Source organism: Colossoma macropomum, unplaced genomic scaffold (assembly GCF_904425465.1).
Source record: "Colossoma macropomum unplaced genomic scaffold, Colossoma_macropomum, whole genome shotgun sequence".
Classification (NCBI taxonomy): Eukaryota; Metazoa; Chordata; class Actinopteri; order Characiformes; family Serrasalmidae; genus Colossoma; species Colossoma macropomum.
Genome location: NW_023494805.1, coordinates 28,121,020 through 28,250,303, shown reverse-complemented (window position 1 = coordinate 28,250,303; position 129,284 = coordinate 28,121,020). Strand labels below are relative to the sequence as shown.

The 129,284-nt window shown below is 38.5% G+C and overlaps 13 protein-coding genes and 1 long non-coding RNA gene across 19 annotated transcripts; 1 reads left to right on the top strand and 13 right to left on the bottom strand.

Annotated features, from left to right (window-relative positions):
* Positions 1–223: 223 nt before the first annotated feature.
* fxr2 (fragile X mental retardation, autosomal homolog 2) lies at positions 224–19,119 on the bottom strand. 2 transcript variants are annotated; one of them, XM_036596537.1, is made up of 18 exons: positions 18,784–19,119; positions 18,391–18,574; positions 14,697–14,749; positions 13,262–13,355; positions 12,730–12,801; positions 8,690–8,838; positions 8,444–8,537; positions 8,222–8,338; positions 7,713–7,883; positions 6,619–6,697; positions 6,367–6,476; positions 5,996–6,082; positions 4,891–5,107; positions 4,402–4,581; positions 3,285–3,488; positions 3,046–3,144; positions 2,364–2,458; positions 224–2,113 (listed from the first exon to the last, which is right to left on the bottom strand). In XM_036596537.1, exons 2-18 carry the CDS (start codon positions 18,439–18,441, stop codon positions 2,003–2,005), a joined length of 1,983 nt encoding a protein of 660 aa, XP_036452430.1. In that variant the 5' UTR covers positions 18,442–18,574; positions 18,784–19,119; the 3' UTR covers positions 224–2,002. The 2 variants fall into 2 exon arrangements, with proteins under 2 accessions (XP_036452430.1, XP_036452429.1); XM_036596536.1 differs by having other exon boundaries at positions 226–2,113; positions 6,319–6,476.
* A 2,554-nt stretch (positions 19,120–21,673) lies between these two features.
* Positions 21,674–26,521, bottom strand: si:dkey-165a24.9 (probable G-protein coupled receptor 132). The gene is made up of 3 exons (XM_036597374.1): positions 26,405–26,521; positions 25,659–26,241; positions 21,674–25,386 (listed from the first exon to the last, which is right to left on the bottom strand). Exons 1-3 carry the CDS (start codon positions 26,412–26,414, stop codon positions 24,984–24,986), a joined length of 996 nt encoding a protein of 331 aa, XP_036453267.1. The 5' UTR covers positions 26,415–26,521; the 3' UTR covers positions 21,674–24,983.
* A 25-nt stretch (positions 26,522–26,546) lies between these two features.
* Positions 26,547–29,981, bottom strand: LOC118826409 (UDP-glucuronosyltransferase 2A1-like). 3 transcript variants are annotated; one of them, XM_036597372.1, is made up of 2 exons: positions 28,466–29,981; positions 26,547–26,688 (listed from the first exon to the last, which is right to left on the bottom strand). In XM_036597372.1, the coding sequence occupies exons 1-2, from the start codon at positions 29,960–29,962 to the stop codon at positions 26,617–26,619; spliced, it is 1,569 nt and encodes a 522-aa protein (XP_036453265.1). In that variant the 5' UTR covers positions 29,963–29,981; the 3' UTR covers positions 26,547–26,616. The 3 variants fall into 3 exon arrangements, with proteins under 3 accessions (XP_036453265.1, XP_036453266.1, XP_036453264.1); XM_036597373.1 differs by lacking the exon at positions 26,547–26,688 and having other exon boundaries at positions 28,321–29,629; positions 29,714–29,981; XM_036597371.1 differs by lacking the exon at positions 26,547–26,688 and having other exon boundaries at positions 28,321–29,981.
* A 3,266-nt stretch (positions 29,982–33,247) lies between these two features.
* On the bottom strand, positions 33,248–44,323 carry LOC118825355 (UDP-glucuronosyltransferase 2C1-like). Of its 2 annotated transcripts, XR_005008658.1 has the most exons (3): positions 44,223–44,323; positions 40,953–42,897; positions 33,248–33,680 (listed from the first exon to the last, which is right to left on the bottom strand). XR_005008658.1 is itself a non-coding variant. In XM_036595946.1 (2 exons), exons 1-2 carry the CDS (start codon positions 44,261–44,263, stop codon positions 41,300–41,302), a joined length of 927 nt encoding a protein of 308 aa, XP_036451839.1. In that variant the 5' UTR covers positions 44,264–44,317; the 3' UTR covers positions 40,537–41,299. The 2 variants fall into 2 exon arrangements, 1 of the variants encoding a protein (XP_036451839.1); XM_036595946.1 differs by lacking the exon at positions 33,248–33,680 and having other exon boundaries at positions 40,537–42,185; positions 44,223–44,317.
* LOC118825356 (UDP-glucuronosyltransferase 2C1-like) lies at positions 33,258–38,970 on the bottom strand. Its single transcript, XM_036595947.1, has 2 exons — positions 38,845–38,970; positions 33,258–35,635 (listed from the first exon to the last, which is right to left on the bottom strand). Exon 2 carries the CDS (start codon positions 35,631–35,633, stop codon positions 34,038–34,040), a length of 1,596 nt encoding a protein of 531 aa, XP_036451840.1. The 5' UTR covers positions 35,634–35,635; positions 38,845–38,970; the 3' UTR covers positions 33,258–34,037.
* Positions 44,324–49,156: 4,833 nt separating the features above from the next.
* On the bottom strand, positions 49,157–53,968 carry LOC118825391 (placenta-specific gene 8 protein-like). Its single transcript, XM_036595977.1, has 4 exons — positions 53,945–53,968; positions 53,180–53,311; positions 51,086–51,267; positions 49,157–49,378 (listed from the first exon to the last, which is right to left on the bottom strand). The coding sequence occupies exons 2-4, from the start codon at positions 53,295–53,297 to the stop codon at positions 49,157–49,159; spliced, it is 522 nt and encodes a 173-aa protein (XP_036451870.1). The 5' UTR covers positions 53,298–53,311; positions 53,945–53,968.
* A 1,037-nt stretch (positions 53,969–55,005) lies between these two features.
* LOC118826221 (cornifelin homolog B-like) lies at positions 55,006–57,083 on the bottom strand. Its single transcript, XM_036597124.1, has 4 exons — positions 56,986–57,083; positions 56,336–56,446; positions 55,350–55,504; positions 55,006–55,131 (listed from the first exon to the last, which is right to left on the bottom strand). Exons 2-4 carry the CDS (start codon positions 56,436–56,438, stop codon positions 55,006–55,008), a joined length of 384 nt encoding a protein of 127 aa, XP_036453017.1. The 5' UTR covers positions 56,439–56,446; positions 56,986–57,083.
* Positions 57,084–59,653: 2,570 nt separating this feature from the next.
* On the bottom strand, positions 59,654–62,618 carry LOC118826213 (cornifelin homolog B-like). Its single transcript, XM_036597116.1, has 4 exons — positions 62,566–62,618; positions 62,106–62,218; positions 61,658–61,812; positions 59,654–60,686 (listed from the first exon to the last, which is right to left on the bottom strand). The coding sequence occupies exons 2-4, from the start codon at positions 62,206–62,208 to the stop codon at positions 60,564–60,566; spliced, it is 381 nt and encodes a 126-aa protein (XP_036453009.1). The 5' UTR covers positions 62,209–62,218; positions 62,566–62,618; the 3' UTR covers positions 59,654–60,563.
* A 2,433-nt stretch (positions 62,619–65,051) lies between these two features.
* Positions 65,052–69,674, bottom strand: LOC118826700 (cornifelin homolog B-like). Its single transcript, XM_036597744.1, has 4 exons — positions 69,567–69,674; positions 69,003–69,098; positions 66,518–66,669; positions 65,052–65,658 (listed from the first exon to the last, which is right to left on the bottom strand). The coding sequence occupies exons 2-4, from the start codon at positions 69,091–69,093 to the stop codon at positions 65,533–65,535; spliced, it is 369 nt and encodes a 122-aa protein (XP_036453637.1). The 5' UTR covers positions 69,094–69,098; positions 69,567–69,674; the 3' UTR covers positions 65,052–65,532.
* Positions 69,675–74,211: 4,537 nt separating this feature from the next.
* LOC118826135 (placenta-specific gene 8 protein-like) lies at positions 74,212–82,721 on the bottom strand. The gene is made up of 4 exons (XM_036597022.1): positions 82,617–82,721; positions 82,299–82,430; positions 81,038–81,192; positions 74,212–74,817 (listed from the first exon to the last, which is right to left on the bottom strand). Exons 2-4 carry the CDS (start codon positions 82,414–82,416, stop codon positions 74,632–74,634), a joined length of 459 nt encoding a protein of 152 aa, XP_036452915.1. The 5' UTR covers positions 82,417–82,430; positions 82,617–82,721; the 3' UTR covers positions 74,212–74,631.
* A 1,267-nt stretch (positions 82,722–83,988) lies between these two features.
* LOC118826499 lies at positions 83,989–85,404 on the bottom strand. Its single transcript, XR_005008754.1, has 4 exons — positions 85,122–85,404; positions 84,798–84,845; positions 84,440–84,523; positions 83,989–84,317 (listed from the first exon to the last, which is right to left on the bottom strand). It is a non-coding gene; the product is annotated as an uncharacterized LOC118826499 (long non-coding RNA).
* Positions 85,405–90,544: 5,140 nt separating this feature from the next.
* Positions 90,545–93,310, top strand: si:dkey-112a7.4. Of its 2 annotated transcripts, none has more exons than XM_036596907.1 (3): positions 90,545–90,659; positions 91,009–91,340; positions 92,449–93,310. In XM_036596907.1, exons 2-3 carry the CDS (start codon positions 91,115–91,117, stop codon positions 92,520–92,522), a joined length of 300 nt encoding a protein of 99 aa, XP_036452800.1. In that variant the 5' UTR covers positions 90,545–90,659; positions 91,009–91,114; the 3' UTR covers positions 92,523–93,310. The 2 variants fall into 2 exon arrangements, with proteins under 2 accessions (XP_036452800.1, XP_036452801.1); XM_036596908.1 differs by lacking the exon at positions 90,545–90,659 and adding an exon at positions 90,664–90,817.
* An 887-nt stretch (positions 93,311–94,197) lies between these two features.
* On the bottom strand, positions 94,198–100,989 carry cldn7a (claudin 7a). Its single transcript, XM_036596906.1, has 4 exons — positions 100,446–100,989; positions 96,728–96,892; positions 96,200–96,284; positions 94,198–95,304 (listed from the first exon to the last, which is right to left on the bottom strand). Exons 1-4 carry the CDS (start codon positions 100,666–100,668, stop codon positions 95,145–95,147), a joined length of 633 nt encoding a protein of 210 aa, XP_036452799.1. The 5' UTR covers positions 100,669–100,989; the 3' UTR covers positions 94,198–95,144.
* Positions 100,990–109,444: 8,455 nt separating this feature from the next.
* chrnb1l (cholinergic receptor, nicotinic, beta 1 (muscle) like) lies at positions 109,445–127,822 on the bottom strand. The gene is made up of 11 exons (XM_036596627.1): positions 127,528–127,822; positions 125,307–125,440; positions 124,085–124,129; positions 122,769–122,878; positions 122,287–122,395; positions 120,894–121,041; positions 120,338–120,523; positions 119,631–119,854; positions 119,167–119,345; positions 110,219–110,360; positions 109,445–109,585 (listed from the first exon to the last, which is right to left on the bottom strand). Exons 1-11 carry the CDS (start codon positions 127,607–127,609, stop codon positions 109,445–109,447), a joined length of 1,500 nt encoding a protein of 499 aa, XP_036452520.1. The 5' UTR covers positions 127,610–127,822.
* Between the last annotated feature and the right edge of the window lie 1,462 nt (positions 127,823–129,284).

Genomic DNA, 129,284 nt, shown 5'->3' with positions numbered 1-129,284 from the left:
ACCTTAAATGACCCTACATTCACTCTCCTAAGAGAAATACACATTCATAAGCCCCTTTAAAATGCATAATATGGACATTAACTACAGAAATCACGTTAAAATTCAGGCTAGTTCTGGTTTACTTCTGGGCTTTTTAAAGTCTAGTTTAGGGACCTAATCAAGACATATGGTGTTCAAAGGTACCAAACAGAAACTAAATAAAAAACAAACAAATAAACGGCTCATTCCAGAAATAATTTATTTCACTTCAATTTTATTCATTTTTTCTATGATGTGAAAAGAACAACCAAAAAAAAAGTTTGAGAGCAGAAACCAAGATGACAGTAACAACAAGAGCCAACAGGGAGACGCCAATCTCCCGGCTGCGTCTTTTACGACCGCGACAATCAGGAACGCGACAGACATCTTGTTCAGTTTAAACAGCACGGTCTCGCCTGGCCTCCAGGCCACATGGCTGAAACTTCTTGTTTAAACCTCCTCGCCAAGAGACGCAGGAGGTCTAAACTATGTAGTGATAACATTGGAGTGTACTGTATATTCACATACACTGTGCGTGTGCGCGTGTGTGGCTCTCAACTTTTCTGAGGCTGTGCTATTCCCCCCTCCCAACAACGTGCCTTCTTGATCACTAATGTGAGTAAAAACCAACCCCGTGTAGCAGGGGGCACCAGAGGAGTCTTCACCTTCACTATCCCTCAATGGGCATAGAGTGTACGCACCACGTTCTACTGTGGTAGGAAAGTTGCAACTGTGCGCACTGACTTTATCGCACTCGCACACCATCACTTTCAACACTCCCTTCATTCTTCTCCCAGAAACAGTGGTGGGTTTTAGGAGGGGGGGTTAGAGGCACTGAAGTTTGTTTGGATTTCAGAACAGGCTGAAATTAGCACTCTGGGTCTGTAGGTCTATAACGGTTCATCTGTTCCTGATGCAGCCATGCCCAGATAGAGGTGGACACTGTGCCCTTTCCCTACCTGTTTGACTGGAGGGGCTGCATCCCTTCATCCCTCTCTACAGGGTCAGCTCTGAGACCTTGTAACAATTCTTCCAATTGATTTTCTATGGTTGCACTGCTAACAACTACACATATACAAACATACTCGTACACACACGCACACGCGCACACAATAAACGCCGTCCAATTCATGACTCCTACAATGGATGAGCGTTCTTAATTTCTTGTTTGGCATTAGTATTCGATTTTCTATCCAACCTTTCTTCTCCAAGCCTAACCTTGCAATTATTTTCTCTGCCGTCTTCTCATCTCCTTAAAATAAAAAACAAAACAAAATTAAGGAACAGCTTATTTAGTCCCATGAACAAAAAATTATTCTAACAAAAAAGTGAATACTCAAGTTTTTTTTTTTTCAAATTCAAGGCACAATGTCTCCTTTTCCTTAGACGCCCTTAATCTCAGAGTACCAAACGCCTCAGCTGTCAGTCACATGAGAGGCTCCGCCTACATTCCTGCCTCTCGGCTAGCTCATCCCCTCGCCGCTAACACTGTTTCAGAGATGCATCTGTTTGGGAGTGTGATCACAATCCCACACCAGTGAAGGAGATTAAAAAAAAAAAAAACAAAAAAAAACAAACAAAAAACAACGACATCAACGACAGTGACAAGAAAAAAAAACAAAACAAAAAACAAACACCAAACCGTTTCTCCAAAATAAAAACAAAGAGTCACGTCCTGTGTTCAGTTACGTCAGATTTTCGAATCATATCCACCAGCTCTTTTTTGGCAAGCTTGTCTTAAATAAGCACTAAGTACTGATAGATAGGATAAACATACACCATTACGTGTTTTTAAGTAGATGCGTTTGTCATTTTTTTGTATTTTTCTTTTTCTCCTTGTAATCTCGTATGAATTCAAGATTTTTAGTCGATTTTCACTCGTCTGTTTAAAGGTTTACGTAAATGCAAGCAGGGACAGATCGCCGTAGTGTCTTGCTCTAGACGTGGGTCTTGAGGGGTGAGATGACGCTTTGTATTTTTCAATTTACGAGACGCCATTCACCAGGGTCAGAGCCTCCCCAGATGATGCCACGCCGTTGCTAGGAGAACGCTTTGAGGGGACAAGATCTTCCTTCTTCACACTAGTCCCATTCTCCTGTTGAAAGAATCAATGAGTTGCTGGATTAAATGCCAGAATTTTACCCTTAAGCCTTATCTTGCACTTTGGGCGCAGAGCAGGGGAACCTAGCATTGCTTTTACTGCATCCTTGATGAACACTCCTCATTCAGTTTATGAACGGGTAAACAAAACAAGGAAACCACAGAACTATGTAGTGCATGAAAGACTACACCCAGGAACATACTACGGTGCAATATACTAAAAGTGTTAGTTGTTTATTCTGTACCTTAGGATGGGAGGCATGCTGCATTTCTTCTTTCTTTACTGGAAGGTTCTGTCGGCTCTGAGATTCTGCTCGAGAGATGAAGTCGGCCACAGTAACTGCAAAATGATAAAACAAACAAACAAAATGTAACATACACTAAACTTCCAAGGCAGGCTGGAATGATGACAGACACCATATGCTACCTTACCTGTTACCTAAAAGATGTACAAAAGCATGTAGCTTAACCAAAACACTAGTAGCTGCAGCAATCTTAATCTGAATTTTGGCTATAGTTTTATCAGTATCTGAAATCGTGTAAACAAGTCAGTTTCAGGTCAGGTTGCTTAACAATGTGACCGTTTGAAGTAAGCATGTAAATTTAGGCATGCAGCCTGCTCAGTGCTTATTACTGGTGGTATAAGCTTTTATTACTTGTTAGTTATATCAGCCTTGTATCTCCAGTGTAACTAAAGAACTTAAGAAGTGAACTTCAGTCATCATGTCATGGCTGATCAGCTACGTTTAGATTAAGATGAAGATTGTGTAAATTAGATTTTTTGTGCCAAAATATTAATTCAATTCTGTAAAAGCCCTGTAATGATATTTGCACTACAATCAACACTGGCATTCCAGCATTTCCATAGGGAAAGGAAAGGACTAAGTAAAGATGTTTAATGTATTACTTTAAAACTTGTCCACTCACCTGGCTGCCTGTCACGGCTGGCAGAACCTCCCTCAGGACGGTTGCCACGGTTACGGCGGCGCCGGCTTCTGTTGCGCCGCTGGGGCTTACTTTCATCTTCTGAAAAAAACAGCAAAGCACATTTACCTAAAATATTTTATTAAAAAAAAGCAAGATTGAAAGAAATCATATGCTGATCAGAGCACTATAAACTCCACAGTGATTGGAGCACTATAAAAGTCCATTCTTTGCTTTCTTACCCAATCCATTCTCACTAGTAGCGGCCTGGCCATCGGATTCGTTGGCGGCTGCATCCATCACGCTGGGTTCCTGGTCGTTGCGGCGACGGCGGGAGCGTCTCCTGTGGTCACTGCCACCCATGCTCTCACTGGCATCTGTATCTCCACCCAGATCACCCTCACCCTCCAACAGTGAGTAGGGGTTGCTGTCAGGGTCCCTCAGCACTGGTAATAGAGTGTGAGAAAGTCAGAGACACAAATACACACACAGTTGATAGTGATGCTATCCCAGACACAATCTGCTCATAGAGATTTACACACAGCACGTTTTCTTTTCCAACACCAATAGTGAAACCTTGAGTATCAGCTGATACTGAGCCAACACTTTTTTTCCTTAAAAATTACTAAGCTTTAAATGGATCATGTTTAATTGAGGCACTTCACTTAAGATGAGGATCTCAAAAGTAGGCTATCATGCTTAAACACTACTTCCCCCATAGGAAGAATGTGAGCATGTGCTATTTCAGGCTAAATGTGTTACAGAATTAGGGCTGAACGATTTAGGGAAAATATCAAATTACACTGTTTCGGACCAATACTGCAACTGCAAACCAAATTGTGATTATTTTCTAAAATTAAGTCCAGGCCTACTTTTTTTGGCCAAGACTACCAGCCCTTGTTCTGGCTTGAGGCTTTAATACTGAACAGGATTCCAGACAACCAGTTAGTTGTGGTTGTGTGTCATGTGCACAGTAAATGGGTGTTTGGTTGCTTCTGAACAGTTCTAACTCATCTACAGGCGGTTTGGAAGCTCCATGGTACTAGGTTAATGTTACCACCTTAAATTTCTCAAGTTGTTGACAATGTTGAGCATAATTAAAATAGTGGTTCTTGCCATTCTGAAACTTGCACTATTTCAAAATGAGATTGCATGCATAAAAACTACTCATTTTTCAGCACTACACAGGACTGGATCAGATTAACTGTTTTCCTGCTGATATCAGCCGGATACAGATACCTGGTACCACACTGGTGCCATCTCCAATTTCATTTCTGATAAACATCAATTCTCAGCCCATAACATACCATACACACCACTTAACCACACAAACAGAGAGAAGCTATCCAAGTTAGGCACCTGAGCTGATGGTGATGGAACTGCGGGTTCCTGGGCCTCCGCGGCCTCTGCCGGTGCTGGATCCACGACCACGACCTCCTCTCCTGGAGCCCCTCTCCTCTCCTCCAACCCCCCGGGGCCTGGGCTCTCGCTCCCCCAGCTCCTCAGTTTCAGATGCATTGGACAGCTCAGAGTTCGTTCCTGTTGGGGCAAACAGTAGAACAAGATTTAAAAACACTCAAAATTAAATTTGTTCAGTGAATGCACCTGCAGCAAAAAATTGCCATGGTCAAGAAGTGCCCCTGCCTTGCAAGTTCTATTTTTTTCCCATGCTTCAACACACCCGATTCAGCTACAATGAATCAAGCTAATTAACAAGCAGTTCCTTTTAAAGAAATGAAAAACATTACTCATACCCATAGAGAAGTCATTGGTCATATCCAAACCATGTCTGCCCGTTTTACATGTTTTAGTAATTTCTAAAACATGCCTCCAAGATGTAAACCTCACCATAACCAGAGTATGCATTGGCCTTGCGTCCACGCCCGCGTCCGCCATATGTGCGTGACGTCTGGAGAGAGTTGCTGCTCTCATCAGTCAGGTAGCCTCTTTCCCGGTCTCCGGTGCTGGCCGCTCCAGTGCGGCTCGGGGGCGCACGGTAACCCACACCAATCTGACGAAGCTGCTCATCAATCTGCAGCCGCTCCAGACGCAACTGCTCTACCTCCTATCAGTATGGCAGAGTGAGAAAACTATTAGTGTTGATCATAAATGAAGTTCAGACCAGATGAAAACATGGCCTCCAAAAGAGGAAGAATGTATAAAAGTGCTAGATTCCTACACTGGGATATAATATGCAGCCAATAGTATGGATGAGAGTGCTGCAGAGATGACTGCCAGGGAGAAAGGCATTGTGAAGTTGGGCTCAAGCACACAGCAGTTAGTAAGGTGGGTTTCAGTAAGCGGAAATGTATGTGTGCTGGTGTAAGAGAGAGAAGAGGTCACTGCAGAATGTGACAGCTGCCTCGTTCAAACAACAGCTGAAGACTGAAGGAGGGTGCAGTGAGGGCTAGTGGAGAGGACTAAGGGGCTATTCTGAGAAGCAGACATCCACATAGGCCAAAATCCATCCCCCAACCTACCCCCTCCACCTAACTACCCCCCTGGCAGGGGCATAAGGGCTATTATTAGCAGCAGTTGGTGGTTAAAGGAGAGAGGTGTGATCAGCAGCTTTCCATGAGGGAGGAGGTCAGGTGACCAGTCTAGAAAGATCTGCCATTTTCAGTGCTACAATTTACTACGCTACAGTGAGTCTAACATGGCTGCCCAGCATCTCTGTATATACACTGGTTACATGTCTGTAATCAAAACTATGTCTGTGTAACCAATTTAGAAAATAAGAAGGCATCCAAACAGGTTATTTGGCCCCCTGTCCCCTTCTTCAAGTAGAATTTATTGTATAAGTATACATTGGCTGATATGGACCAAATCATTTTATTTTATTTATTTATTTATTTATTTATTTATTTTTTTTTTTAGTGAAAAGCCTTTCAGTCAGACAAATGGGCACAGCATAAATATCAGTTATGAGAGAGCATCTGGATCACAAGCTAACCTGCAGGTAGGCCACATGGTACTCCAGTAGGGCCTGGGCATTACTGATGTTTTCCTTGGTTCCTACAAAGATGAAGGGAACCATACCCTGAGAAAAAAAGGAAAGAGGAACACAAAAAACAGTAGTATGTTATAGTCTTAAACATACACAGGTTAGGACAAATGTCAAACACTGAACATATATACACTTATATAAAACACAAGGAAACACAATTTGATTTATGGTGTGTAGTTGTGGCCCACTAGTCAATATGTCTTTATCTGTCAAAACTACTGAGGTGGGGAGGGAGGGGTGTTGGAGTATCAGGTAGGCGGTTCATTCACCTCTTGGCTGTCGACAGTGTCTGCACTGCCAGACGCCTGCCTGCCTACCTCCTCCCTGGGCAGCTTTTTGTCATTGTCCCCTTCGATCCGAACTCGTACCACACCCGATTTGTCCACAATCTCTTGGATGATTTTGCCACTTTTGCCAATAACTTTGCCTGTATGATGAGACAGAGAGAGGTGTCATGACCAAAAAAAAATGTAAAAAGCTTATGGCACTTTCAGCTGTTCTTGCCCAATTTAAGATGTTCATCAGCTGCTGCATTCGGTTATTCTAAAGGAAGTCTGCAGGGCACTTACCTACAAGATTCCTCGGCACCTGAAAGGAATCTTCTTTAAACTCCAGATACGCCCTGGCCTGCTTCACAGCTTCTGGGGTCTGACAGAGTAATAGAGTGAAGTGAGATACAGACAGTGAGAAAACATTCAGTTATTCTACATACAGAGTAGGTGAAAGTGCCTTATATTTTCAGAACCGATTCTTATTCTGGGCTCTGTGTGTCTCCATATACATGACAATTCTTGTCGAGTATATGGACGGCTGTCCATATTCCAAGCATTAGTAGCAATGACTATGACATACACAACCTTTTAAATACATTTACTTTACTGAACTTCACAGAAGTTAATTCGGAATGGAACTTTCAGAAAGAGTCAGCTTTCTCTCTCTCATGGTCTCTCGCACTCTCTCCCATTAAAACCAGAAATATACAATGATATTGGAATCAGCAGATGTTTATGTATAAACATAATTACATAATATAAATAATACTAATGAATATGTTCAGATTTGACCGATATTTCAAATCAATAATTTGTTGTAGTCCAGAAGAGCAGAATGTTTAGGCAACGCAAGGCTACTGTGCTAAAATTTCTACTTTTTATTAATTTTTCTGCATTTGTAACCCTACTCTGCGTTTGAAATTTCTTTTTGATCATGAGTAGAGCAATGAGTTTAATAACCACTGGTAAAAGGAGCCATAACATGTACGTTCATAAATCTAATGTTCAGTAAGATCAAAGATTTATGAAGGAGGAGACAGTTCACTGTTTGAAATCAAAGGGAAAGCTTGTAACGCTCAACATGGCATCTGTTTACTAGGAATGTCTCACCTTCTTGGTAAAGGCATAAGTAAGAAAAGTTCTCCCTTGTCACAGAGACCTGGAAAAACACATTTTGACTGGTATTTGAGCCAAATGCTACAAACTGTGTGTCAGATTTTACCAGTGATTTCAAAAATGCTAATTTATAGATCCCTCCCTATCCAAAAAAACAAATGCCCAGGTGCATTGCCAAGATGGCCACTGAGGACAGACCTTCCTATAGGGACCTTGGTAACACTACAGTGGTCATCACTACTGCTGCTAGGTTAATTTCCCCTTCATACACATACCTCTCCATAGATTCTGAAGGTGCAGCTCTCCTCCTCAAGTTCAATGGCAGTGACACCGGGGACTTTGCGGGCCTGCTGGATGTTGGCACCGTGGGATCCGATGGCCAAACCCATTAGATCTTCCCGCACCCGCACCTCCTCCTGATAGGCCGATGCCAGCTGCTTACTTGTCTGTGGCACACAAAGGGACAGGAGAGACATTATTCTGTATCTAAGCAGAGAGTGTAGATTTTAATCCCTGTAGCATTTGCAAGCATGGATTGTGATTCCTGTAGGAGCTGCAGAACTGAGACCGTTTAACATTCATTTCCAAAACATCTCTGCACTATTCAGTTCATCTAGTTCATCCTTTAGTAGTTGGATATTAGTGAACACCAAACTATCCAATGTAAGGAAAATATTTATATATGTACTGTCATTTTACAGTGGGTAAAATATGGCAGTACATATCAGTGGCACAATAAATATCAAAATTCATAACTGCTCAATTTGAATGAGTTTGTGCATACCTCTAAGTGTTTGGTGGCCTCCTCATTACGGGACATAAGCATGAGTTTGGTGCGAATACTGCGGAAGTGCATGTCACTCAGAAGACCTGCACGCTTTACTGTGGATTCGTTCGTGGACTGGAGAGAAAGAGCATATCTTGTTACACTACTGCATGCCCAAGCAAAAAAAACAATTACAAGAAATTAAGAAAGAAAGAAGAGAAAAGAATGAAGGGGACTCACCAGTACGACCAGTTCGTTTATGGAAGTGTTGTAGAAGATGCAGCTGGCTCCAATTGCTTTCCTGAAGTCTTTGTGGATGTTTTCATTTAAACAGCTGCCAAATTAAATCAGAAGGGAAATACATAAATAAATAAATATCATTCTTATTCTTATTATTATTATGACACTCCTCCCAAGCTACCAACAGACAGACTGACTGTACACCAAATCCCAGAGAATGTGTTGGTATGAGTGTGCCACACTCACATTTCTCTGAGGTCCTCGGGCACGGCGACGGTGACTTTGTAGAAGGTGGTGCGACTGGAGGGGCTGTTGGGGTTGACTGGCCGGATTCGTTCTGAAGTGACTATTTCATTATATGTGGCGTCACATGCAGCATACTCGATCACATAGAACTGAGGAGGCAAAATGCATCCATTAACTCTCTTTAAAATGCTCACAGATCAATACTGATCAGTTCTAGCAGTTGTACATTGCATAGAACGACACAATGCATATATGTATGAAATGTAAAATAATCTCCATCAATAGCATTTATAGGCGTACTGTAACCTTACTTATCAACAGAAAAGCTCACAGGAACATCAGAGACCAACCATCATTTATTTAATTTTCAGGAAAAATGGTCATTAAGTACAAATTACTGATTTTTCAGGAGATATTTCTGAGAACATTAGATACAGTATAATCAACTTGCAAAAGCAAGGCAAAATTCAAAGGAAAATACGTGAAAAAACAGGAGTTTCCAAAACAAAAATACTACTTAAATATAAACTAAATGGGACACCTTTCAAACAGATGTCAAAAAAATAAATAAACATTGTGACCTAATGTATCAAAAACTTCTTGAAGTATTGTGATAAACTTTTGCCATATCCCTCCTCTACACAATGCTATGCGTCTGAAAGGATGTGTAACTGTCAAGAAGCTGTTACTAAGAAAAAGAAAAAAAGAAAAAAGAAGCTGCTGGTGTTCTCAAAACAATGGACTGACAACCCCAGTGTCCAGACCTCAACATCAATAAATGTGTTACGTGGATTGTAAGAAACAAAAAAAATACAACCAACTTCTTAGACTGAACTTAGAGTCAAGTTGTAAAGAAGGCAAAGGGTGGACACGCTAAATATTGAATGTTGATACAATATTTAGTTGTCAAGGCTTCTGTGGGATTTTCTGCTAATTCTGTTTTTCCTGAAGCTGAAATGACTGACTGTTTTAACAGGAAATTATGTGGTCTCTGACTTTTGCACAGTTCTGTAACATACTTCAATTATTTGTACAAATAAACAGTGTGAACTGCTTTTGCAAAAGGCACACAAGACATTGTACTAACAACGCCATCGTTCAAGCACAGACACACTTTAAACTCCATCAACCAAAGAAGCTCAAAGACCCCATTGTGTTGTGTGTTAAACCTTTAACTCAGAACGACAGTCATTAGTCTTGGGGTCAAGCGTTGACTGGGTTGATAAATGGAGTACCAAACAATGTGCAGAGCCCTGGAATGAGACTATCCATGGTAGGATTTACATTTTGTTAAGATTTACATTTTGTTCATTGACTATATTAATCCATTTATTTACAGCTGGATAAATGCTTTTATGCTAATGCAGGACCGGCCCCATTTACTGAAATTACATAACGTACATCGTTATGAGCAAAAAAAAAAAAAGCAGGGCAAAAGGGCAATTGTCTAACATCCTAAAACGCTAATCAACAGACACCCAAGCCTAAACATGTGTTTGTCTGCCCAATGATGAAAGTGGCTGAGAGGACAGACAGCTGCCTGCACTTCATGTTATACTAGAAGAGCCTTTAATGCTTTGCTGCATTACCCAATGTGCTGTCTTAACCTAATTAGTCAGGCTGCGTATGTGTCTGTGTGTATGCGGTAGCGAGTTGGCCCAGGTGCTAGGGACAGACCACTGGAGATGTGAAAAAGGAGCCAAGTGTTTTGCTATCTGTAGGGTTTTACACTAGAGACAGCTGCAGCATACACCGATTCCAACGGTTTTGCTCTGCATCAGACCTGCCTTGGACAGCATGCATCATTGTGTCTGTGTTGCACAGAGAGCGCGCTCACTGTGATAGATTTTACTGGTGTGCTGTTGTGTTAGCCCCTAAGCCAAGAGGTCTAATTCACAGAGTGGGGGATATCTTCAAGCACTGCACACTCAATTTTGCTGGATGATTTAAAATATGTTTGAGCATCCTGAGACACTATAGACAGAGTCCCAAGACAGGCCAAGCGTTTCAGTAGATTTCAAATGATTTGAGGTCAAATTTGCTCCAGCGTGCATAATTCTGTTATCGCACATGAAGTCATATCATCTAAGTGGCGAGTTTTTGGGTAATTGGGTCAAAGCTGCATGTATCTGTGATATTAGGCTGAGATGTGCCCCCAAAAGGGTTGAAACAGTCAATCAATATTCATATCCCAGGACTGTGTGTGCATCTGGTAAAAGCACACCTCAGCAGTGCAGAAATGAGCCCTACAGCTGGGATTCCAGTTTAAGACCTAGCAGTACCAGAGCTGATATGGACAATATTGTGAGTATTGCAATATCTGAAAAACAATAATTTTTCCAAATAAACTATTCCCAGAGGGAGCTTATCACTCTAGGAGGGCTGGCCCAAAAAAACTAAATACTTGTCACATTGATAGGCTATTAGTTTCCTTATGTAACATTTGGAAGTTTTGTTTTTTGTTAAGCCTTTAGACCCAAACAGATTTCTAAAACACATTTGTGGATTCCTGACAATTTTGGAGAAAGAGTTGTCACTGTTCTAATCAAAACATCATAAAACCAGGAGAAATGGCAATTACCTTATGAAGGATGTGATATACTATAGAAAAATAAGTTATGCCATAAAGAGGTAACATTAGCTAAAGGGGCTGAATACGGCTACACTCCCATCACGTTTTCGCAATGTTCTTTGAGCTGAAGCAAGACATGCAAGTGAAAAATATTAAATGGCAAACAATGTTTACCCATAGTCTTGTTGTCTTATTTGCATTATTAGCCCAAATTATTCAATGCTTGTTGGATCATGTAAATTTTTTAAATTTCTTTAAAATGGGACTGCCCTAACTTTGTCTTGGGCAGCCAAAGTGCATTGCTGATGGTGGGCCAAGGGGCAAAAAGACAAATCTAACTTTAAAAATGTATTTTAAAACATTATACTACATTTTGTTACTAAAATACTTCAAAATATCCAAAATATTGTCTGAAATTAAAACAACAAAAAAAAAAAAGTTATATACTTAGTTATATAAAAGTTATATAAAAATCATGCTAATAACACCTCTATAAATCAATTTATGAGAATTTTTGTGATATTGTATCTTTATTTAGTTCAGTGGGTTTCATGCCGCAACAGGAAATTTGGAAATTTACACGGTGGGGTATTTGCTTATTGGTCAGAAACTTTGCAGGGATGCAATCACTCTGTTGCTGTCACATTAACCGCTGTGAAAATATACATAGAAAATATAAACCCTGAACACGAGTGGAGTTTTCACATGGCAAAACGAATGGAACTAAAGAAAAAGTTCCACAGGTACACACCAAACAAGGTAAAAGTGACAGAGACCTTGGTATAACAAAGTAGCAGTCAGAAATATTAAAGTTGATGTTTAGTAAATTCAAACTGTGGCCCACTGCATACGTTTGTGTATCGCAGTAAAAACATTTTTACTGGGTCAGTGAGCTGCAGCTCCTCTCACTCAATATGAGCTCATGAAGGCTTTTTCAGAACAGCTGAAACAGAATTTCTGATTGGTTCTGCCAATGAGTATGACACTCTCTTTATTTGCGTCTATTGGTCAGCACTCTGTGTAGCTTCTTTATGATTTAATCGCCCTGAACTCAATCAGAAAGTGGTGAGTCATTGCCACAGGACTTTGAAAAGTGGCAGGTCTTTGCTCTGCCCTGTTGTTCTGGTGGCACTGGGCCAAATCAGATGCCCTCACAGGCAACTTTGTTGAGGGAAGAATGGCAGTCTTTCCTGTTGCTATGCAACTCTGTAACTGTTTGGATACCTAGCATAATCAAGTATTTAGTGTTCTCCTCTGAGTGCAGTGAGGCAATGTGATGTGGCTCACTCCTTGAAAACAGTCCATGTTAAGCTTCATGTGCACTGAATGTGTCTGCTTTCTTTCTCAGATTACATGCAGGATTTCTTCTACAACAATGCACAGAGCTACAACTGGCTGCAAGATATCAGTTGTGAATTCCACAGCTGAATAAATACCACACATCTTGCCCCATCAGTCCCTGACTCACCTCGCCCTTCATCATTCGCACCCTCGCCAGCCACCAACCACAGGGTTCCTGCTCGTTCGCTCGGGAGTACACCTGACACAAAAAGCACAAAGACATAAGTAGATCAGCATATGTATATGGGTAAGTGCAGAGAGTGAGTTTCAACCTAACACTGCACTGTGTGCACATTTTGTCTGCACAACAGATCAGACACCCTCAAACATAGTGCCACAAGTTTGGAGGTGTCTTGGTGGGGAAAGTCGGTAACAAATAAATAAAATAAACATGGCAGCATCTGCCGTTGACTTGGATAGACAGGAAAGAAACAAAACAGCAGCTGCAGATATGAGCTTCAGGTAAAATCAAAGGCAGCAGGCGTCATAAAAGCGTTTCCAAAATGTTGGCCTCTCTCGCTTGCAGTTCATACCAGCTGCCAGGTTGCAAACAAATTGTGAAAAGAAGGTGGTCTCTGACACTAAGAGTTAACAGAAGAGTGTGAAGTTTAGGGTGTCACCTAGAGAAGGAGGTAGTTTCAGGGTGAGAGCAGGCATACCTCCACTTCCTCTCCCTCGCCAATGTCCTTGCTGTAATCGGTTGGAGGTGGCAACCGCACATCGCTAAACGGCAGCTGTCTCTCTGGTTGCCAGCTATTAGAGAGAACACGCACACACAAAGAAGGACAAATTACCACCAGGAAACATGTCACCTTTCACCTGCTAAATCCTTGGTTATTAACTGCTCAAGCTCCAAGGATGCAAAAAATATATCACGATACTTAGACATTTTCATAATGTATGACAAGCATAATAATATTTTGTTTTTCTAAAGTTTGTGAGTAAGTTGAACGGTAGTGTCACATTAAGAAGGATTAGGAAAAAATGGAAAGTACAAAGTTTTTTTAATTCCACATTTGCAAAAAGAAAGCTATTTAAAAATGTGGAAGAATTAAACAATTATTTTGGTAAAAATTAGGGATGCACTGAAATAGGAACTGTGGGCTGCTGTAGAAACTGGGACTATACTTGGATTACTGCTATGGAGAAATAACACTTATTTCTGTAAGGTTATGAATGCAAATAAAAGACATTCTGCTCTTCTAGAGTACAATAAATATATCATCAAATATCCATTAGTAAAAATAAGACAACAGCATAACTGTCTCCATAATCAGCTACTTACTACAATGCATGAACAATATACTGTTCTTTAAAGGCTCTATCTTAAAACAAGACTGCATCTCAGACCTCAACACTCACAAAGGCGCCAATGAAATAGTCTGCCTCTCTCTCAATCTCACAGACACATACACACACAAACACATACACAGCCAGAGCTTGTCGTGTAGGTTGAGTCATCCTTAAACATGCTGGGTCAGGGAAAAAACATTACGATTGGAGTACCCACTCTTTGTCCCATTGAAATAAAATTATGATTTATGCCCAGAAATACAAATGTTTTCATCTATCTTCTTATGTTATTCCTTACCATTCATCAGAACACAGATGAATAAAAAACACTGAACTACATGCAAAGACCAACACAAGAGCAGAATGACAACAGTGGAAATGGTTGCACACAGGTCAAAAGAACCCTCCCTAGAATGGTAGGGGCACTGCACTTCCTCCTGATCCACATACCCCACAAGGCTATTTCTGGCTCTCCCCCATGCAGAGAGATAAGCACAGAAATAGAGAGAAATAGACAGACTAGGGGAGAGAGAGAAAGAGAATGAGTGAGTGAGAGAGAAAGAGCGAGAGAGAAGGAATGAGAACTGCAAAAGATGACAGAAACCAATGAAAATGGAGAAGGAAGAAAGATAGACAGACAGAGAGTTGGTGGCAGGGTACAGAAGAAAGAAAAGGAGCAGGAGTTTGGAAAAGAGAGAGACAGAGACAGAGAGCGAGAGAGGCTTAAGGAAGGTCAAACGAGGGTTCAACCAGTCAGATAGATATCCACCCAGAGATATTAGCTGAGACAAGTGAACTTACTTGTTTTCAAAGACTATTGTGAGGGAGTCTTCATGAACATCTTTGACGAATCCCTGAAAGAACACAAAGAGAAAAAGAGCTTCAGAGAGATAACATTTAACAATGCTAATGCAGCACTAAACAGCAAACTTTCTCGAAGGGGGAAAAAAAACAAAAGTATCTCGCAAACGCAACCAAATTGGGATCTCTTATTGCAGTAAAGGTTTCCTGACAGTGGAGGTTTATAGTGCTGGTGGTACTGACAAAATTGAACGTCACTGATATCTTCTAAATATACCAAGGTATCAGATGATATTCAGGTTTGCATTCATAAAAATCAATGAACCCATGTTTGCTGAGTGCTGATACTTTACGTTACAAAAAAAAAGTCTTACAAACCTCGACTAAAATGCTCATAGTATTGTAAGCATTAGACAGAAAACAGATTTTGATGAAAGGAAAATGTGTCATTTATTTAGTTTTTATGCATTAATGGTCTTACAAAAAATCTGTACCATTTAAATGTAAATGACTGCAGTTAACCAAGTTTTCATTATCTATCACTGACACACAAAAAAAAAAAAATTCAATATTGCTGAATGACCTCAATACAGGTATAGCCTACATATCGCACAGCACTAAAAGTGTGAATAGGTGATTTTAAGAGAAGGCAGGATAACCGTCATGCAAGTCTTTCTCTATATTTATAGGCATCTCTGGTTTCAAAAGAGACCCTCTTCAGGGAGTCCACTTACAGCAAAGTCAGGTCTTATATACGGATGAAAACACACACACACACACACACACACACACACACACACACACACACACACACAAAAATGGTGTGTGTAGGAACAGGCAATTTGGCACATGTCACAGTTATAGTATGTGACCACTAGGGAACGTGAAATATGTATTAGGGTGAATCTCCTATCATTATGATGGGAACACACCGAGTGAGGTGCAGACAGTAAGGACCCCTCCTCAAAACCTGTTTCTCACCCATCATGCAACCCCACAAATCTATTCGGACATTCCTCCAGTCCCCTCCCCCAGCACTAACACCCAGTGTGAGTGACGGCACTGGCAGAGTGACACTGCCTAATATGGGACAGGGAAGGTGGGAGAGAGGAAGAGAGAGTGAAAGAGTAAATGAAGAGCTACACATCACACTTGCTTGGAAGAGAGCCCTCTTCCCTGGAAAAATGGTCACTGGTCTCAGATTAAAACGTATGCACAGATATACATAGTCTCAGCTCACTTTCACTGTACAACGTTATGCAGTTTCTTGTTCTTTACATAAAAGATTAACATATTTAAAAATGAATAAACAAATAAAGTCAATCAGTAAATCTTCAACTTATTTTCTCCATGGCAACCTAAACTTTCTTTAAGAGCTATTTAGACTCCCTAAAAAAATAATATTTTATATATATATATATAATATATATATATATATATAAAACAAGATTGTATTTAAATGTTAGCTTATATGTATGAGCATTATAAAAAACTTGCAAATGTCAAATTCATCCCAAGCAGGCTGACAGCAAATAAGGATTCCAATCATAAACACAGCCCAATGGATTAAAGCAATCTACTGTGGGACAAAGTGGCACACTTTTTACAGAGCTATGTGCACTACTGTAGTCATGTTGGGACAACAGAACACTGCATGCTAAGGGAAAAGTAACAGAGCACTCCAGCATGTCCCCGTCATTTGCCACACCTCTTTAGTTAGAACGCAGCCAACCCTTTTTAGTCTCACATCTCTGTGAACATTACGCCAGGGAATCGCTGCACCAATCGGTTACTCAGGAGCAAAGCTCTCTGGCCATGTGGCTACCTTGACCGTCCAAGTACCACACGTGGCTGCAGAAGGGCACTTAGGCCTAGGAAACCCTGACCATTATGGGTAGCCTACTTTTGATTCCCCTAAAGAAACTTTGGAAAAATTAAGGAAACTTAAATCGATCAGCTTGGCCATCATTTTCAATTTAGCTGGTACACCTTTGCAATTCAAGCATGCAAACAGCACCAGAGAGTGCAAAATGGAGGCTTTATATCTCAGTTCTAAAAGTGCTACATCTCCTAAAACAGTGCTTTATGTACAGCAGTTTTTTTATTCACATAAAAAATAAATTAAAAATGTCGGTAACCATTACAGACTTGATAAAGCAAGAAGAACCTATCTTATTTTCAGCCTTCAATGACATTGTAATAAACCTCAGGAAAGTTATTGTCTTATTGGCGGCTCCCAAGCACCTATGCTTACTGAACCAAGATTTTTTACTTTCAATTTAGGTTTAAAATTAATGGGTTACACAGAATATGACTGAGTTCATGTCTTACATTAATTCGAATAGAGTTAAAGTTACTCCCACAGAGCAGAACTGGATTCATTCAACTCAACAGCGGTGATTCGACCGAGGCCTGGGGGGGTTGGGGAGCGGCTGTGGAGAGTGAGTGTTGAGTGTCAGGCCTGACATCACCTGTTCCTGTCCCACCTGCTTTGGTCCCTCAGAGTGAAACCTTCAGAGAGCCATTGGCATAAAACGTGTGCAGCTCCACCACTACTACTGCAAACATGAAACTTGTGACATAACCAATCCAAAGATACACAAGTATGACCCCCCTGATTCCATGAGGCCTGAAATGGAGAGCCACTGCTAGATCAAATGAAATGAGCTCCTTAAAGACAAGCCTATAAGATATCATCAAATAAGGGTACCCTTTTGAAAACATTTACTCTAGAGATCCTAACTAACCACACAAAGATTTACAGCCCACTACCAGAGTCTATATTCAAAAACCACCACAGGCGTGTGAGGGCTGATCTAGAATCAGTTTTCAAAACAATTACAGTCATGAATATGGAGGAACCTGAAGACCAGCCTTCGAGCTTACAACTGCTTTTTCAATACAAGCCCAGGTGAGTAACAGCAAAAGCCTCCTCAGTCTCAGTCTGGCTGACCTCAGTTGACTTGATTCTGATTCAAGATGATGGACTGGCAACCTGTCCAGGGTGTTTCCTGCCTTCCACCCAGTGACCACTGGGATAGGATCCAGCACCCCACCCCGTGACCCAGAAGGACAAGCAGTAATGTGTGTGTGTGATTCAAGATGGATACAACAAATACTCATCGCTAAAGGCTAGGCCCTGCTCTTTTTAGAAGAAATGAAAAGAAAAAAAGAAGAAAGAAAAAAAAACAAAAACGTATGATGAACCAGGCTGGACTGGTGTCCCTAGGTTCAAATTTGAGGTAAGCTGTCCCAAAAGAGAGCAGTGACTGGTCACGTGAATAGCCACTCTGCTCTGCGAGCACTTTAGACACACAATGTCACGCTGCTAGTAAGTAATATTAAGTAAGTTAGTAGATCTAAGTCCCCCTATCCCGAGGAGACCGATCACACATGCCCAGATTGGGGGCTTCTGTGATTAGCCAGCCAACTGCCATGCTTTGAGATTGAGGAGAGGGAGGGAAATGCCCCACAATGGCTAACTCTGACCCATGAAAACACAGACCAGCAAGGAGCTAACTAATCGAAGGCGACCTCATCATATCTTAGGCCTCCACAGAAAAGTGATACCCAGCCTCGTGTCATTCGTGGGCCATGGTTGAAGCCTCTAACGCCCCCATGTCCCTGCCAGCTACTGAGCCAAACGTGCAGAGCTACATCTGATTTAGGATAACAGTGTTTTCGGTTCAGTTACCTTATAGAAGGCCCCGTTGGAGCCGCGCACCTCCACCGCCAGCCCATCCATGGTCGCCGGCGCTCCGCCGCTGTGAGAGTCCGGCAGCACCCCCAGCTTCGCTGGCCCTCCGCCGCTCTCCGGTCGCTTGTGGATTTCCAGTGTTTCGGGTGGGGGGAGAAGGGGCAAAGGTGACAGGGGAGGGCTGAGCAGCAAAAGGTTTGGACAGTTAGTTAGGTTAAGTTAGCTAGCTAACCTAGCTCTGACACCGAACGGCCAAGAGTTACGTTCACTCAAGAACGTTCAGGTTAGCTAGCTAGCTACTGGTAGCTCGCTGTGAGCCATAACAAAAGCGTGTTATTCGTGCTGAGTAACGTAGCTACGCAGCACGGCGGTTTGGCTGGCCACACTCACCCGCTTTCCGTACGAGGGCTGTCGGCTGGACGCTGATGTGCTGAGGGTGATGATGGAGAGGCGATATTAGCAAACAGCTAACTCGGCGGCTAATTAGCTATCACGAACACCTTCCTTGCCTCAGTTGCCGGGCTGCTAGCTAAGTTAGCGCAGTTTCGTTAGGCGATTCAGTGCATGTGTTGGGAGTGTTTGTGTTGGGGTGTAATTTGGAATCGGTTCAAATGTTCCAAACGCCGTTAGCAGCTAAAAACATTAACAATAATAAAGCCTCCTCCCAGAAAACCGTTATGCTGTGCTATCGCCCGGCAACTCCTTTCACCCCAGTTGCCCGTCCCCTCGAACGCACGCCGTCAGAGTGAAAACGCGAGAGCGTGAATGACCCCCTTAATGCCCACCCCTACTACCGGAGGGGCAGGCCATACTGGAATCTACCCCCGGCCATTGGGCAGTTTGTCTGTTCCTCAAGAATAAGGGTGTTAGTCATAGGCGGGGACGCTGGGGGCTGGGTCAACGCAAAGCCCAGAGCCTGCGCTGCTGATTGGTTGTAGTTTCTCCTTACTAAATTTAGGCGACTCTTTTCACTCTCCACGCTAATTCACAAAACCGTTTGTGTACAGCGGAGTAGACAAATAACCTCACTCTTTTAGACTGTTTGCGGTGTTCCATGCTTCGGTGTGATTTCCACTGCTCTGTTATCATGTTACCTTGAAAATAAGTGCTCTTAAAGATAAATATAATGTTAATTAACCCATGAAACAGTCTGAAGTAATGATGGCCTTTCAAACCCAACCAAGCCTCAAGCCAGTACCCACAAAATGTAATTACAGTGGCTTTGACCCACTCTGTTGAGTTCCACACTTTGCCTGACATGGCTATGATGTGGTTTATATGGCTGACCACATGGTTTGTCCTGAGCAGAAAATTTGGGTCTGGTTTAATAGTGAAAAAACATTGTAGTACTAATGTTGTAAAAATGCCTATGGCCTCTCACAGTAATGTCAAATTATCCTATAAAGTGAGATATCTTGGTTTAATGATGAGGAAAACCCCCTTCTGATGTATCTTTAAGGTGGAATTAAATTCTTCAAATGCTTTGGCATGGATGCTTGGTGGTGGGCTGATTTTTTTACGCTAAGGTTAATGACCAAAGTTTAATGTCCCACTGAAGTTAGTACTATATTGCCAATGCTAGCTAGCACCACATAAGTATTCATTAGCCTCTAGATCAGTGGCTATCAGTCAGGATTTGTTCAGTCTCGTAGGGATTCCCAGTGATTGTGTGATGTACACAACATGAAAACAATAAAACATCATGAATTCTGTTAAACCAATGAGGCTGATGGGTGCAGTGATGCACTACAGAATACTACATAGCATAACAAATAATATTATAAAAAGTGGTTTTAGGCCAGAATGCCCCTTTAAGTTCATCTTAAAGAGAGAGAGAGAGAGTTCATCTGCCATATATGTGTTGCAATGAGAAAGAATGTTGCATTTTCTCAACCTGCCGAGTGGCTGTTACCTCAGTATAAACACTTTATGTTCCATATACTGAAGAAATATTTCAAATTGATCAATCAATATGGCCAAACCCAATTTTTATCACTTAGTTTATCATATGATCAGAGCAAGTTTTACTCAGATTTTTCCTCATGCTAAATTTAGTAGCTGGACATGAATGAGTTAAATATACTGGCAGAGGAATGAGGAATGGCTGTCTCTGAAGATGTGTTACCGAAGCAGAAACTAGAAAATAAAGTTTCCTGCTTGGAACAGCTGAAGGCAGCAGATGTGGGAGGTCAGGTTAGAGGTCATGTCATCCAACTACTGTGACAGGTTTGGTGTGACACATGTAAAAGACATGTTAATGTGACAATGAGCCGAATCATCGCAAGTCTCAATGGTTTGTTGTATCAGGATCAGGAGTATTAGGAGCTGTCACTTGTGTTGACCTGATAAATGTGGGTTATGGTGAGTTTCCCTGTATTTGGAGTCTTTAAAAACCCCTGAGGGCAAAACAAAAAACAGGTGCTGAGAAGCAAAGTTAGATATCAGCTGTGCAAACTGGCCAAAAAACAAAACAAAACAAAACAAAACAAAGCTACTGTCTGTTTTTGCAGGGTTCTCCTCATTGCCAGCTGTGTCAACCTTGTTTTAAAATGTTCATTTACACCAGCAGAGGGCAGTGTAGCTTCAGCTGTCATGCTCCTGCATAAATTATAGCCTACAGATGTCTAGGTGATGGCTGAGTTGTCCTTTTATACTGATCTCAGATTGGGGTGAGGGGGGAGGGGGTCATGAAGTGATATTTAACATTTAGTCAAATGTCTTAAACTGAAAATCTAAAATTAGAGATAAAAGACTTTTCACTAGGATGGAATTTTTGCTTAAAGGGACAACTGAACGTTGTTCACGTTATTGAAATAAAAGAGGTTGAAGTAGTAAGCAAGCACTGTTTCAAAAAGTACCATTCACTCCTAAGTTAATATATGAAAATAAAGCTGCAAAAAGCTATTTTAAATTCGCTGTGATGTCAGAAAAACAGTGCATTTACAAGTATATATATTTGTCTACTCAGCTTAGAGAAGTTTAGTTCTTCTCATTCACGTTGAAGATAGAGGGAGTATTTGAGTTAGGGCTGCTTTTTGAATGAGGCATAATACAGGGCAGCAAGCCACTGAGAACAGAGGTCAATAGCATATATCAGTCTTAAAGGCACAGCAACAAAAACAGCCTGTTTAATTCTAAAGGGGACCCTGTTAGTACAGTATGTGACATGGCAATAAAAACAGAAAGTAGTGATTAGTAAATTTTGTTTGACCTATATTAAATTGAAAACAGTACAAAAACACAATATTTGATGATTTACTTTATGAACTTTATTGTTTTTTTCATAAATATACTCATTCCAAATACAATGTCTGCAACATGTTCCAAAAAAAGTTGGCACAGATACATGTGTACCACTGTGTTACATTACCTTTTTCTTAACAGCATGTAACAACAATATGGAGACTGAAGACACTAATTAATTCATTTTGGAAGGCAATTTTTCTGTCTTCAGCGGGGACTTCATTGTTGTATTTTGCACTTCATTATACATCACACGTTTTCAATAAGAGGCGGGGAGGCAGGTCTACTACCTACACTCTCTGATTACACGGCCATGCTATTGTAACACATGTAGAATGTTTCCTGCTGTTGTCATGTTAAATCAATCATGGACGTTCCTGAGAATGATGGCATCATACAGAAGGCAGTATATGTTGCTCCAAAATGTATATCACTTTCAGGGTTAATTGTGCTTTCACAGATGTGCAGGTTAATGACTAATACACCGCATATCATGAGAGACTCTGGCCTTTGAACTTTGCGCTGGTAACAATCTGAATGGTCATTTACTTCTTTGGCGTGGAGAACATGACTTCCATTATTTGCATAAAAAATCAGAAATGTTGACTCATCAGACCACAACACATGTTTCCACTGTGCATAGGTCTATTTCAGATGAGCTCAAGCCCAGAGAAGTTGGTGGTGTTTCTGCACATTGTTGACATATGACTTCCACTGTGCATAGTACAGTCTTAACTTGCATTTGTGGATGAAGTGATGAACACTGTTTATTGAGAACAGTTTGTCAAAGTATTCCTGAGCCTATGTTGTGAAATCCATCACAGAAATAATTTTAATTCAGTGCTATCTGAGGAATCAAAGGTCACAGGCATTCAGTTGTGTTTTTTGGCCTTGTCCTTTATACACAGAGATTTTTTGGGGTTCTCCAAATCTTTTGATATTCATAAGGCTCACAAAGCCTTTTCTGAATTTTGCTTTTACACTCAAGCATGACTTTATTACCTATTTTAAAATGTTGTCTGAACACTTAACAATGTTTCTAGTCTTAAATTGCCCCTGTCCCAACTTTTGTGGAGTGTGTTGCAGGTATCAATTTCAGTATGGCAGTATATTAACAAAAACAATGAAGTTGATGAGATAAAACATTAAAGATCACTAAATAATGTGTCCCTGGTCAAATGACTTTTGTTGATTTTCTGAGTGAAAATAAGTTTACACATCCTCTACAGAGAACACATGGTAGCACTTCACAGATCAGTAATAAGAAGATACTGAAATGGTAATTTTGCTCATTTTCTAGTTGTCAGTAACTGTAACAGCTATAACCCTAATATTATAAAATCCTATAGGGATTTGAAAGAATTGTAGTAATACTTTGATTAAGCAGATATTATGCTGTTAGAACTGGATTGGAATTTAATATAAAATGTAAAAAACATAAAAAAGGGGCTAAAATTATGGATTGTTTAGTATGTCTCAACGTTTTGTATCAACTGCCAAATTAACAATTTATTGACAAGTAATTAAAGTTTGTTAACATTATCTTGCCATTTCATTACTGACTTGTCACTGCTACCACTATTAGCTTTTGCATACGACTGTATAAGTAAGCACACGTGTTGCTCTTTGTGTTACCATGAGAAGTTTGAAAGGAGATGCCAGCTATAAAGTATTTTTTCACACAGCAGATGTCTTAGCTGAAAGGGAAAATGGCATTACTTCAATCCAAATAATTGAAAACAATTACACACAAAAATGTCTTTGCTTTTTTTTAATTACAAATAAATTTTCAGCCTCTCTTACATCCTCTCACATCTTTAAATGGTTTGACCGGTAATCTCAAGCCAATACACTCTTGTTAATAAACTGACATTCTTTAGTTTCCCTAGTCTGGCTTGGCTCTTAAAAGTCTAAGCACTGCAGAATTATCTAGCAGAGCACAAGAAAATTAGAAAGCAATAATGAATTTCAACCTAGAAGTTAGCTCTCTTGATTTGTTCTTCAAAGCATGCCATTGATTGAAATTAAACCATATTCCCTTTACCTTGTAGTAAACCACTACTAAATAGTAATGCAAATATGTCATTGTACTGTGGAAAAACTCTCTGTAAGTAACTTATCTTACCCTGTAGGTGTCACTCTTGGATGTGTATTAGGTCAGCATGTTTTAGCTCCAGTGCTGGGGCACATTCGCCTACACGGTTTTTCCCGCTCTAACATAACTGTCAGAGTATAACAAGTGTCAAGCCATCACGTGTTGAATCAGGTGTGCAGTAATAGAATACAGATTTTTAGTTTTGCTGATTGACCCCAGAACTGGATTTAAACTGTAGCCCAGTAAATTAAGGCAGAAAGCTTGGACTGAGCTTGGACTTGACACAAGGGTGCCTAAACATTCTCAAACACATTCTAAAAAGAATACCAATTACAGGTCTATACCGGGAACCAATGGTGGAAATAGTTCAAAACAAACTTCATTCAAGTAGAAGAATTGTTGCTATAGAGGAAATTTGCTCAAGTGAAAAACTTCCTTCAAATAACATCTTGTGACTACTTGAGAAGGAGGAAAAGCAGCTGTGTCTGGTTTCTGTACTGATACTGAATCCATCTGAGATGCAGATCAGTGTTATACAGTCATATGCAAAATTTTGAACACCCCCAGGCAGACTACAGTTGACTGCCTATGTGAAAATAATTTAACATATCCTCTACAGAGAGCAAACTCAAATATGGCATTTTCAGCAAGTTTTAGTGCACAATTTCTATTTATTTGCTGAGTTAAACATATTGGGGAAAAAAACCCATAAAATATAAAATATACCATAACTTTTGCACAGGCCACACTTAACTTCACTTTTTTCACTAGATTTTCGCTAGTGGAAGTAGCTTAGTTGAAAATCAACCCCATTTAAAAATACTCAAATTTTTTTCCACCAATGCATTTTCTGAGTGCCCTGGACATTCCGAAAAAATGAGGAACATCTGCTGCCAGATTTTGTTTTCAAGAGCACTTGGAGTGCAAAACATTCAGCTGTGCTAAAATGTAAAGTATGGGAGAAGCATTTTTGATCAGTTATAGTACTTGCTGTCTCCGCTGTTTTCTAGTCGTAATGCTTGGCTGAAGATATTGTCATCACTTAGAAATTTACCTCACTGACTGATAGACCGCATGTAGCCTACGTGTATGTCATACCAGCAGCCCCAGTGAACAGGCCGATGCGATCTGTGACAGGTAATTCGTCACAGATACCTGATAAGCCATTTAAGCGTCATCTCATAAAAACCTGCAGGCTTCTGTAGCACATTCCAAAAGGAATCCATCACAGATTAGCATCTGCATGTGATGACTACACATTTGCACTGCTATTCAGCTGATCTTTTGGGTCAAAGGTCATGATCCTCAACCCAGGGTGAGTACGAGAGTGCCTGTTCAGACAGGGCAGAGACCTCCAGAGCTCAAGGCGGACATCATGACAGAGGAAGATGTAGAAGAGGGGATTTAGCAGGGTGTTTAGACTGGTTAGCCCATAGCAGATCCTGTAGCACAGGTAGACGGAGCGTTCCAACGCACACTGGTCCTCAGTTAGCAGCAGCGCTATGAATCTGTAACCGCCCACCATGTGGTAGGGGCCAAAGACCACAATGAAATTGATGGTGATCACCGTGAGGGTGCCTACGATTCTGTGGCACTCGTGGTCGGAGACAGAAGGGGAGTTGTGGAGTGTTACCCCGATTTTGGCAGATGTGTAGCTGTGAGGAGTACAAAGGACCAAAGGGACATTTTTTAATTGACGAGGGAATCACATAAGGGAAAAACACATTGTTGGGCTACATTCTTTTTAGGAGACAGACATGCTTGTATCTGATTTTCTATCTTGGCGATGGCATTTTCATACCATTGTATCAGACGTTTGAATGGAATGCACTATTAGACTCTTAATAGAGGCAACATTGTTTAGGTGTTCTCCTATAGACCTTGGCACCAAACAACACACATTACTTGCCTCATGTCACTTACTTACCCCAGTATAGAGCATGGCATCAGAAAACCCAGGGCCACCGTGGCTATCTTAAAGTAAGCATATCTCTGGCTGACGGGATACTGCTCCAGACACAAGCCCCTCTGGGGCTCAAATACGGATGGATAAAGGCCGATTAGGCAGAAGAGAAATATGAGAGTCCAGACCACCACGCCAGAGAATGCAGCCAGGCGTACTTTCCTCACACCACGGCTGCTTAGTGGGTGCACGATGGCAAGACATCGGTCCAGGGCAATGAGGCACAGGAAGATGACACTTGCATATATGTTCACATAGAAGACATAGCCCACCAACTGGCAGGTAATGGAGCCATAGGGCCAGCGGTGTGCCCCTTGTAGGTAGAGAATCCACAGAGGTAAGGTCAGTAGCTGGAGAAGATCTGACAGCAGCAGATTGAGTATGTAAACCAGCTGGCAGCCACCGCCACCCGAGCGGCCCAGTTGGTACAGTCCCCAAAGGGACAGCAGATTGGCTGGGAGGCCCAGAGAGAAAGCCAGGCTGTAGATGTAGGTGAGACCAACTCGGTCTGTCTCCAGGGGGAGATGGCAGCTCCCATTCGTCAGGTCTGCGGAGAGAATCAGGAGAAACCTGTGACCTTACATGGTCTTGGTTTGCTCAATATCAAAGTGCTGCTTCATTGCAGTGCCATAGCCGTTTGTTGGAAAACATACAAAGAACCATATCATTATGCACTGAAGCAATACAAACTACAGAAAATGAGTACTTACTCAGAAACATGATTTCTATGCCTTTGACATGTGAAAGACATTTGAAGCTCTGAACCTCTAAGCTATTTTTCACACTGTGTTTCAGACTCAACCGCCGCAGTCACAGGCCTCTTGCTGCTCTCCTAACACTTGCATTCAACCAAACGATCCTGTGGGAAACATCACACTTGTATAACTTACATTCCAAAAAAAATGGCCCTTGATACTAATAACTACCGCTCATTTATGTACTCAGAACATTTCAATATCGCATAGATGACTATCAATACCAAACTGAAAGATTTCTCCTCACCTTACACTGGCCTATGACAGCAGACTGCAGTTTGGTGTGCCAGGACTCTTGTGAATGAGTGAGTGAAGGCATACGGTACGTCCCTGTCTGCCTGAGGGGCTGAGTTCTTGATCATTTCCCGATGCAGGAAGCCACTGCTACTGCCTTTGAGCGGCCACATCCTGAGGCCTTTCTCCTGCAGAACAAAAACACCCTCCTGCCTGATTGGGAGTGATACGAGTCAGGCCAAACTGTTCCTGCTGACGGAAGGGCTGCTGAGAAACAGGGCAAAACACCCTTACACTGTTTTCATTTCCCCTGTGACACCCAGTGCCCCCCACCTCCTCGGCTACACCAGGTTTAGACTGGTGTGCTAATGTTACGTGAAAGCAAAGTTCATGAACAATAGGTGTTATGGATAAACAGTTTAAGTTTCTGATTGTGATGGTCATAGTGGGTGTCATTTAGTTGAGTGAATATTGAAAAAATCATTTTGTTTCTGCACCTGTCAGTCAAATCGAAGGGCATAGAAAGGTTTTCTTGGACTCTGACTTGATTATATCCTTGATTTACAATTGATGGGGAGTGTGCCTTGCACTTTTGCTCATGTGTGCATGTGTGATCAGTACAGAGAGAATGCCACCGATACTTGACTGCAGATAATCACAGCCTACTCAGATGAGAAGATGTGGCAGCTGAATGAGAAAAGGAAGGTAGTGATGACTTCTGATAAGAGCTAAACCAGAAAGCCAAAAAGGACTGAAATGTGCAAAGCAATTGCCAAGACAGTGATTTAATGACAGGAAGAGTTTAATGGTCCTATACAGTCATTTGGGCCTCAACTGTATGACAGTTTTGTTGAGTCAGTGCATCCTGTAAAAAATAACTCTGCTCTCAGCCAAGCTTTCAAAGATGCTGATATATACTTTTTGTCGATGCAGATAGAAAATATTTTTATTTCTTTTAAATATTTGGAGAGACAAACAGAAATAAATCATTGTTATACACATTATTCACAGGTAATTCTGAAGAGAATACATGATAGTTGATATAAAACCTTTAAAACACACAATCTGATGTACACCCAGAATATCTTTGATACCATTTAAGGGACTAAAATAATTCATATTTTTAACAGAGAATAATAAAGCACAATTATGGAGTGGCATTTGTATTTAGTTATTCCATTTAGAGAAAATGTCATAAAGATTGCACAGAAAAAAGAAATATGAATAATTCCAAAAACATATTTGACATTTTGAACATACCCAAAGCTACAAGATGTACCAGTTTTATATATTACACCTACCATGGAGTGTGTGGAAGTTCTCCACTCTGATCTATCTTTTTCCCCAAGCTACAAGCTACATTTTGCAACCTGATTTGCTACCTGATACTTGACCCCACTACCATAAATATACATGATTTCTACTGTCACACTGTATAAGCCAGTTCCTGGAGCCAGACTAAATCTAAACTTAGACTTAAACAAATGTCTAACTGTGATTCAGCATTGGCCCTGTGATTTAATACAAGATTTAATCCATGTCCAGGAAACTGGCCACATTTAATTTCTACACAGGTTATGAGATATCACTCTATTGCATGAAGGAAATCTGAACCATTCTGTTTAATGTGCATAAAGTATCTGGAATTCTGCATAGATTGAGTGCCTACAAGTGTTTGGAGAGCTCAACTTCAGTTCAGTCTTTCTTCTGCTTCTTGTTTGACCTACAACAAAGCAGCCTGCAGAGAGTTATTGAGGCCCAGAGTGCTGCGGAAATAATGGCTGTAAGAAAAACTATCACATCTAGACTGTGGTAGGAGTACCATGGTAAATTATTCGCCTCTGAGCTCAAGTGTCGAGCTCCTTTGTGTCTTAAGACATACTCGATCCAGAAGATGGCACTGTCCAGGGGAGAAAGAGGCCAATCACGATGAAGTTCTGACAGCTTCTGCATGGTGTTTCGGTAAGATGGATTCCTAATGACATCTTGGAGGGCTTCAAGGAACTCTTTTGAAGTTAGTGTGCCAATGTCTACCACACGAGCTGCTCCTCGAACCTCCAATCTAACTGCATTGTCAAACTGGTCAAAGAGAAGTGGCAGAAGCAACACAGGCACCCCATGGTAGATAGCCTCGTAGATTCCATTGGTGCCACCATGGGACACAAAGGCACGAGTCTTTGGGTGACCCAGGAGGTTATTTTGAGGAAGCCAATCAAGTAACAATGTGTTGTTACCCAGAGATGAAGGTCGTTCCCCCATGTACCGCCATATGACCTTCTGAGGTAGCTTAGCAAAGGCAGAGGCGATGGCTTCTGTGATTTCTTTGGGAAGGGCAGTGACAATGACTCCCTGAGACACGACCACCACTCCATGCTCCCCAGAACTCTGCATAAAATCCTCCAGCTCTGCAGAAACGGGTTGGGATGGGCGACACTGGAAGCCACCCATGTAGACAACGTTAGGCATGCTAGGGCGTGGGAATTCAAAGATGAAGTCAACACGCATCAGCCAAATGTCTGCTGAACGCTGCATGGTGAGGAGATCTGAGTTTGGTGGAAAGTGTTTTTTTAACAGTTTGTCATAAATGGGGACGATAACGAATTGTTCCTGTAGGCAGCTGACCACATATCGAAGGAAGTTCTCGATCCTCTGCAGAAAGTCCATTTTTTCACTGAACAGTGAGTTGTACATGGGAACATGGGACGGTGGTGATGGAGCAATGGCCATATGTGCATCTCCGGCATTGAGCCAGCGCACATTATACACCATGGGTAAATGGAGATAGTTGGCCAGAAGAACCCCAGCAGGGAAAGCGGGGTCAGTTAGCATTAGGTCAAACTTAGCATCCTGCAGTTGTTTCATTAGTGTTGAGTCGTCAAGCATGGTGGAAATCAGGGAAAGAGCTCCACTGTGGAATATTTGCAGCATAGTTGCCACATCTTTCTGCTGCTCAAAGAAGCGCACGATTGGTGACATCGTACGTAGTGCTATTGACCGCTGCAATAAGGTCCTAAAATATCCTGCATCCACAGGTTCTTTTTGAGTGATGTTAACAGTAATTATGGCGTAGAGGGGAGAGCTGGCCTGAATGTACAGACTCCTGGAAGATCGCACCACTGTCAAATTGTGGCCATGAACATGCAGCTTCTTCATTATGACCTGCATATTCAGCCAATGGCTGCCATCCTCTGGAAACACCAGGATCTTGCCACCACTGGAAGAGCCAGCCAGAAAAAGTAAGCAGCAGAAAGAGAGCAGCTGATTTGTATTCACTTCCATCTTCCAGAAGGCTGAGGAAAGCACAGAGAACACAAAGCAAATGTTACACCATTACTAAGGCTAAACTCAGAGTTATAAACACTCAGCAGATACTCCTTTGGATACTCCTACTCTATAGCTGCACCCAATAGGCTGTTGGTTATGATTTCAGTGTCCTCATTTAGACCAGGATGTGCCGTATTAGGAATGTAATCCCATTTCTTATTTTGTTTGTATATATTTGGAAATAAAAGAAAGCTGGCAGTAGTGCTAGCATTGGAACATCATCTACTCATTGAAAATAAAGCAGTTCCACTGCTGAAACTCTGGGAAGGCACAAAACATTTTGTACAGCTACACTGGCCCAGATCCATCTGCCTGAAATGTACATTAAAAAAAAGAACGTTTCATACAGAGGTTGCATAATGGGAGGCAAGCCCTGGGTGACTCAGTGGGACTGGAACTATACGGGTCTGTGGAACATGCCAATGTTTGTACATGCCATTTTAAAATGACTATGGCTATGTGTTACTTTGGGTTTAAAAAGTAAGCTTTCCTTAAGGGGCCAAGGATTTTTAGCACTGCCCTTGTTTACACTTCCTGGGTAGTGCAATGCTGGTGTTGTACACTCTCAGAAAAAAAGTACTAAACTGTCACTGGGGTAGTACCCCTCTTGTCACTGGGGTGGTACCCTCAGGTATACATCTCTGTACCTTTAGTCAGGGAACATAATTGTACCATAATCCATTGAAGTTTTATTTTCTAAGTTGTACTGACTCCACACACCCTGTCTCGTCTCCAGGCTTTTTTTATTGTTCTGTTTTAAAACTTTAGGTTATGCGAAGGTACAAATATGTACTTTTCCACTGGAAAAAATGTATTTAAAGTACACAATGGGACCTTAATACCACTGTTTTACCTTTGAGGGTACAATTATGTTGTTTGTAACTTGATCAACAAAAATGTACCCGCACAGAACCTTTATTTCCGACAGTGTATTCTTAGGAAAGTACATCCTGTTCAGGACACTGAAATCATGGTCAACAAAAACAGGATCAACCTCTTTTTTTTCAGCCTTTAGCCTACTAAAAATCTGTCTTGGCATTAACAGATTCAGTCTCACTCCATGTCAAATTAAAGAAAATGTACAGCCAAGAGATGGTCCTCAGATGAAAAAATAGGCCCAGGGGGCGTCATTATAGTCACATGTATGTGTAACACTAAAGGAGTGATACTTGTAGACACTTATGTTGACTTAGTATATGTCTTGTACAGTTCTGAAAAACAGAACACAACCAGTACCTCTTCGATCACTTAGATTAACACAACTGCCAACAGAAGAAAGCTATGACCTTCATAGACTGACCCTTATTATCTCAGGCCAGAGATAATACTCCTCCAAGGAACCTATGTAAAAAATGCATACAGGAGTTTTCCAGGGTCAACACTAGATCTCCATGTAAGAATCGTCTTCAGTATCTCAGTATCCCAATTTTTACTGAAAGGCACTTCGAAAGTAGGGATTTAACACATATTGTCAGGTTTGATATGATTTTTCGATGAGGTAAAGAGCCCAAATCCTATATTTGTATATATTTTATATATGTTATTATTTCTTTCCCCTGATATGAACTTATGTTAGTGTGTGTTTTTGTTCCAAAACAGTTATAACACATTTTTACATTTACATTTCTAAATTCTCTATATTCCCATACAGAATTAAAGTTTTTTTTACTGTGCCTTTAAGACTCATATTTGTAAACGAGCTCTGTTCTGATTGGCTGTTCTGTACTGTACCTCATTTAAAACACAGGCCAGGCTGGGACACCCCTTATAACTTCTGCAGAAAGGGCAGCGCTAATCTGCTGTAGCCTAAATGACATATATATGTAAATGCATGGGTTCTTGTGACATCACAAAATCTATTAATTCAAATTAGATTGCTTTTGCGGCTTGGTTTTTATATATTGACCTATGTGTTAGGGAGTGAATGGTATAGTTTGAAACTTTAGAACTATTTATATAGTACATCTAACTCTTTTATGTAAAAAAAAAGGAGAATTAAGTTTTCCGTAATATAGGCCCTTTAAGATTTAATTCAGTTTTTCATGTTTGAGTGTCTTAATTCTGCAAAGCTCTGATTATATACTGCACAGATTAGTTTGGCTCAGATAAAGGCAGATTATTTCAAAACAAAAGGTTGCAAAGCAGCATGTCCTAGTGTAAAATAGTGATTGTACATTTTAATCATTACCTTTATTATGGTTTTAAAGATTGAGAGCTGTTTAAAACACAGACGTGTGCTGTCTTCATATGTTTAATGATGTAATACACCAGCAGTGGAGCATTAATTTCATAAGTTCTAAGTTTATAAGAGGAAGATTAATTTCTAAGTTCTAATTTCATAAGAACAACATTAGCGTGTTTTTATTTTACGTTTTTGCTCTTCTGAGACTATGCATCATAAAACGAAATGCTGCAATTTTGAAAAATGTTTGAATGGACTTATCAATAGTCCTGTGTCTAACACAATCACCATACTACTTTTGCACACTGCTAGAAAGACGAGGTCATATTATACCTTTTTTGTGGCACCACTTCGTTTTTTCGGAGCAAATAGAGTTAAAGCAGCTTTGAATTTTCCAAATATATCCATTAGCTCTCATTTGTATGCACACATTTAAGCACAAGGTTTACGGAATATTGAAGCTCAGATGATGCACTCACCGGAGGTGCTCTGTTCCCGTGTCACCAGTCCGTAGGTTGTAATGTGAGAAAATTGACACGGGCTACTTGATCATGAATGAACCCGCAGTGTTGTGAAAAAAAGGAATACGGCAGCTCCTGATGAACTCTTTACTGTTCTTGAAGTGAACCAAATGATGGAATTAGACTCAGTTATTCACTGCTCGAAATTGGAGCACAAAGAAAACTGAGCCAACCGAAGACAAAGAAACCTGTTTTCTCATGACAGTAGAGCTTTGCTCAGTAATCATGATATCTGTTACTCTGCTCATGCATCTTTGTGGATTCCAGAAAACAGCGTTATCGCTTGCACCCATCAAAACTGACAATGTGCTAAATTTACAAGGTCATTTGACCAGATATATTTTGAAAACAAACATCACTCAGAGTACCTGCCAGTTTTCCTTCCTGTAGAATGTTTTTCAAGTGTTTCAGAAGAACAACATTAGCATATTTTCTTTCTCTTTTTTTGCCCCTCTGAGACTATGCATCATGAAATGAAATGAAAAGAGAACACACTGTGAAAACATTTTGTCAATTCAACCTAGGAAATACACTTTGTGCAGTAAAAAGCAATTCAACTGGCTTTATTCAAGTACAGTACAAAAGCAATTTCTCATCAATCCAGATCAAATAAACACTTTAAATGTTCTATTTTTAAAAGTGCAAAAGTATTTTTAACATTGCAAAATTCCAAGCATAATTTAATGGAATTTTAATAAAAGCTATAAAAGGCCCATTTCAACCCTCATAGCTATGATTGTCATCTACAAAAGTTTATTGAATTGGTAAATTGAATAAAGACATCTACAGGTTATGTTACATCATCCATTACTAGAAAAACAAATGTGGACAAACAACACTCTTTGCTTCATCAGAGGTGTGAAATGGCTAGTGTTGCAGAGCAGTGTAGACTTCTGGTATAAAATCAGCTGAACAATGGTCCCCAACCTTGGTCCTGCATTTTATTCCAGCATTCCTTGCTGCAATTCACCTAATGCAACCAATCAGTCAATTAATAAACCCTTTTAGATTTGAAGCAGCATATGAAAGTTTCATTTTTTGGCTATGCTGCTCAGATAAATATTAAATTGTCACTCAATATCAGACCAAGGGTAAAAAAAAATCATGAATCAGGACATCTCTAGTCATTTCTGTTTCCTAAAATAGCTCCTTCTGCTCTGCATTTCGTTTTGCTCTGCAATGAACAATCAGCAGTTTTAACTTATGCCTGAAATGTCTATTGAAAGAACAGGATTTAAAAAACATAAACCATAGCTGATTCAATTGTAAGTTTTGTTCCTCTAAATTCTGCTTGAAAGCTTGGATTATAAGGCATTCAGAGCAGGTTCTACTCTTGTTTATCCTTCCTGTTGAAGATCTTGCAGTAGAGCAGCTTAAGGACACACACTGAGATCCATAGAATAGCTGCAATGATAACAAAAAGTAGGGCAGCCACATCTATACTGTAGTAAGCATACCAGGGCATAGCATAGGCCTCAGTGCGCAAGTGTGGAGCTCCTTTGTGTCTAAGGACAAACTCAATCCAGAAGATGGCACTGTCCAATCCAGACAGCGGTTTATCGCGGTGCAGCCGTGAAAGCCTCTTAATATTGTTGCGGTATGTGGGGTTTTCCAGAAGTTCTTTTAAAGCTTCCAGGAACTGATTTTTAGTGAGTGTCGCCACCTCCAGCAAACAAGCTGCCCCGTGAGCCTTCAGCCTTAAGACGTTGTCGAACTGGTCAAAAAGAAGAGGTAAACCCAAAACAGGAACACCGTGGTAAATTGCTTCGTATAGGCCATTGGTGCCACCATGAGACACAAAGGCACGTGTCTTAGGGTGGCCTAAGAGGTCATTCTGAGGAAACCATTTAACCAGCAATGTGTTGTTACCAAGAGTTGAGGGTGCTTCACCCGGGTATTTCCAAATGACCTTCTGAGGAAGCTCAGCAAAGGCAGCAGCGATCATCTCTGTGGTCTCCTTTGGGAGGGCTGAGATGATGGTCCCTAGTGACATAATAACCACTCCATGCTCTCCTGAGCTCTGCACAAAGTCCTCCAGATCTGTGGGTAACTGCTTTGCAGGTTTGCATTGAAAACCTCCCACATAGACCACATTGGGCATCGTAGGACGTGGGAACTCAAAAACAAAGTCTGCCCGCACCAACCACAAATCTGCAGCATGCTGCATGGCCATCATGGTGGATCCTGGTGGAAAGTGAAGGTCAAGTAACTCCCTGTAAGGAGGATCAATGACAAAGTGTTGTTGAAAGACAGAGATGAAATAGAAAAGCATGTTTATAAGGCGCTCTGAGAAGGTCATCCGGTCACAGAGGTTAGATCCACTTAGAGGGACATAAGATAAAGGAGAAGGGGCAAAGGCAAAATGGCTATCCCCATTGTTGATCCAGCGAACATTAAACACCATTGGAATGTTAAGGTAGTGGGCAAAAAGCACTCCAATAGGAAACGCTGGGTCAGTTAACATCATGTCATATTTACCATCCTTGAGTTGTGCCATGTAGGCCTTGTCTTCAAACATTGACATAGCTGCTTTGGCTAAAATTTTATTGCCAGTCGCTAACATGTCAGTGAGATCCCATTGCTGGTAGAGAGAAGTGAGGGATGGCCACTTTCTGCGAAAATCTAGATGTTGCTTCAGCAACTTGTCATAGAAGTTCAGGTCAATATCATCTTCTAGAGATTTCATGGGGATGGAGGTGTAGATTGGTGATTTCTCTGGGATGTACCAGCTCTTGATGGAGCGCATCACAGTCAAGTTGTGCCCACGCGAATGTAACCCTTTTAAGATGATCTCCATATTAACCCAATGGCTGCCATCAACAGGAACCACCAAGATATTACTGTTGTTCTGACAGCTACCAGGAAAGGGAAATAGCCACAGTAAGCTTGTAAGAATCAGGGAAAATCCTCCATTTGGCTCCATTCCTATAAAAACAGAACATTTGACACAAATGTTGCGGTTTGTGTGAGGTATTCACATGAACATGTATAATAACACTATTGATAAAAATGAAAGCTTAACATATTCTGACTACAAGCTTCATTGTACTATACACTTTTTTGCCTATATATTAAGGTTTGTGCTTTCATTTTTTTTGTTATTTTCTATACTTATATACTTATTTGGATTTACTCTGAATTGCCAGTTTATTTCAAAAACTTTATTTGAAAAGTAATATAACTAAACACGGTTATGAATCTCCTGTCCATTTTAGCCCACTCTTCATGTCCGAGCAGAACTTAGCACTGACATTCCCACATTTCAGGATGACAATATAGGGTATCTGTAGGCCCATGCACAGACTTTTTTTTGGGGGGGGGAGGGGGGGGGGCACAGAGGCTCAAGAGGAAAAAAGACATCATGAGCATGGATAAACTCAATATCCTGTACATTGCAATTATTTTTATAGAGACGGAAGGTATCATCATGTTTCAGACAAATCCAAATGTAGTGATAAGAGTTTTCCCAAACACAGGCAAAAGCACAAACATTTGAACCCCAGTTTTCAGTGTGTAAAGCCATGGCAATACTAACTACACTATTAAATTGCTATGTAATATTTAGTTGTAACTCTAATTAAAAGCTCCACAGAGTCTCATACAAATCCCTGTTTTTTAAAATAATTGAAACTTGGTTTAGTTTATTAACATCCCATATTGCTGACATTATGGACACTACATTACGGAATATGATGCTTTCCTAAGGAAGTTATAAGTGTTTTATTGGTAGGACATGGTCATGAGTGACAGGTTGGTGATACTGAGGAGAACTACATGTGGTCAGTACTGCACCAGAAGGGGTGCCCATAAGTGATAAATCTTATAGAACTCAAGCTGGCCCACAAGCTCTATTTCTGGGGCGAGGCTGAGTCTCACCTCACTTAAATGGATCTTGAAGAATGTCAAGGAAATATAAAATACAATTATTATACACACCAACCAAGAGGGCTTTTGTACAGTCTGAGGGCAAAATGGGCAGGTGATCAAGCCTCCACTGGGGTCTACCTATGCACCTGCCTGAGTGTCGGTATGCGACTGGTTCAGCAGGCATGAGTGACCAACAAGATCACCAGACCTCAATCCCAATTTTTAAGTTGGAACAGAAGATGAAATGCTGAAATAGGCTCACACAAACTCTGGCTGAAATATGCACTCAGTTAGTGGAAGAGTAGGCTGTAATTCTTGCCTAACAGGATTGATGCTGTTATTGGGACAAGAGGACACATAACCAAGTGTTAGGGAAGAAATGATACATGTGACTACTTTTTTGTGTGGTGAGCTTATCTAATCTACATTCATTGACCATATTATTAGGTACACCACATAGGTGCACTTTATAGGCATATAGTTAGTTACTGTAGCCCATATGTTGCTATGGAAAGGGCCCACCTTAGGATCACTGCCTCTCTCAACTCAGCCCTTTCATTGAGATATTTAAACACTCCATCACTGTTGCTGTGCCTGACTAATGTGCAACTAACATGTTGGAATCAATGCTGTGTTGAAAATGATCTCCTACCTATATCATACCTGCTCAGGGTGGGTCCTATCATGATCCCTTTCCATTAGTGAATGAGGTAGAGGGTGGTTGATTAGTATGTGGATTAATGATTAATTAATAAAGCGTGTATTAATTAGTAGTTAGCAGTGTTACTCCTAAATAAGACACTATGTAGTTATATTGTTCCAAGGATGTCATATGCTAGCTAGCTAATTTTAGGCTTCTATGTGGAATATAGGCCCAAGTGTCATCTATGTTATCCACCTATAGTGTACTTTAAGGCATGCCATTTTTTTCTTTGCCTCTCCATTTAAGTAATTCAGTTTTTTGGTAAAAAATATTGTGTTTAAAACAAAAAAATCAAAATATGTATTGATAAAAAAGCACCAAAGATATAGATCATGGACATAACATTCCACTGACATACCCACAATTATGGAATCAATATGAGAACTGGCTCAACAGTATACTTACAAAGTGGACCTATACAATAGGTGTACCTAATTAAAAACTCAGTGTAATTAGTAGAAGAGATTATAAGGGGACTTTGCTCATGGACAGTGCACATTCAGTGATTACAGATTAATACAAATAGATATAAAATAAATAGTTTGCACATATTTATTCAGAAAAAACACAAGCTGAATAAAAATATAAAATGAAAAACTACACTAAATTGCTATGTTTAAACATTTGGTAACACTTTCTATGAATGTCACCTTTGTAAGCATCTATAAACACATTCATAACATGTTATAATGTATTCATAAGGCATTATAAACATGGTTATAAATATTTATAAAAAAGAATTACACTGAATTACACTTTATAGCCATGTTTATTATACATTATGAATTGTTAATATAATGCATTATAAATAGTATTAATAACATGTTATAATGACAGTGCCAAAGAAGTCAGTCCCAGCTTGGAGAGCGTAAAGTAAAAACAAATACCAAGCTAACGGTGGTGTACATTACCTTTCCTACATTGGGTAAAACACTGATGGCAGCACTAGTTTAAACTCTGACATTTGAAGCCTGTAATGTGCTTTATTGTGTAGGTTTTAGTGTTTCAGTAAATCCTTCAGTAAATACTTCAGCCTGAAGCCTCAGTCTTAACGCTGGAGGAAGCTTTAGTACAGTATGCTTCACTTTACTTAGAGTGGACGAATACAACTTATGAGCTCTTATAATTTGTTATGATCAGTACTTATAATGTATTATGTTAACAATTCATAATGCATGATAAACATGGCTATAATGTATAGTGCATTTTTATAAATATTTATAGCTATGTTTATAATGTCTTATGAATGTATTATAACATGTTATAAATGTGTTTATAGATGCTTACAAAGGTGACATTCATAGAAAGTGTTACCAAACATTCTACTAAAAACAAAAACATATTTTTAAAATTTGTCTGCACTGTTACACACTTCTTAATAATTACATTTTAATAATAACTGTCAGAGGGCCAGATCATTAGAATGATCAGTGAGGTTCACAAAATCACAATCAATTCCATATAAAGGCACAAAAAACTAAACAGTTTTTGTACTCGAGACACGACAGAAAAGACTTAAAATGCTGACTTAAAATGCTGTGAAAAGAAAATAGAAAATTCTTACCTGGTACTACTGATACGTTATGAGTATGCTCAGCAGAACAAGTTGGTGTGTTAGAAAATGCTTCACTAGTGTTTCATTATGTGCTCAAAGTTCATGTCAGAAAACTGTCAACTCACTTTGGGAAACATTAAGCCTTGGCAAAGGCCAAATGAACTTTCACAGGGTGATACCACACCCTTGTTTGTTTAGCAGTGATACTTCAGGACGTAAAACTACTGTTACACTACCCTGTGCATTTATAGAGCTCAATATCCTTATTATAAAGTTAAATATTCTTATTATTCTTAATATCCAATATATACTGCCACGCAAAAGTATTCAACAAACTGATTCTGTAGCAAAAGGTGGTTCTACCAAGTACTAGTCTGAAGGGGTCGAATACTTATGCAAATGGCATTTTTCAGTTTTAATTTTTTTTAAAGAACTGGCTGGAAAAATCTGTGTGTGTTACTTGTAATCCAGATAAATCTGAAGACTTTTAAGTGGGTTGTATACTTATCAAGGCACTGTATCTGAAATGGAAAGAACATAGTAGTGTGTGTGTGTGTGTGTGTGTGTGTGTGTGGATACAGGAGTTTTCCAGGGTCAACACTAGATCTCCATGTAAGAATTGTCTTCTTCAGTATCTCAATTTTTACTAAAAGGCTCTTCAAAAGTAGGGATCTAACAATACACATACTGTCAGATTTGATATGATTTTGATTCTGAAGTAAAGAGCCCAAATCCTGTATTTGTCTTGTATGGTATAATGGTATGTTCTTTTCCCCTAATATGAACTTATGTTAGTGTGTGTTTTTACATTTACATTCCTAAATTCTCTATATTCCCATTTAAAATTGAACAGTTTACGGTGCCTTTAAGACTGATATTTGTAAACAAGCTCTGTTCTGATTGGCTGTTCTATGTTATGCCTCATTTAGAAAACAGTCCAGGCTGGGACACCCCTTATAACGTCTGCAGAAAGGGCAGTGTTAATCTGCTGTAGCCTAAATGACATATATATGTAAATGCATTGGTTTTTGTGACATCACAAAATCTATTAATTCAAAATAGGTTGTTTTTGCAGCTTGGTTTTTGTATATCGATCTATGTCTTAAGAAGTGATTGTTATAGTTTGAAGCTTTAAAAGTATTTATACAGCACATCTAACTCTTTTATTTCAAATAAAATTCAGTTTTCCATGCAATGGGCCCTTTAAGATTTGATATATTTAAATGTCTTCATTCTGCAAAGCCCTGATTATACACTACACAGAGTGATTTGGCTCAGATAAATGCAAATTATTTCAAAACAAAACATAGCAGCATGTCCTAGTGTAAAATAGTGATTGTACACTTTTAATCATTACATTTATTTTAGTTTTGATGATTGAGAGCTGATTTCTGGAAAGATAACAAATGAGAGACCCTCTGAAAAAGCTGAGGGACATATTTGCCACATTTTAAAATTTGATTTAAACCTTAATTTTTCAGTTTTTTTAATATTACATCTAGATCTTAACTGCTTTATTTATAAGACTTTCTTAGGTTTTTCCAGTCTCTGTGTTTTTTAATATTAATTTTAATCTTTAATATTATTAATAATATTAATTTCTAAGTTCTAATTTTATAAGAACAACATTAGCATATTTTTCTTTCACTTTATTTGCCCCTCTGAGACTATGCATCATGAAATGAAATGAGAAGAGAGTAGTAAAAAGCAATTCAACTGGCTTTATTCAAGTACAGTACAAGAGCAATATTTTTCTTCATTCCAGATCAAATAAACACTTTAAATGTTCTATTTTTAAAAGTGCAAAAATATTTTTAACAGTGCAAAATGTCCAAGCACATTTTAATGGAGAGGGTATTAGCTATAAAAGGCCCATTTCAACCCTCATAGCTATGATTGTCATCTACAAAAGTTTATTGAATTGGTAAATTAAATACATCTGCAGGTTACGTCACATCATCCATTACTGGAAAAAACAAATGTGGACAAACAACACTCTTTGCTTCATCAGAGGTGTGAAATGCAGGGCAGTGTAGACTTCTGGTATAAAATCAGCTGAACAATGGTCCCCAACCTTGGTCCTGCATTTTATTCCAGCATTCCTTGCTGCAATTCACCTAATGCAACTAATCTTTAGATTTGAAGCAGCGTATTAGAGCGTGAAAGTTTCATTTTTTGGCTATGCTGCTCAGATAAATATTAAATTGTCACTCAATATCAGACCAAGGGTAAAAAAAAAATAATAATTAAATAATTCAGGACATCCCTAGAAATTTTTGTTTCTTCCTTCTGCTCTGCATTTTGTTTAGCTCTGCAATGAACAATCAGCAGTTTTAACTTATGCCTGAAATGTCTATTGAAAGAACAGAATTTAAAAAACATAAACCATAGCTGATCCAATTGTATGTTTTGTTCCTCTAAATTCTGCTTGAAAGCTTGGATTATAAGGCATTCAGAGCAGGTTCTACTCTTGTTTATCCTTCCTGTTGAAGATCTTGCAGTAGAGCAGCTTAAGGACACACACTGAGATCCATAGAATAGCTGCAATGATAACAAAAAGTAGGGCAGCCACATCTATACTGTAGTAAGCATACCAGGGCATAGCATAGGCCTCAGTGCGCAAGTGTGGAGCTCCTTTGTGTCTAAGGACAAACTCAATCCAGAAGATGGCACTGTCCAATCCAGACAGCGGTTTATCGCGGTGCAGCCGTGAAAGCCTCTTAATATTGTTGCGGTATGTGGGGTTTTCCAGAAGTTCTTTTAAAGCTTCCAGGAACTGATTCTTAGTGAGTGTCGCCACCTCCAGCACACAAGCTGCCCCGCGAGCCTTCAGCCTTAAGACGTTGTCGAACTGGTCAAAAAGAAGAGGTAAACCCAAAACAGGAACACCGTGGTAAATTGCTTCGTATAGGCCATTGGTGCCACCATGAGACACAAAGGCACGTGTCTTAGGGTGGCCTAAGAGGTCATTCTGAGGAAACCATTTAACCAGCAATGTGTTGTTACCAAGAGTTGAGGGTGCTTCACCCGGGTATTTCCAAATGACCTTCTGAGGAAGCTCAGCAAAGGCAGCAGCGATCATCTTTGTGGTCTCCTTTGGGAGGGCTGAGATGAGGGTCCCTAATGACATAATCACCACTCCATGCTCTCCTGAGCTCTGCACAAAGTCCTCCAGATCTGTGGGTAACTGCTTTGCAGGTTTGCATTGAAAACCTCCTATGTAGACCACATTGGGCATCGTAGGACGTGGGAACTCAAAAACAAAGTCTGCCCGCACCAACCACAAATCTGCAGCATGCTGCATGGCCATTATGGTGGATCCTGGTGGAAAGTGAAGGTCAAGTAACTCCCTGTAAGGAGGATCAATGACAAAGTGTTGTTGAAAGACAGAGATGAAATAGAAAAGCATGTTTATAAGGCGCTCTGAGAAGGTCATCCGGTCACAGAGGTTAGATCCAGTTAAAGGGACATAAGATAAAGGGGAAGGGGCAAAGACAAAATGGCTATCCCCATTGTTGATCCAGCGAACATTAAACACCATTGGAATGTTAAGGTAGTGGGCTAAAAGCACTCCAACAAGATTACCTGGGTCAGTTAGCACCATGTCATATTTACTATCTCTGAGTTGTGCCATGTAGGCTTTGTCCTCAAACATTGACATAGCTGCTTTGGCTAAAAAATCATGGCCATAAATTAACAGGTGCGTGAAACGCCATTGTAGGTAGAGGGAGGTGAGGGATGGCCACTTTCTTGAAAAGTTTAGATGTTGCTTCAGCAGCTTGTCATAGAAGCTCCGGTCAATGTCATCTTCTAGAGATTTAATTGGCATAGAAGTGTAAATTGGAGATTTCTCTTGGATGTACCAGCTCTTATCAGAGTGCATCACAGTCAAGTTGTGCCCACGCGAATATAACCCTTTTAAGATGATCTCCATATTAACCCAATGGCTGCCATCAACAGGAACCACCAAGATATTACTGTTGTTCTGACAGTTACCAGGAAAAGGAAGTAGCCACAGTAAGCTTGTAAGAATCAGGGAAAATCCTCCATTTGGCTCCATTCCTATAAAAACAGAAAATGTGACGCACATGTCGAGGTCTGTGAGAGGTATTCACATGAACATGTATAACTTTAACCATAAGCACTGTAGTGTACTGTAACCCTTTTGCCTTTATATCAACATTTGTGCTTTCATTTTTTTTGTTTAATTTAATTCATTTGTATTTACTCTGAATTGCCAGTTTATTTCAAACACCTATAAGTTCTTTACATTGTGTCTCATGCCTCGTTTCTTCTCAAATACTAAATTGTGCATCTCCTGTCCACCTTATCCCACTCTTCCACTAACATGCTTCATGTCAGAGCAGAACAAAACACTGATATTGCTACATTTCAGGATGACAAATGTAGAGTATCTGTAGCCTCATGCACAGACCTTTTTGGGGGGGTGCAGAGGCTCAAGGGGAAAAATGGACAACATGAACATGAATAAACTCAATTTAATATACTGTATATTGCAATTATTAGTATAGAGATATGGTATAATCATGTTTCAGATTAAACTAAACATAGTGTTGAGATTTTTTTCCTATTTAAAAGCACTAACATTTGTACCCCAGTTTTCAGTGTGTAAAGCCACAGCAATACCAACTACACTATTTAATTGCTATGTAGCATTTAATTAGAACTCCATTTGAGAGCTCTGCAGTCTCACATAAATCCCTGTTTTTTTTTAAATAGTTAAAACTTGGTGTAACGAGTTATTAACATCCCATATTGCTAACATTATGGGCACTACATTATGGGATGTGATACTTTCTTAGAGAATTATTTGTGTTTTATTGGAGGGATGTGCTCATGAGTGACAGGTTGGTTTTTCACTGAGGAGAACCACGTGCAGCCAGTACTGCACCAGAGGGGGCACCCAAGAGGAGTGAATCTTAAATATAAGATCATAAGGTAATCTATTCCATAGAACCCAAACACTCCAGGTCTACAAGCTCTATTCCCAGGGGAAGGCCGAGCCTCATCTCACTGAAGAATTGCTTGTTGAATAAAAATGAGCAGAAAAACGTCTGTGCTAAATTGTTATGTTTAAGCAGTCTAGTTGGAAAAACAAAAGAATCTACTTTTAAAACATCTCATCTGCACTGTTACACACTTTTTAATAATTAAATGTTAATAATAACTACCAGCAGGCCAGATTATTAGAATGACCAGTGTTGTTTACAAAATCACAATCAATTCTGCATAGAAGCACAAATAATTTTTTATACTCAGTTACTATTACAAACAGGACAACATAACATAAATACTGAGAATAAGGCCTAAAATATTTGTACACAAGACTTAAAATGCTGTGAAAAGAAAATAAAAAAAAATCTTACCCAGTAATAGTAAAAGTACGCTCAGAAGAACAAGTAGACATACTGTGGGTGAAATGCTGCACTGCTTTAATACTTCATCATGTGCTCAAAGTTCATGTAAATGAATTGCCAAGACACTAAGCTTTGGCAAAGGCTAAATGAACTGCTGCAGGGGTAATAACACACACTTGTTTGTTTAGCAGTGATACTTCAGGAGTTCAATACCCTTATTATAGAGTTAAATGTACTTATTATTCTTAAAATCCCATATAAATTGCCATGCAACAATATTCAACAAACAAATTGATTCTGCAGCAAAAGGTGTTCCTACCAAGTAGTAGTCTGAAGGGGTTGAATACTTATGCAAATAGCATTTTTCAGTTATATTTTTTTTAAGAACTTGCCAGAAAAATCTGTATAAGTGTTACTTGTAATCCAGATAAATTTGATGACATTTAAGTGGGTTGAATACTTTTGCAAGGCACTGCATCCATAATGAAAAGAACATAATAGCGTGTGTGTGTGTGTCAGTGTGTTTGTGTATGTCATTGTATGTGTGTTTTTTGTGTGAGAGAGTAAGTGCTTGTGTGTGTCTTTGTCATTGTATGTGTGTTTGTGTGTCAGTGTGTTTGTGCATGTTAGTGTGTCAGAGTGCGTTTGTGTTTTTATGTATCTGTGTGTCATTGTGTGTTATGTGTGTGAGAGCATATGTTCATGTGTTTGTGAGTGGGTGTTTCTGTGTCTGTGTGTGTCAGTATGTGAATGTGTATGTGTGTTTGTATGTGAGTGTGTGTGTCTTTATGTGTATTTGCGTGTCACTGTGCCTGTTTCTTAATGTGTGTTTGTGTGTTGTGTGTGTGTATGTGTGTGTGTGTGTGTGTGTGTGTGTGTGTGTGTCTGTGTATGTGTATGTGTGTGTGGATGTGTGGGTGCGGGTGTGGGTGTGTGTTTGTGTGTGGTGCTTGTCTTGCTATTCCTGTAAGGACCAATGCCTTTACAATAATAGAACAACATAACAATCTTGCTGAAGTGAAGATCTTGCTGGTCCTCACTTGAACATGTACTGTTTTCACCACAAAGTACAGTTTTTTTGGAAAAACTAAATGATCAGTGATGAGTTGCCTTTTGCTATAATTGTGCCCAAAGGCAAGGCAATCTCACTCGTAACAATGACTTAACAAAAATCTGAACTGATGTTGAGAATAACCTCTGCTCCTATAGTGCTTCTCAGAATCAATTTTATCTCTCAACAAACAGAAATGTGGCATTCCGAAGGTTAGTGTGTAGTCATATGTTCTCAATGGTTTTCTGAGCAGGTATTTGTTTGTATGAGTGTGTGTGTGTTTCTGTGTGAGCGTGTGTGTCAGTGTGTTTGTGTATGCCTTTGTATGTGTGTCATTGTGTTAGAGAGTGAGTATTTGTGTGTGTCTGTGTCAGTGTATGTGTGTTTGTGTGTCAGTGTCTTCATGCATGTCAGTGTGTCAGAGTGCATGTGTGTCCTTGTGTGTTATGTGTGTGAGAGTAAGCGTTCATGTGTTTGAGTGTGTGTGTGTGTGTATGTGTGAGTGGGCGCGTGTGTCTTTATGTGTGTTTCCATGTCTCTGTGCCTGTGTCTTCACGTGTGTTTGTGTGTCTTTGTGTGTTATGTGTGAGAGTGAGTGTTCATGTGTTTCAATATGTGTGTGTGTGTGTGTGTGTGTGTGTGGGAGTGAGTGTGTGTATGTGTGTGTGTGGGAGGGAGAGAGAGAGAGAGAGAGAGAGAGAGAGAGAGAGAGAGATAAAGAGAGAGAGAGCTTTACGTTCTCAATTGCTATTTTTCTATTTTTATTATAGTGGTGAGAAGTACAGAAGAGAAGGAGAGGAGCCAAAAGAAAAACAAAAGCAGATTTAATGGCGATTATGAATCCAGTGCATGAGTCAGTGCATGAGCTTTATCAGAGAAAGCCAGCTTCCTGTCTCTCTCTCTCTCTATTGCTCCCTTCTGTTCCTATCAACCAGGTACAACAATATCCTGCCCTGAGGAATACAGGCACATGTTCAAATCCAAAATCCCTGTGGATTAGCCTATTGTGGTTTCAAATGATTTGAATTATTTTTCAGAGGTCATGGTCGTGCCATCCCCAGACAGAATCATAAATTCAAAACACTGAAACATGTTTTCATTATTCCAAAAAGGACTGAGTAATGTAATGTCACAGTGACATTAAGGTGCCTCTGCCAAAGTGTGAGCATATTTCAGCACCTAGAGTCATTGCACACACAAGGCAGTTCATATTTCAGTATTGGCAACATTTTTGATGTTTTGGATATATGCTTCCTAGATGACCAAATTGTATTTGAAAAGAATTTTAAAGACTTAAAGATTCCCTCTTTCAGATGAACATTAACCAATTCTTGTCAATCAACTACACTGTAAAAAATGGCTCATCAGATCAACCTAAAAAAAATAAAAGAAGCCTTTATTCAAAGTATTTATTTAGGTTGAATAAAACTAGTTAATTAACTTGTTACCACATGATTTTTTTAAGTAGATCTGATGAGCCACTTGTTACAGTGTACAGTCCATTTATGGAAAGTAAGCTGCAAACACAGTCCATTTTGAATTCAGTGTTTTTGTGATATCATGCAAATACCAACTCATTTGTGTATATCTGCCTACTTCAGCCTACAGCAATTTAGCCACTAGTTCAGTTGCTTGTTGCCATATAAAGCAACTTTTTTCTCAAGATTTGTGCTCAGACAAGCGCCCAGAACATATTTACCGAAGGACCATTAAATTTCAGATATGGACATTAATGGGTTAAAGCTTCTACTTCTACATGCCTTGACAGAAATGTCAAGTATTACAGCTATGTGCCCAGATTCAGCACCGCCTCAGTTAATCAGATACTCTCAATAAACACGCCTACACATTATAACAGAACATATTAACAAAACTTACATTTAAGTACAAACACAGTAAGCTGACAATTGGCTTTAACTTTCCATTTTTGTATCCTTATGCATTACAGATCTAACATATGTCTACAGTTGAATCTAGATATTCCACTTCCCCTCAAGTGACATCAGCAGCTGAATGAAGGCCAACAAAATGTCAGTGAGTTCATTAATTACAAACAACTTGGCACGCCCCCAGAAAAACAGAGTCCTGGATGACCAAAGAGTACTTTCAGTCATGGAGAACAACAGTTCAGGAACATGCAGCATGTCACAAAAATGTGTCAAGGCCTATGACAAAGAGGAGAACATGCCGATGTAATTTCAGAGAATTTACCACAAGATATAAACACTAGTAAGCCTCAAGAACAGAAAGGCCTGAGTAAAGTTTGCTGAAGTACATCAATGCCTGTAGAGTTCTGGGACACAGTGTTATGGACAGATAATCCAGATATAGATAAACCTGTGCCAGAATTATAGAAAAAAAATGACCTACTTATGATCCCAAAATCAAAGCACCTTATCTGTGAAACAGTACCATGAGCAGGTACATCTGCCAACTAAAGCATTTTATACAGAACACTATCAGAACATTAAACTCCACTCCTCAGTTTTACCCTTGTCATTTTAAGTCAAATATATTAATGTGTTTTAACTTTATTTTATTTAAAATGTTATTTTATTTTATATGTCAAATATGTGATGTTATTTCACTGCCACAATAAATGTTACATGTATGAATGTATATTGTGTGTGTGTTTGAGCAGCACTGAAACAGGTTCCTCTTAGTCAAGCACTGACTCAAATGGCAATAAAATATTTAAATTTGAACCGATTCACTTTATCACTGGAAAACCCACAGGGTCCAGGAAACATAAAAGGTTAAAAATCCAACGGAAAATGATTGAATCAGGATTTTTTTTGCCTGTGGTATCTGGGTCAATACAGCTAAGCGAGCTCTTCTATTGGGTAGGACAACAAGAGCTGGACTGAAGGCCTTACATTACATCAGATTAACGACCAACATAATTATGAAGGGGCAGCGGAATCAATCACATTTTGATTTCAAATGGGTGGGACCAATTTTATGAGAAAAATCATCACTAGGCCTTGTGGAAGTCTGAGATGCACCACTGTCATTTGTAAGAAATGGAAAACAGCAGCTTCCTTTCTCTCTCTCTCTCTCTCTCTCTCTCTCTCTCTCTCTATATATATATATATACACACACACATACACATAAAAGAATAAATAAAAAGGGCTGATTTCTGTATGGTTCAAACAAAACAGATGCAGATCTCCTTGGATTAAAACTCATGTTTCACCTTAAGTTCATGATCATTTCGTTTTAAATACAATGTGGAGAAAATATAAAATATAACAGTCCAATTACTTACAATTACTTACAGATAATCAGGCAGCAAGTATTTAGTTATAAGAAACAAAGCCACTTATTACAAATGACAGTGTAGACTTTTAGTAGTTTGACACTCAAGCTAGCACAGATGCCCAACACACTTGTTCAAGGCCCCTATCATAAAACATCACACTTCATCACACTTTTAAAAATGACAGAGTTTAATGTAGTTCTCTTGCTTCTTTAATATGGTTGATAACATTTTCATTTTCTAGAAAAAAAATCCAAAAGATTTAAAAAAGGTGAAAAAACTGATTCTTTTGAACGAATTGTTTATTCACAATGCATTTACATTTTTCTGCTTTCTTTGCCTTCAGCATCTTGAAGTTATAAGGAGTGTTTAAGCCTGAGTTGCTTTTTGAATGAGGAACAATACAGGTCAGTCAATCATGAAAGAGGTTATTTACATCATTACTCCTAGCAACACAGTAATAGAAACATTCATGTTTAATGCTAAAAGATAAAGAGAAGTTAGAAAATAATCAGGTAAAAGTCAATTATGACTGTTTTTGGTCTTTTAAAACTACATAATTACTATAAACAGGCTTCAGGAGAAAAATTAAAATACAAAATAAAAATATAGAAGTAATGGGCCCTTTAACCTCAGCCCATCCATGTGGTTGCAGCAGTTTGGGAGACCATGGTAGACCGGGAGGCCATAACAGCTGCCTGGGGTGCCACCATCATAGGTGGAGGAGCAATAACCGTTGGCTGGGTGTTGACTAAAGTGAAAGTTGTACGGCGCCTCTTTATCTCCCGGGCAATCTGGCACCAGGAGCAAACATTGCAGAAAGTAGCATAGAGACAGTCAGAGGCCATGTCGCCCTGTAGAAGCACAGTTAGATCATTGATTTTCAGTGATTTATATACCTATTTTAACTGTTTGTGCAATTTCATTTTAAAACAAAACTAGTTTTCTAGTCATAAAACCACTAAAGGTGGTTAATACGTCAATGCCATATAACTGTCATAACTATTTGTTAGAACAGTGATAGTGTGCTTTATTAGACCGTTGATCTTCTGAAGCATATTATATTTAAACAGAGATGCTAGAGATGTGAGCACTACAGTAAGTTCAGATTTTAATTTAGAATGCTGTGAAAAAGTATTTGCCCCCTTCCCAATTTCTTCTATTTTTGCATTTGTGGAATGTTTCAGATCATCAAACTACTTTTAATATTAGACAGAGATAACCTAAGTAAATATAAGATACTGTTTTTAAATGATAATTCCATTTGTTGAAGGAAAAATGTTATTCAGCGCTAGTGGGCTGTAGGTGAAAAAGTAATTGCCCCCTTAGCGACTAAATTAACCAGTTAACCAAATTTAATTGACTGTTGGATTCAGTTTCACTAGCCACACCCAGGCATGATTATTGCCAGACGTGCTGAATCTAAACATTACTTAAACATAACCTGTCTGGCAATGTGAAGCAGGCTAGACGATCTCAAAAAGCATCACATGATGCCACGTTCTAAAGAGATACAAATACAGGCACAAAAGTCTTTGAAATCTACTAGTCTGCTAAGGCTCTGGGACTCCAGTAAACAACAGTGAGAGCCATTATCCACAAATGGAGAAAACATGGAACTGTAGTAAACCTTCCCAGAAATGTAAAAATTTCACCAAGAGAGTGTCAATGCCCCATCTTGGAGGTCACAAAAGAACCTAGATGAATATCTAAACAACTGCAGGCCTCACCTGCCTCAGTTAAGGATAGTGTATACAATTCCACAATCAAAAAGACACTGGGCAAAAATTGCATCCATGGGAGAGCTGCAAGGTGCAAACCACTGCTGACCAAAAAGAACACAAAGACTTGCCTCATATTTGCCAAAAAACATCTAGATGACCTCCAAGACTTTTGGGATAATATTCTGGGGACTGATGAGTCAATGGTGGAACTTTCTAAAAGACATGGGTCCCGTTACAAGCGCAGTTGGGTTATGCAGCAGGACAATTATATGAAGCACACAAGCAAGTCCACTTCTGAACGGCTCAGAAGAAACTAAATTAAGGTTAAGACCTTAAATTAAGACCTTAAACAGGCAATCCATGCTTGAATCCCTCCAATGTAGCTGAATTCAAACGATTCTGCAAAGAAGTGTGCGCCAACATTCCTCCACAGCAATGTAAAAGACAAGTTCTCGCAAACGTTTTGAGTGCAGTTACTGCCAAGGCTGGCACAATCAGTTATTATGTTTAGGAGTCAATTACTTTTTACATGGGTGATATAGATTTTGAATAAATCTTTATTTTTAAGAAATGGAATGATCATTTAAAAGCTGCAGTTTGTGTTTACTTGTGTTGTCTTAATCTTGTATTTAAAATGATGATTCAAAACATTTAAAGTGATAAGTTAGCAAAAATAGAAGACATCAGCAAATAATGAAGAATAAAAAGTTCACTTGGTTCACTAGCATCCATAGAACATGATCTATTTCCTTAGCATTTTCTCACAATGTTTGGGCTTTAATAAGCTAGTAGTAGTTCTTGAAAAGGAGGCCACTTAAGCCATAAACCCATACCCACCTGTATGCCATATCGATTGCGCACAGAGGCCCTTAAAGCAATAGAAATTGGAGGAGTGTAACACGCTCCTAAACACTGGGCAGTCATGCAGGGAATGTCCATTATGGGCAGACAGCAGCACTCTCCAAAGTCAGACGCTGTGCAGCAGGCAAACACAGGGAAACACCATGCTGCAAAGCAGCCTGTAAAATTTAAAAATTACACATAGATGAGAAATGAATCAATGAAGTCTTAATGTATAGTATACTATGAAGAATAAAGCAAGGTTAGAATTGTGGCAGAGGTCTGAGAAGGAAGGGCTGGTCCCCTGTTGGAAAGTCTGACTGTGAGGTGAATTATGTTGGTGCATAATACTTTTGCGATACTTTTTTGTGAGTCGTTTAACTTCATATATGTATCGGTATGAATGATTTTTACACTTAAAACCTTGTGCAGCACCTAAAAATTCAAAACCATAGTTTTTAAAGGTGTACAAATGTGCCAACATTTGGCATGCAGAGAGCATGCCACTTAAATTTTGCCATTAAGAGTGACACAGCAAAAATTGTACGTATACGTTATAAATTATTCCAGCACTCCAAGACTGAGACTGGGACAAAGAAATGGGCTCCTGACCTTTCCTGTCTTTTGGGTTATTATTATACTCGACTCATGTTTCTGGCAGTATCTTAGCTCAACCTATTTCTACTAGCTGGAATACATTCTCTAAATGGACAACAAGGCACTTTAAGTACGTCTGCTAAACGCCGTAAATGTGAATGTAAATGTAAATGCAAATGCAAATCACTCAGAGCAGCTTTAGCCATGCTACCGTGACTACACTGTAAAAATGTCTCAGCAGTTCAACTTAACAAATTTACTTCAAGTGGTAACAAGCAAATTAACTAGTTTTATTCAACTCAAAAAATTGCTTTGATTGAAAGACATTCAAAGTATTTATTTAGGTTGAATGAAATTAGGTAATTTATTTAGGTTGAATACAATTTGTTAATTTACTTTTTCCCACATGAAGTACATTTTTTAGGTTGAGCTGACATGCCATTTTTACAGTGTAGTGGCATAGGTTACAGTGGTGTAGTAATGTAAATTATAAACAAAAATGACACTTGATCTATCTTAACAATGTGACCTTATATGTGCACACTAAATAAGCATCATTTGAAATAAGTAAAGCACTCTAAATGCATGTTTTGACAAAAACAAAGTTAACTAAGTTGTGTGCTGTAGTTTCTTATTGGGCTGAATGGAATTGTTGGCAACATTCTTTAAAGCTCGCTCAACGTTGCAACTTCTCACCTAGTTGTTTATTTTTTCAGAAACGCAGTGACATTGAGGCCTTGTTGAGCATCATGAGGTACCACTCACAGAAACATTAGCACTGGCATAAAGTAAATCAGGAATCACAAAATAACTTGTCCTTCTGTGGTTATGGCATCGTTACACTGAAAAAAGCAATGCACTGACTTTACTTGACTCAAATGTATACATCATTTGAATCAAGGACTGTATCGCAAATGTGATATATTTTATTCAGGTGGAAATGATGCTGGAGTATGGGAACAATTCTTTTCTTGTCTCAGTGAAATGTGAGATCCGTAAGAGATCAAGGATCCAACACGGGACAAGGTGTGGTCCGAGGGTGTCACTTTTGGGTAGAGTGGACAGGTTACAAGGTGGGTTTGTATCGAAAGCTGATGGAGAAGCAGGCCTGAGACTGTGACTGAGCATTTTGTATTTTTCAATTAGATATTAAGGGAACACAGTGAGTGTGTGGAGAGAGAAGACAAAGAACCATGCTTAATCATTTTAGCCATGTTTTTGATTATTTTTCCGTAGACCTTTTAGCATTTCTTTTTTTTTATTATTTTTCCATTTTCCAACAATGTTAAATATTTGTCTTTCAACCTTCATTAGATATCTGCATTTAAAAATAAACAGATTTTTCAAATATTGGACCCAATGGTTTCAGTTTTTATCTGAACTTGTGGAGTGTGGAGATACATACGCAGAGGATTCATATATAAGATAAAATACTATCATCAACAATACATCATTCTATAACATTAGAGAAGCAATGAAAACAGGGAAGCTCACAGACGTTGCAGTCATCGAAACAGCCGCAGATGCCTGTGCTCCACTGGTTGGAGTTAATGGCTGCAAGAGATGAGGTCTGAGGCTGCTGAAAGACCACACATGATGCCAGAGTTGCCATGGTCCTGGGATGGACTAAATAAAAACATAAAGGTTTATAGACTGTGGAGTTAATTCTCAGTGTTCAAGGTTCAGTGTTCTGATGTGCATGTTTTTTATAAACATTTTAGCAAAATACCCCAACGATGAGAAAAATGATGATTATTCAGAAGAAGGCCTGTTAGCAACTCTTATGGCATACGTCAAAATATACATCTTACAACATCATAGTATTGTAACAAAGTGGAAAAGTTAAAATGTTAAAATGTAATTGACCGATACCAATATAATATTTGAGGTCTGACAGCCCTTTTGCATCTCTGCTATGTACTCTTAATCACCATCTTGTGACCCCCCAAATGATCACAGGTAAAAAGTGGAGAAGACTCGTTCATCCCCCCTGCAGCCACCCCCCACCCGAATTGCGCCTGTGCTACATGATCAGAATTGACAACCCCTGATTTAGACTGTGTAGCGACACGTAAAGTGATTGTTAATGTTACTCATCAGGATACCATGAAATATATTTGCACTTTACACTGATACACTTTACACTGCGTTCTCTCCCTATAATGCACTGAAATCTAAAAGTGTTCATAAAATATAAAATAGCTACTAAATAATTAACTTATTGGAAAAAAGACAATTTTAATTGTAGTGTCTACTTACCTGTAGCCTCCAGTCCTAGGCTGTAGCCTCCTAGCTGCAAATGAATCTAAATGTACCTGTACTAAAGCCTCATTATCAGACTCCTCTGACTATTTGAATATGAACAAGGAACTTGATTTCTGAATTGCTCTGTTCCCTAATGGTTTGCATATTAAAGCTACTGAAAGGGCACCGGCTGAGATTGCCTAACCTCTTTTAAATGAAATAAAACAGCAACAATCTGTTCTTTTGTTTTGAATAATTTTATTCATAGTCACTGAAACATAGATTTCACATCAGTTGAGGGAAAGGTTCACTTTTAACTTTATAAAAGCAAAATTCTGTGATTTTTTCCATAAATCAGGAATCACTTCAACATCAGTGATGAGAGTTAAGCTGAGAGAGAGAGAGGGAGAAAGAGAGAGGGAGAGAGAGAGCGCTCGTGAGAAAAATTAATAAGCAGCAAATTATAGGTCTGGAAACAGTAGGGTACAGTAGTGGACAAACTATAATCACCTTAAAATGTCAAACATAGTAAAATCCCACAATTCCACTCTTAGTTAAATTAGACTTAGTTAAATACAATAATCTAAACAAATATGACTTTACTAACGCTGCTGATATGTTACATTATTGTGCAAGGTTCCTAAATGGTTCTCATTTACAAAAGGTTCTTTAAGGAATTTAAGGAATGGTTCTTCTATGACATCACCCCAGAGAACCACTTTGGACACATATTTGTATTAGTGGACATGGCAACAATATAGAGGTTATCTGATCAAGAGACTCCAGTCTTCATACGTGAGTAGCATTCCACAGCATAAACAGAGATTAGACAAAATGCCACCGTCCTGTCAAACTGAAAACTGCTCTCAGATCAGTGTGCGTGTGACTGAGGTATGATCAAGACTTCAGATTTGATGAGGACACACATGCATTCGAGATTATGAGTAGAATAAGGAAAAAAGTTATGATAGGTAGACATGTTCTCTTCACTTGTGCTGGTGATGGTAATGATGCCAGGGACGGTGATGCTGATAATACGAGGGTGGTGTTGATGATGAAGCTGATGATCTAGGCCTTTAGCCCATTGGCCTGTTGTTGAACAGTGTGACAGGGTGAAGTCTGGCCTTCATCTCGCGCCTGATTTGGCACCAGCTACATGGGCCGCAGAAGAAGGCATACACACAGTCGTTGCAGATAGTGTCCTGATGGAGAGAGAGAGGAGAGAGACGATGTATCAGGTTTGCCCAGAGATTACAGACTATTCAATTGTTTTAGATCCATCTTTTTCCAAAGAACAGCCTTGATTAAGTGGGTTCATCAAGCCTATAAATAATATAACATGAGCTTTTAAACAATTTCACAAGCTCTCGAATTTAACGCTGTGTAACTGGTTGGAAGAGAAGGTTCTGGCTGTTCTTACCGTGATGCCGTAGCGCTTGCGCATTGACACCCTCATGGAGAGTGTGACTGGGGGGATAAGGCCGAATGAGTCCAGGAGAGGGAGGCACAGGCATTCGCCATGGTCCCGCGCTGTGATGCAGGCAAAGCAAGGGAAGCACCACACCGAGAAACAGCCTACATATACAAAAACACACAGAAACTTTAGGAATGACTGAGACATCACTGTCTATTAAATATAAAGATTTGTAGAGCTGATAATTTCAATGTGCTACTTTCTATGCTACTTGAAGGTACTTTGTGTATCAAACCAATCCTCAGGGCCCCTAGCCAGTCCACCTTTGTGCTCTACCTTTGTGGACTGACTAGAGGACCCTGGGAACTGGACTGAGAACTTCTAAGCAAAGGTATTACATTGTTAGCTGCCTCCATGTGCATCCATATCAACACGTACAGTTTGCTCATATTTAACTCTTTTTCACAACATCTTCCTGCCTGCCTTTGAGGTCCCTCAGTTGAAATATGAGTGATTTGTCTTCTTCAGTAACACTGATATAATATATTTCAGTTCTCTTGTGGCAGTTGTGTATGGTTGTTTGATCTTAAGAAAGCTGCTGTTGCCCTGTCCAGCTGTCTGCGTAGAGGTGTGCATTGTTTTCTCAGCAGTGGGTTTGCACCCTCCCCTTTCACCCTTCATTGCTCGCTGCTAGCCGTTCAATATTTCACACACAGAGAGCCAGCATTGTTCTAGTTAATATGATAACAGAGTTTTAGGGAAAACTTTTTATCTCTTTATATTAATTAATTAATTCATTAAAAATCAAGTTGATTTCCCTTCTACTGGAAGAATGGCCACGAGGGGGGCTGCAGAAAGAGGTTAAACAAAGCCGATATTTTACACCTGTCTAAGATGCTCTAATCTAAAATGATAAATTATATAATTTTGAGGCCTAGTATGGTTTATATAATATATGTTTATATCAATGCGTGCACAGCTTTACAACTTACATTCGTTAACGCTTTCACACTCGCAGATGCTGGTGGACCACTGGTCCGAGGTAGCCGCCACTACCAGTGGCTTGGGCTGCTGGATGACCATCTTGCTTGCCATGGTGAAGACTTTAAGAGGGAAAAACACATGCACAATATGGTGACCAAAAACAACCCACAGGTTCTGTTAAATAGCTGAGTTATCTGAATAATAACTTGTTTTATTTGCTTTTATTTAATATATAGCATATTATCACAGCCAAAACTTTGTATCTCCTCTTTTTTCATTTTTTATTTGAAATTGCCAGCTGCTTTTTAGATTCTGTGATAATTGATGAATGGGCCAATAGAAATTGTCCATAATTACTTAGAAACATTTCATTACATTGACTTACATTACAAGTTAAGAATGTTTTCTTCTTCCCATAAGAAGTTACTATTTTGGAGACAATTTGCTCTGACAGTGATGAAATACTAAATAGTAAAAGGTTATAGTAATATTATAGTGTAGTATAGATACAAAATAGTTGTTGGTAATACATGCAGTAACAATAAATGGAAAACCTAATGCATTTTTGTGCTGAAAAATTAAATTAAAGGCAAAAATCTTTTGTCTAACTGCTCTGTCTCATATCATTGTATAGGTCTACAGCAGTCAGGTGTCTTACCTGTAAGATGAATCCAAGGAGAGCTCTTACAGTAGAATGACACTGTGGAAGGCCAACTGGGCGGCTTTATTAAGGCAGGGACAGGGGGGTGGCCAGGAATGCCAAGATGCCTTCACACAGACACACTTAGGTCAGCATGTGCAACAGAGACACATAGATGAGCACTCAGACATGTGTATGCGTACATGCATGCTGCGGGATGCTTATCAAAGAAAGGCTTTTCAGTAACTGGTCCAGCCAGGCGGGTGCACGTAAATGAGAAAAAACACTGTGAAAAATGCCAGATCTATAGATTATGTGAATTGTGGCATTCCACACAAAGAAAAATCACAGAGTACCTTTTCAAAGGTGTGTCAGTGGAGTTATATGGTTGGGGTTTAAAAGCTAAATGAACTAATGAATGAATAAATAAAGTCTTGTTTAGTGTTGTAATTGGTGCAGAAGCTGTGTCTGCAAATGACAACCCTGATCATCAGTTGGCATCTGTTGGCTGGAGCCATCTGAATCATTTGTTGAAATATTTTATCTGTTCCACTGATCAGAAAGTAGAATAGATCCATGCTTCTCACAGTGAAAAGAAGAGTGTGGAGCACATTTGGCAGTACATCCTCTCTCAATAATTTGAATATTTTTACAATCTTAAGGAGTGAGATGTACAGCTGTATTTACTTAAAGATCATTTCCAAGTCTTTAATCTGTTAAAAATATGAATAACATTATATGTCTCTTTGAATCCGAATCAGAATATGGTTTATTCGCCAGTATGTTGTGTGACCGTAAGATGAACAGGCATATGGCAGAATTTTCTTGGTGGAAGTGCATAATAATATTTAACATACAAAGAACATACACATAACAGTCAGGTGTACAAACACAAACAATATACAAAGTACCTATAGAGAAAACTTTGGTAGATGTCTATTTAGTGAGGGCAAAAATTGTACATAATTATAGTTACTGTAGCAGAAAAAAATAACTACATAACCAAAAAAAAAAATAAAATAACTGCCCAGAGTTAAACTGGCCATGGTGAAAGTTCGTGAAGTATTAGGATGGCTCTTCAAAAGAATAGTTCAGCAAAAAATCTAATTTACCCAGTTTTGCACTTACCCTGGGTGTAGTTCATCGACCAAGACATGTTTGATATCCAAGTTTTCCTTTTTTAGTTTAGAACTCAAGCTATGAGGCTATTGTTGTTAACAAACACTAGAACAATCTATACACTATAACACGATAAATCAGTCTAGTTTTTGTCATAGAACAGCACAACAAAATCAATAATCATTTAGGGAATGTTATTTTTAACATTCATATATATGTGAAAGTAAACCATTAAAACAGATTATTATTATTATTGTTGTTGTTGTTGTTGATATTATTATTATTATTATTGTTATTATTATTATTATTATTATTGTTGTTGTTGTTGTTGTTGATATTATTATTATTATTATTATTATTATTATTATTATTACAGAATGCCTCTCTGCATAGGGATTAGATTAGTCCTGCTCTGATGATGTACTTGCTCCCTGTGGTCACAGCAGATGAGGCCTCAGAGTTCACCAAAGTCAAAACTCTGTGACCCCTTGAAAGGAACAATAAGGATGTGGTGCTAGACAGAGTGTCGCAGTAAGGAGCTGTCATTCAAAAAGAACAGGCTGGTTGAAATTCACTGCCAAACGCTGAAGACATCTGGAGGCTCACGCCTGCAACATGACCTGACACTGTTCAGAACAGGGTGTCCCAAAACATGTAACTGTTCCAGGATCCACAGGCAGGATCTGCCAAAACACTGCCTCAGGACTAGCCCAAATTAGACACGTCCAAATTTGCATTAAGTTTTATTCACTGTGGCCTGTATTAGTACATAACTGAAGGTGTGTTACGTGAAAATTACTATTAATTGCATTATTAGTTGTTATAATGCACAATAAAGACTTTGTTAAGACAGTGTTATCAAACTATTCAGCATATTCTGTCATCAATTTCACATTTAGTTCATAATTAGCAGTATTTAATTCTACAGGCTATAGGTAGCGTCGAGTTTATTGCTGTTTTATGTGGATTACTGAGTAGCTAATTGTACAAGTTATAATGCATAATAAAACATAATATGTATAATCTGTGCAAAAGGCATTAATAAAAAAAACCCAATTAGACACTTATTTTTTTTTCTATGCGTTACGCTTACATTGCGACCTGCATTAGTACATAGTTGGAGGTCTATTATGTGCAAAGCACTAAGCAATGCATTATCACTGCAATAAATTATTAATTCTTAAATAATAAACTAAGAAAAGCAAGAAACTTCACACTTCTTAGAACTCATTGGAATAAATGCTGTCAATTATAATTGTGAAATATATATATTTTATAGTAAAAGACAAAAATATTTTTAACTTTTAAAGTAAATTAATTTAATTAGCTTTTGTTACAAGTGATTTAGGAGCATTTGGTCCATGATGTATAAAAATACAAAAAGATAAAAATAAAATAAAAATTGGCAATAATATAGTTTTTGGACAGTGACAATGTGCTGAATGTCTTAAAGTGTTTACTGTGCATTTTAACAACTAATAATGCAATTAGTAGTGCTTTTCTCACAACACACATCCAATTATCTACTAATGCAGGTTATAATGAATAAAGCTTAATGCATAGTAAATAAACAATTTAGAAGTGTCTAATCTGAGGATTACTGAACAAAGTACAAGACCCAATTTATCTATACATAACAATATGTTTTTCTTATAAAGTGATCACATGTTGTGATACCTTATACACAGTTTATACACATTGCTTTCTCATATATACAATTCACCTTGAAAGCATGTTATTACATTATAATGTATAATATGAACAACATGACAATAATTTTTCATTTTTAAAAATTGAGCCAAAGAATATTTTAGGACACTTTTTATTGTTTGTTTTTCATTACACTGTGATACATGCAAATGAAAAACAAAATTTTGGTAAATGGATTTGAAATTAAAAAAGAACTCCTTATAATGCACTTTCTCACTCTCATAACTACAATACTTACAAATGCATTTTACAGTAGCGTCCAAATAATTCACTGTGATCGCTTATAAGCCTGCAGTTTAAGGGGGTAACAAGGACAGCACAATGAACCAGCAATGGTCATTAACTAAACATTAGTGATCGAACATGCTAAAAAGGAGAGAAACGTTAAGAGGAAAAATTTATAAATACTAAAAAGAGGAGCAGAATGTTTTACAGGATGCTACTTTGGGAAGCTCTCATCTTCATTCGTGAGCTGTTGAGCAGTTTAACCGAGAGACAAATACTGCAGTCCATGTGACTCCCTCACACCTCAGATCGGAACCCCAAACAGCGAGTACAAAGTGGCCAATGCTAAAGCCCATACCAGATCAGTGACGAGAGTGAGACAAGATCGGATCAGGCGCATTTTTGAGTCAAAAGGTCACTTCAGAGATTAGCCCATACAATAGATGCTTTGCAGTCAGAGTCTCTGTTGTTTCTTGAATGATGCTGATAATGATAACAGTTCTCCTGGTGACGAAGATAGTGATGATGACCATGATGGATGATTATTTGGCTCGATTGTGGAAGAGTGTGACAGGGTGCTCACGGGCCTTCAGCTCACGTCGTATCTGGCACCAGGAGCACGGGCCACAGCAGCAGGCATACACACAGTCATTACATATGGAGTCCTGAGGACAGAGCAAGGCAGGAAGATGAGTAAAACTGGCCAAGGCACTAACACACAGTCTGCTGACATAGTAAATTCAGCCCTGATTTGAGGTGATAGATAAAATGTCTATATTACAACAAAAATTGTATTAGTACATTTTATTCTATAAAATTCATCTCTGATTTGAAGGAGTTCATACAATAAAAGGTTCAGTTAGCTCCAGCAGCGTCTACAATCATATGCAACAGTTTCAACACTCCTGGTCAAATGTCATGTTTAGTTGATTTTCTAAGTAAACAAAAAATATACATCTTCCACAGAGAACACACTTCTGCACAGTTTAAAGCACAATTACTGTTATTTGCTGATTTTAACATTTTGGAGGAAAAAAATAATAATAAAAAAAATAAAATATAAAATGTGGCCTGTGCAAATGTAATGGCACATGCCATATTTTATTTGTTAAACTCACATAAATAGAAATTGTGCACTAGAATTTGCAGACAATTGACATATTTAATTGTGTTCACTGTGTAGGATGAGTTAACCCCTTAATAATCAAGGTTTATTTCATACAAAGGCTTATTATTCATAACTACAGGGACTTTAATGCAAACTAATGGAGCTATTCTTACATTATAGAAATATGTTTCACTTGGAAAATCAACAAACTGTAATTTGACCAGGGGTGTTCAAACTTCTGCATACGACTGTACATATGTTTAGGTTTTTTTTATGTAAACTGCACATTTCGTCACTGTCAGAACAAAACCATATATCCATTTTTTGTTGTTTTTTCTCCATATATATGATTATGTTATATGTGAATATATTATATGTGAATAAATTATATTATATTATATTATATTATATTATATGCCTCTGACTGCAAGGTGTGTAAACTGATAAACTGTCAATTAGCTGGTATAGGAATGAAGAACTTGAACAAAGATGAACCACTGTGGAAGTCCCATTCTGAAGCCTGTTTACCTCGATGCCATAGGTGCGTCTGACGGAGACCCTCATGGCCATGGTAATGGGGGGGATGAGGCCGAAACTCTCCAGCAGAGGCAGACACAGACACTCGCCATGGTCTCTGGCAGTGATGCAGGCAAAACAAGGGAAGCACCACAATGCAAAGCAACCTGCACATGTACAAAACATAACTCTTAAAAAAAAACTCTTTAAAAAATCTCTTAACAATAAAGATTTCTAAATGGTTCTTGGCTTGGAGGAATAAATCTGTGAAAAAGCTTTAATTATATGGAGGTCGCTTAAATTTCAAAAATGATTCTTCACATTTGCATCATTCACAGAAATGATTCATTAAGTTAAGCAGCCAATAAAAACCATTAAAGGACAAGAATATTAGAACAGAACTGTATTCAACAGAATTCAGTGCCAGAATGAGAGTGACCGGTTCTGATGAAATACTCACAGTCATTGACGTTGTCACACTCGCAGATGCTGGAACTCCACTGGTCTGCACCTGGAGCCACTACAAGTGGCTTGGGCTGCTGGATGACCATCTTGGTTGCCATGGTTAATGATCTAAAATAATAACAATACTACTAAGATAACACTGAAGGAAATCATTAAAATATTAAAAACTACTACTAAACTACTAAAAATACATTTTGTAGAAAGACTGTTGATCTAACTACTGATGCTGTACATTGTGCCAATGAAACAATTCACTTATTCTTCAACTTCTGAAAACCGCTGACAGAATATTCTACATTTTATAACTGCTTGAGTAATTATGTTGTGGTACATGTAAAAAGTTCAGTAATAAACATACTAGAAAAAATTAAGGTGAAGTGAACTTTAGCTTGTCTGTATCAGTATGCTGTGCTATAAGGTCTCAGTGTTAGTTCATTGTGACTGTAGTGTCTTACCAGATTGATGTGCCAAGGCAGAAGAGAGAGCTGGAAGGTCAGGTAGACTGAGGTAAGAATGACTGAATCTCTGACCAAAAGAATGCATGGCTTTATATGTTGCACACACACACAAACATACAAGTGCGTGCGCACATAGACTGTAGAGTATGTTCTCAGAAGATTAGAATCAATAGGTATCTGCTGCACCACAGCGGGTACGATGGGTGGCATTTTTTCCATAGATTTGGAGGTGATTACCTGCTGGTCTGACGTCTAGCTTTATTAATCATAGTGAGGGTGTAACCTGACAATAATATGAATGTCTGCTTATTGGAGGACTAAAAGAATGAAAAGCATCAAAAAAGTCAAATATTAACCTCACATTCACTTGTTTCTTGTCAGGAAAACATCTCATTAACAAGACCTCATAATCTAATTAATGAATGAGAGCATACTTAGTAGAGCAAAGAGTACCCAAGTACACTATAAAGATCTACACTCTTAAAAAAGGGTTCTTTGGTAAAGGCAGTGGTTCTATATAGAACCATGAACACCCAAAGAACCATTTGCATGCTTAAAGCGCTCTCCACGTGGTAAAATTGTTCTTCAGATTGATGGAAAAGGTTTTATGTGGTTTTATATAGCACCAAAAAGGGCTCTACACTCTTACAAAAGATGGTTCATCACGGGTTCTTTAGTAAAGTAATTGGTTCTATATAGAAGCATGAACACTCAAAGAACATTTTGCATAATTAAAGTTTCTTTGCATCATGAAATGGTTCTTCAGACTGATGGAGAATGTGTTGTATATGGTTCAATATAGAACCTTTTTGAAAATGGTTCTATATAGCACCCAATAGGGTCATTCTGTTGTTACGATGTCAAGCTTGCAATAATAGACAAACACTTTTGGGTGCTATATAGAACACTTTTCAAAAAGGTTCTATATAGAACCATCTGTAGCACATTCATGCACTTGGATACATTTTGCATCAATCTGAAGAACCTTTTAATGATGCAAAAAACCTTTTAATCACGCAAAAAAGGTTCTTTGTGTGTTCACGGTTTTATACAGAACCCTTGAAGAAACTTCTTTTTAAAGAGTGTACTATTGTAAAGATATCGAGCTTTTAACAATAGAAGAACCCGTTTTGGTGCTATATAGAACCACTTTTAAAAAGGTTCTATACAGAACCATATGCAACACGTTCTCTATCAATCTGAAGAACCATTTCATCATACAAAGAACACTTTAACCATGCAAATGGTTTATTTAGTGTTCATGGTTCTATTTAGAATTGTTGTCTTTACTAAAGAACTCTTGAAGAACCATCTTTTTCAATAGTATACACAAATGCCTCTCACTTGAGACTTGAGGTATTCGTGAATAGGAGTGCTTATCTAGGATCACAGTGCTCTTTTTTTACGTTAACCTACTCTGACAGGAACAGATTCTTGATCAAGCACTCCTGCTCTGATAAGCTTCATGGATGTGGGCCCTGGTACATACCTGACCAGAAGAGTTTTTCTAAAGATGCTACTCTCGATTTAGCTTTCAGTGGAAGTGGAAACAGTGACTCCTGAAGATACCATATTAAAAATGGACTCTTGCCCTTCAAAATTGCATAATTAAATAATGAAGATGTAAACAAAATCATTTAGAGTTGTTTGATGTGACTGGTTTGATGAGCCATTCCAGAGAAACCTACTGAGTCAGATTTCTTCACAGCTGTGGTGATAAGAACCAAATGTCTGAAGCCTTTACTACCTCTAAAAACTACCACACAGAAAATTATTATATGAAATGGTTGAGAATAAATTACTGGGTGAGTAAGACGCTGCAAATTGCTGTAACGCAAAGCAGTACCCAAAGTCAACTTATTTTTTGATTTACCTCTACTTTACTGTCACCTACATTACAGATAAAAACTCAGAAGATGTGTAGGTTCACTGACAATTTTGAACAGCAAATAAAACTACCATTTTGGGTTGTAAACACAAGTTGTGCAGGAAAAATCCATCAGGGCCTTTCAATCAGCATGTTTTAAATCTAACACACTTGTTCCAGGTACTCAGTGTTATTTATGGCTTAGTTCAGGTGTGTTGGGAGCTGAGATAGAGCTAAAATGTGTACTGGCTGGAGGGCCTGAGGACTGGACTGAAAGAAATATAAACTGCACCATTGAAATCCTCCTCATATCAAAGTCAGTTACAACAATTTAAAAAGTACTAATTAACTATTAAGAATAAAAATAAAACTAATTAAAAAATAATAAAATAAGTACAGTATCTACGTGTGAACGTATAATTACAGTACATGAGCTGTGTTGAGCATGCCTAAAACATCTCTAGGTGTAGGAGGCTCCCCCTGGTGGCTGTAATCAGTAATGGCAATATTGCATTGCCCAGTTCTGTGAACCTACTCTAAATATCCCAAATCAGTACCACGGCAACACATCATTCAATTCTCTGGGGTCCCACAATGCACAAGCACATTAAAAATCTTCATCGTACATTTCTTTTAATAACCCCGATGTTATTTGATGTACAGACTCATTTCACAGTGGAAATCCATGCTTAAACCTTAAACATGCATTTATATAAAATTAACTCTTCTCTTTCTTTTAAAGTACAGTAGTGCTGATTAGCTGAGGTGATGTTTATTAGTGTCATGCTGCCCTCGTCAGGTGAAAGGATATTACTACAGCTACTCCATGAGTCTGGCTCTACATTACAATGAGGACAGCTCCCTCTAGTGGTTATATTTTGGGTCCATACATGTTCCTAATAAAATGTCTCTGCTATTACAGTTGCATTGTTTGTACTGAGATATATTTCCAAAGCATTTGATATTGTTTATTCTGTAATTACTGTATAACTATATATAATAAAAAAAATTGTAATTTCTAATTGAGGGTATTAAAGGGTTTTGAGTATCATGGGTATTATAATGACGACGATGATGGCGATGATGAAGGAGGGTCTTTATTTTGCTCGTCTGTTGACGAACGTGACCGGTTCCGTACCACGTATGTTCATCTCTCGTGACATTTGGCACCAGACGCAGGGACAGCAGAAGAATGAATAGACACAGTCATTACAGATAGATCCCTGAGAGAGAGAGAGAGAGAGAGAGAGAGAGAGAGGTTTGGTTTAAATGTGTTAATGACCTCTAACAGAGAACATTTTATAACATCCAATGAATCATATATACAGACACTGCAGTAGATCCTAGCTGGCTGATCACTTAAACAATTCAACAATTTAAACGAATACAGTGTTATTAGCTTCTTCAAATACAGTGGACCTACAAAGTATTTGAACACTTTAACCATTGGTGTATTTTAAAAAAAAAGTCTTCGAGTTACTTCATAAAATGTTTAAAAAAAATGATGTTTGTTTCAGAGATAAATGCTTTTAGCACATCAGACTGATGATAGACTTTTTTGTGTGGGGACAACCTGTAGATAGATTCCAGACTGCACTGTGTGTACAGCAGAGAGGTGCTGGGCCTGTTTTCCTCACAGTGGTGTCGATGAGCTTGTGTTCATTGATGGGATAATGAACTCAGAACGAGACCATGCTCAAATGAATGACGTTCTAAAATAAATGTCAATTGCTTTGACATTTTTGTTCCCTATGTTAATAATTTCAATACACTTTTAAGCATGGCACGAATGTCCAAATAGTTTTTGAGGCCACTGTACCTGTTACCTGTAAAGGTTACCTGTACATAACACTTAATTGCATTTATTTTCTTGCTGTCAGTTGCATGCATTGCTTTCCAGTGTGTGAAAGCCGCAGTAACATATTAGGCTGAACAACTGAACTTTGAAGCTGATATTCCCAGTCTTTGCTGTTGCCATAGTTACCACTCTGGGGTTTTGTAGAGCAGTGTAGGACATGAAAGAGTTCCTGAACGTGAATACATGCACTCCTTCATGATACACCCCCTTCACCCTGTCCTAACCTCAATGTGGTAGCGCTCGCGCACTGATGTCCTCATTGCTAAGGTTACTGGTGGAACGAAGCCAAACTCGAGCAGTGGTAAACACAAACACTCGCCATGCTTCTTGGCTGTGTGGCAGGCAAAACAAGGCAGGCACCAGAACGAGAAACAACCTAGAGCACACAAGATCACAAGATAAACGTTAGGAGGTTCAGGTCAGAGAGAAAGCCTTTCAGTATCCAGTTACCATGTTGAATAAGACAACACAGTTTGACAGCTAATCACTGCTTTAAAAACACCTCTATACTTAACTTCATCATCAAAATTAAATGACAAATTCTACTGAAAAAAATGTCTTTTTAAAATTTCATTAATGCTTAAATTCCCAGGCTGATCCAACTCTCCTAAAAATAAAGGTTCTTCAAAAAGAGTTATTCAGAGCGATGCTACAGAGAAACCAGCTTTAGTCCTCTAAAGAACTGAATGATTTTTCAGTTTCAACATTTGACATGTTGTCTTTATACTATTTTTAATTAAATATGGGGTTTAAATGATTGGCACCTCATTGGGTTCAGTTTTTAATTACATGTCCCAACTTGGAAATGGGGCTATATTATTATGTTTTTTTTATGGTATATTATTCCAGCAGCCAGGGCAGCGATGAAGTTTATGTCTTGTCATTAAAGGTCATGTGGCCAGTCCAGTGAGTAAATGATACGTGACATGCAAAAAGTACTCCATGGATATTTAATGTGGATGAGCAGGTTTCGCTTATTGCAGGAAATCTCGGTATTTTTCCATCAAAACTTCACATAAAGTTTAAAAAACCCTCCAGTGGCTTATTGGTGTAGATGTGTGTGCCTCAGCTAAGATCAGGGTTTGGATCATAGTAACCATGATGTCATTTGGATTATCACTGAATGTTAGCAAGAAGGACTTTTACTTTCCCCACAGTCTGTTCATTGTTATGACCATGATTGTGTTTGGGAGGAAATGGCCTTTTCATTTTTCTAAGGAACAAATTAGTCATGAATTCAGTCTGACAGCATTCCCCTCTTAGTGTGGTCTACTCAGGTTCAGAATTTTCTACAGCTGTGTGCAGATCTTTGGCATTTTCTAGTATAAGGGAGCTTTCACTCTAAACAGATCTCCCTCCAAATCTCAACCTGATTAAATTAGCAAATAACTCAGGGGCAGTATAATTGGCTGCACTATAATTAAAATGAAAGACAGATTCCTGTAAAAACAGGGGGATTCCTGCAAAACCTCCAGTCACACTTCTACACCACTGACTGCACCAGTGACAGCCTTTCTTTTTTAAAGAATCATCAGGAAAACATAACATTTTGTGATTATTGTCCATGCACAGCAGATGCACCAGATTAGGATGAAAATGCTTTGATTTTCAACTGATTGTCTTATAGATAGTGAGTCGGATGATGTAGCATTAGCTTCAGTACAGATTTTACTTTCATTCATTTCTACACTGTGAAGAATTCATGTAAATTCACAACTGAAGCAGTGTAGTAAACTACTGCATTCCTTGAATAGAGCAGATTGCTGTAAACGGGTAGATGCAAACGGTCAGAAATATAAGGCAATCGTCTTATCATAAATGTTGGATTTTGTGCACTCTTGAGCAGACTCTGAATATTGCAGTGATGGTGGCAGAGCTTCTTCGCATTCCTTGTTGTTCTGTTAGTCTTCATTAATTTGTTTTTTTTTATCTACAGTCCATTTCACATGAGCTTTTGGTTTTAACATTATTCCTACCACAAAGATACATTTGAATGTATTTTTATATGTTTTGTTATTCCAACCATGATGGTGTTTTGTGTTTCAGTAGTTCATCCTGTAATGTTAGTGAAGTATTATCTGATATCTGGTCCCTAAAAATAAAGGATTCTTTGGAGTGATGACCTACAAGAACCACTTTTGGTTTTTCTATGAAATCACACCATAGCACCCTTTTTGGCACTTTCTGGGGTAAGTCCACCAAATTGAAACTTGCAGTCAGAGTTGTTCACAGTGTTGGTGATAGGAACCAGATGACTGAAATGTATATTGCCTCTGAAAGCTCCCTTACAAAAACTATATTATGCAGTGTCAGGAATCTGCTGCCTGAAGCCTGAGACATTGTTTTGAGATGAGAATTTAGCCTAAAACATAGTTTTGAAATACATTCATGGTTGAGAGCTGCATACCGTGAGTCAAAATAATCGCCATAGAAACATTTTTGTCAATATTTCCTGACCAATAATAAGTGCCAATGACCTGTCATGTGACAAAGAACAAGAATCTCCAGGCATGCAGTAGTGTTGCGACAATATTCCAGCAGTCAAGCAGAAAGAGGAGATTCAGGTCCTTTAGCTACGCAGCACAGCTCTCTAAAAACAGTCATTAGCATATGAAGGATAACTCTCAGAAGGACCATCTGCACAAAGTCGCCCACACAGCCACACACAAAACAGACAAAACTGTCAAACATGCATACAAATAAACTCACACTCAGGTACGTTTTCGCAGAAGTCACAGATGCCTGAGCTCCACTGGTTGAGAGGGACAGACTGGGGTTGCCGGTCCACTATCTTTGCCATGGTGTCTACACATACATACACATAAATATTTAAACAAGGACAATGACATTGTGCTATGACCATTGCTGTGACTTGTGAACCATTTTTGGCTGGTTTTCCACAGCCAGATTAAACATGATCTTAAACTAAATATGTTTTTTGGAGAAACATACAGACAATGCAGTTTAATCAAAGAACAAGTGTGATCCATGACCATGAAACCAGCCCTTTTTTGATCAGGTACCAGAAAAGATTCTACACATGATGCCATAGAAGTTCCATTTTTAATGGTACCTTAATGGTAATACTTTACTTTAATGGTAACATTTCAATAGACGCTTAACATACAGGTCCCAGAAATAACCCTCGAATTGGTAAATTTACATTATATGAGGGTTCATTATTCCTTCACACTCATACATCTCAAGTACAAACATGGTTTGTTTATTATTTATTATTAAGTTTATTATTAATGGAATCATGTAGCCACCTACCTGTGTGTTCTGGACAGCCGAAAGAGAAAGAGGAGACACACACATTTAAGACCTGATCACACTTCAAGGCTGCAGGATGAAGATAAAGTGATAGGTACACACACACTCTCTCACACACACACACCTTACAGTATGTGTCACTGGTCCAACTCGTCAGGTGTGTATACATTGGAGGATGCCATACTGTTGTCAGACTGGATTTGTCAGAGTGCTGTTTTTAAACCTTGACTGGATTCTCTTTTCACTTTGATTTATGAATTTGTTTATATAACCTAAATGGAATTGGTCCCCCCTTTGCAGCTATTATTTCCACTCTTCTGGGAAGCTTTCTACAAGATTTTGTAGTGTGTCTGTGGGAATTTTTGCCCGTTCATCCAGAAGAGCATTTGTGAGGTCAGACACTGATGTTGGACGAAAGGGCCTGGATCACAATCTTCATTGTAGTTCATCCCAAAGGTGTTCAATAGGGTTGAGGCCAGGGCTCTGTGTGGGCCAGTCAAGTTCTTCCACACCAAACTCACCCAGCCATGCCTTTATGGACCTTGCTTTGTGCACTGGGGCTCAGTCATGCTGGAACAGAAAAGGGTCTTCCCCAAACTGTTCCCACAAAGTTGGAAGCATAGAATTGTCCAAAATATCTTGGTATGTTGAAGCATTAAGATTCCCCTTCACTGGGACTAAGGGTCTTAGGCCAATCCCTGAAAAAAAAACCCATAGCATTATCCCTCCTCGACCAAACTTTACAGATGGCACATTGCAGTCAGGCAGGTAACGTACTCCTGGCAATCACCAAACCCAGACTTATCCATCAGGCCAACAGATAGAGAAGCATGATTCGTCACTCCACAGAATACGTTTCCACTGCTCCAGAGTTCAGTTGCAGCATGCTTTACATGGTTCCCCCCTGACACTCTTTGATCTTAGGCTTGTGTGTAGCTGTTTGTCCATGAAAACCCATTAAATTAAGTTCCTAATGCGCAGTTGCTAATGCTGATGTTGCTTCTAGAGGCAATAGGCACTGTGCGCTTAAGCACTCACCGGCCTCACTCTGTGAGTTTGTGTGGTCTAAACTGTCGTTGCTCCTAGACGCTTCCGTTCACAGTAATACATTCTACTACTCCACATTCAAGACATTCTACTGCCAGTGTTTGTCTACCAGGACTTCATGGCTATGTGCTTCATTTTATCCACCTGTTACCAATGGGAGTGGCAGAAACACCTGAACTCAATAACTAGGAGGGGTGTCTCAATACTTTTGTCTATATAGTACATGTCAATATAGCAGATTGAGTCCATCAATATGGAAATACTAAATACATAGTAGCGTCAGCGTAGAGTAAGACCCAGGAAAGGCCATGATTCCACCATAAGAACTGCTTTTGTTAAACACCAGGGCAGAAAGGCACATACAAAGCACTGAACTCGCGAAGGAGGTCACCTCTAACCACATGGTTCACACTACTGGTGGTTACACACTTACACATCTCATTTACAGAAATGATTAATTCATTGCTAGGTTCTCAAGGGAAGCTAAAGTGATTCTTCTATAGCATTGCTACAAATAACTTTTTTTGGAAACATTTAAGAGTTACTAATAATGTGATCTACCATTAAGGAACCATAAAGCCACAATTATGACAGTGAGAACTTGAGAAAATGGAAATGAAAACAGAAATCATTTACATCTTGAGTTAGATGGACTTGAGTTAGAGCACTTAATCATTTGCATATATTATTGCAATTATTATTATTATTATTATTATTATTAGTAGTAGTAGTAGTAGTAGTAGCAGTAGTAGTAGTACTGGTGGTGGTAATAGTTGTTATAAATACATTCTAATACTGTGTTTAATAAATGTTTTAGTGTTCAGTTAAGTCAAGTAAGCCCACACTTAAAAGCAGAATTATATGGGACTCATATAGTGATAGCATTTGTAGATCTGCTGAATGAAAGTTATTCACTGTGCTATGCCAATGTCACTTCCTGTTGACAATGGAGAATCTCAGTAGATTGGTTCAACTGCCAAATCTATTCATTTCTTAATTCTTGCAGAGCCTTTCTCATGAATGAATCCAGGCAGATTTAACTAGCTATCAGTCTAAATTAGGACAGTAGTGATCTAATAATTAACACAATAATAATATTAGTTCATTTACCATTGATGTTCATTATGCTTCAGGATTTCATTTCAATTGTTCATCTTGTATGCAATGTTCCATATTTCCTTATCAACATAAGCATCTTTTTAAGCTGATTTTATTTATGTTATACAATCAGCCAGAATGTTTGTTGGTGACGTAAATTCTACCCACCAAATGTAAATATTTAGCTACAGAAAACACAGGCTCTTGAAGGTTTGGGACCAATCACCCTGTCATCTCATATATCAAGAGTTTTATTAAGCTTTCAGAAAACATCGCCATAATCATCACTGCAGTCCTCTTAAACATGGACGTCCGGGCTCCCGAGTGGCGCAACCGTCCAAGTGTTGGCCCTGCCATCAGGAGATTGTGAGTTCGATCCCTGGTGATGCTACAGCCATCCGTAGCCGGGAGTCCGAGAGAGCACAATTGGCCTCGCTCTCTCTGGGTGGGTAGGATGGCCCCTCCTTCTCACCCCATCACTAAGCGCGATGCTAGTCAGCGCAGGCGTCTGTTAGCTGACGTAACAGATCTGGCGGTTGGCGCTTTCCTCCGAGCGCATTCGGCTGTCCAGTGACGTTGCATGAGCGGCAGCTCGAAAAGAAGCGGTGGTTGGCTTCACAGGTCTCGGAGGAAGCCTGTGTTAGCCTTCACCCTCCTAGCGTTGATAGCATCGTGTGATTGGGGGAGTCCTAACTAGCGGGTGGCATTGGAGACGACTAAATTGGGGAGAAAATTGGGTAAAAAAAAACATGGACGTCCAGGATATCAAAAAATCTGAAAATGGATAGAAAGATTTAAATATTTATACAAAAACACACACAAAAGAAAATTGGAGCAGAAGTTCTAACACATTGTCTATTTTCTCTTGCTGTCTCACACAAGCTACGTCCCCAACAACTTTGTACACAAATTGCAAGTGATGAAATACGTAAAAGAAAATGTTTGCAACTTGTTTCCATCCAACTGCCACTGAACAATAAAAAAATCTTTTGCGTTTGTTGTAAGAGGCATGTGAGGGAAATCTGTCACGTAATACTAAATGCATGTTTAAATGCATGATTTTTCTCAAATTAATTTACAATATCATAGGTGCTGACAAAGAATGGAATTTGACAAAATAATAGTTTTGTTGACATTCATAAAATATTATTGAAAATCCACTTCCATAGCTTACATCATCAAACTTTTTGAAGTGTTTTTATTAATTTCATTTTATAGAAAAACACTTTGGATGGAACCGTAGCAAAAGACACACAGACACACATGCATACGTTAAAATGTGTCAGATTACAATGAGTCAGGTTGTTCTTATCGCACACATTTTTACAATGCAGAAGACACGCATAGAATGCAGATCCTATTGTTTGAGTTTCTGTGTGTTAAACCTTTGCCTGACATTTACAGGCTAAACAAAGCATACTGAACAGAGAACGAAAACACTCCTCATAAAAAAGACACATACCACTCAGCAGCCTACAGTCCAACCCCATAACCTTAAAGCAACAACGAAACTGTCATGTAACAACATTTTAAATATGACACACCTACAAGAAACATGTCTCAAGCAGAAGAGAGGAAACATCTCAAGCACACAGAGATATGCTTTTCCAACCCCTCGAACCATAGACTAAGTTATTGTTATCAATACAGTAATTGTCAGTAGCTGCTATACATTATCGTTTGAAAACTCCAGCTGTGCATACATTTCATGATGAATGGACCAATAGAAATGGTCCAAAATCACATAATAATTCCATACATTAATAAATACATCCATACATAAACTTACATCACACGTTAAGAAGGTTTTTGCCTTCTCCTTTGAGGGTAACACTGTGATACAAGGTTTTGGTCTGTTAGTTATGAACACTAATCTGTAACTTATGTAGCTCTGAGAATCAGGAAGTGAAGTGTGCCCCGTTTGAAATAAAGGCAGATACACAGTATAAATGTACCCTCAAAGGTACAACAGTGGTTTTAAGGTCCAATTATGTGTGTAAATAAGTTTTTCCTAGTGGAAAGGGATGTATTTGTACCTTTTCATAACCTAATGTTTTAAAACAGAACAATAAAATAAAAGCCTGGAGATGAGATGGGGTGTGTGGAGTCAGTACAGCTTTGAAAATATAATTGCAATGGATTGTGATACAATTATGTTCTCTTGACTAAAGGCACTGAGCCCAACTGTTTTACGCTAAAAATGCATTTGAATAATTTAAATCTATTGAAGCTTCGTTTAAGCAGAGATTTCTGTTAGAGACTGGAGTTGATTTGTGTGGTGCGTTTATAAACGCTCTGTTTTCTTCAGCTAACCTGGACAGACCAGTTATCAGTCAGCTTTTACTGACCTAAAATATGCCCATTCATTTATCACCTACCCTTCCCTCCACCTCCTCCCCACCACCTCGCTCACTCACTCAGTCACTCTCTCTCTCTCTCTCTCTCATTTTTCTCTCTCCTCACTCTATCTTTCTTTCTCATCCACACACGTCTCTCTCTCTCTCTTTCTCTCTCTCTCCGTTGAAAGTATGATAATATCTTGCTTTTTAAGAGCTGCTTAGGTGTTTCAGTTTTGAGTAAATGTCTTGTGTTTTCTTAGAGAATTTTCAGCGGAGGAGTAAATCTTCAGGTTTCAGTAAGGTAAAAGGTCTGTAAGCTTTTTTGTTACATTTTTTTTTGGTTTATTGACTTAAGTGTTAAATCTCTCTCTCTCTCTCTCTCTCTCTCTCTCTCTCTCTCTCTCTCTCTCTTTCTCCATAGCTAACAGCAAAAGGTTGAGACAAAAAATCACAAAATTCTTTCACAAACTCATGCAGTAATAAAACACTCTCTAATGGAACAAAGTGCTCTCCTTTGCATTGCAGTTTGCCCGGATCTTTAAACCAATCATTGCTGCTGCTGTGGTACAAGTCCCAGTATTCTAAATGAGGTGAGAGTGGTCCAGGTAGAGAAGGGCAGTGCGGCGTGTTTTGGATGAGGAAGAGGAGAGTGATGAAGACTGGATTTTGGCCAAGGCGGCTGTCCGCTTCTTGATTTCTCTGGAGATCTGACACCAGGACAGAGTATAACAGCAGCAGCCGTAGAAACAGTCACTGAACACATTGCCCTGAGAGGGAGGGGGAGAGGGAGAAGGAGAGAGAGAGGGAGAGTGGGAGAGAGGGAGAGAGGGAAAGAGAGAGAGAGAGAGAGAGAGAGAGAGAGGCGAGAGAGAGAGAGAGACATTATGATTTATGTCAAGTAAAATAATGCTGCCAGTATCTGACGCAGTAAGTGAAAACTCAGTGCCTGCAAGTTTCTGTTAAACTCCTCTATAAACAGTCAGTAAATCAGAATAAAAGAGCACCCTCTTCTGGTGAAGTTCATCAAATCTTTTTAGTCTCCCAAAACATTTTCTATTGTTGTTGTGCCAACAGTCAGGCAAACAGATAATACAATTAAAAATACAATTCAGTTCAATTAGGTTCAATTCAAACTGCTCTAAATTGCCATAAGACTGCACAGAAAGCTCTTGGACCGTTTTCAATAACACTTGCGTAAAAGCCTTCACTCTCGTCATAAGGCTGTTGCTACGTGTCTCTTTTGTCACGCTACCTTCAAACTCATGCATAACACTGATCTCTTGTTTTTCTTCTTTCGTGTTCTGAGGTCACAGTGAATTGCACAAGGGCTCCGCAACTGAGAAGCAATCAGTAACCCAGCACTATACACACCACTGCCTCTGTAACTTTCAAAGCACAGTCTTCCACCACTGACTCTTATACTGTGAAGATAAAAAACAGATTGCACACTTGTATTCGCAAATGAATGGACTAATGCCTTTTTTGAATGTCAAATGAACCTTGCCTTCAACCATGTAAATCTAGACAACAATGATGAAAGAAGCCTTTCTTTGAAGTTCTTACATAAGAAGAACAGAACAAAGCTCTTATTTCAATTACAGCAAAAGTAAGTGAGCAGAATGTTCTCATAGACCTCTGAGTTCATATAAACTTCAGCATCCAGATGAGCCCTGAGTATTTGGCCATGAACGGCATTTTTTGAGAATTGTCCTTATCAAACTCTGTGGTAAACTGAGTTCCAAAGCATTTCATTTCTGTGTCATTAAGTAGCTGAAATAACTGAAACTGAATGACGTGTACTAATTATTTAAAACCACAGTTTATCTTATCCGACAGATTTCACAGGAGTTTTTCGGACTTTGTCGTTTGTCTTTACACACCAGCTCAAAAAGAAGGTCTGGCTTGATGTTTAGGTCCGAAGTGCAAAATAAACATTATACTGATGAAGACACGATGAGAATAGTAGATAATTCACTTACATCCTTTGGAAGACACGTCCTTCACCTAGTTTTTACTGAGTTCCTTTTGAAAACTGTTTCAACACGCTCGCCGTCATCTGATTTTTTTTAATGATTTAATGATTTTTTTTTTAAATTTACTACTATGGTTCTTATTACTTTATGATTTGTCCACTTGGCAAGGGTCCGAAACACAACACACATTACAAAAAGTTCTTCCACACATTGCATGCAATTACACATCTGCAATGAAAACTGGACTTATTCTCAACTCATACGAGAGCAGTGGAAGCTTGGTCCTGCCAGCAATTTAAGGTGGTCCTAACTTAAGTACATTTTACACAATTGAGCTATGTAGAATGTATATATTTTGCTTTTTATTATGTGTGGACATTTTTTGATCCTAGCAGTAATATTTTTGGAGTGGGGACCTATTAATTACATGAACGTAAGAACTTTTAGTGGCCAATTATTGTATGTTCCAGTAATTCCATGAATTTTACATTTTACATTCAGTATATTCCGTTTGCCTCTTTGGGTTTCATACTGTTTACGGCAAAACTTATCTGATGTTGACTTTAATACTGGAAAACAAAAGGAAGAAAAAAACCTAAACCAAATTCATTATGCACTAGCATATATTTGCCATTATGGCCCCAAATACAACAAGATTTCACCAGTATTACCAACATTTTCATTCAGTCTGTTCTGTTTTTATTGGTACTTAAAATGTGTGACTTCCACCTCATACTGGATGCATATTATCCACCAACCTGTATGTTCACAAGCATGCTGATTTGGTATACATAGTAGAATTACACTGTAAAAAATGGCTCATCAGATCAGCCTAAAAAAATACTTTTTATGGTAAGAAGTAAATTAACTAGTTTTATTCAACCTAAATAAATACTTTGAATAAATGATTCTTTCAATCAATGTAATTTTTTGACTCAAATAAAACTCATTCAGTTGCTTGTTGCCACATAAAGTAATATTTTTTAGGTTGATCTGATGAATGATTTTTTACAATGCACGCTGCTGTAATCAGTTCCTATGAATTTTCTGATAAGCCACCTACATCAGCAATGATATCTTTATCTGCTTTCACTTATCAGGAGCTTACAACTGTTGTACTTTCCTCCACATGTGATCTTGACCCTGTTCCTGTGTGCAAAATTAAATTTAGACTACGTTTTTTTGTCAACAGGCGCTTTTCCTGATGTTTTTAAAGCTGCCCTTGTGAAGCCTCTACTAAAAAGGAGTAGCATGGTTCCTTCCATATGCAATTATTTCAGATGAATTTCCTCCTTTTGTAAGTAAAGTTTTTGAAAAAGTTATTTTCAAACAAATATGCATCTATACTAAAAAGAAGTTTTTGAACTTTGAACATGATGCAAATATGTACTTCGGTTCCACATTCCAAAGAAAATATTAAGTTAATAAAGTTAATTAGGTTACACATAGTAATTTTCATAGCTATGCTGATGATACAATATTACATATTTTCATTCCTTCTCAAGACGCTTACCAGCTGCGTTTTAGGCATTTCTCAGTGAATATCACAAAGTTTTCTACAAAGAAATCAATAAAAATCTAAGGTACAAATTTGTAGAGCCCTTTGCATCATGTCCCAAACCTGAAGTACAAAGAGTTCAGTTTTATCCCGCATGTAAAAGCGGTTAAAGAAATATTGCGAAAGTTTAGTCTTATCTATCACATGCAGAGAAACTTGTTCATGCTTTTCTTATAAGCAGGGTGGATGACTGTAATGTTCTTCTTACTAGACCTCCTACAGTGTAAAACTTGGCTCATAGGACCAACATAAAAAAAATGCTTCATGTGGTACCAAGTAAATTAACTAGTTTTATTCGACCTAAATAAATACTCTAACTGAACAATTCTTTTAATCAATGTGATTTTTTGAGTTGAATAAAACCCATTCAGTTGCTTGTTACCACATGAAGTAATTTTTTTAGGTTGATCTGACAAGCCGTTTTTTACAGTGTAGGAAAACACTACATCCTGTATGACTCATACAACATGCAGCAGCATAGAGCCTAACAAGAACAACGAAAAGAGAGTTTAAAAAGAGCTACACTGGCTTCCTGTATCTTTTAGGATAGATTCTAAAGTTTTTTATTAGTTTTTAAAGCTTTAAGTGATCTGAAATTACCTCACATAATCTGTTTATATTCCAACAGGGGATCTTAGATCTGCAGATACTGACTTTCTGTAAATACCTTCCATTAAATACAGAAAATGTGAAGAGACTCTTTCTGTTACTATGCTTCTAAATTGTGGAATCAATTCCTGCTCTACTGCTCTGTAAGTAAAGTTATTAGTTGTCATAATTATTGTTAATTGCTTCCACATGTGTGGCAAGCAACAAAGTGCACAGGAGAAAAAAATTCACTCTTCTCTTAGAAAAAAATAGTTCGGACTAGCCGTCTCTATTTGTGCATATCACTGACCAGGTGTGGCTCATATGAATGGACTAGCAGAGCTAAGCCCTCCCTTTCTTTTAAAGAAAAAAGCTATTAAAAATGGATTCATTTTTAGCATCCATATTGTTTCACTTGCTGTTAACAAATGATTAGAAATTTTTTTGATTATTATTTTTAGGGCTCCTGTGAAGTCTAAGAACATTAGCACCACCAAAAGGTTGTAAATAATGTACAAGTTGGTTGAAATTGGGGATTTCCCTCTAGCTCAAACTGTAGATTCACTTATCCGATCTGTGATTCTGTGTCAAGTGTGTTGTGATCTATTATACAACATGAAACACCCCTGAAGTTCTTAATCTGTTTGGACTAATTACTTGCGGTCACGACGTCCAGCCCCACCCTTTTTCAGTCTGCAGTCAGTACTATTAGGGGTGAACACATCTGGTTCTAAACCCAGATTGGCCTAGACATGCTTTAAGCCGTCGTAAAATGCTGCATATTCACTCACATGAACGTGAACTTTTTAATTTTGTTTACACTGAAAGTCAGATCAAATTGTCAGCATGTCATTACGTGATGAGGTTTACTGCAGAGACTTTTAATGTAAAGCCTACATTTATCCAATTTCCACAACTGGAGTAATGCTAATTTCTATTAGTGCGCTTAAGGGGTTTGCAGTTCAATGTTAGTGTCAAGCTAGCAGTGGTGCCATATCAGCTGTCCGTGGACATTTGGAGCTTGTAACTAACTTTTTTTTGTTTGTACATTACTGTTTTACAACGTTCTTGAATAATGATTTGAACTTAAATCTTCTCATGTTCTTTTGTAGTTAGTAGGTAGGTAGCAGTATGTAGATACATGCAAAGCTGCTATGAAAGGTAGTGTGATTGTTCTTTTAGATTGCTATAGCATTAGGTAATGGTTTACATCAGCATTCAAACATTTAAGTGTGGCCAGTTGCAAGTCTGACAGCTCATTTCATTATTTAATTCCTGTAGCTTGAAGTGGTTCCCAAATGTGATGTTACAGTGTGCATGCCATTGATAGGTGTTACTTTTTTGTATGAATTTTTATGTATGTAAAACAATGGTTTCAAACATTCATTCATTCAAACATTTACACCCTAAGAGTTATAAGAGACAAGTTATTCAAGTCTGGGCAGGCATGAGTCATTTTGTTGTTAATGACAGTGACGGCCAGTCATACTTTTGCCATAGTCAAGACCTGAATGAATATATATATATATTTATATATATATATATATATATATATATATATATATATATATATATATAAATATGTCCCAGTCTCAGTCTTGACTTGACTATGGCACAATTATGACCACCTGCCACTGTCTTTAACAACAAAATGACTCATGCCTGCCCAGAACCGAATAACTTGTCTCTTATAACTCTTCCCCATATAGCTGGAATAGGGTGTAAATGTTTGAATGAATGAATGTTTGAAACCATTGTTCTGTGTGGTTAGGAAATATCCCAGCACAATAAGAATTAAATGTGTAAAGAGGAAGCTGCTGAGGGTTTCATTTACTCTTGTAATACAAAGCACAAAGTGAGTAATACAGCTCTGGGCCATCAGCCAATAACAGCCCCAGGCCAGCTTATCTACAACCCCCCATCCTACACACTGCATCAACTCATAGAGGTTTTAAATGTGGGAAAGTTTCAGTGTTTGCATTTTAAAGTGTTGAGGAGCTCTTATCAGAACTCGGTCTCTAAACGTCAACAACTTTTTCAGTAGCTGAGACGCTGGGGTGAAGATGTTTATCAAAATTCAAAAAGCATGAGACTGAAGTTTTTAAAACAGACAGAGGGAAGATATCTTGTATAGTGCACTGTAAAACTTATAATGTCAAATTGGCAGCAGTTTCTCCAGTAATTAAATGTTTATTTCCAGTACTCATACAGTATTATTAAAGTACAAAATTTTACTGTACTAAAGTATTGCTGTATCAAAATATAGTTTCTGTATGTTTTTCATTCACTCCTGTATTTCTATGTATGTGATCTAATGTGCATGCACAACTTACAACCTTACAACTTACAACAAGTTTTGCTATATTATGTACTACAACATTTAAAGATACAGACAAATAGAAATATTTATCTGGCTAGCTTCTAGTAGCAAATGATTAGATATTGATGCTTATGGTTTAAAGAACAATCACACTATTTTTCACAACAGTGTAGTTCTGTTTATTAATCCCACCATGAACTGAGCATCATATTACAGCAGTTACTGCGTTTACACCAGTCTTTGTAGTCTTTAAGACTACAAAGGCAGCGGTAACCGGATATCTAATACAACACTACCGGATAATTTAGTTAACTGAAATACAAAACACCACATGTAAAATACATCAAAAGTATATTTGTGGCAGGAAAAACATGTTACAAAACACGTAACAAAAACAAAATGATAATGTGAAATGACCCAATCTTCACCTCAGTCTACTGTATTTAAGGATTACAGTTGATTGATGCAGTGCTTACACTGTAAATTTACAGCAATCTATATTTTTACATTAATGTAAAGTAATGAAGGAATGTATGTGTTTTTGTTACCTCTATGCCATAGCGCTCTCTCACTGCTGCACGCATTGCGAGGGAGGCTGGAGGCACGCAGCCCACACAGTCCAGCAGAGGTAAACACACACAGCCCCCTGCGGCCCTGTTCGTCTTACACACAAATACAGGCAAACACCAGAGAGCGAAGCAACCTACACACACGCACACACAAGTTTACGTTTTCATCTTTTTGTCAGTGATGTATTTTCTATTAATTCATTACTGTATTGTTGCAGCCACATACAGCTCTGCCTAAACCTAAACCCTAATATTTTTACTATTTTACTACAATTGTTTCAGCAAAATTAGTTGATTTGTGATGAGTTGATGTCAAAACATCAGATTTTTCACTCCACACATACTATATGAGCATAATTTGTCATACATCACTGCAAAAGTCAAAAACCACACTTCATTTAATCATTTCCAGTCAAAATGGCCATTAAGTACAGGGTATTCAATTTTCAGCATCAGGGAAAAAAACAGAAAACATGTATTTACCAGAAAATTCAACAGAAGCATTGACAATGAAATATAATATGATATTTTTCAGGTGCACTTCATATTTATCCCAGCTTCCATTCATCAAGTTTTTTAAAGAAATCCACAGGAATATTTTTCCACCATTGCACTTTCTGCTTCTCATAATCTTAAACACATTCAGTGATGTTGAGGATGTCTGAGAACAGCAGCAGCTTCTTTGTTTGATTAACAAACTTTCTTCTTTTTTGTCTGTTTCTTTCTCTAGGTAACAGCTTCTTGACCGCTACACATCTTTTCAGACTCACAGTGAAAGGACGGACAGAAACAGCTGTGGATCATTACAGATCTGAAGCGAGAGTGGAGCTTGATTTTCTCCTCTCTCTCAAAGATGAAAGCTTTAATTACTGTTTATCTTATGGTGACAGTGTTGGTGGTCTACGTGGTCTTGCATGGTTGAAAGGAGTTTGATTTTCTCTGTATATTTTAACCAATTTTTAACTACAGTTCTGGAAATTCCTGTTTTTTCTCTTAATTTCCTTTGAATTTCCCTTAAATAATGCAAGCAGATTGTCTCATATCTAATCTCAGAAATATCTTCTGAAAAAAGAACAATTTGAAAGAAGGGTGATCTCTGACTTTTTCACAGAACTGTAGATATAGTTTTAAAATGTTGTTGAAAGCTGAGGCTAACTTACAATGTAAATGTTAAAATTTAGACCTGCTTCAGTGTAAAGCTTAAATCCGTGGCAGACAAGAGGAGCAGTAGACTACTCACAGTCTCCTATATCCCCATAGCATTCACACAGGCCAGTGCTCCACTGTCCATCCTGAACCGCTGGACCAGGCTGACACTGTACCACTGTTAACTGAAGAGGGGGTCTTTCTCTGTCCATGCTGAAATGTAGTCCTGAACCACCAGGTTGAAATGTCATTCAGATACCCATTTAGACAGCAGGGGTCATATACCCTGCTACCATTTCTTTTACACTATACCAAAGTTTACCATGATTTTAAATAACAATCCATCTCATCAATAAACAGAATGAGATGCCCTGTTGTCTTTTTAAGATGCTGTAGAGGTAATGAAACATACCTTATCAAGTCCAAGGGTCAATTAAAACTCAAAGTGTGGCTCCTCACAGTGTGAACTAAACAGCAGTGTTGGCCTCTATGCTTCCACAGATCATGTGATGTCTACTGTAAACAGGGGCCTGGAAAGATAGTGACCTTGGTGTTTGGTCTAGGATTCATTTGACACGGGCTACAAATGCTGAGCTGGATGTATTTATTTAGGGAAACAAGAAGCAGTTTTCCAAAGCTAATTCAAATGCCTTTTACCCCTTAAAGTTTCAAGCTTATTTCATACTAAGGCTTATTTTTCAGCAACACATGGAAAGAAATTGCAAACTGGCAGAGTTATTATTAAATTAGGATAGCAGTGAGCAATGGAAACCTCCTGGTCCTGGTCCAGGTCTTGGCTATTCAACAACCAAGTATCGTCAAATTAAAATTAAAGAATGGCAATTGTTTAATTCTAATAATATTTATTTTATTTTTTTATCACATTCCAGTTTAACTGATTGACTGGTAAACAGCAATAAATGCTACATATTTATAGGATAATTGCTTTAAGAAATTAAGCAAGCTACAGTCGGTCCAGTTATTTAGAAAAGAGTAATGTGTAATAAAACAAATTTGTCAGACTTTATTACTTACTGTAATACTTACATTTTTCACTGCCTATATTCTTTCACTTATGATATGCTGTCTTATAGTTATGTTTTTAAATATTTCATTGAGTTTCAACACAGTTTTAATGGAAATTTTACTATTATGTTTTAATAGAAAAATGATTAATCCTTAAAAACCCCAGGCTTACTACATACTAAGGCTTATTATTTAGTAACTACAAGGACTTTGATGCATTATTCTTAGGCTTTAGCAGTGTGCAATAAAACTTTGGGCCTGCCAGCAGACCCATGGCCTTGTAAGAGGTTTATTGTGTATTCACAGCTACTCTGTATTGTCTTCATTAACAGCAGCAAGATTGCTAATTCACAATATGCTGTTGTGTGAAGCTATCCAAATATCTGCAGAGAAGTAGGGTTTTTCTCATCTTAACCTGAAATGTAATCATCAGTCAGCGATAGCATCATATCATGGACTTTCAGGAACTGTGCTGATGTAAAGCTCAGATAAAGGGCAGTGTAGGAAATATGCTCTGCATCCGAAACAATTTTTTCTTTTTCCCACCGGAGTGGCCTGTGGGAACATGTTTAATGGGATGGTGTGGGTCTAAATCTGGTCAAACTGAACAAAAGCTTCAGTGGGGTGTATAAGATTACACCAGAGTTTCACAATAGCCCAAACAACTATTGAAGACTAAAGAAGTTAAGCACAAGACAAATTTGGCAATTTATTCCACATTTATTTATATATATATATCTGAAATCACATCACATTTATTTGGTTTCATTATGCAACTGCAACAAAGTACATAGGATTACCATTGTACAATATATTCAAAGCTAAAAAAGCTTTACAATCAGGGGTCAATACAAAGAAAAAAAGAATGAAAAATACAATAACTAGATATAGATGTCCTTTCCATCAGTGTTAGACATCATATTCACATATTTGGGTTCAGTTGAACATTATACTGCATGTAGCCAGAATGTTAAGAAATACAGACAAAGAATATTTTGCCACAAAACCCTCGGAAATGCAATTATGGGAGTTTAAACAGGGGTGGAAACCCTGTAGAGAATTCTATCACAGTGTCCCAGGATTTCACCTGAACAAAAGAAGAAACAGAACTAATGAGTTATTATAATTTTAAAAGGGCATGTCTAACCAACATTAAATTCTGGAATCTAAAAAAAAAAAGAACTACACATGCATTGTTTGATTACCTACCATCATAATTCTTCCAGCAGCGACACTGTGTGCCACCCCTGGGGAGGAAATGTCTGTGTATGCCATGGAAGTTGCCACTGTGCACTAGAGGAAAAAATGGGGGGTGGGGGGGGGGTGGAATTGCATTTACTGGAATAATGGAGCTCACAGCAATGATCCAACATCTAGTACAAAGCTTTTCCAGAAGAGCAAAGGTAGCAAATGAGGGAAAAACTCCCTATCAATACCCTTAATATCAGAAGAAACACTGGTTGAGCAGTTGTCTAGAAACCTTTGGACATATAGCAAATATTATATAAGGCTGAGTATAAGCTGGAAAGTCACAGCTCTGATCCAAAAAAAGAAACAGGATACTTACATATGCATTTAAAAGGTCCACTCTTAAAAAGTCTTTTTCGGGAATATACTAATGAATATAAAAGACAATGTTCAAAAGTCAGTTCAGTGATATACAAATTACAACATTACGTTACTAAACAAACACTAAAGATTTATACATAAAAATATGAGGTAACACTGAAAATTAACACTTTTTTGGATTGGGTACACATCTAAAGGCTCTTTTAAATATGTATGGCTATAATAAAGAATAGCACCTACAAACAGTTATACACTACAGTGGACAAGCCAAAATCCTACAGGTAGAGTAAAAAAATTTGAAACAAAATAATTCTGTTTTTACCTGAGTGGTTGCACAAAATAGTGGTCATTATGACCAAGGTAAAAATCATCAAGGAGAGCCTGGACATCCTTTCTCTGGTTTTGGTTCAACAACTGCAACTTAGCCTCTCTCATCCGTCATACAGTGGAGCAGAGGTTCCCTTCCTACTTTTATCCCCTCCGATAATGCGATAATGATCATCCTGCCTTCCTCACTGCCATGCCCTTTGAGCCACACAAGAAAGCCCCCAGTGGGTTTACAAACTGGTCCAAGCAAATAGGTCTCAACAGGTCCTCACATACCTCTGTCCTGAATGGATGGCTGAAAATGGAGGTATTTGTTGTGTGAATGCGGTAAACATAATCGCTCAAGAGAAAAAAATGTGAATTTTGATGTCTTTGGGATTAGATTGCAATCTGTGGCATTGAACCAACTGATTCGGGTTACAGTGTTATTCCTGAACTTTCGCTACTGGTTGGTTCGCCTTGTCGCAAAATCTCACAAGCTTGTCATGGAAGAAAAAGAAAGACATTTTATCTTTTCCTTCTCTGGCAACGTCTGTTTGCAGTCTAGTATTCTAAATGTTTTAATCGTAGCATTTATAAGAGGCCCAGACTGAATATCTTCAAGAGACAAAGATGTTTATGGGATGTAGACCTGCATGAAGCACAATCTCATTCCAGAAACATCTGTGTTGTTTGATGTGACACTGAACATCTCAGAGAAATCCATCCTTTCGGTTAGGCACACTTGTCCAATACAAAACATATTCCATTCTATATATGGAATTAGAGGTTTATAGACCTCTCTTTTATGAAGGTAATATCTGTAATGTCTCTTCTTATAATGCTAAATGAGGTGGGAGAACAAAAATGGATGAAGTAAACACAATTTAAATAAATGCTCAATAAAAGATTTCTTTGGGGGACACTTTAGGGTTTGTTATCTTAAAGCAATACACTACACTCTCAGAAAAAGGTGACAAAACTGTCACTGGGGTGGTGCCCTCAAGGGTCCATCTCAGTACCTTTAGTCAGGGAACATAATTGTACCATAATCTGTTTTAAATTATATTTTAAGTTGTATTGACTCCACACACCCCGTCTCATCTCCAGGCGTTTTGTTTTATTGATCTGTTTTAAAATATTAGGTTCTGAAAAGATATAAATATGTACTTTTTCACTGGGGAAAAACTTATTTAAGGTACACAATTGGACCCTAAAGCCACTGTTGTACCTTTGAGGGTACTTTTACATTGTTTGGACCTTGATGAACAGAAAATGTACCTGCACAGAACCTTTACTTCTCACAGTATACTTATTTATTCTTTCTTGAGTAATTTCCTTTACTAAAACTTTTACTTGTGCTCAAGTATATTATCACTACAGTAACAGTACTTTTACTTGAACAGAGACTTTCAATACTATTTTCAATACGATTTTCAATTTCCTCTATGCCTCTATGCCAAAAAGAGGATCATTTGAAAGGTTTGCCAAAAGAAAGCCTCTCATCTGCTCACATCTCGACTGGAACTGGGTTTTATAGTCAAATGGGACAAAAGTAAACACAAGAGGTGGATTATCCTAAAAAAGATACTGTGATGCATGTGGTGGAAATCTGATGTTCTGTGGTTGTTTTTCACAGAGAGGTACTGGTAATCTCAACAGGATACATGATATCATGGACCTCATCAAATACCAGGAGATTTTAGATCTGTCTGGCTCTTCCAAGACACAGTCATGGCTGGATCTCACAACTGCACTGCACACTTAAAAAGAAAGGTTTCTAGGAAAAAATATTGCATTGCTATACAGAACCTTTACATTATGCAGAGTTGTTTTAAAAGGTTCTTAACACTAAAAGGTTCTTTAGGGGATAAAAAGTGGTTCTGCTGAAGTAGTGCTCCAAGTAACCTATTTTCACAACTTTATAATTAGCAGTGTATCATATAAAACATCCTTCTAAGTCCATATTAAAGTCAGCTGCCTCACTATCCTCACAGCTGTCTTTACATTTTCACCATTACTTCTTTTTTCCTATTACTTAAATATTAATTTATGTGTTGCTCCAAGTAAAGTGACAAATGTATATGGTTGCCTTTATAAACAACAGAATTAAATCTGTACATACTGACAATATCTGTCTATTATCTTAATCTCCAAAATGTAAAGGTGCCAAAAGGGTTCTTTTTGGATCGGGGCCCTAAGGAAAGCAATAGCAGAGTTTTAATTTGTCACATGATTCTCTGGACACCATGTTGAATCCCTTTTTTGTGGCTTTCATTAGATGGTTCAGCTCCATCATTTCTCTGAGTATGAATTGGTCTAAAAACTTATTTTTCTGTCATTTTACAATCTGGAAAAATGGATTCACAATAATAGATGAGTAAAATTTTATTTTTAATTGTTTAATGTACTACATTTTTTGACATTGTGCATTTAGGTTTATATAGTGTTCAAAAGTATAACAGTTACCATAATTTTCTTTTTGTCTCCACGATTTAACCTGGATTCATTTGATAATGCTAAATGCAGCATCAAAATTAATGGTGGCAACGTAAAAACACACACCAAGAAAATGAAAACAAGCATTTAAATGTAACACAAATGATCAAATACTGATCAAACACTGAAATGTGACTCACTCTTGGTTTGAAGAAGGTTATGGTTAAATTGATTAAATTGTTGTAAAGTTTGCTGAAATATGCTTTCAAATTCAGTTACTTTTTTTGTGTATCTGCGGTCACAGCCTGAAAATACTTCTGAATTGACTTGGCAATATCACCGGAAATAATCTGTGCAACCAAAACTAAAGCAAAACATGATATTATGTGAAAAATATTTGAGCGCTGAAGCTGATCACAGTATGCCCTATCAGTGCACATTTACACATCTCTCTGTTTAAGGAACAAGGTTTACACTAAACTACATTCATTTCATGGTTACATGTTAAATAAGGCTTCCTAGTTTATCTGTTTCCAATAAAGTTTATTGGAGTTTAATACTATTTAATTAAGTCTATATTTAGACAAAAAAAAAAAAACAGATTATTTGATTAAGATTCAAAAGTCCTGGTGCCATAAGCTTATTTATGACAATTATTATTATTATTTTTAACAAATCTAAGCCAACCGAATTATGGCTCAGAGTTTATAGGAACACGTATTAGACTAGATTTAATGACTCACTTCCTTATATGCTGAGTTTAACAGCAAAACTGCAACAAAACTGTATTTTATATAGGCCGTGAGCTTTGGGTTGACAGCAATATTAACTAAAGTAGCTAACTGACAGACACTCGCAATAAAACATACATAACAAGTTAAAAAATAGCCACCACTTTATTGTAAACCTAAAGTAAAAAGAAAATATTAAACACAGTAGCAACTACCTGTTTAGCTAGGATTATTGTAGCATGAACACTTTTAGGTGGAAAGTAGGAGATTCTGATTAGGATATTTCTGAGGTTCCAGCTGTCATAAACACAGCATTATCTCATATTTATACCTCAGGCAAACAGGGTCTGTAAGTGCAAGAGTACATGTAGAACTCCTGCACTTAGAAAAAGTAGAATATGAAAATGAATATTGTCGTAAGAATATCTTGGGGTGCCACCAACTGATATGTTTAATATCTATCCATCTATCTATCTATCTATCTATATATATATATATATATTCATATATATATGCATATGTGTGTGTGTGTGTGTGTATATAAATGGATATCTTTTTTCACTGAGTAATTTTACCTCACTGAAAGGTTACATTTCTCTCACATTGCCTGCATAGTATCAAACCAATTAACTACATTTATACATTTGTTTTCACAGCCATTTTTACTTTAACTTCATAATAATTCTGGAGAACACTGAATTGTTTATTAATTTGTGCTCATTATATGGTTTTCTTTGAAACCTGAGAAGATTAGAGTTTACATGGCTCACAGAAAAAGCTTAACTCTTGCTTGTGTAGAATGTTTCCACAGTGCAATGCAAAACAGCCGTGTGGGAGCATCCAACATTTGCAAGGCAAAGCAAAAAGTTGGCAAGGGATTTTTTCCTCTTGAGACCTGTGGCATGCTCTTTACTTCAAATTTATAACACAGTATTTTCTCTGTCTTTCTGTATATTTGATTAGCCTGAATGTCCCACCCTGTTCTCACATTTTGTCCCTGTCACCCGGAATAGATCATGGTCTTGCAAAGCCCATGTACAACAGCATCTTTGGAGGCCCCCAAAACTCTAACCATTACACTAAATAAATGAATAAACGATTAAATGAATGAATAAAACAATCAATCAACAAATAAATAAATAAACCACCTGAAAAGTGAAATTTAGCAATAGTTCACATCTGTGTTTATCAGCAATGCAAATTTTCATTTTTGTGTTTTGAGGAAAAACAAAATTAGCCTTATCATTGATTAATATGCAATATTCTTTTGTGTCTACATTATAACAGTTTTTGTATGTAATGTATGTACATTAAAGACAGGCTCTTAACAAGATTTCTTCTCTTTATCCTTTAAGCCAAACTGAGTAGCAAATGAAGTATTTCTACACAGGAAAAGGGTGACACATCCCTTTTGAAAGGCAGCAACAAAATACATGAACATAAAACCTGAGGGGCCTGAGGACAGGTAACATTTGTTCATCTAATGCTTCTATCTGCATAGGATTGCCCAAGGTATTTGAGCCCCCTCTGACCTTGTGGTCTGAGGCTCCTGGAAGTCTGAGGCCCTTGTGTACTGGCCCCACTGGCCTAATCAGTAATATGTCCCTACCTGTCTTACCACTTAATGCCCAGACTTGACCAACAGCCACCACTGATTTAGATCCAAAGTCCAAAGTGTTGCTGATCTAGGATCATAAACTTAATTACTACTAGACTACATGAAAAGCTTGAAAACCTGATCTTCAGTCAGCTTTCTTGCTTTGCTAGGTTTTAACAACATGGATCGTAGAGCTTAGACCAGGTAAAACGCTCAACTTCTTTTTCTTATGCTTAGGCCATACAAACACCTCCACTGTGTGCGACTGAAGCACGCAGAAAGCTGCCTACATAAGTGTGGGCTGTGACTTGTGTAACTTACTGTTCAGTAACCTCCTTGTGGGTGTAAGGCTAATGTCAGACACTGTCCGCCTACAACTAGCAACATTCACCCATTTACAGCCTACACAAGAGCTCCCCCTCATCACAGTGACGCACACACACACGAACCGAGGAAATCCCCAAACAACGCTTACGACACAACGTGCTGCCACGTCATTTTGTTTACCACCCGTTTTCAGGGTGATCCCGCCTTCTCCGCTTGGGATTGGCTAGCACCATCCCGCCACCTGCGCTAGAATTGGGTAGTAGTTCATACTCACAAGTAGTCCGCCAATCGTGTGAGAAAGTAGCCTAGGAGGGCGGGGCTACTTCGAAAACAGGTGGGTTTTAAAATCTAATGCTCAGCTCTTTCGCTTGCTACGTTCATCACGGCAGAGAAACACGAACGTCGTCATCTCGGGCGGCTCGGTAACTTCGTTCTCGCCTCCGGGACAAACATAAACGGGGTAAGCTCACTTTTCGTGCCTTTATATTTCACGGGGTCGTCGAAGAGAGTGGTTTTAGTGAATTTGGACCGTTTATGGGTACGGAAATCCTCGTTACCTGTGGGAGCCGTTTGTGTTGACAGCTCGACGTAAAGGAAGAAAAGGCGACTCGGCGAGCTGTAAATACACAACCTCTTTAGTGGAGTTAAAAGTTTACATTTTGTGTGATCTTAATCATAAATTCAGCACACTTCGTGTGGCTAACAAGACAGGCTGGCTGTTCATTGAAGTCGCCGTGGCGTTGGGTAGCTGAACGTGTCGGTTAAAGCTAAATCTTAGGTTAACTTTAACCTACGTTTACTCTCCATAGGTGCTCTGACTGAAGGCCTCAGATCCAGCCTGTTCCAGTTTGTGTGGGCGAACACGGCGCTGTAGCTACTGGGGCTAACAGCTCAAAGGAGAGAGGAGAGTAATATATGAAGACATCCTACGAAGTGCAGCGGGAGACTCTAGTAGCTGACATGTACGGCACGGCGGGAATGCCCGACCTCCTGCCCCCAGCAGAGTGTGACCTGAGGCCAAGTCCACTGGTCCCGTATGGCGGCGTGGAGGCGCAGAGGAGGAACGGCTCAGAGATGCGGCCTCCACCGCGGACAGTACAGAGAGCCCCCAAACTCGGCCAGATCGGCCGCTCCAAGAGAGGTAGGAGTGGACTGTACACTAATAATGAGAACAAGGGGGCTAGATAACTTTTCACTGACTTTTCCTTGATTCTGCTGAACACGTTTTTCTAAAATGTTGGTCACACTTGAGGGATCTGTAAGATTAAAGGAAGTACATGTACACGTACACGTACACGTACACATACACATGTATATATGTGTATACATACATATATATATATATATATTTCTTGCCGGTGTTGGTTCAAAACCTCGTATCTCCAAAATAGTAACTTTACAGGAGAAAGAAAAACATACTTCACTTTTAATGTAAGTTAATGGAACCAGACTTTTTTCCAAGTCATTTTGGACCGTTTCTGTTTGTTCATCATTCATCATGAAATTCACACACAATGTGAAGGACAACATTTTCACATTATGTCAAAAACTGAAAAAACGACAAAAATGGAGATGCAAGGTTTTGTTTCGACAACATATGTACACATGTATGTATGTATGTATGTATGTATGTATAGATTTGATGTGAAGGCACCATTGAATAACTGGGGCATATCATGGCTGCATTTCAAATGAATTGGAACATTTTCTATTCTTTTAAATCTCTTGCTGTATGTGTAGTAGGGATGCACTGATATGGCACTGATCATGGGCTGATATTTTTTGCATATACATATTTGCCAGTGATACATAAACATTTTATGAAAAAGTAGAACTCAGGAATACATCTACCTGAATTAGCATTATGGATACAAATAGCATTTACTTCTGTAGGCTTGTGAATGCAGTAAAATGAATAAAATCTGAAATTTTAATATAATAGCCCAGCACTAACTATACATTCTGCTCCTCCAGTACAATAAATTTATCAAATAAATTGATCAAATGTAAATCTGTCAAATGCCGATCATTTTTGTTAAGCATTTATCTGCCGTACCGATATGATACTGATGTCATTGTGCATCCCTAGTATATATACAAAACTGTTATTTAGATGCACTAAACACGAGATCTTGTTTGTGATTTGGATTGAATGGAAGAACCAAAATTTGTTTACCTTGAATCATGTACTCTAACCTAATCCACAATGAGCTGAGGATAACACCTTTCCTATCCCTGTCATTACACAGTGGTCATTGACGATGAAGACTTGGATGACATCATGAACAACAACAGGAGCTTCCCTGTGTCTATCAGTGCCTAAAGCGTGACAGACTGTGCCAAAGCTGTGAAGAGGCCAACACCATTAATCAAACGAGTTCTGAATCATCTGTAAAATGTAATGGGTCATGAACCATTTATACTCTTCACTCACACAGTATCAGTGCGGATAGACCCACACACCTTCTCTCTCTTAAATCTCACATTTCACGTTGCTGCAACTTTAAATCTGGGGACTGTTGACACTCTGTTATCATGGCTTGTGCATTGGTTGTAATTTAAATCCTATGTTTCTGTGGTTACCTCTCTTGTTTGACACTGCATTTTGATACTGAGATTGAAAATGATCTCCAAAGCTACAGGGCTATATTTATAAAAATATGCACTTTACGGAGGGGGCAAAGACCAAACTAACCTCGTTTGGTAGGGTTGCTCCTCTCTCACAGAAGATATGTTCTGTGTAGGTCTGTTAACGTGTAACGCGGCATTAGCTTAAGACCTACGGTTACCTTGGAAACTGAGGTCTTTGGCTTGTCTTTTATGCACTCTGAACATTGGCAGTTAAAGTATATTAGCAGGGACTGTTTTTAAATAGTCACCATTTATAGGGATTCTTCATCTTTGATCCAAATGAGATTAGTACTTTCTCGCAACCTGAATATTATCTAAAATGGTTAGTATTTAATGGGGGCAATTTGACTGCACTGCTCTCGACATACAGTGCAGACGCTGGTGAGTTATAATCGACTTGCATGGAAATTGCTATCGGATTTTTGTTTTGTATTTGTAAATTGCATTTTTGAAAATAAAGTATGCATGACTATCATCATATGAATTGGTCCAGTTAAGTACTATAAGTGCAGAATATTCTTTTTACTATGCTTCAACTGCAAAGCACTATTATATTTACTCCATGATTAGAGAAAAGTGGCATACTTTTCTTGCCATGTGATGTTTTAGTATTCTTAGTCATTAAACATCAACAAAGATTGCAACTTCTGGTATTTCTCAGTTTGAACAACTGGTGAGAAATCATTCCTTTTTAAAGGTGACATTTTTTGTGAGATTGCTCATTACAAAACCTTTACTGTGAGTTCCCTACTGGATCCTTCTGAGTTTGCCGTCACCTTCCCACATTAAGGAAGATTTCACATTTATAACAAGTGCTAAAAGAGAAAGTGCACAGTGAAGATCTCACTGAAGTCTGTGATCATATTCAAGCATTAAAGTAAATACAGTGGAAGCAAATGGGATAGATGAACGTCAGTGATTTTCAGAATACACTGACACTGATGAGCAGTCAAATATATCGTCAGTGTCAGAACAAAACCTTATGTCTCCATTTTTGTCTGTTTTTCATTTTTTGAGTTAACTTGAAAACACCAGCTGTCCTTTACATTGTGTGAAAATTCCACAGTGAATGGACCAATAGCAATGGTCAAAAAAGACTTTGATAAAATCTTTTTACATTAAGCATGTTTTTTTTCTTCTGTAAGGTAACTACTTTGGAGATGTGGTTGTGTTCAGACAGTGATGATATGGAGGATTTAGTGAAAGCGGTCTTGACTTTGTAGGATTTTGAGTTAAAATACAAATAATAAGCAGAAACGTAAATTAGCCAAAATGGACCACTTGACCATGACCAAAACATGTAAAAGAAAGACTTGTACAATACAGATATAAATTAATACAATGTGTAGACAGTGATAATGACAATATTATGAAGAAATAAGGATTTTTATTGTGCATTGGGACATTTTATGATATGGTATGCATGAAGCAGTGAATAAACAAACAGAAGAAAGTATAAAAAAACAACACGGAGCAATGTAACCATCCATTGCATATGATTCACTAAAAACAGGGCTTTTACTAAATAACATAAACAGGACACCACTTGATTACATATATCCACCTGTAATTATCTAATGTAAAAGCCTGCAAGTTGTTGGGATGTTATCAAAATAACCAGCCTCAGTGAATATAATTACACCTGGTAATTATATTAGTCTTACCATATGCGTGATGTTAAGGCTGTTTATGTTTTTGTGAGTGGAGCAGAGCTGAGAGGAAATTCCACACTACTTTTAAGCAAGTCATGACTGCCCAGTAGGAATGTTCCCTATTTCCTCATCTGCTGGACAGTCTAGGGTTTTGGCTGAATATGCATCAAAGTTTATTTGAAAAAATATAAATGGAGAGCTTCACATATGTGGCTACTTCTTTTTAGGCTATTTATCGTACTGCACAATGCTGTTTTTTCTGAAATCTTCCCTTTTAGGTAACTGCAGTGCCTGTAATGCCCTCTAGAGTCGACAGTAATTCATCACATCATCTATGCCTAAACAGCCCTCACTAATCAACTCAAGTCTGACTTGCTCAAATAGTAGCTAGTAGGATACAGTAGCTCCCTGTGAAAGGGAGCTTTTTTCTGTTCCCAGTAACACTCAAACATCTAATAATACTTTATCTTGGGCCATTACAAAATGTAAACTGTATAACCATATAACATCTGACATCGAACACTTTCCACAGTTCTCTCTTTATGGATTAAACATGTTGTCCACCAACCTACTTCAATTCAATCCATCAGGCCCACTCCAGTTTTCCTTTACAGGGGATCCTTTGTCACATGCAGTTCCTATGTCTGTCCAGCTGAGGGCAGTCACACATACTCCTTGGTGCTGCTGGGAGCTCGAGCGGAGTTTTTGGGGTACTTGGATACCTGCTTGCTCCGAGGGCAGGAGGCAGCCAACATTGCTCCACCAAGAACATCCAGAAAAGATCCGCCCCATGCAATGAAAATGGCTGCACCAAACTCAAACCTAACAGAGGAAAGAGAAGAATCTGGTCTATTCAACAAACTACAATCTGTATCTATTCAATCTGTCAAAAAAGGTTGATGATGTATCAGTCTAAAAGTGCAGATTCAATTTTTTTTTCTTCAATTTTGGAATGATTGCATCCATTATAATAAAATTGAATAGTGTATGCAAATATTCTTTAAATATTAATAACCAAAATAAAAGTCTTGGCTGAAGAGAAAAAGGGATGTATTGTTGATTTTAATTTGTCATCTGTATTCCACTACTGTGTAAACAGTTCCTCCAGGCACATTAGTGTATTCAGTGCATTTTTAAAACAATTCTGAATTGTATCAAAAATGCATTTAAACCAATTTGAACTGTTGTGAAATTTGAGATTTAATGATGATTGAATACATTTTTTTCTGCACAATTTGTATCTATCTGCTGCATTTAACATTTTGGAAAACAATCAATAATATTTAACATTAGGTATGCATTATTTTAATTATGTTAATTAATTAATTAATTTACTATTAAATTATTTTGAATTTTGAACAAGCTTCGTACATATTTGTTTAAAAATAGTTGTATGCAAATGTTTGGGTACTCCTGGTCAAATTACATTTTATATATGTGGAAATAAGTACATACTGAAAAAAAATTAATTTAAACGTAAAATGTGGTGTGCAAAAGTAAAGGCACATTAATGTTTATTGTTTAATTTTTTCCAATATGTTAAACACAGCAAATGACAATAAACTGTGCAGAAAAAAAAAGTTATATTTAAATTTGTTCAAAATTTTGCATATGACTGTATCTTCATGAACGTCAGTTTGTTTTTTTATTTACTAATGTGTAAAAATTCCCTAAAGAAACTCTAAAGGTTCCTCTCAGAGTCTGTGAATTGACTTACTTGGTGTTGACTGGGGTGAAGGGGTTGTAGAAAGCACGGATCACATTGTGGGCGAACCAAGAGCATGCAACAATCGCACTGAGGGCTGTGTGGCCAAAACAAAGAGATCAGTTCAGAAAACAGTCAAATTAAAAGATAAATGGTCCGTGACCGATGAAAAATGCATGCAAGTATGTACACGTAACGCAGCCTTACTTCATAGCTCATTTCCTCAAAGCAATGTAGCAGCCTAATGATGTTTATAATGAAGTTTCTATTATTGGCCTTCACATGAACTGTTCATAGTTCAGTACCGGGTGGGAGGGCAGCCTCTGGCAGAGGAATCAAACTCCTGCCTACACACACTTTCATGACTTTGTACAAAGCCTATTACCCTGTACAGTAACCTCCATTTTTCCAACTCTTCATGTTCTTTGATGTTAAGTGACCCTTCAGCTTTGAAGAAAGTTATATTAAACACAACTGCTGATGCATGAGAGGTTCAAAGACTTTCTCCCGTATCTCTCTCACATTCTATCACACACTCACCTCCCACCAGCAGTATGATGCCTCCGGTCATGGCGGTGCGAGCCTTCCTCACTTTGTCGTCGGCTCCACAGGTGGTACACTTCATACCCATACAAGCCACGCCCAGCCCAGCAATGGACACGATGATGCCCACTATCATTAGAGCGCGGGTCGCCTGGAGGGCACCTAATAAACACAACAAGGATATAAATATGGAGTTGGCCCTTCCTTTGAAACAGTAACAGCCTCTACTCTTCTGAGGGGGCTTTACACTAGATGTTGGAACATTGCTGTATGGATTTGATTGCATTTAGCCACAAAAGCATGAGTGAGGTCAGGTACTGATGTTGGATGGTTAGTTCTGGATCACAAACGCCACTCTATTTAATCCCAAAGGGACTAGCTGGAGCCCCATCACTCCCCAGAACACAGTTCCACTGCGCTATGGTCAAATGCAGGGGTGGGCTTTATGCTCCTGAAGCTGATGCTTGGCATTGGGCATGATAATCTTAGGCTCATCAGTGGCTTTTTCAGAGCATCTCAGGCTACTGGCAAGTTGTCTGTGCGCAAGTGAACGCCTGTGTCAGTGATGGGTGCACCATCAAGTAACTGAATTCACTAATTGGGTGAGGGGTCTTTTGGACATACAGAGTAAGCTGTTAATATTTTCAGTAGAATCTAATTTTACAATTCAAAGAGATCTCTGAGGTCATTGATGAAAGGTATATGCCAATATAGCAATTGTACCAAGGGCGTAGTTAAGCATGACATAAAGTGTTTTTTTAATAAAATGCAGACAAAATACAAATGACAGAATATGATGTTACAGACAATAAAGTACACCAATGTTATATAAATAATAGGGCTGCAACTATCTGTATATCAAACATTCTATCAGATATAAATGTTTTTGCGTGATGCGGATTCTCTTGTTATCTTCAGATGCTTTGCTGTGTACTATTGTTGACTTGTTAGTGTTTACCTTGAGAAACAAAAGATAGTTTTCTGTCAAACTATTTAAAACCAGTGGACAGAAGCATGTGGTTTCATAAAATGGGTAAAAGTATTGGTTTTCCCATTTTCATACATTCTAATGATTGAATTTATTGATTTTAACCAAATATTTATGGCATTGATTGTTAATAATAATCACAATAAACAATCCTTTCACCAAACAAAGTAGTTTGCTAACAATACACATGGTTGCCAAGCAAGGTAACGGTCACAGATTATTCTGCAAACAATGTAATGTTTTTAGTAACTTGGTGCATTGATATAATATTTGACTCTCATATGCAGTAATATGTGTACAGTTTTATGCAAAATTTTGAACCACCAATCAACTTCCATGTTTTCTTGATTTTCTAAGTGAAAATAAGTTAACACATTCTCCATAGAGAGTAACTTTTTAGCTTTTTCAGCTAACTTTAGTGCACAATTTTTATCTATTTGCTCCAGTTACCATGATAAACATAACAAATTTAACAAAAATAAAACAGAAACATATGTGCCATAACTGTTGCACAAGCTACATGTTATGTTTTCCAGTATGTTCAATTTGGCAAATACACAGTAATTCTGAATAAAAATGTGCAGAGGTGTGTTCTCTGTAGAGGATGTGTACAAAGCATGATGTAATTTGATTCAGGAGTGCCGCGTTGCAAGCATAAGTATTTTACTCAAACAAGCCTTTAGAACTGGAACTAGCCATTACAGTGGCATAACAGAGTTTAATTCTGCTTACAGTAAATATCAACTTTACTAACTCACTTCATTTCAAATTAGGATCAACAAAGGAATGTCATTAGTTTAATTAGGCTATTAGCATATTCTTAACATTTCCTAAAAGCAAATCTCGTTTGCTGTCCCATCTGCTGAGGGCAACACTGAACAGAGTCCAACTGGGGATAATAATCACCATCCAAGAAATGAACAGAAAAGGAAGAGGAAGAGAGAATGTGGGAGACAGAGAGAGACAGTTTCATCCAACAAGAACCAGCCTGTACCAGTATATCCCTGTACATTCACACTAAAAAACAAGAGGCGATGGGGAGGGGAGTAACGAAGTGAAAGAATGGCTTCTCCAGCATTATTCATTAAAGCACAATAAAAGCTCTCTTGCCAGGCACTGAAACTACTTCAGTATGGAATCCAGTGGGGGGCCCTCCCTTCTCCCCCTTCATCATCTCTCCTCCCTTCTTCCCCTTCTATTACTCTCCTCCCTTCTTCCTCTTCTACTTCTTTCCTCCTTTCTCCCCCTCCTTCTTCTCTCCTCCCTCTGTCTTAACTCAACCTGCTGTCAGGTGCGGTCCCAACTGGTTTGATCTGGAAGTCATCCTGACTTTTCCACACAAGTAGCCCATCAACACATGCAACCAGGCCATATGGCTGGCGAAGGAATGAGCGAGGGGGAGTGGGAGCGTATCTCATTCTATTCAAGTGTACCCCAAACTTTACACCAGTGGAGAGGAGGCTGTGCTATTCTTTCAGAAGTGAGGGGTTGCAGAAAGGTTGCATTCTTATTAACAAAGCTATGGGCTGCTGTTTCCACGGCTACATGGTCACTACCTTGAAGGCATACTGTAAGCCCATCCCCCGCTGGCATAGTCAAAGCCCATTTATCAAGCTCTCTATATGCATAGCAGAGGCGCCCTCCATGTATTAAGGTGTGTGTGTAGTTTGGGGTGAGGTACTATTGCCAGATCAACCAGTAAATAACCACAGATTTACAGCCTACATTAACCCATTAACAAAGACTGCAAGTCTATAAAAGTTAAAACACAGACGTATCATAAATTACACATGTAAAAAAATCAACCTTACTTTTCAGATTTGACTGTAGTGCTTCTGTGACTGTTTTATTGCCTAATTTAGCATTTTGGTATTTGTATATTTGGCAGATTTACTACCAAATTTGGTATTTTTATTTGTGTTTCTCTGACTGTTTAATTACCAAATTTGATTTTTCAAATTTATGAAATTTTTTTAATTTCACAAAAACGTTTTTTAGTGGTATCACTGATAAACTAACAACCAGATAACCAGATAAACTAACAACGATAATGTTAAGAATAAGGCATATTTGCCCTCCACCGTGCTTACAAACCCACTAATCCAGAAACAATAAGCTCACTGTATGGAGATACAAAGCCTTTGCAGTCAGAGAGCCTCAGACTCGCCACTGAGGGAAACGACACATTCTACAGTGCAGCAAATGCATTGACACTACAACAGATCAAGCAGAATACATCAGCATATTAGTACTGTGTATTAGTATAAGAGTGAGATCCTGCAGAAACAGCTGGACCATCGCAGCATCACCCACCTGCCACTAAAGTGTTTAGTAGTTTCCTGCTGCTCACAGAAGAGTCAATATCAGCAGAGGATGATCTTATTTTAAGCACAAAGATTTAGGTTCTGAGTTTCTTTAAAAGTTATAAGTTGTGTCAATTAGACTGTAGAGTACTCACAAAACATTCATGTCAAACTGAAACACATTTATTTCGTAACTGCAAGCAATCTTGTTAATCTACCACATGATATGTCCACAAAGTGATGGACAAACAGATTAGATGAGATTAGGTTCATTCCCATTCAGGGCAGTATTGTGTCCTTTTCTAAACGACCCTTCGTTCATGCTAAAATGCATTTCGTTGTGCAAGTTGCCAAGTTCAGCCAGCGCTCCACACCTGTTGCACTTCTAAGCAAAATCTAGCGTTCGTTTAGCTCAGCCACTTACTGTCCAGCTGCAGAATGGAGTCGTAGATTTTGCACTGGAGCTGGCCGGTGCTCTGAAAGGCGCAAGACATCCAGAGCCCCTGGTACGTGGCCACGGCGGTGATGATGCTGTCCCCAACATAGGCGGACATCTTCCACTGGGGCAGTACGGTCCCCACGATGAGCCCCAAGATGCCAACAAGAGAGAGGGAGAAGCCCAGCAGCTGGACTCCGGAGCTAGCCATGTCCGAGTTCAAATCAAAACACCTGACGCTTTAGCAGAAAGTCGCAAAAAGCTGCAGGCTGAGTAAGAAAGCTGCTAAAACTCTTCAGCTTTACTTTTTTCAGTCACGTCAGAGTGGAACGTTAAGCTATTAGCCTCTCGACTGACTGCAGGACCAGGTAACTGCAGCTAAGCGCTGATCTAGGAGGAGGATGCGCAGACTGGAGGAGAACGTGCTGCGAGCTCCTGCGTCATAATGGGACTGGAGCGCAATTGGGACGTCACGCCCAATAGCATCCTCCCCTTGGATTGACTATTTAGGAAAAAAAATAACCTGCCTGCTCCATCCAGATCTCACTGGCTGGACACTAACCGGCTGCCTCTCTGTGCAGAAAAGGTGTTTTCCTTTCCCAGGGCTTCACCACTGAAATATTACCACATGTCAGCCTGTGGCTGCCTGAGCTGCCAAGGGCAGAATGCAAAACAGCTGCTCACTGCTGCTTGTTTTTCCTGTGGGGTTCATTTTGCAATGTTTAATATGCCTGAAATCTTCTTCACGCAAAGCTTCATCGTAAACACAGTAAAGATATTCCAGATTTTGCTTGAATGAGTGATGGAGTGTTCTCTAACTAAATAAGAACAAATTCTGTGTAACTGTATTGCCAGAAGCTATGTTAGGTCAATACACTGATCAGGATGTTATATGCTTAGTAAGGAATGAAATTGTCTGTTTACCCCCTAAATGATCAGGTGCCACCATCAGGTCCCAACTTCCATTCCTCACTCCTTTAACTTGAGAATAAAGCTAGTTTGCACTCTCTTCCATGTAGTTACTGAATAAGGCTTAGGATGCAACCAGCATAAGATTCTAAAGCACTATGTAATATTATTATTATAATAATATTATCATTATTATTATTATAATATTATAAATATTATTATAATATTTTTTGTTAAAACTGAAAGAAGTAGCATTACTTCTAGTGAGTATGGAGAAAAGAGAACACACTAAAATATGGTGTGTGCGATGCTGTGAATTACCCTGTAAGGCCATCATTTAAAAGTTGGAGGTACCAGGGTTCTTTTTTTGCACTCGCAAAAGTCAGATTCATCTGCTTTTACAGAAATATTCTTCCTCACGTTTTGTGCAATTACATATTTTCACCAGTGAGGTCTTCAAAATGCCCAAATCCTATATACTGCTGTTTTAAAGAGTACAGATTCTTATGCTATTACTGGACCAAACCTATTTAAACCATCTGGACCAAACCTATTTAAACTATCCTTCGTTCTGCCTTGTAATCCATACACTGATAATAGCCATTATGATCTGGTCATAATGTCAAAACTAATCCACACAGCTTTGCTTCTCTGAGGTACATTGAAGTGACTTCAGGTGACTTGTGAGAATAAGTCTGCTGGAAAGCCCACACTAGTCAAGCAAATGCACTATTTGTTGTATTTGTATTTGTTGTATTGATTATGAATTGTGGAGTAAATGTGAAGTTGTTAAGAGGGTGAGAAATACATGAACTGGGCTGAAGTTTGAGGTGGCTTGGTGCTAGAAGTCAAGAGATAGGTGTAGGATATCAGTTGTGGTCTTCAATTATTATTTCACAATGTCATTTATTTGCAGATAATACTCAGACAACACTAGGTTCCATTTACTGGTTTAGATAAAACCATGGCCACAGAATGCAGAGCAAATACAATCAAGAAGGATAATATCAGTGGTGTGAATACCAGTCGCAATTGCCAGTCGCTATCCCTGTTGCACATTTGTGTCAGTGTTTTGGGGGTATCCCACCACTGTAGGCTAGCATCAGTGATTGTGTGTTTGAGTCTTTGTAAGAACATATGGTGTCCTCATGAGCTTATCGGCACTCCTTTAAAAATAATAATTTGATTGCTGAGATGTAAACAAAGTCCTTCAGACTGTTTTCTATGAAGTGGATGATGTAAAGTTTTTTTTGGGTACTGTTTTGCTTTGAAACCTCTTTTATGTACTTGTCTGCTATGAACGTATTTGTAAAAATACATTTTAGGCCAAAGCTTTATCTCAAAACTATTGTAAAACAATGCCTCAGGAATCAGGGAGTGTGCTCATTTTGTATAATAACTTTATGTGATGTACTGTTCTGACAGTTTCCTTAGAACAGCACATTTCATGTCAAACCACTCTGAATTAAGCTGTTTATTAATTATTCATTGAATTATGCAGACATTTTAAAATCTTCTTCTTAAACAACCAAATGTCATTAGTTTTCCTCACAATAATGTTTCAAAGGAAAGGAAGTGAATATATCCATAAGCCACTGAATTTGTTTTGTTATACTGCTTCTGGTCCCAGATACAACTACAGAAATCTAAAGCTATGTTGGTATTACAGCAGCATTAACAGAGTACTGTCCTGTGACACAAAAAAACAACATAAAATGGTCCATAACTCACATGGATGTGTTTCTAAGTGGAAAAACTACAGTACAGGTTTGAAGAATGCAGTTACACATCACTCAAGTCTGAAAGTGCATGACTGCAATGGTTCAAGCTGTATTAGCTACTGTAGTTAATTTGGTTAACACTGTGCAGGGTCTAGGAGTTTTGAGCTCATCTGTTAGGATTTAGAGGGAAGGAAAATGAACCCCTTGTTAGTTTTTTTTAGTGCATCTGACATTTAAGAGTCCTGTGGAATTTTAATACCCCGTCACCCCCCTTCTCATCAGGGACCCCTGCCATGAGGGTGCTTAAAAATGATTTGTGAAACAACAAAAAACGAAGTATAGTACATGTTTCTGGTATGGTCCATTATGTTGAATTCACTACAAATGAGTACTGTAAAATACCAATAAACACCACAAAGATACTGCAGAATAGCATACAGGTGCCCCACCCACTTCACTCCAATAGCCTTAACTTCAATAGCCCTAATCTTCACAGGGCACTGTGACCAGGGCACGTGATGTGTGTCACGTCTGAACACTCCATCAACTGAACCCTGCATGTCCTGTGTGTCCTGGCAAAGAACAACTCCTGGAACACTGTGAGCTATTGTGTGCCTCGTGGAGCTGGCGCCACTGACTCAATCAGCTCACACAGGGAGGGAGACCAAGCTCAGGAGCTCAGAGAGGAAGCAATAACCCTAATCAGAGAGGAAATGATTTTCACTTCCACCCCAGCGCCACACCGTAACACTTTGTGTTGTTATGGGTTCAAATTTATGAGTTTGCCCGGGTTGTGAAGGTGCAAGAGGTGCTGGATTCAGATGGGCATTTAAGATACAGAAAACTGCAGGCACACTTTACAAGCACATTATTGCGTTTAGCAAGGGCTGCAGTGTCCAACCTTGCATAACACTACCTTTCTGTTTTTCTTTTTTTAATGAATGAGTTTGGTATACCATGTAAACATTGTAAACTAAAGTTACAGCATGTGCTGTTCCAAATTCCATAGAGTCCAGTGCATTCAGATTTACACAATATGGACAAAAGTATTGGGTCTCTTATATATTAGACTGCCAGATAGAGAAGTGCGATCCATCACTCCACAAAATACGTTTTCACTGCTCCAGGTTCCAGTGGCGGCGTGTGTAGCTGCTCAGCCATGAAAACCAAATTCGTGAAGCTCCTAACACGCAGTTCTTTTGCTGATGTTTCTTCCAGAGGTAATTTGGAACTCTTTAGTGAGTGATTCAACAGAGGATAGGCACTGGGGACTTCAGCACTCAGCGTCCTCACTTTGTGAGTTTGCATAGTCTTCTGCTTCGTGGTTAAGCTGTTGTTGCTCCTAGATGTTTCCATTTCACAATAATAGCACTTACGGTTGATGGGGCAGATCAGGCAGGACAGAAATTTCACAAACTGACTTCCTATGACAGTGTCATATATAAAATCACTGAGCTCGTCAGTACGACCAATTCTACTGTCAGTGTTTGTCTGCAAGAGATTGCAAGATTATGTTTTATTTTCTATCCACCTGTTAGCAATGGGTGGCTGTAACACCTGAACTCAATAATTAGGAGGGGTGTCCTAATACTTTTGTCCACATTGTGTATGTACTGCATGATACAATCTACCAATTAACATCTTACCAAGCTCTGGGACATTGATTTTGGATCAAGATGGCAAGAGGAGAAGAGTGACTTTGAAAAAAAAAAATCTTTTTGTCATTATACTTGCACAATTCTTTTCTTCATGTATCCCAGCTTAGAAAGCTCCACACTTAAAAAAAGATGGTTCTTTAAGGGTTCTTTAGTAAAGTGGTTTTGTATAGAACCACGAACACTCAAAGGACTCTTTGCATGATTAAAGGGTTCTTGGCATTGTGATAGGGTACTTCATATTGATGGAGAATGTGTTGTATATGGTTCTATATAGAACCTTTTAAAAGGGCTCTATATAGCACCAAAAAGGTTCCATATAGAACCATGCATAACACATTTTCCAACAATCTGAAGAACTATTTCCTTCAAAGGGTTTTTTGAGAGTTCATGGTTCTATATAGAACCATTTTCTTTACTAAATATCTCTTGAAGAAACACCTTTTTTAAGCATAGGGTCAGAGCACAGGGTCAGCCATGATACAGTACCCCTGGAGCAGAGAGTGTTAAGTGCCATGCTCAACTTAGCAGACCCGGGTATTGAACCCACAACCCTGTGATCAACTCTAATGGGGCACAGATGGAGCTTCATTCACAAAGACAGGGACAAAAATTACATCTGCATTTAGATCAATGGGAAAGACTTCAGCAAATAGGGTTGAGAATTGTGATGGAAAGCATGTATTCATTGACCATCATGATCATGCAACAGTTTTTTGTGACTTTGTGTGCATTCCAAAAACTAGGCAGTCCAAGTGGGCTACCCTTCTTGGTTGCTGTATCATCAAAGACGGTTCCAATCTGAAAGATCCTCAGAATACAGCCGAGAAATGCAGCCCACATTCTGACCACTTTCCAGGATGCTACCAGAGTATCATTCATGCTCTTCTGTCGTCCATTATCCTTTGCACATGTCTTACCTGAAGATACCTACCAGATGAAATCAACTGCTACACTTTCTATAATACAGTAAAATATAAACTATGCTATTTCTTTAGTTTATGTGTTAAAGAAGAAGTAAATTTGTGTAGAGTGCACCTATTTTCAGTGAGGTGAGCACATTTTACTTACAGGACAGCATTTAATTACAAATAAATTAATGTTTTGCCTGCCACATTACATCATTCACATCAACTATTTCAACTACTATTAACATCAGCTGTATATTTTCCATAACATTCACATGCCAACTCTTCCAGTGATGCGACAAAGTGATCTGTATCACATTTTTCAGAATGTGATACAGACGAGGAGCCTTCATAGGACAGTCCTACCACCATTCTCAGCTGCAGACAAGCTTTTGGAACACAGGTAGAATGTCAGTGCAGAATGTGATCAGACTGTGTCAGCAAGAACACTCTGTTTGTAACAACACAGAGAGGGATATTATAGTAGGGGTACAGTGTGGAGACCCTCATTACAAAAACGAATGCACATTTGAGAGTTCAGTAATCACAATCAGCATTGATCTACACTGATCTACATGTGGCACATGGTTCAAATCAAATAGGAACTTAGCATCTCTCTGTCTCTCTGTTTTAGGAAGATTAAGGCTAACTAGCTGCTTCCTTCACTCACATGGACAGAGCATTCCAGTCCTGTCAGGACTCCTGTAGTTTTTAAGTCATCACTGAGGTAAAGGCCAGGGATGAAATGTGGGGAGAGAGGAGGGGTGAAGACCAAGAAGGAGGGTACAAGCCTTCATCCCAGGAACATCTCCCTTAAACCATGCGATGGCACAGCTGCCCCTGGTTACGTGATTTATCTGCCACCCTATTGGCTGGTTCTCAAACCGTGGGCCAAAAAACCTCAACACACAAAAGAACAGAGAATTTTCTTGAACGTTTTCCCCCTCCTCATTCCCGTAAGCCCACATTCGTCTTGTGCCCTCACCTCAGTACAGCGCTCAATAGGGGAGCAGAAACTGCTAAATCACCCCAAAAGAAGGGCTCTGCTTTGCTCCTGGCTCCGCTGCTTTGTAAAGGGGGCAGACAGTGTGAAAGGAGCCTGATTAAACTCCTGTAAGCCTGCTTAGAAGGCCACTGAACCGTTTGCAATAAAACACACTGGATTCTAGTTCTCTCTTAAAAGCAGCAACTCTGGCAATAAGACATTTTATCTCTCTCTCTCCTTCTCTCTCTCTCTCTTTCTTTTGCAACTTGTTATGAAAGGAAAATAGTTCTGCTGACAAGCCAAAGGAATGCAATGGAATCTTTTTTCAGCAAGTTATCCATTCGTTGGGGAAATAAGCAGTATTTAACAGAAAATTACACAGAAGCCTCAACAACTATATATACACACACACACACATTTTTTTTCATGCTTGTACTTTCCATGTATCCATGTACTTTATGGCAATTTTGACCAGAAATTAAATTAATGAACTGTGGTCTCTGATTTTTACAAAATACTGTATACAATATATAAAAAAAGAATTTCTTAAAATATAGGATAATATGCATATTAGGCTAGTTTCCCAGATTCACAGGAATAGCTTGGCCTAATGTGTATAGTGAATAAATAGCTAGCAGTCAGCACTCATGTCATTTGCACAATGCCAAGTGGTTGATATTTGCTTTCATTCGTTGTTAGCAACTTGATAGATGTTCAGGGCTCATTGGCATTGCAGTGTAGTACAAGACTATCCATGCACTTAATGTCATTATACATCTAATAAAGATACGATATACAAGTATAAAGGCATGTTTTCCCATAATCTGTGCTTTAATCTATTGACTGTTGTGTTGTGTGTTATAACTGTTAGACTTTATTCTGCTTGAACATTACTGAGTGTAGATACAGCTGAGGGAAGGAAAAGGGTAGTGAACAGGAGGGCAGCTAACCTTCCCAAAATTATACAAAAACAAGAGTGATGTTATAAAATCTTGGCAAAATTAATAAAATATTTAACCAAAGCTCAGCAGTTCAGACAATTAATAATATATTAAACCTAAGAATAATAACCTTAAAACTCTGGAAAAACAAGCACTGAAAACACTCAATCTGTTCCAAAAGTGTAATTAGTTTAGTTTTTGGCACGTTTGTAGGACAGGGCGGATGTCAGTATTTTCCTGGATGTAAAATATGAGTTGCTCATGAGAGCGACTATATGAAATAGTCCTAAATATTTTCTTAGGCATATAACTAAGAAAATCTAATTTGTTCAGACTACATTATGATTAGCTGAAAGAAACCAATTATTTAGCAAATGAAAAATAGTGTGTGGGAGATTTTTAAAAGTATTTGAATAATTACATGGAAGATTGTTGGAAAAACAGTTACTAAGTTTGATTTGATTCTGTAGTTAATCACATTATGCTGTGTTGGTTCTTTCTCTCTGTATGTGCTTAGGCTTTGTCTCAGAGTGCTGCAAAATGTATTACTGAGTTTCAACCAGGCCTGGGAAACACTACTCAAACTCATCTTGAACATAAATTGTAACTATGATAGGGACACTTGGCTATTGTCTAAGAGTCTTGGCCTGCACACACACACACACACACACACACACACACACACACACACACAGACAGAACTAGTTTTGACCATAACTTTATTTTTCATCCATTTCATTTATAAAGCATATATTTTAACCCTCCCTTGTTTAGTCACAATTGAGAATGACCTGTTTAGTCAGGGGGGACAATCAATAGATTCTAACTTATTTTTTACTCTCTTGATCAATGAAAAAATGGAACTGAGGGATATGTTAAGTGATGTAATATGATGTAATCAAGAGCATAGCCCTGAAGGATGACATGGCATTTTTAGAAAAAACAAGGTGTTTGTCATAGAAGGTCAAGGCTAACTGAAGAAACAAAGTGTATGTAAAAGCTACAAAATGTTACTGTTATAACAGAACCCAATGTAGTCAGAGTTGTATGTGATGGTAAGACAGATCAGGTGAGATGAAGTAATGGGGTTGGGTACTCTCCCCAGAGCAGTATAAAAAAAGATTTATTTTCCCTGTTTTTTGTAGTTGTGGCCCTGTGCAACTCAGATTAACAGTTGGATTTGTGAAGCCTTGATCTTCATTAAAAGATTGTACCTTTCTCTGCCATTCTTGGTGTTAACTGTTTTCCGTTTCGCATTAGGAGAAGTTTTATTTTTGAATTGAAAGCATGCTGTTCTCCACGACAAGTGTCAACAAACAAACAACTTGAAACAAAGAGACAAATTCTGAAATATTTTCCTATCTAAAATGCAAATACTGATTCAGTGAAAAATGCCCTTTTTTACAGTAACACCTCATACATTTCATTTGGATACTACAAAATACATTAAATAGTATTTCGTCTCAGCTATCAGAGGACCCATGTCATCTATGCAATAATAATAAAATTTGACCTGTGACTTGCAGAATTTGAATAAATATATCATCATTCATCATTATTATATCCGCAGGAGTCCACGTAGCCTATGAGTGAAAGGCAGAGAAAGAACTTGACTCATTCATTCATACTGCACACTGTCGCCCTCTACAGGCTGATGGTAGGATCTAAAAGTGAAAAATTAACATAGGCACACTCTCAAATGTCTCTGGTCATCGGTCCCTGCGCCAAAGCTTTGGAACATCCACATGTAGATGTTCTGGAAGAGCAAGAGATTGTCTAAGTGTGGGATGTGTGTGTGTGTGTGTAGGGTAATAAGGAAATAGGTGGTTTGGTGTGCATCTGTGTGTGTGTGTGTATATGTGATTTTCTCAGGGAAAAGGGTTGTCAGGTGTGTGATTGAAGCTGGCATCCAGAAACATGGCCAAAGTGCCAAGGGTGGTGATGATAACAAAGAGCCAGAGGAAGAGGCGGTCCACCACGATGGCAATGTACTGCCAGTCATCTGTAATCTGCAAGCACACATACACACACAACTGGATGTTATGTACAGAGGTGATAATATGTATAGAGGGGTTTGTTTGTCAAATCATTAATGAACAATTTCCGGTCAAAACGGCCAAGAAGTACTAGTTACTAATTTTTACTGCCAGGAAAAAAAAACAGAAAACATATATTGAACAGAAAACTACAAAGTAGTTAAGGTGTGTTGGGTAGTTGCATGAGTGAAGTTAAAGTCTTTTTGAAAGGGAACATAATGTCAGTGACTCCTTTGGGAACAGCTTTTGTTGGGAGGACACAGCTGGAACTGCTTGGTTTTTAGATGGGAAGGATGGAAGAATTAAAGTGGCTATAATTTACACAATAGTAAAGAGTGGACAAAATGAAATACTGATAGATTTAATATTATACTTGTTGTAAGCTTTTGAGTAATTTTAAACATGTTCCTGCATACAAAATATTATTTCGTAATTTTGAAAAAATAAATGAAAACACAAAATGAATGACTTCTTAATGGCTGTTTTGACCAGAAATTAGAAAAATAAAAGGGCAGTCTGTGACTTTTGCACAGTGCCATAAATTGCTGGCCACAGCATGTGAGATGCTGTGCTTTACGGCCTGTGTCTGTGTGTGTGTGAACTCACAGTATCATTCACATCTTGTTTTTTCAGTTGTTCGGCCATGTAGGTGACGGCAGCGATGGCGGATTTGAGGTCTGGGGGCAGGATCAGACAGTAGCTGTCACTGTCAAAAAACCTCTGCAGCTGCACTGTGGTATCGGGACGACTGTAAAACACACACGCGCACAGAAACACACATACACATTTTAGTTACTGGCATATATGTATTCATGTATTTTATCTTAAGTTACGTTATGCAGAACAATACTGTCCACTGCAGAGATACACAGTAAACTGGGAAGAAAGGCAAAGTCACAGATAAAGACATTTAAGAATAAATATTGACTCATGACACAGAAAGACACATATACGCATACAGGCATGCACACCCACCCACACACATTCATAGAGGTTACTGTACATATGACTGCAGTAGTATGTCTCCTTGTGTCCCCTCAATGTCGTTTGAAATGACACCCCCCCTTGTTCCACCATTTTAAGAATGACGGCGATACATTCCTAATGCAGCGCTGAACTTCAAAGCTCATTCATTATGATCATCAGCAAGTGTTGCAATAGGCAGTAAAACCAACTTAGCTGTGTTCATTTCTCTAGTTTGGTAGCTCAATTTTTAACCCCTTAAACTCTCACAACCTGTCAGCAGGTCAACACTACAGCTTCTCATTGTCACACATACCTGAAATGTACGTTTCATAGTAGTTATTACAGTTGATAACACAAGTAATGTGATTACCTTTCCCTAGAAGCGTAGCGTATTGCAATTTAAATTCTTGGAATCACGTTACTGTTACTGACTAAGAAATAAGAAATGCACTATGTGTGTTCCTCACAGCAATATTAGTTACATGTGATGTATTTAAAAGACAATTTTCATCTATATAGGTTATCTGTGCCTGTCCTTGTACAAAATTTGCACGTATGCATACTATCTGTGACAGGTGACTGCACATCTCCATAAACTTAGCAAGCTGTCTGCTGAAGCATCTAATCCTGCTAATATGGAACTGATGGATGAAGATCCCGGTGCTGAAGGAGAACCCCAACCTCACTTACACCGGTCAGCTTGGTTTCCATTCAGAAACAGCTGTGTAAACTTTACATTTTTTTTGTACAGATACCTTTATTTTGAGGCAGTTGTTTTTAAATTCTTTCAGCTGACCAGTTTCTAGGTTTTTGAACAGCATCAGCCTGATTAATAGTTTGAATCAGGTAGTATGTTTTACAGAATGTTTTGTTGCTATGTTTCAGGAATAGTAACAGGCTTTTAAATGATATTTATTGTGATTGGCCCTTACTTTCTGAATAAAGTAATAAGGACTCCTGGGTTTCTCCTTGTACTTTCTATCTATTACATATTTGTATGGGTTTAAGACACTAACGCAGAAGTAAATTAATGAATATGAGTTTTGGCATGAAGTAATAGGTAAAGTTGTCCCATTACAGAGAAGTCATTTGTAATTTGTAATGTACTGCTCAGTAATTCATCTTGAGTAATAAGTATTTAGACTGTAATTACAGTCTAAGAGTTTAATTTAATGGAGGTTTTGCCTTCAGTGGTCTGCTGGTCACACTTTAATTTGAGAGTCCTCTCAATGATCCACAGATGCTTTAAGTTGATTGTCAATATGGTTACGGTACAATTTATTATTAGATGTGGGTTTTAGGTTCAAGTTAAGGTTATGGTTAGGTTTAGGTTTAGGGCTGGATTTTAAAGAATTTGTTACATTTAGTTGAACATTAGTTAAAGACAAACAGCATCTGCAAAGCATCTACAGTGAACGCTCAAAATAAAGTGTGACCTAATAGGTCTCGATTCCAGTACGGGGGACACTATAAACTGCATGTATTTGTATTTTCCCTGCTCTAATGTCCGTGACCTGGATCCTGAAGAGCTTGATAATTACTGATGAGTTGAAAGAAGTGGGTTAGATAGTAAAAGAACACATAAAAAAGTGGAAGAACATGGAGAGCATGCTGAAGAACCTGTCCCACCCCATGCACCACTCTCTGATAGCACTGAGCAGCTCCTTCAGTGCCCGGCTGCGGCACCCGCGGTGTGTGAAGGAGAGATACTGCAGGTCCTTCCTCCCAGCCGCTGTCAGACTCTATAACAGTCACGGCACTCAGTAGACAGTAGTTTACAATTACTTTCCATGTGCAAGAACTCTCAACATCACTGCCATAGCACTTTAATGTGTGCAATATCTCAATCCACCATGCGTAGTATATTCACTGCGGATCATTGTCAACATGTTTACCACCATTATGTGCAATTATGTCAAGTGCAATATTTCTCCATTTATTTACTGTTTATTTATTTGCTATTTTATTCACTGTGCAATACTCACTACAATACATACCTTTCTACATTTCTAAATTTAAATTTAATACTTTGTATATTTTTCTTGTAATCTTTGTACATATACATATATATCTTTATACTTTTATTGTTTATTCTATTTTATATATTGTTTGTATATTTCCTGCTGCTCTGTCTTCTGTGCTGCTGTAACACCGCAAATTTCCCCGTTGTGGGATTAATAAAGGATTATCGAATCTAATCTAATCTAATCTAATGTATTCTGTGTAATACAGTGTGCAAAAGTGCAGGCCAGCCAAGAAAATAGTTTTGACTATTTATCTGGATGGTATGTTTTGGCTTGTTAAAAAAATCTGAATAAATGTACAAATAAACAAATAAACATTAAAACAATAAAAACAATAATGCCTTTAAAAAAAAAACTTTGCTATAAAAAATAGCATAAAATTACAGTAATTTACTGATGACAATTTCTCCAGGAGTTTACTCTTTATTTACAGTACTCATACTGGATTATATATTTACAATACTGTATTTCTAAACACAGGGTTTTTTTGCTCTAATGCGCACCCACAACTGTGCAAGGGCACTTAGTTTTGATATGTTATGGAGTACATCTTGTGAAGACATAGACAAACACAACAAATCTAACAAGCCAATTTTTGAATGTTCATGCATACTGTTACACAATTATGACAACAGTCACACTATGTTTCACAACAGTATAGTGCAGGTTAACAATCACATCATGAACCACACGTCAAATTACAGCAGTTACTGCACTTATACCACTCAGTAGAACTACAAAGATATCAGTAACTGAATATCCATTAATAAATATCCATTACAGGATGAACTGAAACACAAAACACCATCATGGTTAGAATAACCAAACATGTGAAACACATTAAGACATCTCTTTGGGCTAAGAATAACTTGTTAAAACCAAATTATTCTTGTGAAATTAACTGTAGAAGATAAAATAAAAGCAAATTAACAAAATTGCAAAGAGTGCTGGGTAGCTCAGCCACCCTCACTACAATGTTTATTACATTTACAATAATGGAATATTGATTAGCTGAAGGAATTGCTGGATGGAAACTACAAATAGTGAGCTGTCTTGAGGAGAGGTCTGGAAATGGGTAGCACACTGACATAGAATCTCAAATTATTGTATTAAGGTTTATTTGCATTTATTCTCATGTTTGTGTTTTTTTTTTTCCAGAGTAAACAGCCACTGCCCAGATAAATATATCAAGCTATAATTTTCTCAGCTGGCCTAAAACTTTTGCACTGTACTGTAATAGTGTAATAGTGAACAGATGTGATAAGGGGCCAGTGTGAAGTGGGATCACGCATTCACAATCTGTGTTCCTCCAAGGACACGTGTTTTCCAACAGGGATTATACGCTGATCACCATACACTCTTAGTAACACATACACATCACCATCTATAAATTCTCTGCTTACATACATACATTACACATGTCACACGACCACATCCGCTTTAATGCTGTGTTAACTGCACGCCTGCCACAGTTCAGGAAGAATGTCCCTCACTAACTACACTAACACCATCTGTACACTGCGTGCCTTACCACACTTCTAGCCTTCACACCTTTACATATACACACACATACATACAAACTCAACTATACACATACAGACACATGAAAGCAAAGGCACACATGTGCACACACTCTCACACATAATAAAGCAAAGCAGGTGCACACAACTTGGCTATGAGAGACATTACTTTTACAGTTCCAAGTCACGCTCCCAACAAAAATGAAATTTCATCACGAGAGGGGTTGATTAACACCTTACTAACCATTTACACTCAAATTTTCCCTGTGATTTTATATATATTTATGTACCAGCAGTGACCCATTTAAACATGTATTATTCCTAAATCTATTAAATTAGTTACTGAATGCATGAGACTCTGGCAGCACTGGGCAGCTCCTTCAGTGACAGGCAGCTCCACCTCAAGTGGGTTAAGGAGCGCAATCGCAGGTCCTTCCTTCCTGCTGCTGTTAGACTGTACAACCAGCACCGCTCCCAGTAACCCCCCCCATTAGGCCTCATACACCTACAGCACATAAACTGTGAATTCATCAACATTTCCTGTGTGCAATGTAGTTAGTAGTCCATGTGAAATATGTGTGAAATATGCAAAGTAAAGATTTTTTCTTGCTTTTCTATTTATAATGTTTATATTGTTAATTCATCACAATTCCCACAGGTAATATAATCAATTCTCCATGTGCAATATTCCGTGTGCAATTTGGGTAAAATATCATTACAGTGTAAATATTTTTTGCCTTTTTATTTATGATTGTTTATATTGTTAATTTTTGTGAACAGAGTTTATGTGAAGGATAGAGTTTATACATTTTATCTTACATTTTTTATCTTTAGTATTATATATTGTCTTTATAGTACCAAGTAACAAACTGTAACCTTGTTAAATAATTAACAAGGTTAATTACTTTGCTAATGCTCTTCTTTTTATTTCTTTTCTTTGCTTTGCTATATGAATTTCCCCATTGTGGGACTAATAAAGGATTATCTTACCTTATCTCATCTTGAATAATTCACCATAGTTTGTGGATATTTTATAGCAGTTCGGAGTAGTTACTGGATAATTCAAAGCATTTAGCAAATAATTCATTGTAGTTATTGTAGGCACTTACTGAATAATAAGGAAGTCTATTGGTACTGAATACAATACTGAATTTGAATTTAAAATAGTAAAGTTACTTAATATAATAGTTACTGGATGATTAATACAAGTTACTGAATAATTGATAATAGCTTTTGAAGACAGTAGTTACTGGACAATTCATAGTATTTGCAGAATAGAAAGTATTTCATTTAAGGGGTTAAAAAGAAAACCATATGCTGTGGTTTCTGTCGCGGTAGACAGAGGGTCTGGCACCATTCCTTAGCAGACTTTCACGCTCAGCACCTCAGCGCATGCCATAAACACTTCATTTGGAATCTGTGCATTTTAAGTGCAGCTGTTAAGCTGATATAAGGACAAGAGATACTGAATTAGGAGGAAGAGGACGACAGAGAAACAGATAGAGAGAGAGAGAGAGAGAGAGAGAGAGGGAGAGAGAATGCTACAAAGAGAGAGAGAGAGAGAGAGAGAGAGAGAGAGAGAGAGCGACGAGAGAGAGAGAGAGAATGCTACAAAGAGTGAGAAACAAAAAGAAAGATGGAGAGAAAAAAGGGAAAGAGATAGAGAGATAAAGACAGAAAAAATACATGAATTTTTAGAAACATGTGACTATTAAGTGACTTAACTGTGGCATAGAGATTCAGAAAGAGAGAAAGGCAGAAGGAAAGAGAGAGAGAGAGACAGACAGACAGACAGACAGACAGACAGACAGACAGAAAGAGAGGAAGAGACAGTAAAAAAGAGAGAAATGAGAGAGAGAAAAAAGAGGGAGAGGGAGAGACATTGAGAGAGAGAAAGAGCCCTCTCTTTCTCTCCCTCAATGGGGGGAAGAGAGAGAGCTCTTTCTCTCTCCATCCAAGATGGAGAGATAGAGGGAGAGTTAAAGACAGAGAGACAGACAGAGAGAGAGAGACAGAAAGAGAGAGAGAGTGCTTTACATATGTGGGGGCCATCTAGGGAGAGAAAGAGAGCTCTTTACATGGGGGGCTGTTTAGAAATAGAGACGCAGAGACAAAGAGAGAGAGAGAAAGAGGGGGGGCTGTTTAGGGAGAAATACACTGAGACACATGCACACGAACAATACTAGCACACAGCTATGAAACACACACATACACTACTCACACATACACACACACTTCTTGCACACACTTATGAAACACTTGTACATGTGTGTTTGAATGATTGTACACAGACTGGAATCACTGGTGTCTGCACAACAGTTTTCAGTGTGCCTGGACGTCATTTCACTGTAACAGGAAGGCAGAGTTTTACAAAATAAGAGCATGCTCAGCAGCACAGAGGGAAAACGTTTCTGGAAATACCCCTTTTGACCTCTTGTAACAAACAGCGGCTCCTATCATTTTAATCAGCCTTTTCATCTTTAATCAGCCTTTCAGTATTGTTGGTGACAGTGAGGAGCAGCAACTAACCGGCCCCCCCATATTTACATGCCTTCCATACCCATACCTTTATTCACCACCAACTGATGTGAACTTCCATTCAGCCTCTGACTACCATAGATACTCTCTCTCTTACACACACACACATTCTTTTATAGAAACACATTCACACACCGTCATCTCCCTAAACACACGTTTTCACAGAACTGCATACACATACCAGGAAAAAGACAAGACACAGTGCTGATGGGCACGTAGCCCCCTCATTTCTCCACTTTAACACACACTCCCTTAGGAAAGCATTGCCTTAGATATTTCTCTAAACTTCTTAAACCACACTTCTCTTCCACCTATCTTTCCAGCTATCCATCCACCCCTGCTCATCTCTGCTTTCTGCTCTGTCCTCGGGTGGATTATCTCTAATGCCCAAACTAAACAGGGGCTTAGGGGTCTGGCGACAGTGGCGGGCGACCAGGCTTAGCTGGGCTGAGATCAAATGCCCTTGGAAGGAGAAAAGAAATGACCACCAGCGCAGAGCCGCATGAGCATAAGACCCCAAAGCCGCAATCCCTGTTTATGACCTCCGAGCACAGTGGGGCAGGACTACGGGTACTGCTAGATTACAGTATGGTGGGCAAATTAAACTGTCAGACAGGCTATTTAGAGAGGGAAAGAGAGAGAGATGAATTTGCACTTTGTTTACTTCATACTTTTACAGGCTATATGTTCTTACATGGACATTCTTGCATAAGACCAAATTACTGCCACTTGTATGTGTTCACTGTGGGAGGCAAGGTAATGACATGATATTCAAAGAGAAATTATAAACCAGTTATGTTCAGAACAGAAGACTATTCAGCAAAGTATTAGCTGTCTGTTAATGGATCAGAGTGCAACTAGCCACAGTTGTACAAATCAAATTATAATGAATGAATAAATGAACAAATTAATGAATGAATCAAATCAAATTTACACAGCTTTCCCCTACATTTTTCTCATATAGTAGTTAACAGCCAAGACCTGTTGTATGAAGTTTGCTTTATTGGTTTTAAATTGGAACTACAGGGCTAATGGAAGCTGACAAACAATGGAAGCTTTGGGGGGAGGGGTTAGAGGGGGTGTTCAGCAGGCCTCCACTATGTCGCCAACATGAAGTATCTACAGAGACCTTTACATCACATCAAACATTCAAATATGTCAGGAGAGATCTTATTGCATATTTTTGTATATTTTTAGTTGTTTATATGTCTCTAGATAGGTTTTTTGTTTATATATTTTTTTCTTTTTATATTGTATCACCCTTATTATTATAACTGTCCTGTGTTGTGTGACTGCTACTGGCTGCTAAATTTCCTTCAGGATCAATGAAGTATCTACCTATCTATCATCTATCGATCTATTATCACCCTGGTCTTCTCTGGTTTGATTTTTGTGTCTGAAAACAGTTTGACAATTGTCTTTGGTTTATTTACATAAACACTTATTATGTATTATTTATGTTTTTCTTCATATTTTCTATAATGAATTTTGCAGGTTAAACTTACCCTTTTAACTCCACCTAACTTTGCCTATATGCCCACACACAAGCTGTGTCTCAATCCGCATTCTACATACTAAATAGCAATGGCACCACTGGTGGTGTGCTAGTCTGATGTACTACTTTTTTCTCAAGCTTTTTTTTATGGCGTTGTATCACACAATGCCATAACATATAGCAGGCAATGTATTTGCAGTGTTTAAAGAGTTTAACCTATGATCATTAATCATAATAGTGCAATGATCTACAGTACAAACTGGACTTGCTTGGTTGATTTCTGACACAGAATGACATACTGTAATCTATATAAATGGACAAATGTACAGACAAAATACAGGTTTCACGACGACTGCTAGTTTTTGGCTGTGGAATGTTATTTATTTCTATAACAGTATATCATACAGGATCATAAACTACATAAACAAGAGGTTGCTTACCAAATCCATGTGAGTTAAGGTAAGTGTATGATGATTTTGGCCAATGTTTCTCAACCTGGTTCTCAGGGGCCCCCAGGTGGTCCACCTTTTTCCTTTCTCACCATGTGTTGCAAGTTGGGTAGAATCAAAAATGTGGTTCATTTGGGGGGCCCTGGGTGGGAAGCAGTGATTTGAGCACTTTGCATAATGCTAACTTTGGGGGCTATAAGCTTACATTAGTCTACTTACATTAGTGTCGCAGCTTGAGTATAAAACTAAAGAAGCAATTTTCAGACTCCAAACATATCAGATTGACTGCATTTAGAGAAAAAGCAAAAATCATTTTATCCCAAACTGTATTAATTGCATGCGAGACCAAGAAAGTCCCTTTCTTCTCAGTTAGTTTTCCTAATTTTGGACTGGAGGTTAAAAGAGCACAAATGTGGCAACACAAGACAAAATCCATCCATCCATCCATTCATCCATCAGGGCAAAAATTAATCAGCATACCTTAATTAATCCAATAATAGAACTTATCATGATGACAGAAATAAGTAGAAAAACATTATTTCTTCTCAGCTTATAGATTTACCTCCCCCTCCATGGCATGACCAGCTCAGGATTGATCTTTCGGATGAAATATTCTCCTCCGGGCCTGAGGGTGCGGTCAGTATGACCCTGTGGTTGGTCCTCTTTAGGCTCCTCCTCCACAGGCTCTTCTGGGCGGGGCCTGAACATGCCCAGGTAGGGAGGCAGGAAGTTGATGAACACCTGAGAAATATTGGAAGATAAATAATGGATCAGTTGTGAATTGTTATATGACATATGTTAGGACTGGAGTAGCAAGCAAAGCAGGACCCAATTTTGAAGGACACTGTTCTAAAGCAATGTTCTTTACACTATATAGAACTATGTTCTACAGGACCTTGATTAAACTTTGAACAATTTTTTTTGCAAACAGTATACGCTTGTATTTGATGATATACTTTTCAATGCTGGCTAACAGTCAAACCTGTCTATAGGTGTATTGTTAAGAGCACCACCCTGCTGGCTGACCTTGCGCACCCAGGTGGGCATGTAATGTGTGCTGGGGGTCCTGTGGTGCAGGTTTAACACCACCACACTAAGGATGACAGAGAACGTCACCAGGATCATAGTGAACATTACATAGTTCACGATAATGGGGATTCCCAGAGATGTCTCAGGGACTTTATCAGCCAGCAGGAGCATGAAGACAGTGAGGGCGATGAGCACAGAGATGGACAGAGTCATCTTCTCTCCTGCAGGGAACAAGAACATGTGGTAAAAGACTAGCAATGCTATGTATACTGTTGAATTTCATGCTATTTAACAGTAAAAAAAAGCTAACCAAAGAATGAACAGATCTCTTTCAAGCATATGACCATAATTATAAGATGTTTAACCACACACTTAAATGTAAATGTCCCAAAAAAAGGTTCTTAAAGGTTCTTTAAGGAAACAAAGGTGGTTCTTTTATAGCATTGCTCAAAAGATTTCATTTGGTACCCTGATATGTCACTGTGCAATACATAGTGGGACTGAAGCAAAGCTGACTGAAGGCACTGTGATCTTTTACTGTTAGGAATTTCTATCAGAATTTTAACAGTTTAACAACTCATACCACAGAAACTGGTCCATTCAAATGAGGACCAACCCTGTGACATCACATGGCCTATGCAATATTAAGAGCTTGATAGCATAGACTCTAAGAGTGAATTCTTAACTATACACAGCCACCTCACCTGCCCCTGGTGGAAGATAGAAGACAAATATAGCCAGAATGCTAGTGAGGATGCAGGGCACGATGATGTTGATGATGTAGAAGAGTGGTTTCCTCTCAATGATCAGGTAGAAGGTGATGTCCTCATACAGGTCCTCCTGGATATTTTTCCTGGTGGGCTTGTGGCAGATCTGCCACTCTCCATTCTCTGAGTGAACAGGGTCACTGTGTTACTGACTGTGTCAATGCTCAGTGTATTTGTCTAATAATAATAATCATCATAATAATAATCATTATAATTATAGTAATAACAGTAATAATATTTTACTTTACAGTTGTTAAATGTTATTTAAATGTAAGTTAAATTGTCAATATATCAAATATGTTGTAATATATTAAATCACAGAAAGCAGATTTCCCCCATATCAATGAGGTTTTAATCTAAATGCTAAATAAATAAATAAATAAATAAATAAATAAAGCTCACATCGAAAGTCTGAAAAACATAAAAAAATATGCATATGCAAATATAACACCTGAAAGGTAATGATATCACTAAAGGTAAAAAGCAGACTGACCAGTAAAAGCATTTTTATCGATGACGATCTCATGAAGCTCATTTCCATCCTCATCCAGCCCATACTGCAGGTCCACCTCTGAGGCATCATACGTATATGAACGAAACACCATGGTGCAATTCTGCCAGTCAAACGGAAAGTATGCCACCTAGAGGATTAGATTAGAAATAATCTTTGGGTAATTTTATTTCTAGTTTGTTATTGTTAAGCTTGTGTATTGTGAAATACCTTCTCACATTGATTGCAAAAACAGCAAAATATCAATAAAGGGCTGTCAGCTTACTTGGTCAATCAGTTAATGCTTTTAATTGTAGGCTCCTGCATAAATGTGTTATTGATTGCCGAATAATGAGCAATATTGGTCATTTGGATTGAGAGATCTACGATCTTTCATGCTTCCTCAAATGGATTTAATTTAGACGGGACTATACTGAAAGAAACCGACAACAGCTCCTTTCAACAGCCACGCCCCTCACAAACCAAGGTCATCCCTGACCCACTACCAGAGAGTGTGTTAGCTAGCACTTTTAAAACACCCTCATGCTATAAATGACTGTGATGCATAGCTTTAATATAAAAACATGTATGCAGTGCCTACTTTAGACAAGTGAAACTGAAGAGCCACTCTTTCTCCCTCTTCTGCCACTTGGCTAGTCTAACCTAGCTGACAAATGCTCACATTGCTTAAATGAGTTGGTGCCTATTTTAGCCACCTAGCCTCAGTGTTATACCATGGCAAATCCCTACACTGTTTGGTGCCTGGGTGATTCATACTCGCATTAGTCACTAACACTTACTGATGTGGTTACTGCAATCACTTCCAAAGAAACTCAAGTTTACTTTCATAATTCAATATGCCAGACAGATTTTAAGTTTGACTTCTGACAGAAAATAAAAGCCAGTCGCTGTGGGGTAGTTTATGCTGCAAGGACTACATCACTGTTCATCACCAGGCAATCCAAAATTCCCATTTGAAATATTACATTATTTTTCAATTCTGGCTTTGGTTAAAGACCATCAAATCACACATATTATGATAACTGAGATAGGCTGGATCTCAAATTGCTCCCTACTCCCTTTGTTGTGCATTATGCAGGTCACAAAAAATGTCTTCTACATCCAAATTGCACATTATATGTCTTATATTAAAACGATTTATATTTGGCTACAAACTGTATGACTCCCTAATGTTTAGTGCAATATTTGGGTGTAGAAGCCCTAGTTTCATGACCAAAGAAGTACACTATATAGGGTGTAGGGGGCCAATTGAGATTCAGACATATTTCAATCAATTTGCTAGCCCCTTTAAACAAGTGAAACAATCAGCATTATTGATAACAATATTTATTTGTGAGAGGATGTTATTTGTCTGTGCTAACAGCTTTAGGTGTACCTCTATTGAGCAGGAGCTGCGGTATATAGCTGGAGGCAGCCAGGAAACAGTGCCATCACTGGTAACCAGCACATTCACGTACAGAGCAACATCAAACTGCCCATCATTGCTGCAAATTAGACAAAATATCCCTAAGTTACACTCAACACCGCCTATTCTATAACAAAAAGCATCTAATACAGACCTCTCGCACACTTCTCAGTCATATGTATGCTGCCTTTGACTCATGTGACACTTAAACTGTGAATATTCATCATAAACACGGTCATTTATAGGAACTCTACTGTGTTTGAATACCTCAGATCACTCGACTTCCTTCCTTGCATAGCTTCGAGTGCATTGAAACAAAGGTTATGTATTCACAGAGCTTAAATAAGAAGCTATGACAGGTGGGAGGTCACATTTACAGTAGTGTATACAATCCATGTCACAGGTTACAACTTGAGCCTGTACAATTAATAATGAAAACAGTGGGCCCTCACTTGTTAATAAGGTATATGTCTGGACGCCACACTTTGGTAGGGGGGATCCGGATAACATCAATATTGTCGTAGTCCTTCGGATTCCAGGATAACCTGTAATCGGACCATGCCTGAAGAGAGAGGAAAGGGAGGGGATGGGTAGATAAGCAAGGTTGTTGAAACTGCATTTTGAGTGTTATAAATGACTGTAAGTGTAGGGTAGCCAAACATATTCATAATATTTCAGAAGATGCAGGCATGCTCCTGCATTATTCACTTTACATCTGTCCATCTGTAGGTTGACGGTATGTTTTTTTGGGACCATCCAGCTGGGATTTCTAAATTGCCTAAAATGTCTGGGATTTGACTTTGCTTTCATGTCAACATTTGCTTTCTACAGTCTGCCCTGTGCTGCCCTCCTGACTGCAGGGCCCTCATTTTTGAAAACCAAAACATGATCACACTACCCATTGGCTTCTGTTATATGATTGTTTTAATAAGTTTTGAGGAAACAGTTTTTCTCTTCTTTTTCTAAGCTTAGGGAAAGCATTAAAATACCCTACCAATGCAACCAACAGAGAAATATGCTGCGTTCGAGTGCTTAACAGAAAGTTGTATATATAAAGTTGGTAACTGGTAAATAAGACTTCAGTCCACTTAGTGATTGTTTGAAAATACGGCCATCATAGTAAAAAGAAAGCATGGACATCTGGAGAATATATATCCATTTTCTTTGCTATATTAAAAAAGATGTAGATCGTATGGTAGCTTATCAGGTACATTTTTTTACATTTACCACCAAGCTTACTGGCAAAAAGGGTAAAAGTTATACATCACATTGGTAAACTCATCTTCTAGAATATCCTCATGTATCTAGCTTGCTGACTGTTCAAGTGCAATTTACAAGTGGGAAAATTGTGAAACGTCCCAGTTTCCGACACTACTTGAATGCGGAATAAGTGTAAATATGCTGGAGTATTGCTTTAAAAAATAGATGCTTACTTTCTTAAGCTTCAGCAAAAAACAAAAATTAAAACACTAACAACAAATGGCAGGAGTCACCAATAAACCATTTCACGTATCTTATTCACAAACGCACACACATATGGAGTGTCACATCAGGAAGAACACACTAATTAGTTCTCCAGCAGTAGAGAGCACGAGGCCTTTGACAAAGAAAGCAAAAGGCTCAGAGCTCAAAAGGCTCTGAGCTAAAAAGGCTCTGAGTGAAACAGACATGTAATAATTTCTCTTTACAAAAAAGTGACAAGTGAATTAAGGCACAAAAGAAAACAGAGTGAATCTGTGGAGGAAGATAAACGGAGTGTCTCTCTCACCATGTTCATGTACACATTGGTTGTCATCCCTCCATTCTTCTCGTCCTGCAGGAATGGAGACACACTGACATTAGCATGCCACGGCTAAATCCTTCTTTGTGTGTGCTGCAGTAGAACACTCAGTGCTGTCAGATGAAAGCTAATGGCCTATTCACCGGATGACACTTGGTATCAGTAAAGCTCAGAGTGGTGGCACAGCTAGTGATGGGTAAATGTTGTGAAAAAAGTGTGGAAGCACCGTCAGTTTCCCCAGCAGGGGAGCATAAAGACAGCTGAACTCATTTTGCCCACATAGAATATTAATGAGCTATTACTGAGCTGCCAGTTTATTAGGTACTTCTTTTATTAGATATGTTGTATCCACACTCACTGGTCACTGTACCAGAAACACCAACCACATAGGTGCACTTTGCAAGTATACAATTCCAATTTATCAGCCCTTTTCTCTATCGCCTTCCATTAGTGGAAACAGACCACCATAGGACCCCTGCTGAACAGATATTTTTTGGGTGGTGGAACATTCTTATCACAGCAGCGACACTGACATGCTGGTGGAATGGTAGTGTAATGGCACGTATCAGGGACAGTGGTGTTGCTGGAGTTTTTACACACCTCTTACACACTATTACTGCTGTCCGTCACCAACAATTAACCGATTTGTGGTCCGATTAACCACCAACATAACTAGAAAGTGACAGTAGAATCAAACCAATTACATTTTGATTTACAAAGAGTGGGACCAACTTTATGAGAAAAGACGTCACTAGGCCTTCTGGAAATCCTAGAAACATCACTGACTGTGGATACAAGTTGCGGTCTAACCAGCAGTAGCACCTCTATGCCAGGGCTCTTTACTGAAGGAGCATAGGGTGTAGGGGGTACAAGCTACCAAAAAAACACAGAATATAACCATAACCGTGGCAAGTGCCTTTCCACTTTCCAATACTGCAGTAGGACAAAACAGAACACAAACCTTGTATCTCATAATAAGAAAAAATAAAAAATAAAATAAATAAAATAAAATAAAAATAAGCCATGTCTCTTGCTTTGCACACAGGAGCAGTAATGATAAAAAAAACAAGATCATTTTCATTATTTAACATATATTTTAACATTTATTTTGTTTATTTATTCCTAAGTTTTTAATATTGAATGTAAGTCTGAGCAGTCACTTTGAGTGGGCCAATGATCGCCATTGTATGTATGTGTGTGTAAATCCTACCAAACTAATGAGCTGCACTAGGGTCATTCCAACTCTGACCATCACTGTCTCGTTCCAGGCCCGAGCAGGTCGCACTTTCAGGTTGTAATTCTGAAACAGATCCTGCAGCAGCTTCCGCTCCGCCTCAGAACCGCCTACAAAAATACACGCAGACATCAGTTTGGTAGTGAGGAGTGACACGTTTGTGTAGATCAGCTGTTTTATTGGTGTAGCACCAACACTACTAGGCATAGCCATCTCCAGTGAAGAACTTAAAAGATACTGTAGTAGACTGCAGTTGTAGTACAAAAAAGCACTTAATCCAGTATAGTGATAAATGTTTGAAGGAAAACGTGACTTTTGTTCATATGGACACGGGTTGGGAATGTTGATGTGACATGACCTTCTCTCTGGGGGCCAAAGCACACTCGGCAAACTCCAACAAACCCAAATATTATCTATAGGACTGATTCTTAAACCTCAGGGCCCACCAGATGGTCTGCAGTTTTGCTCTGTCCTTCGTGTTGAGAGCTTTGTTGAAACGAAAATGTGGACCTGTGGTCCCTTAGTGGATAAGACTAATAACGCCTGCTTTGCATGTTCTCCATTTAACCTGTTCTAGAGTGTTCTTCTCCATTCACTCTGTTCAAGAATGTTGTACCCTATTCACAATGTTCAGTAATGTTTTCCTCCAATAACATTGTTCAAGAATATTCTCCTTTATTCACACTGTTCTAGAATTTACTACCCCTCTGGAATATTCCCCTTCATTTACATTGTTCTAGAACGTGCTCCATTCACACCATTATTGAATGTTCTTTTCCTTTCTCATTGTTCTTCTCAATTCACACTGTTCTAGAATGTTCTTTCTCTTTCACACCATTCTCCTCCTTCACACTGTTCTAGAATGGTGTGAATGGAGAAGAACATCATTCTTGAATGTTCTTTCTCTTTCACACTGTTCTTCTCCATTCACACTGTTCTAGAATGTTCTACTCCATTTACATAGTTCTTTCTCTTTCACACTGGTCTCTTCTATTTGCCCTGTTGAAGAACATTCTCCTCCATTCACACTGCTGTAGAATGTTCTCCTGTATTCACACTGTTCAGGATATTCTTCCCTTTTTACTGGTTCACTTGGTTTATCAGTTCTTTTTCCAAACTGCTAACATTAGAATGTTGGGTTCATGTTCTCGGACTGGCCATGGATACAACTTTCCACAACGAACCCCAATATTTTAGAACAGTGTGAACAAGAAGAGAACATTCTATAGTCTCCCAAAAATCACACACAGGTACAGTGTCTCATATTTGTGGATAGCAGTGGGGTAGCAGTGTTACCCAGTACAATATACTTGAGTTTTCTCAGAATCACATGCCACCATGCATCATTACTAGAGCTTCTACGCTACAGCTGTGTCCTATGGGATGGTCTGTTTACATGCTCTGCATGTCACAAGGTCAAATGTATTGTGGCATTGCCTGCACCACTGCCCTGATAAACCCTGTGTGGTAAAATCGTCTGCTGTTTTGAAGTCTGTTTACAGTTGACTTTCAGAGGTGATATAAACTCACACATTTCGCCAATTAACTGTGATTAGCATACCTGGCTCTGTGTGGTTGTGTAATAGACTACAAAGCTGTGGTGGTGTTTGTCATCCATATGAATCTAATCACACATACATTCATTCACAGCAAGCAGTCATTGTAGAAAAACACATTATAAATATATTATGAGAGGTGGGTAGTAATTGCTTTTATTTACTAATTGTACTTGACTAAAATGTACACTGCTCTGTGTTTTTTTTTACTCTGTTCTATTTTAGCCATTCACATTCATAATGCCTTTTTTGCAAATAACTTCATTCTGTTCCGCCTGTTTAGCACCTGGGCTGCTTTGCTGTACTTCACACCTCTCAGCTTTCACATTTCATTCTAGACCAAAGATTCCAAGAAGGATTACAAAATGAAAAAAGCGCGAACTTCAGTTCCTATGCTGATAGATGCTGGAGGTACTAACAGTTTTCACTGTAGGTCTATAGGGAACTTCAGGAGTTTTTGACCTGGTACTGTTTTACTTACTCAATTAGGGTTATTCATTGCAAGGTTACACATATTTTTACTTCAGTCTTCTTTTCAACAAAATAACAATACTTTTACTTGAGTATGAGGGGATACCAACAATGTGCAAAGCACACTCAATAAACTCAAGCATATGACATCACAAAGCTATCAGCCTTACCTGTCAGAGATAGCATGCTACAGCAGCACAGAAGCCAAAGCAAACAAGTTATCCTCAGCTCCATCCTACTGGTCAGGTTCATTCCATACACTGGCCCCTTTACCAGACACAGAACGTCACATACATACACAGTCTTACACTATCTGTCATACACACACACACACAAGCCAGTTGTTTGTCCTTGTTCTTCTCCTTAAAAGTTTATATATATTAGATTCCAGTTGGATTAGCACCAGAGAAAACAGGAGGCACTGTAAATGTAGCTCCTACAGCCTATATTAGTCTCTTTCAATCTTCACGCCATCATTGCTTTCTTCTCCGAGCTGTGTATCTGTGTGTGGGATAGCCTGTGGGGTAGCTTTTCCTTTGGCAGGGAATTATGGGAATGGTTACACACTCCAAGGCAGCGCTGGCAGGCACCTGTTGGTGGTGAACGTGCGTGTATGTGTGTGAATGTGTGTAGAGTGAGAGTGTGTTTTAAAATGACAGGGGGAATGGATGACAAAGGGGATATTTTGGTTGTGAGAACAAAGCAAAAAGAAGAGCATGAGCATTCCCTCAGGACACATACAACTGCATGTTTGTTTTTATATCTGATCAGGACATACATATGTCTTATCTGTAAATACTCATATGTAATAACAATAATATGCCTATATATACATGTGTAAATACCTATATCCCATGTTTTATATATTATATATATATATATATATATATATATATATATATATATATATATATATATAACTATAAATAAAATAAAAAACTAATTAACTCATCCTCTATGGAGAACACACTTCTGCACATTTAATGTACAGTTCCTGTCTATTCGCAAAATTTAACATTGGGAAAAAACAAGCCATAAAATGTGGCCTGTGCAAAAGTTATGCCACAACATTTTCTGTTAATTTTTGCCCAGTAATGTTTATATTTAAATTGTGCACTAAAATGTGGAGAAAAACAACATATTTAACATATTTAAATGTGCTCACTGTAGAGGATGTTTTAACTTATTTTCACTTACAAAATCAATAAAATACGTAATTTGACCAGGAGTGTTGAAACTTATGCATACAATTGTATGTATTAATAACGAACGTGATATATATACATAAGTATCTATATGTAATTAGAATGTTCTAGGCCTAATCTAAACATAACTGTATTCTTAACCTCAGGAACTAAAAATAAATTGTTTTACTCTCAGTTTTAAACAATGACACACCAAACTTCTGTAAAAAATATTTTACAAAATCAGGATCATTTTGTTGGTCCTGAAAACGTACAAAAACAAACACACAGACCCGCACACACAGATAGGATGTAGGCGCCCGGCATGTCTTTCAGGCACAACCTTTCAACATGCCACACTCTCTTTCATTCTCTCTCTCTGCTGTGGTCACTTTGCTCTTTCTGTCCTCCAGAGGCATGATAGGCATTCACTGGGGCTGCCCAGTGACACCAGTGCAAAGCATTAGACATGCAAGTATGCATGAACGAACACACACACACAGACACACACACACACACACACACACACACACACACACAGGAAAACCATTCCTAGTATCAGGCTCTGGCTCTCCATCTCAAAAACCATCAGCAGATAAAAGGACAGAATGCTTTGTTGTACTGTAGTTATATCACTCTCATGTGATGGAAAGACAAAAAAGGATTTAGCCCATTACTAAAAGATGGAAAAGGGTATTAAGTACAAACACAACACATTATTCCTACTCTCTCCCCTCTCTGGC

Coding starts and splice junctions, on each gene's coding strand:
- LOC118826135 (XM_036597022.1), bottom strand. CDS start 82,416: ATGGACAGAGAAAGACCCCCTCTTCAGTTAACAGTGGTACAGTGTCAG. Junction 81,193..82,298: donor CTATGGGGATATAGGAGACT/GTGAGTAGTCTA, acceptor GCGTGTGTGTAG/GTTGCTTCGCTCTCTGGTGT. Junction 74,818..81,037: donor GAGAGCGCTATGGCATAGAG/GTAACAAAAACA, acceptor CCTCCCTCTCAG/GGCAATGTGTTCAGTGACTG.
- LOC118825356 (XM_036595947.1), bottom strand. CDS start 35,633: ATGGAGCCAAATGGAGGATTTTCCCTGATTCTTACAAGCTTACTGTGG.
- cldn7a (XM_036596906.1), bottom strand. CDS start 100,668: ATGGCTAGCTCCGGAGTCCAGCTGCTGGGCTTCTCCCTCTCTCTTGTT. Junction 96,285..96,727: donor CATCATACTGCTGGTGGGAG/GTGAGTGTGTGA, acceptor TTGGCCACACAG/CCCTCAGTGCGATTGTTGCA. Junction 95,305..96,199: donor TTCACCCCAGTCAACACCAA/GTAAGTCAATTC, acceptor TTCCTCTGTTAG/GTTTGAGTTTGGTGCAGCCA.
- LOC118826213 (XM_036597116.1), bottom strand. CDS start 62,208: ATGGCAACCAAGATGGTCATCCAGCAGCCCAAGCCACTTGTAGTGGCT. Junction 61,813..62,105: donor GTGTGACAACGTCAATGACT/GTGAGTATTTCA, acceptor GTACATGTGCAG/GTTGCTTTGCATTGTGGTGC. Junction 60,687..61,657: donor GACGCACCTATGGCATCGAG/GTAAACAGGCTT, acceptor CTCTGTCCTCAG/GACTCCATATGTAATGACTG.
- LOC118825391 (XM_036595977.1), bottom strand. CDS start 53,297: ATGGCAACTCTGGCATCATGTGTGGTCTTTCAGCAGCCTCAGACCTCA. Junction 51,268..53,179: donor TTTCGATGACTGCAACGTCT/GTGAGCTTCCCT, acceptor TAAATTTTACAG/GCTGCTTTGCAGCATGGTGT. Junction 49,379..51,085: donor GCAATCGATATGGCATACAG/GTGGGTATGGGT, acceptor GTGCTTCTACAG/GGCGACATGGCCTCTGACTG.
- LOC118826700 (XM_036597744.1), bottom strand. CDS start 69,093: ATGGCAAAGATAGTGGACCGGCAACCCCAGTCTGTCCCTCTCAACCAG. Junction 66,670..69,002: donor CTGCGAAAACGTACCTGAGT/GTGAGTTTATTT, acceptor TGTGTGCTCTAG/GTTGTTTCTCGTTCTGGTGC. Junction 65,659..66,517: donor GCGAGCGCTACCACATTGAG/GTTAGGACAGGG, acceptor TCTCTCTCTCAG/GGATCTATCTGTAATGACTG.
- LOC118826221 (XM_036597124.1), bottom strand. CDS start 56,438: ATGGCAAGCAAGATGGTCATCCAGCAGCCCAAGCCACTGGTAGTGGCG. Junction 55,505..56,335: donor GTGTGAAAGCGTTAACGAAT/GTAAGTTGTAAA, acceptor TTGTATATGTAG/GCTGTTTCTCGGTGTGGTGC. Junction 55,132..55,349: donor GCAAGCGCTACGGCATCACG/GTAAGAACAGCC, acceptor TCTCTCCATCAG/GACACTATCTGCAACGACTG.
- fxr2 (XM_036596536.1), bottom strand. CDS start 18,441: ATGGATGGGCTGGCGGTGGAGGTGCGCGGCTCCAACGGGGCCTTCTAT. Junction 4,582..4,890: donor CAATGCATACTCTGGTTATG/GTGAGGTTTACA, acceptor TTGCCCCAACAG/GAACGAACTCTGAGCTGTCC. Junction 2,114..2,363: donor AGCATGCCTCCCATCCTAAG/GTACAGAATAAA, acceptor TTCTTTCAACAG/GAGAATGGGACTAGTGTGAA.
- LOC118825355 (XM_036595946.1), bottom strand. CDS start 44,263: ATGTCTACTTGTTCTTCTGAGCGTACTTTTACTATTACTGG. Junction 42,186..44,222: donor CGTACTTTTACTATTACTGG/GTAAGATTTTTT, acceptor TCCTCCTTACAG/GGAGTTACTTGACCTTCACT.
- chrnb1l (XM_036596627.1), bottom strand. CDS start 127,609: ATGAACCTGACCAGTAGGATGGAGCTGAGGATAACTTGTTTGCTTTGG. Junction 121,042..122,286: donor GCAGCTCCTGCTCAATAGAG/GTACACCTAAAG, acceptor CTAATCCTCTAG/GTGGCATACTTTCCGTTTGA. Junction 119,346..119,630: donor TGCCCACCTGGGTGCGCAAG/GTCAGCCAGCAG, acceptor AATATTTCTCAG/GTGTTCATCAACTTCCTGCC.
- si:dkey-112a7.4 (XM_036596907.1), top strand. CDS start 91,115: ATGAAGACATCCTACGAAGTGCAGCGGGAGACTCTAGTAGCTGACATG. Junction 91,341..92,448: donor GATCGGCCGCTCCAAGAGAG/GTAGGAGTGGAC, acceptor GTCATTACACAG/TGGTCATTGACGATGAAGAC.
- LOC118826409 (XM_036597371.1), bottom strand. CDS start 29,962: ATGGAAGTGAATACAAATCAGCTGCTCTCTTTCTGCTGCTTACTTTTT.
- si:dkey-165a24.9 (XM_036597374.1), bottom strand. Junction 25,387..25,658: donor ATGCCATGCTCTATACTGGG/GTAAGTAAGTGA, acceptor TACTCCTCACAG/CTACACATCTGCCAAAATCG.